The 114,289-nt window shown below is 36.5% G+C and overlaps 3 protein-coding genes and 1 non-coding gene across 9 annotated transcripts; 2 read left to right on the forward strand and 2 right to left on the reverse strand.

Annotated features, from left to right (window-relative positions):
• Positions 1 to 41,891: 41,891 nt before the first annotated feature.
• Positions 41,892 to 41,973, forward strand: TRNAS-CGA. Its single transcript has one exon. It is a non-coding gene; the product is annotated as a tRNA-Ser (tRNA).
• A 4,825-nt stretch (positions 41,974 to 46,798) lies between these two features.
• On the reverse strand, positions 46,799 to 55,399 carry LOC121426326 (E3 ubiquitin-protein ligase TRIM71-like). 2 transcript variants are annotated; one of them, XM_041622590.1, is made up of 3 exons: positions 54,868 to 55,399; positions 54,778 to 54,837; positions 46,799 to 50,883 (listed from the first exon to the last, which is right to left on the reverse strand). In XM_041622590.1, the coding sequence occupies exon 3, from the start codon at positions 50,866 to 50,868 to the stop codon at positions 48,835 to 48,837; it is 2,034 nt and encodes a 677-aa protein (XP_041478524.1). In that variant the 5' UTR covers positions 50,869 to 50,883; positions 54,778 to 54,837; positions 54,868 to 55,399; the 3' UTR covers positions 46,799 to 48,834. The 2 variants fall into 2 exon arrangements, with proteins under 2 accessions (XP_041478524.1, XP_041478534.1); XM_041622600.1 differs by lacking the exon at positions 54,868 to 55,399 and having other exon boundaries at positions 54,778 to 54,855.
• A 5,783-nt stretch (positions 55,400 to 61,182) lies between these two features.
• On the forward strand, positions 61,183 to 79,817 carry LOC121426338 (outer dynein arm-docking complex subunit 4-like). 4 transcript variants are annotated; one of them, XM_041622618.1, is made up of 12 exons: positions 61,183 to 61,411; positions 66,306 to 66,437; positions 67,075 to 67,228; positions 67,704 to 67,765; positions 68,541 to 68,721; positions 69,892 to 70,113; positions 70,800 to 71,007; positions 71,554 to 71,837; positions 72,206 to 72,442; positions 73,218 to 73,397; positions 76,736 to 76,888; positions 79,139 to 79,817. In XM_041622618.1, exons 1-11 carry the CDS (start codon positions 61,298 to 61,300, stop codon positions 76,867 to 76,869), a joined length of 1,908 nt encoding a protein of 635 aa, XP_041478552.1. In that variant the 5' UTR covers positions 61,183 to 61,297; the 3' UTR covers positions 76,870 to 76,888; positions 79,139 to 79,817. The 4 variants fall into 4 exon arrangements, with proteins under 4 accessions (XP_041478552.1, XP_041478543.1, XP_041478560.1 ...); XM_041622609.1 differs by lacking the exon at positions 61,183 to 61,411 and adding an exon at positions 64,570 to 64,834; XM_041622626.1 differs by lacking the exons at positions 61,183 to 61,411; positions 76,736 to 76,888 and adding an exon at positions 64,571 to 64,834.
• Positions 79,818 to 85,910: 6,093 nt separating this feature from the next.
• Positions 85,911 to 108,493, reverse strand: LOC121426361 (protein arginine N-methyltransferase 2-like). Of its 2 annotated transcripts, XM_041622645.1 has the most exons (11): positions 108,289 to 108,493; positions 106,374 to 106,556; positions 104,922 to 105,011; positions 104,617 to 104,688; positions 102,706 to 102,870; positions 101,993 to 102,165; positions 97,579 to 97,708; positions 96,875 to 97,014; positions 94,341 to 94,512; positions 93,542 to 93,562; positions 85,911 to 86,088 (listed from the first exon to the last, which is right to left on the reverse strand). In XM_041622645.1, the coding sequence occupies exons 1-11, from the start codon at positions 108,454 to 108,456 to the stop codon at positions 86,074 to 86,076; spliced, it is 1,329 nt and encodes a 442-aa protein (XP_041478579.1). In that variant the 5' UTR covers positions 108,457 to 108,493; the 3' UTR covers positions 85,911 to 86,073. The 2 variants fall into 2 exon arrangements, with proteins under 2 accessions (XP_041478579.1, XP_041478587.1); XM_041622653.1 differs by lacking the exon at positions 85,911 to 86,088 and having other exon boundaries at positions 92,606 to 93,562.
• Positions 108,494 to 114,289: the final 5,796 nt, after the last annotated feature.

Raw genomic sequence — 114,289 nt, forward strand, 5'->3', positions numbered from 1 at the left:
TTGCCAAAGACGCCAGACCGTGGTGGGATTCGAACACACGACCCTCTGTTTACAAGGCGAGAGTCAGAACACTACACCACGGCTCCTCCACACGAAACTAGATTTTTGCAAGAGATTTCAGGCTTGATTGTGCGCCTTACTATTGAAATAAACTAATTCAACCTTGCTTGCATATCAATACAACCACTTAAAAATAACAACCCTATAATTATGTGACTTGATTTTAGTATCATTGATCACAATGAGAACTGCGGTCTGATCTCGTTACTCCACAAAGAACAGTATCTAACCAAATGTGTTGGTCAAAATTTACCAATTTATTGGTTGAAATGTACCAGGGTATTTTTGTATATTGACCACTTTTGGGGTCGGAAATATACGCGTAAATATAAGATACAAAAAATGAAAGAATAGTTTTAGATGGCTTTAGGTGTGGAGTTGTGAAAGCTTGCATGTTTGGGAAGGTTGGTACATGAGGGTGGGTTCGTGTGTGAGATTGTGCCTGATGAGTGGGTGTGGGGGTGCATGAGAGTATGTGGATGAGTGAGGGTGTGCTGCTGAGTGTGTATGGTATGTGTGCGTGAGAGAGGGTGGATGAGTGTGTGTTTATATATGTTTGTATGTGGGGATAACAGTGTTGAGTGTGTGAATGTGCGGTGTATTTGTAAATGTGAGACAGAGGTTGACGCCAACATAGAATATGAAATCAAATCGACAACCACAAAAGTAAAAAACGCAAAAATCAGACATGCAAATCATATGTAAACAAGAAAAGTAAAGAATCCTCCCCACACAAAAAAAAAACAACAACAATGAATAAATTTGTTGCAGCTATAGAAAAATTGGCAGATAAATGAATAACAGTCAACACTTGAGAGCATATATTTGACCGTGAAGAATTATATTTTATAATCCTGGTCAGATTGAAGTTGAATTTGCTTGCTCAAATTCAATGGCTGATTATCACACCACAGTCATCACCCAAGCCTCGAATCAAATTGATTTGGCGCGCGTAATGAAATTTGACGGGTTTTGTTCAATACGCCACCTCGATAATTTCGAACTTGTTACAAGCATAAATAATTCAATAGCTACATCATATACGCTCTGGAAGATAGTAATTGAAATGTGGCCGCGAACAGACATATTTGACTTGCACATTAAAAGGCCATCACATAGGTCCGGTGGTATCAATGAAAGATTATCATGATTATTTTACCCGTGAAAGTCACAGGATGTTTTATTTCTCTTGCATTTACACTCTAAAAAAGGTTTACCCAATATTGGGTAAAATGGGACAATGCATGTTGGTTGGGTAGAAAGATATGTTGTAAATTTTACGCAATGTTGCCTTGAAATAGCCCAATTTCGGGTAAAAAAATACCCAGCAAACATGCATGTTCCCTTTCTACCCAATTTGGGTAAAATTGTACTAAGTGTTTTTAAGGTGTACAATGGTGAACGAAGTCAATTAGCATTCTCCTTTTTGTCAAGCGTATATAGGTCACGAAAAGGTTTGAAAATGGAAGTAAATTCTTCTTTCACGAGAAAGCATCCGATATATAAGAAAATTATTTATTCAAGTGTAAAATTTCTGTTATGGAATTTCAGAAATAGTCAGTGGACTAGTATGTCCAATAGTCATCACTTCAAATGAACGATCCCATATCCATCCTTAGCTTGACTTGCAACTAAAATTGCTTCATATCTACTTTAGAAGTGTATGTTGTCCTCCGACATGTTCGAGGAATGTCCTATTACGTTAAATAAACTACATGATTTGCTTTCCTAAAAAAAGCAGCAGGCCTCTATTTTTTATGTCATCATTAATTCCGATATAAAATTACCTGACAACGTTATACATTATATAGCCATTACCTATAGGGTGTGAGGAGGCAGGGCCCCCTCCACAAAATATCGATAAACGGTTTTCTTCTTTTCTTGGCTTGTTAGAGAGTTTGAAAGGGGGAATTGCCTCCGGAAATGACTTTTTTTCTTTATTCATTTTAATCGTGCTTTGTGTGTCACAACATTTTCTGCTCCTCCTGTCTTGGTTAGCCAAGTACACGACTGTTGCACTGCAGCGTTTAGTAATAGGTACAAGGGGTATTTTGTATTTGCGGACATCCATATTAACAAACAGGAATGGCCGTTTTTGGACGGAGGGTATGGAGGAAGGGCCATTGTCATTGCTCATGCATATTGCAACGGTACAAACGGTTCAGTAAACAGCAGATTGAGCTTAAAATGCTGTTAGGTTCATATCGACCAAGTTCAGAAACAGCGTTCCACGTTTCTAGACCTTTGAAAGCATGGTTTAAAACAACACAAAGGAGGAAAGAAAAAAATATGAGGAAAAGACTATATAAGTCGATGACGATATAGTGGATAATGGACTTTGAAAGAGATCGCTACAGTATTTGATACTAATATGTTTTAAGCTATACGTCTTATTTCACATCTGCTGTTGACGTTTTTCAGTATACCTCTTTTAAATATATCTTTTTACTGAAATAAAACTAGTGTTCGGTCGACTTGACCCTTTAAAGTATTCCGCTTTCATCATATTTAAATGGTTTTATCCATTTCATTTTCATTTCAAAATGGACATTTGGAAATAATTATGACGCATTATTGGTATAGAAAAATCGAAATGGACGCGAGCCATCGTAAATTAAAATGCCCTGTATATTCCAGCTCGAAAACGTTGTGGACATCATACTAATTGGCATAAGAATAATCACCCCCACACTATTAGTGTGATGATGGTGACTCCAAATCATTATTATTGCTAATTACGAATTACATAACTGCAATTTAGGTTTGTAAACATGTCACATCTATAGATATGCGACATTGAGTCGGAAAGTCCCGCATTTTGGTGTGTGTATATCTTTTTAAGTGTATTACATGTAATATCGGTGTAATGTTAAATGAATTTCCCTCAATGAAATACACGTGCTTTTTCATCACCAAACTCATTATGTCAGACAAATTGATTTTGTGCTGTCACATGGGCAAAGTAAGATCTGATTGTGACGTCATACACACCATGTGGGTAAGCTGTTCAAGTTCTTCCTCAGCAGCCGTAATGCATTTAAAGGTAATAATCAACATAATTGAGTAATGATGGCTTTACACCACGATTTCAGTCAAAGCAATATGTAGGTTTATCAACGTAATCAATTCTCTTCATTTGAAAGTGATGCTTTCCTAAAAAAAAGAATCGTAGAGCAGATTAAGAGTTTGAAAAAAAATGCATAAAAATATGTAGCTATATGTTTGTATATTTTTCGAGTTATCGCATATTAAATTTTCTGTGCTGTGTGACGGTATGTGTGTGGGTGCGTATGTGTGTGATCATTTATTTATTTATTTACCTGTCATGATATTTGTGTATTTGCAGGGCTCGGCTATAAGCAGTTTTGATTGTAAAAACTCAGGTGTTGATTTAACACCAGCCCGGAATCTATGTTCACACCAGAGAAGTATTGAAACAAGACCAGTTTGGAATCAACCGATTTTGTTTTAATATTAATTGGTGTTGTATAGACACCTATCTGGTGATAGACCGAAGCCAAACGGGTGTAGTTTAACACCTCTCTGGTGTGATATAGATTCCGGGCTGGTGTTCAACACCGGTGTTTTTGCAGTGTAGAGTTCCTGACCGTTAAATAACTTGTAACTTGTTATATTTTGTATTATTATGTGTGTTATGTCATTTCTGTAGTTTATTTTTCTATTTTAATAGTCAATAATTAAATCGGAAATATTTCTAGGCCGATATAGCCTATGCCCTTAGTTTTCTTGTTTGTATTCATCATTTTTAGCTGCTCAGAGACATGTGTCAGAATGCCAAAGACATGACCCCGAAAGGCTCCAAAACAATATATTCAACTTTGAATAAATACGGCGGACATAGTCTTGTCAAAATGAGTATCATCTATTCATTTTAACGTAATTATCTTCTTGACAAGAAAGTTACTCATGGAAATTCTACTTAAGTGATCCCCCCGATTATATTTAAATTTGGATAGATTTCTTCGATTACAGTGTAGTGGTTTATATCCCAAAGTTGAAATGTAAAGACCAGGGACGAAAATCTAGCAAGAATAACTGTTGATCCTAAAGTCTCTTCCTTTTGCCAAAACTCGATCCCAATACTTCCTTTTCTCCGTATTATCTATATTCATTTCCATCTTTCATTATATGATTTATGTTTCCCGTTTGTTATTCACTATAGGGTTCACCGTGACCATAGCCACCACCCCCTCCTTTACTTCCTTAATTTATGTCACATCAGCGGATCTCTCAGCTACATCTCTTTTAAATGTTGCAGGTAACCTCATACATAGTCTATCCTCTATTTTTATCCCCCCTTTTTACTTCTCTCTTCGTCATTAATAGCTTACATTTTAGGTTAACTTGTCCCTATGCTATACCAATATCTTTTCAAACAGTCTAGCCAGTCGAGATTTGTCTGCTATCATATACACACACCAGACCTCCGTCTCTCCTCTCGAAGAGTCCAACGACCGCCCGAGGTTGGCACGAGAGACTCGCTTCAAAATGCGCTCGAGTGGCGATACTTGAGCTTGCTGCTCGCACTCAAGCGAATCTATCATTGCACCCCGTAGCTACTGGGGAGCGAGGCCTGTGGGATTCCGCTATAACGTAGCCACACTCACCTGACACTCTCACACACAGGGGTATAATATAGATCGTGTATACACAATGCTATATGTCACTGTGTCAACATCTTAAGCAGACGACGCTTCGAGTGTCGGTCGAGTCTGGAGGGTGATGCGGGTTTTTCCTTCTTCTCTCCCTCTCTTCAAAGAAGTCTTAGAAAAACAAGAAATATGTTGTGGTATGTAGGGATGTCGTCTCAAAAAGTGTAGGCCTGCCATGGTTTAGTATATGTCTTTCGGCAAAGTTTCAATTATAATCATGATAATAGTAATATTTTATCATACTTCAGGATTCAGGTTAGCTCATGTGAAAGAAATTTATTTTGAAAGAAATAACAGGTTAATTTGAGATTAAGTTCTTGAGAAGTAATGAGGTGATCAAAATTCAGAAGAGAAAGAAAGAGAGAGAGAGAGAGGGATAATTGGAGCAAGGGTACAGTGCATATAAGAAGAAGCAAAAAGTTCAGATAATTGTTGTGCTGAAAGCATTATAGTAAGATAATGAAAACTATTGATGTAAATGGAGAAAGGTGGTTTGTAGCTCTAAGGATGGGAAAAGTTTTTTTTTATATTGCTTTTGGCCAGTCTACATGTCTTTTAATAAAAGCCAATCGGCCTCAATTCGGTGATGTAAATAGCCGGGGTGCAGCCTAAACGAATATTAGGCCTACAATTTAAAACCAAGTCTTGACACCAACAAATTATGGAAGGGAATTTTTTTCGAGATGGGCGAAAAGGGCAAATCCATGTTTACCTTGACCACACTCTCTGGTGTAGTATCGACGTTCCACTTAACCTACTTTTTATCAAAGACCTACAATTTGTGAGAGAACAAATATTGAGTGATAGCGACACCAACGACAACCCTGAGGCATTCCAACCCTTCCGCGCCAAGGGCGAAAGGCTGTTGTGACGATGACGGAAAAAGGTTGGTTTGCACTCATCGATGTACCAACTTCCATTATAGCAGAGAAACAAAGTTTTGAGAGAAAGAAAGGAAGTGATTAGTTCAATTAATTTGAATTAATACGTTCACAGGAAAAAAACCTACACCTACATTCGTTTCCCCAGTGGATTTTACTTCTGCCATATCGTAGATCAAAGAAAGTCTCTGGCGCCTACTAAACTATACATTTTATGAAATCAATAACTTGCTGATGTTAGTATAGTTTAATCAGTTAATTTCTTCTTTTTTTAGGTTCAAGTGGTATTTAAAGTTAACCCATGAACGTTCAATGTCTGACCAATTGGATACTGTACAAAACTAATTATTTGGTGATGTTTGTCTAGCATTACCTCAGAGACACACTTTATCACAGGACTCAGTCAGATATTAATGCGCCTTTTCGACGCTCCATGGCCCAAACTCACCAAAGGCAACTTCTCAGAGACTAAAGTCACGGAGACGTCTCCAAGATCAAAAGTTTCTTTGATCTAACCCAGGAGACGTCTCTGTGAAATCTTCAGACAATATGACCAGGGACCCGTTTATCAAAGATTTACGATTGATCCAATCAATCGCAAAGGTATGGAAATCCATCCATACTATAATTTTTTCTACTGGAATCACACTGTATCTTCAAGAGAATGATAAATGTATGAATATACATCATAATCTAGAAAATATACATTTTACAAATTTACATTTTAGATGCTGCGGTTGCTGGCCGTCCATAGTTGCGATTGATCCCATCAGGCCATCAATCGCAACTCTTTGTAAGATTTGGGGCCCTTAACTTTGCACGACAGTTGCAGGGATGTTCCTACAAAGTCTCCAAGTAATCGCTCCTACGTCTGCGAGACTCTTCCTTGTTGCAGCGACGTCTCACGGTTGTTTCCATTATGTTTCAGTTGAGGCCATATCTCACCACAGGAGACGTCTCTGCGACGCCTCAGAGAACACAGCCGTGGAGTCGTCTCCAACATAAAGGTTCTTCTGTTTCACCAGCATTACAAGTGAGACGTATCTGCGATAGCCCAATTTACACGAGCCGTCAAACTACGAAATCCTGGATCTGCCGCTGGTATGAAGTAAAGCTAAATATAATTTATTCTCATCTACGTATATCAAGGTTGTTATTATTACTCCTCTACCTCTGTTTCGATAAACTATCAGACGCACTTTAACCATTGACATTTCACTAAGGAAAATATCACTCGTTCACAAATGACATGAGCCATTCTGACTCGCATCTGGTATCTATTCTCTTTCCCAAATCCGGTTTTACCATTTACTCATGTCGGAAGCAGATCAATTGATAACGTTTATATACATTTCTCGCAGAGAAGACGGTTGTTAATATTTCAAAGTTGACTATTAGGAAAATATTTAAAATTGGCTTTCTTTTGGTCACGTATACTACACTATCGACAATGATATATCATGAACTAAGTGAGAGGGGGTACCCATGTGATCCCCCAAACCAAAAATTTCACATTATCTTCAGTTTAACAGTACCTCCATCAGCGGTAAACAACTATGATGAATTCAATGTGAACGTCACACATTGTCATTTATTCCTGCATTTCTTCATTACTACCACATGTTGTAGAAATTGGCCCCTGTCTCAATTATGTTGATGGGGTGTCCGCCAGGCTCTCTATCAATTCAATTATGTTCCCCCTATAGTATCAGCCTATAACTTTGGATTATCGAGGGATAGATATAAGAATTTGGGAACATGAACGAGATAAATACTATCCAGCTTCACTTTAAGCAATAAGCTGAGATCCAAAGTTAATAGTTTTTCTTACCAACAAAAAAGGTTCATGACACAATATTAAAGATAATCTCATGCACTCTTTCTATTACTCTTCATTCTTCATTATACTCATTCTCTCCTCTTCTATTTTTTCTTCATTATATCTCTCTTGAAAACATCCTAATGAATGTTACTCTTTCCTTCCTTCAAGAAAGGTTAATGCTGAGAGACATTTCTTGGTCAACTCATGCATTAATTACAATACAAAAATATTGGAAAAGGAAAAAAATATTTCTCATTTCATTAAAGATGAATCTGACAACTGTGATGGGAAAAAATGATCAATATTTACGATCAGTCGTCTGCTATAAACAGATCTTCACTCGCTTCAAATAAAGGTTCTTGCATGGGCTGGCGCTTTAAAGCGAACCCAAATTACGGTTCCTTGATGACAATTGATGTTTGCCAAATATCAGTTCATCAAAAGATAAACTATCGAGAGATCGAACGAAAATTTTGAAGATCGTAAGAATGTGCAGAAGAGTTTGCAGAAATATGGAACAAGCATGACTTTTCAGATTGGTTACAAAAGTTTGAGAAGTACGTGCAAGGCGCAATGCAATTACAATACACCAGACCATTCACGTCCGCAGACTAAGGAATGGAAAATAAACTGAAACGTAATACTTCACCATGTAACTACGTCATACTACTTTAATGGCGTCATTTGGTGTGTTACGTACTAAAACTAAATCAAAGTCACATGAGGCCTATGTTGGTTCGTACACGTTGGTGCCGAGAAGGTTAAGCAAAATCTCGTTCAGCATTTCACTCACACATCAATCTTTCGTTCTAGAAATGATAGACTCACACATTTATGTTTATTATGAGTACTTTGGACGCACAAGCCCTACGAACTGGTTTGTTTATGTTGGGGATCTCGGCGTCTTGTGAGAGATACACGACGTGCGTGTGTGCGCGGACTGGTGTGCGTGACTTATATAAGTGAGTGTGCGTGAAGTTGTGTGTGCTTGGTCTGAGGAGCGAGAAGGTCATGGGCGGATCTCATTTAGCCGAGTGCTAGGATTATGGTTGAGGTAAACGCACACGTGAAGAAATATGTGTTTTGAAGTATAAGAGTAGTACGAACGTGACATGAAAAACGCTCATCTCTTTTCTCCATCCTCGACGGAGTTTTCCCTTTCCAATCCTTTCTTGTTGCGTTTTGAGAGTCCTAAAAAATAAACAACTGTCAATTATCGCAGAAGGAGATTCTAAATAAACAATCCTAAGTGACAGATATATGAAATCTTCTCCGATTATTTATTTAGATCAGATTAAGAATTAAAGTGTTCTATATCGAAATCAGCTATATAAGATACATGTATGCAAAACGTGCTCGCTCTAAAATGTTTGTCATGTGACATGTTCTCGCAATTTTCCGAAAAATTAACTGACTTACAGTTATCTGTGCCACAGTGTGTTCATAGTGTGGAACACAATGTGACTTCACCGTCACATTATTAAATTTGAGCTTTTCAATAGTGTGAATCACATATTCACATAGTCTACCATGCCAACACGCTGTAGACATCCACACCATGAAGGTAGCCACAGGGTGAAAATCCTTTTACACCGTTAAATTTGATCTTTTTAAGAGTGTGAATCACCATGTCACATAGTTCACTATGTGAACAAACTGTGATAACTTTGTGTGCGTTCTTTCCAGCAAGGATAGCATAATTCCTGACGACTGTTTATTTTCTTTTTTATCGGACCACCCTCCCCCCCCCTCCAGTGTCAGGTAGGGAGATGGGCGTGGATTGCAAATAAACAGGTTCAAAGTGAGGGTTATTGAAGGCAACGACCAAAATAATCAGTGACAAGATGCACGGAATTGGATATAACGGATATCACAGAAAGGTTGTCAATTCTGCCACTTCACCTTATTTTTGCTACCATGAATCGATAAAAGGGATAACAGGGAGCCAGTGTAAATCTTTGTTTAGATCTCAGGAGCACAACTGGTATTTCCTTGTAAATTGCGATTATTCTTACACAATAAGACAAATGCTTGAGAAATGTATACAGACAAAATTTTGGATACGCCAGCACCCCGGCAAACATACTAGCAGAATAGACACCCATCTGTCTTCACATAAAACTAGAAAGAGTTACAAGTGACTTAAGAAGAGATAAAGAGAAGGAAACAACAAGGGGGGAGGGGGAGAAGAGAAAGAGATTGAATTGGCAGTCTTACTCAGGGAGGAAAGAAATGCCTGTTCGAAATGTGAACGTCATCTCATAAAAATATCGCCCACTTTGGCCGTTATCGCGGTCGAATGCAGTGCCCATTCGTCATCCAGATATCAAAAAATATTATCCGGATTACACTGGAATAGCAACAATATATCTATTTAATGTCAGCGGGATGACCATATTCAAGGCTCCAAGATTTCGGGAGAGCTATTGCAAACCCTGAACACATTGCTCATGATAATCCTATTCATATTAAGCACATCGTTCCTCAAGTACATATACAGCATGGAATGTGGTTTACCTCGAAACTTTCGGAGACGAAGTATTTTAGACAGACAGCTTACACATAACTGACTTGGAAAATATTTGTATTGGATGATTTAAGTATTCAAGTATATATTTGCAAAGTACTAAGAAGAGTCATGTATAATATATTATGAAAAGGTACATATAGTATTTTGTTAATTACTTTTTTTTTTACCTTGTTTTGTATATATCTCCAGTACCAAATTATTTCGAAAAGTGTGCTTAACATAATTCACATGTTAGGCATGTTAGGCAGACGTAGAGTTACTTGCTTATTGTCATCATGGACTTTATTATGATGACGTCATAAACATATAAAAATTCAACGTTCTTTTAAATTTTTTTACTTACATGCCATTTACAAAATTGTCCTACTTAACACTTAATTAATACTTATACCAAGACTTGGACAATCCAATTCTTACGAGCAGCGTCAAAAACATTATAAACTGACGCATGCATCGGCGTCAATCTGTTTTCTGTATCATTTTCGGGGAAGGGTACCCATCAAATTCATGCCATCATACGAGCGAGCTGAGCAAATGAAGAAATATAATTACTCTTGGTGGTAAAAGTATTATATTTCACCCTGAAAATAGCATATCCATACAACTACAGAAGTGTTATTCAAATGATATCGTATCAATAAATCTATGAATTAGCATGCATGTAAGCAACCTGAATTCAGATTTTACGAGCGGACGAAATAGCGAAAAATAAGCTATTTTGCAAGGTACAGCCCATTCTACGAAATTGACAGCTTTGTCAGAGCTTTATATACCATTATTTAGATCAGCTATATGTGAGCAAGCATGACCTGTTTTACACATCAGTCCACACATCACATCCTGAGTGGAATTCCTTTGTAAGTAGTATGTTCAAGTTGATCAGGTTGAGAAATGTCACAACGCACATGCAGAACATATCACGCGCGCGAACATTTATCATTTCAACTCGTCAGGAATGACGTCTGTGATAAATATGAATTGCATTCGAGATCTCGAACTCTATTCTCTCACTGAGCATGACTCCGTCCTCATTTTATTTTGAATGTATAGAGTTTAAAGTGTTTTGGTGGTGGTCGGCGAGCAGTTACAGATTACATTGAACAGCAGTTAACTCCAATGATCCTAAATAAATAGAAATATTACACAAGGCACTACACACTACTGCACTACACGCTTTCGTGAATTGTATCGCACTCTTAAAATGTTGGGCAACATATACTGTCCACACAACAATTGGTTAAAACTTTATCCAATTTTTAGTTTTAAGCCAATAATGTGTGCTTTGGGTGAAATCAACCCAGAGTTGGATACATTTTTAAACTATTGTTGTGTGCACAGTATGTTGCCCAACATTATACACTGAAAAAACTCCGGTGTTGATTTAACACCAGCCCGGAATCTATATATGTCCACACCAGAGAAGTGTTAAACAACACGAGTTTGGTGTTGGTCTAACACCAGATATGTGTTTATACAATACAACACCAATTAGTATTAAAACAGCATTCCAAACTGGTGTTATTTCAATTTTTCTCTGGTGTGGACATATATAGATTCCAGGCTGGTTTTCCGAAGTTTTGCAGTGTAAGAGTGTTACAATAATTTGTGAATCTATTTCTTTTCTTTCGAGTTCCCCCTTTAATATTCATCGCAACCCCCTATCACATTCATTAAATAAAGCAGGTACGAAGGCAAGCAGCTGTCGTGACATTCATCATGTATGCAACCATCAGCATGAATAACATCCATCTGAATTAATGATCCACTCAATGAAGCTTGAGTGGTCATGTCGATGATCATGATAACCATTTTAACCACCATGGGGTTAGATATTACAACCACGTAAAAAAGAAGACATTTTAATTTCAGTTGCTTTCAGTTACTTCAAATATAATATTACCATTTTCATAATAATGCTATCGAGGTTTATAATGAAACGATGTTATCTAATTGTCGACGTTAATAGAAATAACTGAAATCAAGAAAAGTACAAGAGTTCCATATACGCATAATTGGGCATACACAGTGGTCGTCACTGGGGCCTCTTTTATTCAAACAATGAATATTGGGCAAAATGCATGTTTGAAGGGTAAATTTCAACGCTTTACATCGCGTAGAAATGAAAAAAATATTTGGTATCTTTTTACCCAACGAACATGCATGTTCCCGTTTTACCCAAAAGTGTGAAAACCTTTTGTTTTTAGAGAGTATACACAAACTCTTGCCGTCCTCAGAAGGTAATATCGGAATTTAATGACTTTGTAAACAGGAGACACGGCCATTAGTGAGATTATACTGTAGCACCTTTATTGGATCAACACAAACGCACAATGGCATTGTTGTAATATTGATCAAATCGACGGGCTTTTAAGAATAGATAAGACAAGACATGTACCAAGAGGAATATCGATCCAGTAAGCTTTTAAGTGTACGATTAAAGTACGGTCATTTAAGAGATGAATTTAAGGGGCTTCGAAAAACCGACTGATTGAGAATGGAGAATGGAGAATACGAAATCTTGTATCAAGATAAGAGCTGGCAATATTTGCTAACGTACCTTTAACTCTGTTTGAGTATTTTTTCTCAAATGGCATTCTTGATCTAGCAAGCAATGTATTAACAAACCTGACAATAAATTTCCATAAGAAACAGATCACGATTTGTTTAGAATATTCTTTCCACTATGACTACTATAACTTCCGCATCTATAGGTGGTGACGACAAAGTCGAAGATTTGTACATTTATCTCTATTAGCACTTATTCTGTTGGTACTACTACTACTACTACCACTACTACTATTACTACTACTGCTGCTGCTGCTACTACTGCTGCTGCTGCTACTATTACTTCTACTACTACTACTACTACTACTACTACTACTACTACTACTACTATTACTACTAGGTTGAATCATGATATCGTAGCAAAAACTGGTGTGTTATTCCCAACATAATGTGAACAGGACCCCCTTTATCATGTCCATTGGATCGACCTGACTTTGAATGACCTGAAACCTCTCTTCAGTCAAGCAAATATAGAGTTCGTGGCTAGCGGGGGAAATGCATGTCAACGCTCCCCGTAATGAGACCTTAAACTAAATACCACCAGGAAACTCATCGATAAGTTGGCAATCAATCGAACGGCCTTAATTAAAACCATACTAAACTACACCAAGCTACATTTGCATAAATTGGACGATGGATATTTTCTGTAGGCCAGAAGAAAAGCATGTATAGTATGCCAATCACATTGTTTTAGGCGGTTATGTAACGTCACGGCCATCACTAAGTCGGAAATTATTATAAATCACATCGATCTCTTCTTAGCTTGTGTAAACATCGCTCCATAATAGGTATCGATATGAACTTATTATAACAAACACAATTAAAATGGCTACTGCCTTTTGGAGGGGAATATAGACCCTTTATCTCATAAGAGAATGAATTTCTAGTAAAGTTTGAAACCAAGCAACACTTTTCACGTTGCTGAAATTAAGGGTTGTTATCAAGTCGTAAATTATATACATGTACATATAGATAAACTCAAGCCTTCACAGCCGAATTCCCTTCTTTAAAATAATGAAACTTGTGTATTCTCTTACTAAAAGCCAGCAGAATGTAAAACAGAGACTAGTCTAGACGGGTTTAACTTGGCGTATACTACACACAAGTCGCCCGAGGTACTAGTGGTATATTATAGACCGGTATGACGTCATACTAGTGTTTTGCAATCTACCATTGATAAGCATCGAGCATCGCTTGCACGGGTTCACAGTCCTACGAGAGTCTAGAATCCCCGCTATGTACAGAATGCCCCGTGCCGCAGGGCACCCGTTCTCCAACAGATACTTTACCGCCGTTCGCTACATTTGGCGTAATTTTACTGCTTTAACACAGGGTAAAAGGGTGGATTTAAAATGTGTTCATAAACATATGAATATTTGCTTTTAATGTTTGCCAGGGGCAAAGTAAAGAAGAGTCACCCATATTTTGTAAACATGTCTTTCTTGATCAGATTCAACATCACTCAAATCTTAGAAAAATTATGACAACAAAGCAATCAAGATTGAACTCAAACGCAAAAACGGGGAATTGTGTTCATAAGATTTGCCAAAGCAAAGGCTTAATAATTTTACATCATCAAGTCAAATCAAGACATGCTTATCAATCTCACTTGTTATTGCAAATGCAATCTTTCTAGAAGTTGCCAATAATTTGTCATTGTTATTAGTATTGGATTAGGGAAGCAATATATCCTTTATTAAATCGGAAACAAACAAATATACTCATATTTTGAGTGTTGTGTATGTGTGTGTGTTGTGTGTGTGTGTGTGTGTATGGGGGTGGTGTTGAAGAGGAAGGCGTATCTGTGCCTGGAGAGAAAGAGGAAGAAAGGTGGAATAAAAGTATACCTGCAAATACATGCTGAATACAAGAAGATGTTTCTGAAAAAAAGTCATAATTTGAAGGCAAACAATCAAAGGGTAATGAAAAGATAAGGTGATAGAGAGAAACAAAGAGGGAGAAAGTGAGAAGAAATGAAGAGTGGAGGAGAGAGAAGGAGAGAGAGAAACAGAGGGAGGGAAGAGAGAAGATGGAGATAGGTGAGGAGAATAACGCATCGGTCACCTGTCTCCATTACACTCTATAAAGTGATACCAGCATCAATAAATAGGTTACTCGTATCACTTTTCATCAAAGTCTGTACCATCATATAACCTTCTAATTGATTGTCATTTCTGGGCCAGCAGCAGTCCTTATGTCTTATACACTACAGATTCTTTGAAGAAAGACAGTCATAGAGACGCGACAGACAGCGTAAATTGTATACATTCAATCAAAGTCCGTCATCTTATTTCGCCTCATTTAAAGGTAAATCAATTAGTGCTCTGCCAAAGTGCGATACACATTTTGATATATCTTTTTAAGTGGTTGACGTTTCATCATTGGTTGTCGAAAGTGGTAAAAAGATGGGAAAGTTACTCTTTCTCTGTTTAGATGAAGAAAGTGATGTGTAGAAAGTCCAGTTGATGTTGATACAGGGTGTGTGAGATTGAAGTCTGATAGTCCTCCAACGACAATTTGAGAGAGGGTCTTAACAAGTATTTATAACTGTTGGTGTAATCCCCAACCTTTCCGGCAAAGGGGTTACGCTTCGTGATGCTTGTCATTCATGACGCTATCATCATTAGCATATCATGGATGATAATCCCAATTACTTAATACTTTTACTGTTCAATCGTCTTATTGTTTCGTTTTAAAATTTTCAGGTCACAGAAATTTCAAGTAAGAAGATGAATTTTTATCTAACAAAATAAATGACTCCAAATGAATAACTTCATCGTAAATTTAAAATCATTACCTTTTCTATAATGATTATGATCATTAATATTAGTTTCATTGGCATCAAAATGTTGTTCTAGAAATGTAATTAATAGTATGCACGCTATTGATGCAAATCTTAAATATCGTACTTGGACGAAATGACCATGAACATAACAAATATTTTCATCAAAGAACGATAATTGGTAAATTTTAAATCATTATCGCTTTGATCAAGATTTCAAACCATTAATATTGATTTCTGTGACATCCAGATCTTGTTCTGTAGAAAATCAATGAAAAGAAATTGTTATTTCTGCCAATGCAAAAAACTTTTTGTGGTCAAATTGACCATGAACATAATAAATCTTCTCGTCAAAGAGTTAATACAGTCTTAAAGTGTCTGAGAGGAAAGGACGAGTCCTACAGGATCTAAAACATGTCACCTCGATCATGAAGAAAATCTAGAAGAGTGACATGACGTTTAATACAGTCTAATTGCCGCTCCGTGGCGTAATAATTACATCAAGTGATCACGGTGGATTATAAAAATCCGGGCGGCGCCTTGAATATAACCCGATTATTAAACCGTTAATCTCAGATTTGGAAGAAGTAAAAGTGCAACCGAGGAGCACTTCAAACGGTTCGTTTTACCATGATAAGTCCATGGTTCTCCTCACTATGTTTACGAATGCCTATAGTTTGTTTCCACACCTTACACACTTAGAACGAATAATATTTTATTTGGTTTTGTCAGTAGTTATCGAAATAGAAGATGTAGATCTATGTTGAAAATGCCATGGATTAAAGAAAACGAACAATTCTAGACTAGCTCTTCGTCTGATATCACTTGGATGCTCATATTAGAAAACACATCTTGTCGCTTCAAATTTTAGGGGTTTGGATTTCGCCTAGAATGTAGTTCCCTGGAAAACGAACAGATCATTCTGGTTTTCAATATCCAAACTAATTGATTGACAGCAGAAAAAAGTTTCTCGGAACTAGTTTCTGTTCCTTTATTTGATATTATATTTAATTGAAGAATTAGTTTCTAGTACCATTTTATCATCTGATTTTCACCGTAGTTTTTTCCCCTTAGTATCAGTTTTTATCTTCAACCACCTTCGTTTTGCAAGCTATGGTAAACCATTAATATCATATAAGTGTAAATACTCTTAGAATATTTATAACTATTCTTGACTTAATAAACAAGACTAAGATAAAAGAATTTCTGATTTGATTTCGAGTCTTCTGACTTCGGGCCGTCTATTAACTCCCTTAAAAGTAAACCTTCATTCGTTTCGTATATGGATGGGGAACATTATGCATAGAGTTCTACTCGGTCTGCATATTCGCTTATGGGTGTCATGGTATTGCACTTTATATCCAAGTAAAAAAATGCTCGGTATACTGCTATCACGACCTGTGTTGTTAGAGAGATTCCGACGTTATAACCGGATACGACACTGCTCATTCACTGCAAGTATACTATAATGCAGGAGCGGAACGAAGACCAGTACAACTGGATTTGTGGGAGAAGGGGGATTCAGGACGATGAAATCTCGTCGAAGCAGAAACGCAAGTTAGTTGGGTTGGAATGCATTTTTTGTTGTCTAACTTTTAAAAGGATAAATGAAATGGAATGATTTAATTTCTTTACTAAAAAAATACATGTAAGAGACAAGGCCATTAGACTGTTTTAACGCTAGACCTATTCACCTTTACATCGACCACCGGGCCTATATGAACTGAGGCAAGTATATGGACTGGACTAGCGTACATTTTCCTTTCATAGATGTAGGCCTATATGTTCAGAATAGAGAGTACAGCAGCGATCCCATTTTTACCAGAATACCAGAATTATAATTTGGAACCAATAACAATTATATTTCTAAATTTCACAGTCTTGCATGAAGCTTTAACGTCAGTAGAAAATCCTCCATCAAATTTATCCGCTCTACTGCAGGCACATGCATTGTGTTGGGAAATATGTGCTTGACAGCGTGTGTGCGTGCGTGAGTGTGTGTCTGCCAAAACTCAATTTCATACTTAGGCTACTACACCTATCCTCATAGTCATCAGTTTTCTAAACACCTGAATATGAATTGAACTTCACAAGCAAGCTTTCCCTTTATAATCTATCAAGTTTAATACATTCAAAGTAACTCTATTGGTAGAAGGGGTGCGCGTCTTACCCCCAGACCACTCCTTAAATTGGCGCCACGGAAACATATTCCCCCTCACCACTCAAGGCCTAATTGCGTCAAGATGAGTTTTTGTCTAATTACGCACGTGTTAAGATCGTTAGTTTCCGTCGAGATTTTGTTGTGGCGCTGTACCATGTTATACACCGACTCACTTATCTTAGCCGTGTAGGATTATGATACAAGGGTATGTTATGGAATGTATAGGGGTAGTTTGACATCGCATACTTGTTGACGATTTTGTTCATCAATCAGTAGGTACTGACCTAAATCTCAAATGTTGTTCTGAAATAATGTATGAATGATATTATCTAAAATGATGAGATTGTTTGCATTGGACTGTTTAACATGTGATACACTCATAAAACTTTGTATCTTGTTTCACTGGGGGCACATTGATGTTGGTCTGAAATGTACAAATTTGCACCTAATGTGACTTTGGTTTGCAGCTTTAAATGTGCCAAATTGACATATATTTTGATAGGGTGTGTAATGTTGTTTTAGTTTTTAATTGTTTGATGAAGTAGCTTTCATTCAGTTAAAGTCAAGTACAATATGTGCATAATTTGGAGGGGCAAACATAGGTCCTATTATTTTATGGATCATTTAGAAAAAAAGAAATTGCTATTTTTAAAATTTTAATGTATAATTTGATTCCCACGTTAGATATGTATGTTCTTTCTTATCTAAGGGGGTTTCCATTTGAAAAAGTCTTACACCTGCACTTAGAATAAAATGCATACATCAGTGGCTTATACTGATCGTACTGAATTTCGAGGAAGCCTGAAATCACCTTTACTTCCCGAGCGTTGCGTTATAAATAATCTCTTGAAGAGCACTTGTAAAGGAAACCAGCGGAATTCTGGGTTAATCCCAACAGCAAACGAAAGTCACATAAAAAGTAATTTGTACTTTGGTATGACTACTGTCCGTATCTAATTTGGCAGAAGTGAATAATGAATTGTCTTCCAATGCAATCATTCTACCCTGCATTTTTTAACGTCGGGGCTGTTTTTGAATACTTACCAAAGTACACCATCATCTTTCTAGATTCGTGTTGTTATGGTTGTGAACGAAATGTGAGAGAACACTGCAGTCCAATTTTACTTTGCTACCCCTCTCTCTTTCTTTCCTCTTCATCTCTTGAATATTGTCTTTACCTCCCTGTCTCCCCTTCACTTCAAAGCAATTTAGTCCAATATTAACAGATATGCCTCAGCAGGGAGACACTTAATACATTCAAAAATTTATTATTACATTTTATTAAAAGAAAATATCAAGAATTCTTGTCAAACTTGAGACTTTTTAACTCTATTTTCAATATCGAGAGTATATTCTCTTTTGATTAGGACCTTTTCATTTTCAAATATGAATCTAATTTTACTTAGGATGTTTTAGAGGGTAGATAGTTTTGTTGCGTTTTGAATTTGTTTTATTTCTTCATTTACATGTATTCAACTGAACACTAAAAATTAATCAGATACAAGACGCACAGCAGAATTATGTCTGAGAAATTAAAAGGACAATACAATGAAGCGTAAAACCTCGAGTAGTATTATAAAGAATAATGGGTAAATTAAATTTGGAATTGAACTTGGAATGAATCTTCACCTGCATGATGAGCTGACGTAATGATGAAACGAATACAAATGTATGACGTATCAAGTGAATAAGTCTAGACAATCCAGGGCCCCCGTCTTACAAAGAGTTACGATTGATCAAATCAATCGTGACTGTATGGAAATCCATCAGTGTCTTATTTTTTTCTACAGGAAATTTGCAAAATGTCCTTTGTAAACATAGATCACACCAAATTGTCAAGAAATCAATGAATTATGGATATACATTCATTTCTAGAATAAAAAAAAATTAACATGCATTTTAAATGTTGACTGTGCTGGTTTTCCATACAGTTGCGACTGATTGGATCAATCGCAACTCTTGTGTTCATATAAAACAAACAAAACATTTTGCATGGAGACATTGATAAGCCCTTCGAGAGAAGTCCTGTTTAGAAATAGAATGTTGTTTAATTACACTGATAGCAAACCGAAACGTGACACACACCCACTCACCTGTATTAGATAGAAGTACACTGATATCAACAATAAATTGGGACCACATGAGTCGTTGGGAGAGGAATTGGGAGCTTGAGAGAGGGAGGGAGTGTTTGAGGAGGAGGGGGGTGAAGGTGTATGAAGGCATGATCAGAGTTGAGAATCCCTCGTAAAACGTAACTTTAAATTAAACTAAATTGTGGATCAAACCTAAAGAGCGATATATTTCGTGACAGTTCACATTGATGTATTATTAACGGGCAGATCTTTTTTAAAAAAAAATGGGACAATTATTATTAGTTTGACAGTATAATGCCTGCAACAATTTTGACGCAAGAGAAATTCGATGTATCTCGTAAAGTATTGAAATATTGTCTTAATTGCACCGTGCACTCGATGTTGCAAAATGAAAATATTGGGGAATGTCGATTGAGCTGCAAAACTCATGGGTCAATTTATTGACTCAGCTTTTGACGCAGCTGAATGGTACATTACATTCACGGTATCCAGTAACCGTCTCTACGTTGTGTGATTACTCATACATTCTGTATTCATTGTAGATGCTATGTAATGAATTTGGGTAATTAATGTACTCCGAGTCCAATAGGGCAAGGCTAAAAGAGATCGATAGAGTAATATCCGGATTAAATAGTCCTGGGAAATACTTTAATGAAATATTAAACCTGAAAACAGTAGGTATACTAGATTACGACACGTTTCTAACTTGGTAATTTCAGTTTCATGCATTTTTGTACGAATGCAGTTACTTTCAATATATATATATATATATATTTTATATATAATTATTGAAATTATTTAATCTCTTCCTACCCTCTCTCGTTTATATACATTCTCATCCCCACCTTTCGACTTTTCTTGGCATATCTGTTTCCTCACTTTTATCCCCCCCCCTCTCTCTCTCCCTCTCAGGGGTATACGCATCGTAGGTCACATGATGCATTGAGAAACGTATGACCAGACATAACACGCAGCTGGTCTCCTAACTGGACAAGACTGTATACTAGCCACCCGCACCTGTTTCGCCTTCACACCGCTGGCCGATGATGAAGGGGGATGGGTGAAATAAACTGGTATCAATAGGTGATTGGTGAGTGGAGGCTTTCAATAATACATATTTTATTGGTCCATGATAAATAAAATTCAAAGGCTGAGGAGTGCTGTCTCATTCCAGTATCCTATTTTAAATCTTTTTCTCAACGTCCCCCTATCTCCCACTCACTTACGATTGTCCTCTCTCTTTCTCTTCCTTCCATTTCTCCTCTCTCTCTCTCTCTCTATCTTTTCCATCAGCAATTTCTGAAACTTGATCTTATCTCACATCCCCAATGAATGTTTCCCTAAAATTTTACAATGTACAATATAATTAATAAATAAATTCTTGAGCTTATAATCACGTAATTTAATCGGCCTATTGTATTTGCAAATTTCATTTTTTTTCTCATCGTTACTGTACATCTCAGTCTCTATTTCGCATATATGCTTTGAATAAATCATACTGGACAACTCAATTCATTTTTCTCCCAGCCCCCTTTCCCTTCTTTCACTCTCACCCGAAGAGAAGCGGGTCAGAAAAGTAGGTTAGGGGAGATGATACGCCACCTCTCCGTAAAATAATAATAACAATGATATGGTAATGATTTATATATTGATATTTCACCTGGCCATCATCACATTGCAATAATTTTGATCGTGTTCTAGGTCCGGTTTCATGAATAATAAATGGACATTTTCTGTAACAAGTTTACAGCCAGCCAATCAAATTAATGATCTCAGTAGCTTTAAACTGTTACAGCAAAATTATTATTATAAAAAGGTTTTTGAAACAGGTCCCGGGAGTGTAAGCCCAGGAGAGGTTTGAAATGCCATTAACTCTTAATCTTAAAACTAATGATGATATTTGTTCCCAGTTTGAATTCACAATTTTACTTCATGAAAAATGAATTAAGGCCTATGTAGTATAAATGAAAATTAAGGGGATGTAAAAGTCAAAATGAAAGTAAATGGTCGAAAGAATAAAGAGGAAGTAAAATTGAAAAGTAAAATATAAATAAAGGTATATAGGTAACTGTAAGTACAAGCATAATTATAAGTTTAACTAAAATCGTGGATAGTTAGAACCATTACGTAATTAATGTTCATTTTAGTGGAAAGTATATAAAAAATCAATTTAACATGTTTACATCTACTAAAGATCATAGTCAGAAAAATTCCGATTTATGAAAAAAGAGAGAATCTGATGTACTTTTAAGGCGCCATTTAATGGCGAAAAGATACCGTCTGACCTTGAAAGCGCAAATAATATTTTTCTTACGTATAGGCCTATGCTTTAATTATCATTTTTGGCGATCAATTCTCGATCTATTTAAGTTATCAGAAATATTCCAGTGGGGATCATCCTGCTCCTGGAAATTCCGACCTATTTTTATCTTTTTTTTATTTAGTTGTCAGGTCATTTTCACCTCCTGGCGATGCCTTCCAGGTACGACACTGACATGTGGAATGGGATAATAAACCCATAAAGTTGAATCTTGAATGCATCATATTTCCCTTTAAGACATACATGGAGTATAGGCTATGCTCTATGGAGTATCCTAGCGATCTCATGCCAGGTTATCACAGCGGGTATAATGACTGATCGGGGAGATGTAATTATTTTGTGTTGATGTTCCTCTGCCAAGCTAGACAGCTCGACGCATCATATTGGTCCATTCACTACAACAGATCTCGGTGAAGGTCTGCAGCGGTAGCAGCGTGAATGAAGTTCTGACAGAAATGTTGGGTAAAATCTGTCGTTAAAAGTTCTTGAAAGAACTATCAGAGAAAGACTTTTTCTTGCTGATCAAGCTATAGCCTTAGAAACACATCACAATGGCAATACACTACTTTTTTAGTTGTATACGAGAAGCGGGTTTGCCTGTATCAAAACAATCTTGGCATGTTAACGAGATCTATTTATGTGCAAGGTGTGAAGGAACGAATGAATGAATGATTTGGGGGAAGTTTAAAGACTTATTTGTTGGCATGTCAAAGTTAGCCTTCGTAGACAGGACAGGCTTTCTTCCCAGTCAAAATCTGGATCACCAAGCGTTCGTATTTCAATGAAGAAAAGTGAATTATAAAAACTTGTAGAAGAAAAACAAACAACAAAAACAAGAATTAAGAAGTAGACGATAAAAAGAAACAGTGCATACAAAGGGGGAGGAGGGTTATGACAAAAAGGAAAAAAAATGATGGAGATCGAGAAGGGACGATAAGAGGAAAAAGAACAAAATGAATAAAAACAAAAAAAGGAATAAGAAAGAAGAGGAGAATAGATAAATTGAAAAGGAGAAGAGAGGGGAAAACAGGGGAAACGAAGAAAGCTAGGAAGAGGAAAACAAATTGCCAAAAGCTCGATACATTAACACATTTGATAGGAAGATTAATGCACTTATAACAATGTATGCTTGGATGCTTGAGAAAAACAAAATAAAAATGAATAGTTTAATATCTACCCTGGATTACTACTTGCAAGAGCCTTTGACAGATTTTAACATTTTAAAGATTAATAGAGACTCGTGAAACATTTGAATACTAACTCTTATTAATGTGTAAGGATTACAATTTCAGCTATAAGCTGTTTTTCTGGCGGTGTATCATTACCAATAATTATCACCAATCGTTCTGTGTGATGGGCCTTGCGCCAGAACGTGATTCAGAAAATTTGATAAACATCTTTGGTATAACTCGACAAAGAATCGAATTCATCTCATTCATAACACAGGGGGTGTAATTGCCAACCACTTTCGAATCTGTAGTCTTCATAATAGGCAATTCTACGTTAATAGTCTAAATACTTTTTTTATAAATAGTCTACATACCAATGTCTTATGATGCGATATACACACAATGTGAAACATCTTGAAGATGGCATTCCCCTTAACTGAAGATTATCTTTTGAAACGAGTTGAAGATGGAATGTATTGGGTCAAAATGAGTTTGAACACTCGAAGCAATTAATCTTATACTTTATCAGTACTCTGGCTTGTGAAGTTTATTAAATCAATATGTAACCTTAAACGTTCCGGTCATACTTAATCATGACATAGTATATTAGGTGAGCCTCGGGTCTATGATATCATATTAGTTATATAGGAAAGAATATGGGAGCAAAAAACAGAGATGAGGAGGAAAGAGAAAGAGAGGGAAACTTCGAGAAAACACAATGGCAATAAAATCATGGAGCAACCTTTCCCCAAGATGTCAGACCAATAATAAAGTTGAAGATTCGAATATGTCAAAATACCTTTTTAATACTCTTTTTAAAGTAACTATCTATCATTATCTATTGGAATTTAGACTTTTCCTATAGTACTAGATTTCTAAGTCTCAATTAAATAAGTTCAAAGTAACCAAATACGTATGGATGTATAAGTGCTCCTGATAGGGAGCGTCGAAAACTTGGATAAACAAATGATTCACAAAAACTTTAACTTTGGATGTTGTTTTATTATGATTTTGGGAGAGGGAGAACAGGAAGTGTATGCATGTGAAGACATAGCGCCGAAATAAAATGAAAAGAAAATAAAATGCTAGGAAACCGTTAGCTTTTCTTCATTCCAAAGAATGGGCGCCAAGACACTGACCCCAAGTGATGTTCAATCATACAAAGATAGTTGAACCAAGAGATTTGTGGTGGAGAGCATTTTGGAGTTGATGGCATTAAGTAATTGCGAGGGATATAAAAAACCAGTGTAGTAACATTAAGAGACGTCCGCCAGATCGAGACCCGGAATGCCACTCATTAATTTAATGTGTACAACTATGACGTAAAACAAGAGCGGCGAGAAGATACCCAACTCAAATGGGGGACATTGAGTTTAAGCGACTGAATTGCCTGATTTATAAGATTCACTACACCCAGTCGTTACCGGAGAATGAAATTTGGGGGAATTGCGTTCCTTGTCAGTGTTGTCGATTGGTTCTGATGTCTCAGCATTGAACAAGAAAGCGACGCGACCGGTCACGAACCACGTCATTCACCCACGCACATTAACTCTTAAAGGCCGTCTTTGATTGTGGAGAGCGTTTTATCAACATTTGTCGTCTGAGAAATTGTCAGATTTGACATCTTTCCTTGATTTAGATTGGATGAGAATGACGGATGTTGTGACTGATACTGTGATAATTGTCGTATATTCAGAATTCGTGGGTAAAACATTTTGTGATTTCTTGTCATGAAACGCGTCCCTGGCAAATCTAAAGACTGAATAGTCATGCCAGATTACATGATAGGATATAATTTTGTACATAATGTGTGAAAAAATCACCCAAAAGTAATAGAACATAGGACATTGCTCCATTTAACGTATAAAAAATATCGGGTCCGGATAAGTTGATTCACTTCTTTTTGGTCAAGGGGGTTTAAATGTGGAACTTCTTGTTCAGAAAAAAATCAGATTCTGTGTTAAAACAAAACATGGAAATGTAACCCAAATGTATTTTGCATGTAGGAAAAATGTTTTAATTATTGGCTTGGGCTTTTATACTTTTCTGACGCTTAGGTGTATCGTAAGCGATACTCTTTATATTTATGATTGCTTTTGAATAATTGCACGGCTTTCCTTAGACTTACATTTTTTCAATAGCATTTATTTAATCATCTGTATATACATTTCACATTTACATAAAAAACATCAAACATAATGAAATAATACATACGAAACGAAAGACGATACAAGATTTACCAGTAAAGTTTTTTTTTTCATTCCTAGCCTCCTACGCAATTCTGATTTAAATAAGAACGTCAAATCTGATGTATATTGTCTACTTTCTTATAATTTACGTAACAAAATTGATTTATACACAGTCCAAAAAGCTATAATACATATTAATGATTAATGATATCATCTAATTATTTGTGCTCGTTCTTTTTATCAAAAGATCGATATCAATAATAATGTGTTTATTAAAGACTTTTTTTAAATCAACGAAATTATACATGACCAAAACTTTGATATGTGATAAAAGCATGTATACAGTGCGTATCAAAAAAAAGTTTACACTTAGAAAAAATCCTGTAAAATTATGTATTTGTAATATCCTGACGATTTTTCCACATTTTAGCATTGGTACAGATCCATTTAAGCAAATGACGATATAACTGTCGAAAAATATTTCCGCTTGAGTGAGCACCACTTAGTTTTGAAAAGTTGGTGAAAAATGATTTGCGCAGAACTTTGAAATAGTTATGCGAATAAAAGTAGACCTTAATCATGAAGAACACGTGGAAATTAGCAAGTAAAACTGATATGAAGATAACTTTTACCTTTTTAAACTTGTTTCCTTGCCCAAAACACTTCGAAGAGTGCATTGCGCCCCATCCCACTCCCCACACACCGAGTCCATCGTAACGATATTTGCTTTAAACTGAGCTGTGATTTACATGAAATGGCTTAGGCTTGATTTTCATTTTGTTAATCTTTGCCAAGCTTGGGAAAAGTGTGGAGAAAAAAGTATTAAATGAAAATGAAATGTAAACCAACTTTAAATTATAAAAACTTAGTGAAAAATGCTGGAGATGTCTGATAAAAACTTTTGTTCAGATTCAGTTATGTCCTCAGATCCAGCTGGCACAAAAAGGGTAAAGGTTGTGCTTACTAAGTGTTGAAATTTCAAATTTGGGCGGCAAAATTGTTACAAAATGCTTGAATGTATCCGTTTTATTTCAATTGGCTAAAAGTGCTCGGGAAATTTATGAGAAATGCTTCACAGGGTAAGTTTGATTTCGCCCTTTCCCCTTGACACAGCGTGAAAACAAGCATTTCTGCGCAAACAGATTTCTGCGAGCTTTACAAAAATGGACAGTGCTCACTCAAGTGTAACATTCTGTCAAAACTTTTACCTTCATTGGATAGATGAGACCCAAACCCATAATTATGTGTGAAAAAATTACCCACATGTTGTATATTTTTTAATTCCCAGGGCTTTTTCAAAGTGTAAACTTTTTTTTGATACGCACTGTAGTGTCCTCTTCTACATGGCAACTACTAGTAATTCAATTTGCATCCTCACTTAAACGCCATTTACAAGGTTTTTTTTACAGGCAATAAAATATACAGTATTTTAGACTTATGGTTAAGTTCAGTTGAAATATTTTTTTTTTTTCATTTTATATTTCCGAGGTTTTTTTTCGACGTTTTACAGGTCATATTACCAGGAACCCCATCCGAGTACAACAATGTATATTTTCATGCACGCTGTTCCAAGGCAAAATAATTACTACGTAAAGCGCTTTGCATAAAATGTAACTAATTATTATCATTATTTAATAGCAATTTTACATTGAAGGGGAAAGGATTAAAAAAACAGCAGTTGCTGGATTTTGATCAATGTAAACATGTTAATATCTTTTGTTGGAGAGTACCTTATTGTGTCAAGTGTCTTGCATCAATGCGTTTTGGGTTAACTCTCGGGCTATATTCCAGAAGAGCATTCCAGAATTGTTTGATGTAATAAATTATAACATGAACAGAAAGAAGCAATAATGAAGAGCAACAACAAAAAATCGCTCACAAAACTCTTAAGAACCACGGAAATATGTTTTTATTCACATGTTAAAGAATCGGCTATGTTCCATTTTTCGCTGCTAAACCTGCTGAAGTTCCAAAATCCAGTGGGCCTCAAGAAAGAAAAGAAAGATCTAGGTTAATTGGTAAATCCCCCCGAATCGGAATGCTTTCATTAATACTTAATCTGTAGAATATATAGACTCATCTGCCAATCAATGACTAGCTGCTGGGGATATTTAGGACAAATCATCTTGAATGTATTTCTTTGAAAATTAGACTATCTGACCAAAACCCTTAAAGCTACAGAGAACCTAACACGATTGTGTTGCGTATTCAACCCAAGAAAAAGAACCGAGATCCTTATTTACACTGTCTTCTCACTGATATATTAAAACATGCATGTGAGCACATCTTAAACAGTGTCAGGATAATAGAATGTAACCTTCTCCAGATCCACATTACATCACGCAAAAAAAAGAAGGGGGAAAATCTATATTTGCCAGCCGAGCATTGTGAGTAACGTCGAATACGTTTTCTACTGCAGATCGAATGTCCAATATTATACCATGAGGTATATAGCTTCACAGAGTTTCAGAGTTTTTTATGTGGGACCAGTCGGGAGTAAGAAGTGAGAGATAGATGTACATTTACACCTGTATGTAATGCCATACAAAGACTAACGCAATGAAATTGCATTTCCTTTAACCACAATAAACGTTTCTTTTTTTCCAGGGGTGGGGTGATAAATAAAAGGGGGTGGGTGCTAAAAGACGCAGCGATATTGTGCGAGGGAATACTGTACTTTTATCTATCAAACGGCTTCCAGCAATATATATATATATGTCAACGCAGTCTACGCTCGTGTAGCTTTCCGTCACGAAAGCGTTAAAACTTTGGAAAATAATAGAAATTTCACCTGAAAAAAAAAGAATATATACAAAATTTGATGCCCTTTTCTGGATCGCAAGATCAAAGCAATTCCATGTTATATGGGGGAAATGTTCTCATCAAAACATACCAAAAACCATCCACATGCTATGATTTCTAGTGTATACTCTAATAGACAGCTAGGTTTAAAAATCTTTCTTATCGGCATTGTAAGATAATAACTGATTGAATTAGACGACATTTGGAATATCTTCATTACAGTTTAAACTTTATTTTGGACTGACAGGAAGGCGCCTAAAGGGAGTTTGTGAGGAGTTTCTTGCCATTGATTTTCTATACACGATATACAATCAAGCGTCTTTATTGAACAAAAGCCGCGGATTTATCTCTCAAAAGTGGTCGATCGAGCTAACACTTAAAAAGGTAAAGGCCCTTGTGGCAGCTTAAATCGATCCGCATCACAAGTCATAAAAGTGTTAGGCGTTACACTTTCACTCCGTTATATTCAAATCTCATGAATATCAGGGGAAAATATGGGTGTTTCCAAACATAAGTAGCGAATGGAACACAGATTTAACCCCCGAATAACACACAAATATACCAGGAAATCCTCTTACTACCTGGGTTGATATAAACAGATTCGGTATATAAGCTCATTTTCATCGAATGATAAAGCCAAGTCAGATCGGCTTATCCCATTTGGTCTTCATATCGAAAATTTCCAGTGGTAAATATCCAAATTTGAAAAATTGACAGCTAACGCGGTAATCATACGACATAGATATACATCACACTCAGCCCAGTAGGGAAACATTGTGGAATAGAAGATTAAATGGTTTCATTTCTTAATGCAAATTTACAGGCTATGTGTACGAATCAAAATATGCAACAGTCTACATTTTGTTGGGAAAAAGCATAGCCTAGACCAACATTTAATTACTTTTCTTGGATAGTCATGATAGTTAGAAACAAATAATCTCGAAAGTCTGGGAACCCGAAAGACCACTTTGGGCCCTCGTACGTTTATTTGGGCTTGTAAAGAAGTGTATTAATCAAAATGTTTACAACTTTGTTTTTGTTTTGAACAGAATATTGGCAGATGCCAATGATGTTGCAATAAATTCAATTCATTTCAATGCAATTCATCTGAGGTCGGCCTTTTAGCGTCATCACACGTTACAAAGTGTTTGAACCACGGCCCTCGAAATCAGTTTGTAACATTCGCAAGCCATGGACAATGGCTGTTTACAGGGGCACACATCACAGCATCTTGGCATCCTTTCTACTTGTACATGTTGTATGGGTGGGTGAATTTTCGAGGGTGTGTTTGAACCTGAATAGACTCTAGGACTTTTTGTGTCAATTATCCACCGTTTTTACCGGCCTGAATGGATGTCATCTATTGCAGGTCGTAAGAGCCATAGGGGTATAACGTCTGGTGACGGTATACTTCTTCGGATCTGGTCCATGTCGTCGGTTTTGGAGATCCCATTCCTGCCCTGGTTTGTCAACCCAGACACACTTACAACCATTTTGAAGATTACCGCGGGGAACCCTTCTGCAGTGTTTGGCCCAATTAGGTCACCATCTATTCTAAAGGTTTATCCCATCACCAGTCATTAGTTTCTTGTGACGTATTTACTCCCGTGTAACCTCGGAAACATTCACGCTAAATGTCGAGACACGGAGACACCATACATCGACATGTCAAAGGAGAAATACGAGCTGGATTGAAATAACAAATTTGAGGTATGAATATCTAACTTGAGCATTGAGGGCCCATTCAACAATATCATAACTTTGTATAGGGTCTTTACCCCTAAGTCTGTCACACATCAAAGGGTGTAATCATGTGCCTTCCTCCCAATATACCCTAAAGTTAAAGGACATATCGATGCATCCCTTCGGGATCCCCCTATAATGTAATAAGCTTCGACGCAAACAGCCCTAGGCGAACATAATGACATTAAGACGAAGCAAACATCATTTACGTAAGAAGTTTGATGGGTGCCATTAGGGGGTACAGGAAATACCATATGAATGAAAAGTTCAGTGTAATATTTTAATGTGAACAGTAACACCGTACATCGTTTAAGTTTTAACATTCTGCTATCACCGTCAGAGATCGTGGAGATGCAAATTTGGTTTGGTTTGGTTTTATTTACCGTATAAAAATCACAATAAAATACATTGTACAAGATATGATATCAAATCTAAATATATAAACATGCACATAAAAATATACGGATGGATAACTCTATTCAGAGCCATTGATATAATGGCTTTGTTCTTCCTAGAGGTCCAGTAACTTGGTCACATTACAGTATTTAATAAGTGATCACGATTCAGTACGAACAATAAGAAACAATAAAAAAGTTTATAATGGTACCCAAAGCAGAATTTTGAGAAAAAAGATCATTGCCAATTGCTCTTCCATGTTTCATTTTTCCCTTAAACCATTTTTATCACCTAAAAAAAATCGAATTGCATTCTCATGTTCATAAATCTCCGACTGAAGTCTTCAGGACAATTGATCATAAGACTTAATTTTTTAGTCAAGATAAATACTGTAATGTGACCAAGTTACCCTATAGTTTTTGAGATGGAGAAGTAGGTTTTATATTAAACCCTTCGTTTCATGACGTCATCCGTCTTTTCAAACCAGACTCTAAGATGAGGGTGTTTTTAACGTCAACATTTTATTAGCCCGCCATCCGACCTGCCACAGTCCTACCAGTGACGAGTTCCACTTCTGCTATTTCATATCTGATCCAAATGTTCAATTGGGTGAATGATGGCATCCAGGTCCACCACATGAATCTCTGAGCATCCTCCTATGTCTCCCTTCTTTCTTTCTTTCTTGATGTGAGAGGAAATGCCGACACAAAGACATGTTTAACAGATCATTATCAGCTCCCTCTGTTTGGGTATCTGATATCAAGGACCTGCTCTGTGGATTCACACTGCTCTCGTAATAGGGCGCCATGATATACTATGTATGTTAAAGGCTATAAACATGCACGCCGAGGAATTTTATCTAGTACACGAGCTTGAACTATGAATCTCCTTCAAATAGGAGCAAAGGTTTCTAGAAAGTAGATACCTTACAAAACATTTTGAAAAATGGGCGTTCAAACACAACGAGAGACATATTTTCATCTTTATGTCACTTAAAAAAAACTAAGAAATCAATCGTACACAATCACTCTGAAATGCTAGGTTAATACCTTGAATTTGGTTGTGATGTATTTTCTCGACCTCTTTAATCTCGATATATTCATCATATCAGAACGCATCTCTTTTAAGATAAAACATATTTTCACTCAAATGGCAAAACTACCCATACCAATGTATTGATGAACATTTGTCATTTATAATAAAATTATTTAAAAATGAAATTATTGGTATCATTTAAATAGCTACCCATATCCCGCTAACCAAGGCTTGCCGTATTAACAACTGGGGAATAAAACGGCACCGTAATAAAGAATGATTTGAAGTTTCGAAGTTTCAAACGGGACAGCAATGGCATGTATGAGTATAGACAGATCATGGGCCTAATATCTTGGTCAATTATTACCGATCTTACAATCTCTTTCATATTTCCAAAACAGCATAGGAATGAACAGTACTCCACCCTTTATCTCTGAAATGCCGTCATCTCTAGAATGTTTTCTCGAATGACATGCACCACTGTCCCGGCCCTTCGAGCACAACGAAACTCCTGAAGATGTTTATAACGACCTTAATGACTCGCGCAACATGACTCACATAGCTCTAAGTTCACGGACTTTGCCCGTGGGGGACACTTCGTGGTAGTATTGTGTGTTAATGGGCACTATATTTTCACAATACTGAATTTTAATTATACTCTCTCAAATAACACTCGGCCTCATGTAGCCCAATCGAATTCATAACCGGGAAGACATTTTACTTTAAAAAAAAAAGTGCAGTCCACCATCCAATTATACACCGACATGGAGAATAAGCATCCCGTTTCATCTAGCCGGTTACAATACTTAAATCATGGTAATTGACTAGTAGTCATTTTGTTATGGAAATATTGAATTTGTCATACAATGAAATAGCAAGTTGTTTTGAAAAGGACTTGTGGTATGATGCGGGATAGATGCTATAGATAGATACGCCAGAGGCGATTATCAGTTTCGCTTGGATTCTTTCAAATATGATTTTTCCTCACCCTCTTTATTCTCTGTCAACGCCCATTCCTTAAGGGTAAAATTTGCTTAAAGACAATATGAATCCTCCATAATAAAAGTTATTCCACATACTTTACAAGGGTATCTATACAATTATACAAGTATTTCAGTTCCAGGATTGGAATTTACTACGGGGACATTCTCCAAAAACGCATCGATTCCTTTGAAGATGTAATCAAAATCACAATGGAGAGCTGAGAGGCTTTTGTCGAAAGTTGTTAGACTGGGACAGCAGATTATCCGAAGATTTTCACCGGACGAACAATTGCACATATAGGTCGTTGTCCATAGTCCGATGCTGTCCCGGTCCACCAACTTTCGACAAAACCTTTCAGCTCTCCGTTGTGATTTGAATTGTATTTTCAAAGGAATTGGTGCGTTGTAGAGAGTGTCTCAGTAGTAAATGCGAAAACTCTAATAGCTCCATGATTTTACAACGCAGTCACTGGCAGTGTGTTATCTATTATTAGCCGATAGAGTGTCTCCCGTTGTACAGGGAGCACTATAGCTTCATGGTCTAGGGTTCGAAGCCTAAGTTGATACGTTCATTTGCTTTGCACAGGCATCAATCTCTCTGAGCTAGCTTCGATTTGATCGTTTTCTATGTCACCACATATGTAAATTAAATATGGCCGGCCAAGAGATGAAAAAGAAGAGCAGGTTGGGTATGGGGAAGAGGGACAGAAAATTAGTTGGAGAAAGAGGGAGATATTACATTATGGAATGACGGGCTTTCGTCAAAGCTTTCTTAAAACTTTAACAAATATTAAATGCATTGACAGAAAGCATAAATATTTGATATGTTTGCCATCATTATTCACTGACAAGTCAAGTGACCCCACCATTGCAGGCTTCCATCATGACCCGAAGGGTAAGCGAATAATGAGGTGGACCTTCCTCACCCCAACCCTCATCCGTTTGTTTTTCCATCTCACCCATTATCATCCCTGGTAACCATCCCTGTCCTCCAAGTTCAATTTCCAGATCACTCCTCTCCCAAGCACGTGTGACGTGGAGAACGCATAGTGGCCTAAGATACTGGGGATCGAATTACTGTCCCCTCCAAAATTTGATCCCTCGCTCGGGTTCAAAACCCCAATAATGATTGTGTTAGCTGAGCCTAGATTTCCGACAAGAGCACCAGACATGGTTTACTTAAGGTATCCGGTGACAGGTGCTCAGCATGGTGAGAGATACCAGATACCAAAAGGTATATCAGTAATTTTATTAAGGAGAAGGATCGGGGGGGGGGGGTAAAGGGGGTAAGAATTGGGTGACAAGCCTACCCCTTCAAAACAAGAGTGGGAATAACTTCAAAGGGTAATCACAGATTGTAAATACCTTAAGGCCTAAGTCCGTTTGCACGGAAATTAAGGTGCAACTAAATCTTGCTTAGGATATAAACGGGTGCATGAGTGTACCCTTGCCCCGCCCCCGAATCCGACAGAGCACATCTCTATGAGAGGCCATACTGGCTCAAGGATGGATATGGATATTGGTGAGATATGAACTTGAATGCAATTCCGGCGTTACACTTGCCCATGAGCTCCATGATCTGTTAACATATCTGGTTGCGAGTTCAGGTATCAGAGTACGGAGATGAATTGAAAAGCAATGCCATCGACTTATGAGATGAACTTTAGATCGTAGATATGCTAACTGAAAACTACACTGATAGAAAAAACAGAAAATTTTACAGAAGAAAAAAAAACAGATATTACAGAAAGAAATAACAAAGTCAGTCTGTAAATTGTTATAACAGGAAAGATTTTCCACATCTTTTCTACAATTTTACAGAACAGGTCTGTTTAGAAAGGGGGAAAACAGTTTTATTACAATAAATTTGTAAGGTTACACACACCAAATATACCAATTTTCTGTAATTTTACACAAATGCATGTAAGATTACACAGTGCAGTAAGGTTACAGATGTTCTCGAGACATTGCTGCAGGATTTTTTTTTACGAAGAATCTTTTTAACAGTGCACTTTTTATCGTATCCTGTATTATTCCGTAATTTCATGCAGTTGCTTGTAATTTGTATTACTCATGCATTTTGTTTTGAATGCATGTGATGTCATGCTCTTTACGATATTTTACCACAATCATCTTGGGGCTCACCTTACTTATTACTTGCAGATTTATTCAACCAAATGTTTTCAAACGAATTTGAAACATCAATGGTACCGATTTATCTGTATTTTGTTTAACAACACATCCATCGCGTCTACTTTTACACAGTGTAAAAACTACTAATCGTGGAATTGAAAAAAAAGAAAGATTGGTCGTGCAAATAATGATTAACGAATAAATTTGGTAATTAAATTCGTGCAGGGCCAAACGTCAAAATCGAATATACGACACACGCTGAATTATCAACTGAAATGCAATAACAGTAAACACCCTAGTTTCATTCCTCAAAACGTAAACTGGTATAGTACAAAAAAAATCACGACGAAAGGATTTTAGTTTATGGTCGAATTTGAGATAACTTGAGAATGGCAAAATGATACACCCAGAAACTAAATATACTATCTAAATAGAATATGTAGGTAAAACACTGGAGGTTATTTTTTTGTGTTACAGTCGTTTAACTCTCGATTACTACTTCTCATTTTGCAAGTATTTAAAATACATGGTTTGCCGAGGCCGGGGCTAATAGCAAATAGTACATCGTATACGAAATGCGCTGAACAAGAAGAAGGCTCTGCAAAAAGAAAAGAAAACATATGGACAACCTAGGTTAAGAAACATATCAATGAATATGTACAAAGAGATATGATCTAGGAAGTAAAGTAGAGATAACACAAATGGAATATTGAGATTTTCATGGACGATTAACAAAGGCATAACGTTTTAATACGTTTATGGATTATTACCTGCGTTTAAACAATATCAAAGTTTAAAAGACAAGTCCACCACATCAAAAAGTTGATTTAGATAAAAAGAGAAAAATCCAACAAGCATAACACTAAAAATTTCATCAACATCGGATAATAAAGTTGTGGCATTTTAAAACTTTGCTTAATTTCACCTAACAATTATATGCACATCTCGGTCGGTATGTAAATGTGGGAACTGATGACATCATTCACTCACTATTTCTTTTGTATTTTATTTAATGAAATATGACTATTTTTAATTTTCTCCTCATTGTCCTGTGAAAAAAGTTTATTTTCCCCTGAACTTGTGGAATTAGCGTTGTTTTATACTATATGGTTCGGTCAAGTTGGTCCTTATTTTCAAATCTGTAAAAAATGAAATGTTGGTATAATTCAAACAATAAAAAGCAATAGAAATAGTCAGTGAGGGACATCATCGACTGTCTCATTTGCATGTCACTGAGTTGTGCACATAACTATTTTGTGAAAAATAAGCGAAACTTTTTTTATTTTACATCCGATTTTGATAAAATTTTCAGCGTTATGCTATTTTTATTTTTCTCTATTTATTCAAATCATCATTTGACACTTGACCTTTAAATCACGAATTGAAAACCATGATGACATAATCATTCGTATAAAATAATTTATGTTGATTCCAGTTAGGACGACATCAAAATGAAATCGTTACGCAGTGGCGTAATGCCAACAAATTATAAGAGGGCAAGAGAAGTCGTATCGAGCAAAATTTATAGTAAGTTGCGAGAAAAAAATTCGACATTTTCATTACAAAAATCCAAGCTTGTGATAGAATTTTACATAATAAAATTATACCATATTTCAATTTTCTCTTTCATTTTCTTTATTTTTGTTTTTGTTTTCTTGGTAGTGATTTTTCCGAGAAGGGGGGGCAAGCGCCCCCATTTTGTACGCCACTGCTTTATAGTTTTGCAGTTTAGTGGCAAATTGTGAATGGTGATCAAAGCCCTCATCATCACGATTACTTCAGGTTTAACGCTACAGCCATAATTAGCTTGATTAGTATTATATGAACAGTTTCATTATGCTTTATTAAAACAGCTCGATCTAATCGATCCAAATCAATTTAGAAACGGGGTCGTATAGTGAAATGCCATCTCACTATGTCATCGTCATAATATGCATGGATATATCAATTACAGCTTATTCAAATATCTGATTAAATGTTGAATACTATTTCAGCAACTGCAACTTAGAACTTGACACTTTTTTCTTTCTTTTCCCTCTCTTTGTTTGTTTGTTTCTTTCTTTCTTTCTCCATTTTTTTATTTCTTTATTTCTTTCTTTCTTTCTTTCATTTCTCCCTCTTTCTGTTTTCTCTTTTCTCTCTTTCTCTCTTTTTGGGTCGGGTCACTCCGTCAAAAGTTTATAAGGCTTTAGCCCCTGCCTCGCTGTGGCGTTGTCCCTCCTTATATACAGGCAAGGCTAGACAGTTGTGTATGAAAGTGTGATATAATGTATCATTCTAAATAATGTAAAAATCAACAGACGTTTAGGAACTTAGAAAAGAAAAACGGTCGATCGGCATGGGGTACCACAGATACACGAGCAAGTTTACAACCGCGTATTGGAATAGAATAATCACTTCATTTATTGATGGATTGAATTCATGTAACGCAATTACCGTGGTGATAAATAGAATTTATATTCATTTCCATTCATTGACTGGTGGCTCAGGAGGTATGTAGGATGCATACCGACGTCAAGTTACCCTAAGCAGGTTTTAGCAGGAGTTAAATGTCCTGACATTTTACTAAGTTCTATTTAATGCATTGACATTTGCGTTGGCGAGTGCTGTAATATCGCACACAGGCAGATGTGAAATGAATGTGATAAACTCAATTTGGGCCTTCTTCAAACATGCAAAGACCTTTTGTGGCGAGAAAGCAAAGAAAATAGGCCTACTGTGAATGTGGAATATAGCATAGGAAATTCACAGAATAGATATGAAAACGAATTATAAGTCAGGAATTACTTTCATGTAATCGTGGTAAAGGAATTTATACATAATTAATGGGTACTCTTTTTGCCTAAATCACTCTAAAAACGACACCGCTTCATCGAACGAAATACAAATGAATCCAATTTGCAACATGACTTAGTCACATACGTGAAAGTGCGTAAGCAAATTTCGTTTGAGAACAAAATTATGGGGGAGAGGGAACTCGAACGGCCACTATAAGAATGAAAATATGGCTCTAGAATTGGAAGGGGCAAACGGGCACAAGGAAGGAGGGTGGGGATACGTCCCCGATTCTCTCTTATTCTGTCTATTTATGATGCATTTCATCCAACTATTTATACATCCGGCGCCCCCTCTTTTCATTTTCTAACATGAGTACCGCCCCCATGATTGAATCTGCGTACATGTAATATTTTGATGAATAGGCTTTTAAAAAGTTCATCTAAATTTGATATAATGAGAACTCTTTGGACCTATCCAATAACATAACTAGGTAGACCCTATCATGTGATGTATTACTTTTCGTCCGTCCCTGTTTGCTTCTTAACAACTGTGTTTCTAATTTGGAGGTAGATGAACTTTGTGGCGATATGGGAGTAATGTGCATTTCTGACCTGTAAACTCCCATCTCTTATGGGTAATAACGAATTTGACATCAGTCTCGATGCTATAAAGCAATATCACAACCAGTCATCCGGGACACACACCTGCTAGTCTGGCTTCAAAGATATATGATCTATTTTTAATTTTTGTAGGTCATGCTGATTGTGAGTTGAACCACAAAAGTGAGTCAACGTTGATCTATTTGTGATCTGCTGAATACATAGCACTGGAACCGATTGCATGGAAGATTACCTCTAAAATCAAACATTTCTTGAACTTGTACATGATTTCGTTCAATACTATTCCCCGAATATGTCCATTATGACTAGCAAGTCCGTACAGTTTTCTTCGGAGTCACTTTGTAACAAATTTTCGACTAAAACACTCGACAAGGGAGGTAGAATGGGTCCATTAAAGCTGTAGAAGATTTCAACTGCGAAAACGGTCTACATAGGTCGAGATTTTCCTATTTGCAAAGGGGCACTTGTGTATTTTAGACATTATGGTCCCGATATCTGGCTAAATTTTCCAGACAATATTAAGTCATTTTCAATAATATACTCACTGAAAGTCGAACAGAAATAATAGAATCGTAAATTATGATTGAATTTAACTGCCCTCTACTGCACCTGCATTGCACTCACTTGATCAAAACAGAAATACATTTACCTTTTTTTTATGAGGCCGCCATCATTTTCAAGCTTAATCGCTCACGATGGCGGTCTCCTGCATTATTTTGAATTGTGATTTTTTTTCAAGTGAATGATGCATCTTGTTAATATTCATTTTAATTGCTTATACATGTATAAGGACTATCAGATTAATTTTATTGTATATGTATTACCTTTGTATATGTTATATTGTATATTTTTGTCTCTAATGCAGTATAATGAAATCAAATCAAATGGGAGGGGACTGGACCCCGCAAAAGGTTCCACGAACGAGACGAAGAAAGAAAAGAAAGAGAAAAGTGAAAATGGAAAAGGATTGAAATAACTCTAAAGCACATTGATTTGAACAAAGCCAAGTGGACTATAATTAGGAACCAATCGAATTCTGGATTTAGTTAAAATCCTTACCCCAAAAGGTAGATTTTCAAATTCAGCTAGAGGGATAAAAGAATTTAGAGAGTTATGTTTTAAATACCATGTCAAAATCATCATAAAATTAGCGTTTCTTACATTACCAAAAAAAATCCCCTAGCTTTTTTCTCATTAAGCCACGGGAACATGACTGTGAAAGGGGCGACGGGTGTTAGCGCGCACCCCGTATCCCATAGTTTGTAATGCCCAGAATAGGGTCACTTGATGAAATCTACCTAAAAAGTAAGAAAAAAAATCATTCAACACAAAAGATAAATCTGAAAAAAAAACCTGAACACACACAAAAAAGACGGTCATTTACCCATCAGGGAAATATTTGTTATACTGGAGTTTCCTCGTATTTCATGTAAATCTGCTATATTAATCAGCGTTTTGATTGTCAATTGTGTTTCAGTCTGACTGAAATAAATTCCCATCCTTCTTGATCTAAGACTTACCTTCTTTGATGTCCAAGATATATTGGAGAAAACTACTTTTAATGCAAACAATAATCAATCCGCGTTTCGACTGGAAACCTCTTACTCACTGTACCATGACTAGTAGTCTTCATGTTGACAAAATCTACTACTTGTTTGGTTTCTTTATTTTATACCACCTTTTCTGTCTATGGGATTAGAAAACATATAACAACCTACTGATCATTCGGTCCCTTTCAAAAGAATTAATATTTATTTTCCTGGAGGAGTAAGAAATGTTTACATTCGAGAGTTCAGAAGGACGTTTTTCATTTTAATTTACATCAAGTTTTACAGTTATAAATATAAAATAAATCATTAAAAAAGAGGAAAAGAGGAAAGGGTATATAGATAGATGAATAAAATACTTTTAGATAGAGATAGAAAGATAAATGAATAAAAAAGATAGGTAGAGAGATAGAGAGTCAGAGAGACAAAAAGACAGACAAACAGACGGAGACGAAGCATAGACAGGAAGAGGGGCGGAGAGGGGGGGGGGGGGGGAGATGGAGAGATGGAGAAGGAGTGCAAAGTTAATTGCATAATTAATTGCAATAGCTACATTACAATAAACATAATAATGCCATCTATTAACAATTGCAAAAATTATATAACGAGTATGCTAGAGAGGGGTACAGGGCAATTTGGGATACTAAGGAGGGGGAAATTGGCGTAGCGGATAGACGGGTGGGGGTCGTTTGTGTGGCGTGCAGTGGGAGTGGCCAAGGCGATGATCGTAAAACGGTTGAATGGTTAAACACGCCTTTAACGAAGATCAGTTTAATGACTAATACAATTTTATGTGAATCTATCTTTTAATTCAGTAAACAATACAGAAAACAGACTCATAGCCAGTTGTATTCCAACGGACCCTTATTCGCTAGAGAGGTAATTGCATAAATACTCAATGCATAAGTAAAGCGTTAAAGATCCAGTATATGAAGCATTTGTTTATGCCGAGTGTCCTTGAAAGCAACTATTGGATCAAAGAAGGTCGAGTGAATTGTTCAGCTCCAATCGATATCAGGTAAAAAGAAAGCAGGTCTTCTGCGTTCTATTTTTTCAATTAGGAAGAAGGGTAGGGACAGACAATTCAACAAATTACAACTCACCGATTGACGGGCTCAGCGCAAGGACATGGACAATCAAGGCAGACAAGCGAAAGATCATCATAGCTATACTCTCCATGCTCCAATCCAACCTCATGATGGCAAATGAATGTCCGCAAACGTTGACGATATTCCGATCAAGATAATCAAAATTAATGTTCCCATGGGCTCAAGAATGTTGGGTAGTTTCTAAACTAAGTTGCTTTTTTAAATGAACCAATGAGAAGAAAGTTACGTTTAATTGGTAAATCGACACGGCCCAACACAGTGAGCGGGAGAGTGCGAGTGCTACAGCTCAGCATTTGGCAGCAATTCGATCCTGGTTCGACCAGCGCGCTTGCATGCCTGGCCGTCTGTTTCTCTAATTTCGGAGCGTAGCAGACGCATTCACGGAACTTTACTAGAATGAGGGCGCTATACTAGAATGAGCAAGGTTGTAGATGAGGTTTCAGAAAAGTATTACTAAGGTAGATCTATATATTTCAAAGGACGAGTCCACCCCAGCAAGAAGTTGATTTGAATAAAAAGAAAAAAATCCAACAAGTACAAAGCTGAATTTTTCATCAAAATCGGGTGTAAAATAAAGTTATTACATTTTTAAATTTCGATTAATTTCAGAAAACAATACCGGTTGGTAGGGCCTAGGCTCATGAGGGAACTGATGACACTCATTATTTCTTTTGTAATTACTAGATGAAATATAAACTATTCTAATTTTCTCCCCATTGCCTGTGAAGAAAAATTCTGTTTCTCTCTGGACATGTGAGTATTACCATTAATTTTTGTAACAATAATATGCATGGTTCAGTTAAGTAATTTGTCCATAATGGTAAAAAAAAATGTAATATTGTACAGTTCAAACAATAAAAAACTAAAGAAATAGTGAGTGAGGGACATCATCGATTTTCTCATTTGTACGTACGTGACAAAGTTACATACTATTTTGTGAAACTAACTCCAAGCGAAACTTCTAAATGTCATGATTAGAGTTTGATGAAATTTTCAGCATCACTTGTTATGCTTGTCTGATTGCCTGATTTTAGTATTGATTCAAATCAAGAATTTTCTGAGAAGGACTTGACCTTTAAGTTTTTCCGGCAACTAATCAAGGGCTCAAGATACCCCATTTTTATTTTTTTTAAAGGTTTTCAACCACAAATAAAGGATATTTTGTATAAAAAAAACAAGCCAGTGCAGTCTCAGAGACATCACCACAACAGTCATGTCAGTGTGGTGGGTTGGGTGCGAAATGCACAGAAATATTTCGTAAAACTATCTCCGAATCGCTGTAGATGGCGCGCTTGTAAGTTGACGTCATTTTACTAGTCATCGCATTATACATGTTTGTAAGCGAATAATACTATGTTTTATCAGTATATTGATGTTCTAATGCTTTGTTTTAGAAAATTGATATCACAGAACCACCATTCTTTGCCTAAAAACCATTTGAGCACTATATCTATTATCTTGTCGTTAATACTATATAGCTACCTCTGTTTTGGCGGCAAAGTCATGGTGGCCGAGTGGTTAAGGCGTTGGACTCGAAATCCAATGGGGTTTCCCCGCGCAGGTTCGAATCCTGTCCATGACGTTTTATCATTTTTATTATTATTTTTTTTAAATCCAAGTTGACATTGTAATTCATCTTATCTATGGTTGGCTTCATGATTTGGATGAAAAACCGGCAATGGTGAAAACATGTGTAATTCAATTCGTAGTCAATAATACAGTATCTTGATTGAATTTGTATGCTGCATGTCCACTGGTGTAATTCCGGTCCGAGCAAGGGGGATATCCCCATACCTAAGGCGGACCTAAGGCTATGCATACGGGGGTGTATAACCGTGTACATAATCCATTTATCTTTCAGTTAAAGGCATCTAGGGATTTTTTTTTCAATGGCCTTAATGAATTTGTAGTCTTATTACTGCACAATTAAAATCCAAATGAGCAAATTTTCAGTTGTTGGAACACATGATGACCAAAATCGTCTTACATGAGGTGTAATGATTGGATAATGTGGTGAATGGGCATAGGGCGAGCGAGCAAATTTTTGTTAATTGCCAATTTGTCTACTGCCATTCCGTCCACTCGCCACCGATGGTCTACCTTCATTTTGTCAAATGCCATTTCGTCCACCGACATTTCGTCTGCCACCCATTTCGTCCAGGCACTAGCTATATCGTCCAATAGCCATCAAGTTCGTCTACTATTTAGTCTAATTCCATTTAGGCTATAATGCCAAGTCCATTCAGTTCGTCCAATATTCATTTAGTCCAATAGCCATGTTGGCTAATATCAGTTGGTCCATTGGGCCTATATAGATCGTCATGCAATTGCAATTCGTGCACCACTCATTAGGTCCAATAATCAGTTCGTCTAACAACCAAATCATCTAATAACCATTCACCAATTCCCAAATCGCCCAATAGTCATTTAGTCTAATAGCCAATTGGTCCAATAGCCATTTTGTCTAACACAAATACGTTGCGTTATCCGAGCGGGGGTGGCGAAATTACTTCTTCGAGTTGCAGTTTGTTTGCCAATTACTTTATCAGGTATTTAGTTTGGCTTAAGCCGCCTTTCTAAATCACTTTGTCTCCTTAAAAGAGATGGTGAACCTTATCGAACAATTACAAGGATGAGAGAGAGTGTGGGAGGGAGAGAGGGAGAGAGAGAGGGGAAGTACTAGAAATATAAGCAAGGGCGTAGGCTGGTTTGAGCCCGGGGTTTGAGCATGGTAGTCAGGCAGCATAATTATACTTCGACAAATTGGCTAAGTCTGATTTTTAACTTTTATGTGATTGGTGGCATCACAAGGAACAACTTTCAACTTGGTGACAAATTTCTAAAGGTCATCTTGACCATGTAAGTGGTCAAAATGCGGGTCAATTTTTTGAATTGCTCCAATTCTGTCAAGTGACACATCAAATTGTTTGTCTTGTTATACTGAACAAAAAACTGTACACAACCATAAATAATACTCTTGACCTCCCGTTAAAAAGTTATGACCGGAAATGTAAAAGGTCAACAAACTTTCGTTAAATAGCAAATTACACTGAAGGTGTTAAGAAAGCTATTTTTTCCGTGTTTTTATGCACATAGGCGGCGGAAGCGGGGGGGGGACGTGTCCCCCCCCTAAATTTTTTTTGAGAACCTTTTTTTTTTTTTGCTTGTCAAAAAATTTTTGGTTAGCAACTCATAAAATTTAGGTTCAAAACCTTTTTTGGTGGCGCTTTACAAAATGTTAAAAGCTCAGAACAGCACATTCACTATAATTGTGTAGTCCTTCTTGACTCCAGAGATCGAGTAATGGTCAGAATATCACATCAGCATAATGGACACCCATGACTACATTGAGCATGCCAACACGATGTTGCTTCTTTGTCAGAAATAATATAACCATCATACTTGAGGAGCAATTGGAGCCCAACATATCATCCTCAATCCTAACCTCATTATCTTATTCGCAAGATAATTCAAATTAAATGTTAGGCATCTTTCTTAGGAGCTGGGAGCACTGATAAATCGATGCGTTTATTCTGTTAACAGTATTATACTTATACTCCAATACATTACAATAATTTCTGTTAAGATATTCTGTACAAAGAAAATGAAATAAGTACTTCTTTACATGTCAGACTAGTAAATTGAAAATGAATTAAACTCGAATTCCTAAAACTTATCACATCATGAAGATGATAAGATTTTAAGGGATAGGGTTTTTCAAGTCGTTTCAAGGTATTCCCGCAATACGATGATACCACACTGAATGTATTCGACGTCTATCTCTGTTTATCTCTTTTGTTCCTAAATAAGCACATTTGACTCCTTTATATATATAATGTCTTCTTAGATATAGACTCAAAATAAAGAACCCACGAAAAATAAGACTTCTTAACTTCTAACCGCTTTTAGACGTGTATTTTGGCTTCCAATGAAAGTTTGACCTTTCGACCTTTTCCTGACCTTGTCTTGACCCTTTATATCTTCTGGATATGGACTTCTGACGATGGACTTATCAAAATCGAAAAAAAAGTACACACATGCATAAAAACTCGGAAAAATGAGCTTTCTTAACACCTTCAGTGTCATTTGCTATTTAATGAAAGTTCGTTGACCTTTGACATTTCCGGTCATAACTTTTTAACGGGAGGTCAAGAGTATATAGTTGTACACAATTTTTTGTTCAGTATAACAAGACAAACAATTTGACGTGTCACTCTACACAATAGAGCCGATTAAAAAAATTGACCCCTATTGACCTTATTTTGACCCCTAACATGGTCAAGATGACCATTAGAAATTTGTCACCAAGTTGAAAGTTGTTCCTTGTGATGTCACCAATCACATGAAAGTGAAAAATCAGACTTAGCCAATTTTTCGAAGTAGCCGGTAAATCATATGCTGCCCGACTATGGGGAGTCGGAACTAAATTTTGGAAAATCAGCTGTTGAAAGCAGAATGGGTACGAATTTCGTTTTTTGCTTGCCACTATCGAAACTCCTCTGCCTCAGCGACACCCCCCCCCCCGCATATGCCCTTGAAAGATTACTCTCATCCTGACTGTGATACAAAGTTTCGTCAGTTTTAACTATAAAACTAAAAGGCTGTATGTGACGTACACTCTTAAAACAAATCAGTCTAATTGACTAGACCAGGAGTCAGCTGGGTGCAACTGATATGGCATGCACATTTCTGACATAAATTCTAGTCAGAAATAACTCTGTTTCTTGACTGAAAAATAGTCAAATATGACTAGAATAACAGTTGCAGTCAACTGACCCTATTAACTAGTCATTTTTGACTGATTTCTTTTCAGAGCGTATGTATGCAAAAGCAACGCTTAAAAGAAAATACCGCTGCAGGAAAGACTCTTGACTCAAGTTCCATCATTATTTAATTTCACTTTAAAATTGTCTTCAAAATCTTATCATACTTGTCCAAGAATGAATAATTTGAGTGATATGTAGAATTAAGTTACTATTCATTATTTTACACGACATCCATTTATCAAGTTGTTTATAAAACCTACAATAATCGATACTTCATATTCATACACAGCAAAAACTGTGGTGTTAACCGGTGTACATAGAGGACCACACCAGTTGTTTTACACCGGTGTTAAATTGGTGGTGTTAGTTTTACACCCATAGGTGTTATTACAACACCTTTAGTTGTTACATTTACACTCTTTGGTGTTATGTTCAATCTCTAGGGTGTAATTTTAACACCTCAGGATGTGGTCCTCTATTAACACCAACTGGTGTCAGTTTTAACACCACAGTTTTTACAATGTACATTAGTTTAAATGATGCATATGCAGTGCGTTGTACAAATTATATTCAGAGATATCGATCATAATCAAAATGTGTTAATATTAGATTTGACACATACAGAACAATACAAAACAATATCAAACTATCATGTACACACCATGGTAGAATACAAATAACAAAAGAAGCCTGATGTCAGATACGACTTGCGCTGAAAGTTGTGAATTAATCTACTATTTTCAGTCAAAATGCAAAGGAAGAAAAAACTTGAAATACAAACGAAATGGTTATTTTTTCTCTTCCTTAAACATGGTCGTGGTCAGCTAATTACAGGGATTTAAAATAAATCTTGATCGGCTGTGAATAGGGACCAGTTGATTTTTGGATTAAGATTTAAATATTAAGGATTTATATTTAATCCACAAATGCTTAAAAAGTTTAAGATTTAAATCTAAATCTTTAAGATTTAAATCTAAATCTTTAAAATTTAAATCTAAATCTTTAAGATTTAAATCTAAATCTAAATCCAAAATCGACTGGTCCCTATTCACAGCCGATCAGAATTTATTTTAAATCCCTGTAATTTAGAGTGTATACGTACTGAATTAACTATTCTGCGCCGTTGATATTAGCATCTGATCATTCAAAATAATTGGCAAGGTAGCTGTGACCTTTGCATCGTAATTATTGCATGTATATTCAAATAAAGAAAAAAATGAACTTTGAAATGATGTGCATAGAATATCATAAATATTATCAGTTTCATCTTTGCTGGAAAATAATGACCGAGAATGGAAATTTGATGGGGGGGGGGGGAGGGAGGGAGTACGCATTGCATTAAGGTGAACTTCAAAAAACCATGTTAACCATAATTATATACACGCATAATAGTCGCAGCCCAGCAGTGCAGCGTTTGTCTTAAGCACACCATTATTTTCAGGTATCTGAAAAATAAAAATCATTTGGCTATTCATCCTAACGTCAGTCAAAATAAAGAGATTATCAAAGCAAACTTTTACAAAACGAATTGTGATAAAATATTGCAAAACTGCACTGCTCACTTGTACACCCTGCAATGCACATTTCGATGATAAAACACTATTGCATTCGGAAATAATGATAAATTGCTTTGATTGAAGGTGATTAATCATAATAATTGTCAATGAGTGATTGAATAATAACTAGCGATTGTGATTCACAACTACATCAATGAACTTTGTACCTTTAAGAACTAACAATGCAACTCAATTCTCTCTGATATTGGATAGATTGTTATTTCAAGAAAAAAATGAACACACCTTAGGAAATTATTGGGGAAGATTTGAGTTTGATAAATGATAGCAATCTCTATCCGATATATTCTATTAGAATTCCCACAAAAAATGTCGCGATTCTGTTATAGGCCGCCATCTATTTTTCCTGCGTTAATCAATACACCTTTAAAGAAAAAGTATACTTTACACCACTACTTTGTACTACGGCTACATGTATATTGTTGTGATATAATAATAATAATAACTAGCATTTAGTACGCTCTCCATAGTTAACTATATCACAGCGTTTACAAACGAGTTTAAAACAAGAGTACATAATAATTACAATAAAAATACATTCAAAAGAAATTCATCGGAAAAGAGGTATGTTTTTAGAAGTTTCTTGAATTGATCTGAAGAGTTTGATGATTTAATGAAAGTGGGTATGTTGTTCCATTCTTTAGAAGCAGCAACACTAAAAGAAGATTATAATGTACAAACAAAATTATTCTATTCATTTATTGTACAATTATTTGAATGCACAAAAGAACAGCAAAGAGACATACAAACAATGTGTTCACTCTGCCCTATATTCTGATCTCGGGTTTAATTTAAACTCTGGTCTAAAGATTTGGTTTAACTATATGGATAGCGAGATGTGACGCAAAGTTCACTAATCAAATTTAACTTAAAACCCAATTTTTTATAACTGTCAGGAAAATAACTGAAATAAGTTCCTCCACTATTAAAGCATTTCTTCACCATTAAAGTTAACACAAGAAACAGACAATGTCTACAAACCTTTGAAATTTGAGGCTTCCTATATTCTAGCATATAGTTAAACCATGGTCTAAGTTAAACTTCAGAATACAAGCCTTTGAATTTATACGTTTCAACCCGTACGTGTACCCCCCCCAAAAAAAAATGGGTTTCGAACACACCCTCGTGGTTATGGAAATAGAATTAGCGTAGTTTCCAACGCATCAATCAGTAGTGGTGCGGTCGGTAAAACCATGGAGCTATGGTAAAACGATGCGCTATATGTGATAACTGCACTGACTGTCAAAATCATTGGCGCAGGTTGGAGTCACGCCTTGCACGATTTTCTCAAGTTCTCATCTTTTTTTATTTAAAAATTGAAGCAAGACTCTGAAAAAAATAGAAGTCCAAGATGTGTAGTCTGATTCAATGCCTCCAAAGCAGAGTTAGCCCTTATCGTAGGTGAAAACCCCCCTGTACCCCTTGTGGTGAATATGACCGAATAAACAAATTAAATGAAATAATCAAACATATTAGTTAGAATGTATAAAATTGAAAAGATTAGTTCCCGAATCGACGGCAGAAGATGATGATATCAGATCCTCCGATGCTTTGGATTAGGTCTGTAGAGTCTTCTACAATCAAATATTACATGTGCATTATCACACTATTGTGATACTTTAAGTCTTCATTGATGATTTGAGGGAAAACGATAAGAACTAGGGGGAAATGGTAAAAGTTTGAAATAGATCGGAAAAATGGTGGAATATTTTACAAAATTATTATCTATACAAAATTGGAGTTGCAAATTCGTTAAGTGGTTGTTCATTGTGACCAATTCTCCCCAAATTCGCAGCATTCTCTTATAGGCCTATATAAGCAAATGAAAAAAAAAATCTCAAGGCAAATTTTGTTGATTTTTGGTGGGTGGACGCTCGTGAAAATAAAAGAAAATAATTAATCTTTACTTTAACACATTGATCATTAGACATCAATATTTTCAAAAATGCAGAAAAGTTTTGGTGAAGCAAGTGTACACTGGGTTGAAAATTTGGTCAACCACTGCGATCGACAATGCAAGCATGAATCACCTCGACATGTTTTCTTGATAAAAATACATGTATTCGATAAACTTTATAGTCTTTACAGAGTCTTATCGGCCAGTCAATCCGAAGATGACCCTTTGGGTTTCTTGCGGAACACTTTGATGGTATCCTCATCAGAAACAACAACATGTCCTTCCGGTGAGAGGCACACGTCGAATGGCTCCCTGAAAGCTGTAGCCACACACGCTACATACTGACCCCGATCGGTGTACATGTGAACACCTTTCTCACCTCCACGTTCTTTGTGGACAACAAATATGTTGTTCTCGGCATCACAGCAAACCCCGCTTGGCTTCAACTTTCCAGTTTCACCGTATGAATCGATAGCCAAAAGGAGTTTACCTTCCTTTGTCATGATTCTGATCTTTTGCTTTCTGGGGCAGCTGACAACGATGCGATCTCGTTGATCGGTTGCAATGTGACTGGGACCAACAACAGGGAGTGTCTTCAAAAGGGTGCCGTCGGCGTAATGGAACGTAATAACGTTACGCTTACAGTCACCGACAAGGATTCTGTTCCGACGGTCTACGGTGACGCATGCTAGTTCGACGTCCAACATTTTGACTTCTTCGTCTTTGCTTGATGTCTCAAAACGAAGATAGAAGCGTCCCTGAGGGTCATATATGCGGACAAACTTTGATTTATCGACAGCAACGAATCGACCATCAGGAAGACATGCCACATCTTGAGGCATCGAAATCTTCCCATCATGTTTCTTGTCAGAGTTTAACAAGCAAACAAATTTCCCATCTTTGTCTAGCACCTGGACGCGGTCATTTCCCCAGTCGGCGACAACAGTGTGCCCATCTAAAGATACCGAGACGCCTCTACACCAATCGAACTGTCCCTCTTTAGAACCGGGAGCCCCAATTGTAGATGCAAGCTCCCATACTGGTGTCGTGTCCTCACTGATTTCCTGCTCTGATTCAGTCGATTCACTCTTAAGTCCGTCCATTTCATCACTTTCATCGGCTGCATCTTCTCCTGTGATTTCGGCTATATCGATGATGCTCAGGTCCTCTGAAGGAAGCCTTGGTTGAAGCTTCTGTAAGTTAGCAAGCCTTGTCCGCACTGCATGATCTAATGACAATAAATGATACTCGTCTCCAAAGTCAAGAACACTCTCCCCAAGCTCAAAAGCTGTTGCCAACTTTTCTAATCCCATTTCAATTTTATCGATGTGTTCTTCGATTTTATCATCGTTCTTTTTGACAACTGAATCTACATTTCCAAGGTACCGTTCCTCACGAACCTCCAAGTCATCTTTCTCGTTCTTGATGGCCTCTCTGATCTCAGTACGAAGCTGTTCTGCGCTGCCCTTCAACTCATTTCGTGTCTTCTCAAGAATTTCCCACGCTCCACGGAACTTAGCTGCAGTCTGCTGCGTCTTGCGGATTGAAGCCTCCAGTTCTTGCTTCCTCGAAGCAGCAGCTTCCTCGATAGCAACACAGCGGTGCTTCTCCCCTTTGTGGTACAGAACTACGCAATCATTGCATGCCAACTGTGAACATTTCTCGCAGAATAAAGATATGGGCTCTTTGTGTTCTAGGCATAGTTTGTTGACTGTGTTTGTATCATCAAGATGAGGATCTTTCTCCTTCATCTTCTGCCATTCCTCCATAGTCACTACCGTGTGATCACGTAAGATCTTGACATTATTATGCGCCCTCTTGCAAGCCTTACACATAAACTCCCGACAGTCTTGACAGCGGCACGTCGCGACATTACCTTTCTCACAGGAAGTACATGTCTTTTCTGCAATACTTGTATCCGATTCGGATTCCGTGCTCGACTCAACCTGGTCTCCCGTCAACATCGACTTCATTTTGGCAACCATCGTATTAATAGCCAAGTTGACCGCTGATGTTTTTACAACCGTCCCGTCCTTACACAATTCACAAGAGAAATTCCCACCATTTTGCTTTTGCTTCTTCTCGATGCAGCTCCTGCAGTAGGTATGTAAACAAGACAGCATCCGTGGGTCTTCGTATTCACGTTCACATATCGGACAGGTGGTAAACTCTTCCATGAACTGTACACTGTGGATGTCCGTCTCGGGACTAGGGTCGCCATCTTGTTGGTCAGTCGCCATTTTGGATTATGTAGCCTGCAAACAAAGAAATAGAAATAAAACATTGTTTAGTCTAGAGATATTAATTTCATTATCATTATCAATAGCCAATGTCAAATCTGATTGATAATCATATAATCAATTTCGAGTTTCCATTGTCTCTTTGAAGCCATTCATTCTTTAGCCGTTTCTCCAAACCCTACACTAGAAACGGGACTTGAGAATAGCGTCAAGAAACTTGCATATATACGCCCCACCATATTGTTATTACCACAAACTACGTTCATGTATATCCTATGTTCAATTGTTCTGTTTCAAATGAATTGACGTAAAACAAGAAATCGGAAGAAAAGAAACAGATAGTTTGACCTGATAATGATTATCGATCCCCCATCCTTGCTGACATATTCTACTTCGCATGCTCATCTGTCTCAGGCTCTCAGTATATTTGGAAATTGATTTTGGGGGCGAAGGTGACTTACTCCTCCCTTAACATTTCAATACAACAATTAGTTTCCGGTGTACTGACAAAAAATAAAGAAATTCGCCCGTCCATCAATTACTGATTGAATGACCCAATGAATGGTCTTTTATACAAATGATAGATTCATGTATTAAAACGGTGGGGCTGCATGTGAATTTAATACATGTGCAAAGACGGACACGTAAGTGCAGGGATTCTGAATATCGATATGACTGATATACATGGACAAATAACATTTTGACAGAATGGTCTAAATGTGAAAAAGAATGCAATGTAAAGAATGATAAAGTGTAAAAGCTGATAATGCATTGAATTTCACACTCTTTCTTTTTTTTTTATTGAATCAAATTAGGGGCGGAAATCTCTCCCAAAAGGTAGGGGACAAGGGGCTGGAAAATTTTACTAACAAAAAAAAGGGTTATCATCCCAGAAGTAAGGTAATCTCGTCCTGAAATACATGTTTGTCCCCCTATACTATTTTGAGTAGGGGGGACACGTCCCCTTGCCCCCCCCCTGGGATTTCCGCCAATGAATAAAATACATTGCTGATTTTATAAAAACACAATAGTGGTTATCGGGTCATATTTCAGTGTTGCCAGCCAGAATTCATATTGATAGAATTTCAGACACCATTTGAAAGAAAAGTAGCCGTCGCATGTCATAATCGCATGCACTATAAAACTTTGAGTATGATCGGTCATAAATAAGCATATACAAACAATGGGAGCATCTACAAGAAGAATCTGAACATTCGTTTGGGAATTGTATACAATACATGAATGTTTTTATGTCCATATTGTTTAATGGGCTTCCACAATAACAGAATTAATCGCCAGGCATATACCACTTGTGTTTTGAAAGCCCCCTAGGTATTATAGTTCCCCCATGGAGCTAAATAAATATTGACAAAAGGAACAGAATTACCCTTACTATTGATATCACGCGGAACGAAAACCGAGCTTCGTTTGAGTTTGTATTCATTTTGGCATTCGCCTGATCCGGCTCGTTTACGTTGCTATGAGAAGGTAGCAACTAGCTTCATGTTTCTATGGTAACTGGTAAATTGGATAAAGCACGGTTGCCCTCGTGGAAAACCACGGGGTAGGCCTATTCCAGGGACGGCATCATTGTCTAGGAATTGAGTTACCCTTGAAATTGTAATTGCATACCGTTGGCGGCAATCCATCTGACCCTATCACATTTCTGCACCCCTGCATCGCTAATGTCTAAACATCTACAACATTGGAGACCTCTCTACAAAAGCTTCACCAGTACTCACCCCACCCCTTCAAATTAAACACGTAAATGCAAAGTAAGAGTTATTAAATCAAAACAAAAAGGTCGAATCGTCGAAGGTTTGGTTCAAATTTAAGGCTCTTATGGAAAAGGACAAACCTCAAGAGATTCAGTAAAAGTTCCGTAGAAGCTTATGCAGCATGCAAGGTTTCCTATGAATTACGTGTGATTAGGGTTAGTTGCAAAAGAGCCCCCACAACTGTACGCCGTGATGTAAAACGTTTGAAAAGACTTTATGAACTCCCCATACATGTGCAACTTTGCTCTATTGGCGTACCCTTTCGTCCAGAATAAGTTGCTCCACCATAATGAAAAGGATATCGCCGAAATGCTAAGTCCATATAGTCGCAAACAGTTGCGTATAGGGGGGGGGGGTGCATGGTGACTGGACCGCCCAAATAAAAAAAATGATAATCAAAAGAGATACGAGGAAAGGAAAATTATTATATAATAAATATGATACTACTTTCTGGATATTATGTCCAAATTAGATTTTAATTTTGAAAAGATCACTATTTTGATTCGCCTATGACATTTAAAAAAACAAAACTGCAGGATTCAACATTTGTAATTTTGATGATAAATTGTGTTAAATCAAAACAACAGAAATCAGACCAGGATAAGAAAGTCTTGACTTAAAAAAACGAAATCACTGTATAAGGTCTAATTCTGACATTGACATTTTAGTGGGGGCATTGGACCTAGGTCCATGAATAGTATATAACAAATAATTATGGTAAAGACGACATCCCATAATTATATGTCATTATTATAGAATTATCAGGATATTTCAATTGTCTCTCAGGTATCCTCTCCCTTGGGGAAGTACTATGAATGGCAGCATATTCTAACATGTCCTAAAAGAGTATTATTTTGAGAAAAACATATTACAAAAGATGTTTTATTTATTATGTGTATTCAAAGTCCTATTCTGTGGCTAATTTGAAATCCCCATACATAATTATGCAGGCCTGTGGTGATTACAACTTTAAAGGGGAATGAAACCTTTGGAAAAAACACCCTCAAAATGTCTCTTTTTGCTTGTTCTTATGATGATACAAACTCTTTATCCATGATGTATTCTTAAAAAATATGTATTACATGCCCTCATGTAGAAAGAACATAATATGTTCTTTCTACATATTATGATCTAAGGATAGATATGATAAAAGAGGCAATTCAAGTGAAATACATACTAAAGTAATTGGAGAGTTGTTCACAAGTGACATCACACAGCTTTGTCGCATTGCCAATTTGCTATCTCCATAGCATTAGTGATCGCAAAGTTCAAATGCTCATAACTTTCTCACTATTTGTCCGATTTTTCTCAAACTTTTGTTGATCGGTTTCTTTGATTTTTCTGTTTTCACACAAGCTATCTTGTTCCAATGGTTTCATTCTCCTTTAAAGACTTTAGTATACTATAGTATACCCATAAAACTGCTTTATTTGGAAAGAATCTTTCCATGTGGGTTTAATTTCCCTTTAAGGTTCATGCCAAAGAGACTAGCTGACTTTTAAGAAATTGACTGATAAAAATAAGAGCATGTTTATCTAATAATGTATAATAAGTATGGGACATAATTAGCAGCAAAATCCTTTGCACATGTTCTTAATATTTGCCATTGCATTTACTACTATACATAATCCCTGAGTACCCTTTGTGCATTAATCCGATCCAACCAAGGATATTAAATTAATGAACATTGTTCGATCAATAACTTGCCGTCCCATGCATAAGGAGACAATTCTTTTGTCATTTTCCAGTTCTCCATGATTGTATAGACAATCTCATAATGACATTAGCCTATTTATTTCGAACAATAACAAATCCATCGTGTCCCAGAGGACCCAGACTGAGTAATGCATGGTATTCGAATAAAGCATGATTGCCAACCTTCTTCCACTCCTGCAAGTCTACTTTAAAATCATTTATAAATTTTCACTGTCAAAATTTTGCAGTTTATTCCCTCGATCTGTAGACATTAAAATAATCAAACATTTGAAAGGCCGGCAATATTATTTTGCATACAGTGGTTCACATGTTATATTTCGGCGTATAATGACCGCCTTGTAGACTTCAATTGTTTTTCTCTGAATGAAATTTTATAGCCATGTATTAAATACAATGAAATGATATTGGTACTTACGCTTAGTTAGAGTCGGTCAAAACATAATTATGATTCTCCAAACTATATTCGAGTCACAATGTACTGCAAATCGTCAAGTCGAGTCACAATGTACTGCAAATCGTCAAGGGAAGTCAATGAGGCATCTTATTTTAGTACTTATATTCCTCCAAGAAACATCTCTTCTAAAAAAGTCGGTATATTCACTTGTCGCAGCAACTGGAACATGAGTGACTGTTGATCACAGTGCTCTGTATTTCTAGCTGGTAGTATACACGCGCTGAATATTATATTCTGTTCCCGTTTTCGCTCTTCCAATTATTACATCTTGAGTCACACCCACTTGAAATCCCCCTTTGTTGGGTGGCTATCCGGAATAGAAATCTCCTTTCAAGAGAAGGTACACCTATATATCATCCTGCTTTTCTTTTATCCTACGAAATTGCCTGCGTCACCTTCGCGTCCTAGTGGTATTATAAGTGCTATTATGACCAATTCAATACGAAGTCGTTTGAAATCTATTTTCCCCGTTGCGGCCGTACAGTGCAGTTCGTTGGGGCGTGTGCATGCCAACAGTACACTGCTAGTTGTGTAGTCGTAGTCCAGGCAAATTCAACCTTGACAGTGCATATTCAAATGAACGTAATCAATCAATATTTGTTTTCACACCAAGTTTTCGTTCACTGATTAGATGAGAGGGACTTTGCACCGATGGCACATTACTAATCAGAAATACATTGCCTACCTTTATCATTGTTCGCCTCTATTAAAAAGTTATGGCAACTCTGATGACTTGAGATACGCCTAAACATAAACACGGATTTGGGCTTCCAATGTGAGGCAAGAGATGCATCGAATCTTGTTGCAAAATTAATGAGCCTGGTGCCTATGTAGTGAAGGGGGCGGGGGTGAAAACTGAAAAATAATTTCTCATTAATCAAAAAAATGATGGCCGGGCCTGAATTAACTTCCCATTCAGTGTTGTATGATTCCTATATCAAATGCTCATAATTTATTTTTTCATCATCATGTAATTCTTACTTGCGTAGTATACACGCGCTTAGGCCTACACGTAAGCCTGTCGGCCTACACTGTCTTAGAAGCCTATCATTTTAGGGAATTATATCGATCGCTGTTATACACAATGGTCCTTTAAAGGAGACAACTTGAGCTAGATACACGTAAGCCTGTCGGCCTACACTGTCTTAGAAGCCTATCATTTTAGGGAATTATATCGATCGCTGTTATACACAATGGTCCTTTAAAGGAGACAACTTGAGCTAGATTAAAATTCAATGAGGCCATTTCATTGACGTAAGTTAGAACATCCTTAATAAAAGAAATCTCCCACTTGTCTCCCAACCTCACGAAGCTTCCATCCATTTAGATCAGATTAGCAGAATAATGATCTTGATAAATCAATTAAACTCAAGTTCCCTTTTCGGTAGATCCATTCTTTAAAGCCATCTACTAAAATCCAATTAAATTATCAGAAAAGAATGAAGGAAAAATTCTAAGCTCTAAGTACCTTCGCGTAAAAAAAGAGATGAACACTTGATAAGAGCCCAATTTTTCATCACCAAGAAAAATAGAGAACTGATAGAGAGAAGGGTGAAATAGTATTTTCTGGATGTCAAAATCTATCGCAAAATTTGATTTAATTTTTTTTTTCTCGCTCGCATCCCCCCTAAATTTTGCCTGAAACGCCATATCTGACCCCTCATTTTTTTTCTCATTATACGCCACTGATGTTGTTTTTAGAGGCCTATGCAGTGGCGTAACTACGGAGGGGGCATGGGGGGACGTGCCCCCCAATCGGCTGGCCCCCCAAAAAAAAAAAAAGGGAAAAGGAGAAAAAGAGGGAGAAAAGAAGAAAAACGTAGCGGGAAAGAAGATGTTATTATAATTATAATAATAATTATGTTATATAACATAAGACATATTTTTTTCATAACTTTATGAAACATAATTTGCTCAGGGCCTATGACAATGTCTTCATTGTTCCGGGTGCTCTCATTGTCTGTTTAACGAGATGATCCTGTTGTACTAAAACCTCCCGTTTTCAAGTCAATATACACCAAATATATTTCCTCGCACTTCGAGTTATTATTGTTTTATGTAGTGACATATACTTCTTTTTCATGACTACTTAAAGTGATTGCCCCATTTTAAAGTCTTAAAATGTCCCTTTTCTAATCTGAATATATAAAAAAAAATTCAGCTCGCGCTTCGCATCATTCGGTTAGTACGTATGGTCTTAGTGAATTCCTATAAACAAGCCTTAGAATGCCCCTCTTAAGGTCTGAATTTCCTAACTATTCAGCTCGCGCTTCGCGATCGCAATATTTGACTTAGTGAGATGCGTATGATATATCATGATTATAACCCGGGGGGCCACTTCCATTCACGAGTGGATACCATGCGCGACCATGGGGTCTCGAAAAGCACCCTAAACACGTAATTTCCATATTCTGAAAATGCACCCCTTAACAAGTATTGGCGTGTGAAACCCTACCCTTAACAAGTATTGGAAACAAAACGATACTCTTGGCAAATATTCCCTGAAATGAACCCCTAAACAAGTACAGGAACGTTTTATTTCTACGGGTCCTTTGGTTGTCGGCTTTACCTTTTTGGTTTATTACCGTGACGACCCCGACTTCTACACCTCGCGCAAATAGGACTCTAAACACGTAGTGTTGGGGCAAAAAGGACATCCTTTATAAAACATTTTAATTTTGTTTTATCATCCCCGCAAATTCGACCCTAAACACGTAATTTTCCTAGCGAAATAGATACCCTTTTTTCATTATTTTTGTGTTTTTGACACCCTTTTTTTTGGTCGCGCATGGTATCCACTCGTCAATGTAAGTGGCCCCCGGGGGCGGGGGGGGGGGGGGTACTAGAAATATAAGCAAGGGCGTAGGCTGGTTTGAGCCCCCCCCCCGGGGGGGGACTCAATGATGTGCCGCGGAGCGGACCCCCATTTTTACACTCAAATTTCCGTTCCAAGGCATAGCATTTTTGTCTGATTGAAAAAAAGAACAAAGAAAGCCGCTCCAAGGCATAGCATTTTCTTCTTATCGAGAAAAAAGAAGAAAGAAATCCGCTCCAAAGCTTCGCATATTTTTCGTTACGCAGTTCCGGACGCATTGATCTGCTACAATGAGCGGCCGCAAAGCGCTGTCCGATCATCGCCTCTGCGCGAGCGCACCCGGCGGAGGCCGCGCTAGCTGCATTATGCACGCATGCCCGTTCCATAGGGATGCATACGCACGTACTCACACGCTGGCGATCCGTTCCAAGGACTCCCGTTTTTACAAACATTTAGTTCCGAAGCCCGTTCCGAGGACCCTCCTTTTTACAATAAACCCGCTCCATGCAAGTCCCCCGTTTTTTGTCTCGCCCGCGGCACACCCCTACCACTTTTTTGGTCGAGTGCCCCCCCCCCCTTCCCGGGGTTTGAGCATGGGGAGGTGGAAGTAAATTTTGGAAAATCAGCTGTTGAAAGCAGAATGGGTACGAATTTCGTTTTGCTTGCCACTATCGAAACTCCTCTGCCACAGCGACACCCCCCGCCTACGCCCTTCAAGGATTACTCTCCTCCTGACTGTAATACAAAGAGTTACGTCAGTTTTAACTATAAAACTAAAAGGCTGTATGTGACGTAAACTCTTAAAACAAATCAGTCTAATTGACTAGACCAGTAGTCAGCTGGGTGCAATTGATATGGCATGAACATTTCTGACATAAATTCTAGTCAGAAATAACTCTGTTTCTTAACTGAAAAATAGTCAAATATGACTAGAATAACAGTTGCAGTCAACTGACCCTATTAACTAGTCATTTTTGACTGATTTCTTTTCAGAGCGTATGTATGCAAAAGCAACGCTTAAAAGAAAATACCGCTGCAGGAAAGACTCTTGACTCAAGTTCCATCATTATTTAATTTCACTTTAAAATTGTCTTCAAAATCTTATCATACTTGTCCAAGAATGAATAATTTGAGTGATATGTAGAATTAAGTTACTATTCATTATTTTACGCGACATCCATTTATCAAGTTGTTTATAAAACCTACAATAATCGATACTTCATATTCATACACAGCAAAAACTGTGGTGTTAACCGGTGTACATAGAGGACCACACCAGTTGTTTTACACCGGTGTTAAATTGGTGGTGTTAGTTTTACACCCATAGGTTTATTACAACACCTTTAGTTGTTACATTTACACTCTTTGGTGTTGTGTTCAATCTCTAGGGTGTAATTTTAACACCTCAGGATGTGGTCCTCTATTAACACCAACTGGTGTCAGTTTTAACACCACAGTTTTTACAATGTACATTAGTTTAAATAATGCATATGCAGTGCGTTACACAAATTATTATTATATTCAGAGATATCGATCATAATCAAAATGTGTTAATATTAGATTTGACACATACAGAACAAAACAATATCAAACTATCATGGACACACCATGATAGAATACAAATAACAAAAGAAGCCTGATGTCAGATACGACTTGCGCTGAAAGTTGTGAATTAATCTACTATTTTCAGTCAAAATGCAAAGGAAGAAAAAACTTGAAATACAAACGAAATGGTATTTTTTCACTTCCTTAAACATGGTCGTGGTCAGCTAATTACAGGGGATCCGGGGGGGATCCGACCCGTGCCCCCTTTTGAGAGGCATAATCATAATTTGTAATGTGCATGTGCCATTCTAGCACACGTGTGCCTCCCACATTTGAAAGCGCGGGACCCTTTTTTCGCTTGTCAAATTTTCCACGGAAAATGCGCCCCCGGAAAATCTTGAGTCAGCCCCTTGCTATGAGGTTAGAGTTTCATAAGATTTTATGCATCGGGCTGCTCGTCAAAATAAAGGAGTTTTGATCCGACAGTTAGCTTGGAAAACGCCTTCATTTTGTAAATTATTGTAATTCATACATTATTTGAAATAAACAGAACGTTTGTTGTTTATTTCTTTACCACTTTCTGTGATTAAGGTATTGGTATTTAAAAAATGTGATTTATTTGCAAATTCTGATACTCCCCCCGACAAGTAACGCTTTGTTATCCTTTCTTTTTTGTTTTACTTACTCATGCCTGAATAAGAAATCTCTTGAGCAAGTGAATGAGGAGATTCATGCTAGGAATGAATAAGTTATGATAAGTCATCAACACTTCTCGGTTTCGTTTTTTTTCTGGGACGCACTGTACAAATGTTATAGTCTGTAATAAACCTCATTTAATATTTACGATATCTTATGGTTTTTACAATCTAGGCTTAATTTTCATTTTTTTGTAAAATTGATTTCTACATGCCTTCCTGATTATTTTTGTTAGTAACTTATTCGTATTCAAAAAAAATTATCGTTTGACATTATCGATATATTATATCGATAATGTCAAACGATTAAGTGAAAGGATATCACATATAACATACAAATGCAATTTGTGTATTAACAAAATTTAACAAAATAAAACAAAGAAACGTTTTTTTTATTTACTGCACGAAGTAATATTATATATTAAATTAATTTCAATTTCAAAGGGGTACTCCGGGCCGAAAATAATAATACCTAAATAAATAGAGTAAAAATTCACTGAGCAAAATGCTGGAAATTTCATCAAAATGTTGCTAAAAATAATGAAATTATTAAATTTGAAAGTTTAGCAATACTTTTTGAAAACAATTATGCAGTTGACATGAATATAATACTCATGATGTCATGTCCCCACTTTCCTATTTCTTATGTTATTACATGAAGTAAGAATTAGTTCATATTTTCATACATATGTGTATGATGTCTTCCTTATAAGTTGCAGCAATGAATATCCAATGCATCCAATCAGTAAACATTTTTTTTAAATAATTCTTAGAGGACAATAAAAATTTGAACAAACTTAATTAATTTGCTCATTGAGTACACTTAATGGCAGGTATAGAGTTGTTTCGTGGAAATAATACAAATGTCTAAAATTTCGTCCTTGTCCGAAACTATCAAATTTTCAACTGTTTAGTTTGACTGATAATCAGGATCATTTTCAGCCTGGCGATGGCTTGTCGTATATAGTTGTTGTGTGTCCGGACAGGTTGTGTGTCCGGACGATCAATTTTAGAAAGTCATTTGGAAGAATTTACAAGCGAAGTTTCATCAATTTTTAGTGCAAAATGTTAGGAAATATTATAGAGAACAAAATAGAAGATGATTACTTCCATTGAATTCGTATTTTTAGTGTAATCCAAAGACGAAAAAGAAGGCTTCAAAAAATTAAAGTGTCCGGACACCCGACCCCCCATCCTACACCTTTAATGATTTCAGCACGAGATGGCGTTAACATTTTCTTTCTTTTTTGCGCATGCTCTGTAACGTTGCTAAGGTAAACGTTAACGTACGTAGGAAATACATGCATCGCATATTGTTTACGTGAAATGCGTGTGACGGACTTTCGATCGAAGAACCAGGCAAAGGACAGAGGGCCGAAATAATCAATATTATTCATCTTTCACCAAAGTTTTGGCCTCTTCCACAATGTCGGAGGGAGAAACAAATCAAGATTCTTTTGCCATTTATATGGCAGAAGGTGATGTTCTTTTTAAGCAAGGAGAGTACAAAAAAGCATTACATAGTTACTCGACGGCATTGGTGAGTTGAATTGAGTGAGGACTCAGAGGAGTTTTCCGTGAGTGAGTGACCGAGTTTAACATGTTTATTTAATGTGGACCGGGTGTGGGCCGTGGGAGGGAGAAAGAGAGAGAGAGGGGGGGGGGTACCCCAACATCAACAGAATGGAACTGGAAGAAAGGGTGATACAAATACAAACTTAAGTCTTCACATAAGGTTGGGAGAAGCCCGGGGGGGCACTCAGTATGTAATGCATAGTGGGTATGTGCGCGGAGGGGACCCCCATTTTCACACTCAAATTTCCGTTCCAAGGCATAACATTTTTGTCTTATTGAGAAAAAGAACAGAGAAAGCCGCTCCAAGGCATAGCATTTTCTTCTTATCGTGAAAAGCGAAGAAAGAAATCCGCTCCAAAGCTTCGCATATTTTCCGTTACGCCGTTTCGGTCGCATTGATCTGCTACAATGAGCCGAAATTTTGGTGAAAAGCGGCCGCTGAGCGAGGTCCGACCATTGCCTCTGTGCCTCTGTGCTAGCGCACCGGCGCCCGTGCCGCCGGGCTAGCTGTGTATGCACGTATGCCCGTTCCATGGGGATGCATATGCGCACTCACATGCAGGCGACTCGTTCCAAGGACCCCGTTTTCACAAACATTTGTAGTTCCGAAGCCCGTTCCGAGGACCCTCCTTTTTACAATTAGCCCGCTCGAGGCCCCCGTTTTTTGTCTCGCCCGCGGCACACCCCACCACTTTTTTGGTCGAGTGCCCCCCCCGGGGGGAGAAGAAGGTAGATTTGGACCACTCAACATGCGGGGTTATCCTCGCACAACGCATGCCATGATGTGTGATTTCATAGTGGATTTTGACGTTTTCATTCATCACACGAATGTGAGGGAATGAAACATGCCAAAACTTCCAAAAGGTTCAACATATATCGTATATGTCATTTACATCAATCACCTTACTTAATTTTATAAATTCTTTCAAAATTATTTGTAAAAATGATTGTTTAATGCTTACCTCCAAATTTCGGCCAAGATACTCCGTCTGTCCGTCCAAGTACTGCGGTGGAAAACACACAAACAACAATTGAAACGCGAATTTCCTATCGAACAGTCTTGATTTAAGTCGTCGGCGCATAATAAGAAATTGTACAAAAAAATCAACAGGTTGCATTTCATGTATATACTTATAGGTAAAGTACGCCATTTTTGACAGATGATGATGAAAGTGGATTGAACGAGCAAGAAAACAAACGGTACAAACCAGCATATGAATAATATCGTGCGCCCTCTTTAGGCAAAAATTGATATCCACGCTGATCAGAAATGTGAAGATCAAGCAAAAATTGATTTTTTTATTAAAAAAACAGCAAAGAGAAGTCAACAAACGATCCATATGGGTTGGTAAGTGTCATAGCACAATTAGAAATCTTAGCTATAAAGTAATGTCATAGTTATTTTAGCAAAAAGGGTGTGAAAGATTCGGATTTGGACTAGACTCTCTACTACTACTAGTCTAATGTCCTTCCGGTGGAAAATAGCAAATTTTTATGACAAAAACAAATCAGGATCAGTCGAGTCGGTTTCTTCTTTGCCGTCAGCACAGCCACAGTCGATCTACAGCAGCTGAGCGTACTACGAACATGCCAGCCAATCCGCTCGCATGTCCGTACACTCAGCTTTACACATATATACCCAGTACAATATGTTAGGAAATATTACATGTATAAAGAACAAAATAGAAAATGATTACAAGTATTGAATTCATATTTTTAGTGTAATCCAAAGACAAAAAAGATGTCTTCAAAAAGATAAAGTGTCCGGACACCCGACCCTGTGGGGGGGGGGGCACTCGACCAAAAAAGTAGTAGGGAGGTGCCGCGGATGAGACAAAAAATGTCTCGATAAGAAGATAATGCTATGCTTTGGAGCGGCTTTCTTTGTTCTTTTGCTCAATAAGACAAAAATGCTATGCCTTGGAACAGAAATTTGAGTGTGAAAATGGGGGTCCCCTCTGTGGCACAAACCCACTATGCATTATATACTGAGTGACCCCCCCATCCTACATGTAGCTGACAGCGATCAAAGAAGAACCTGGCTGACCCCGCCCCGATTTGCTATTTTCCTAGCCTTGAGGACTTTGTGATGATATTTTAAAATATTTTGACATACAATTCTTCATTACAAAGCCTTGAACCCCCTCCCATAGCACCATATGCGAGACCGACACACCCGACTGGATTTCTGATACATCACCCGACTGAAATACATAGTTCGAGGGTGAAATTGGTTTGTACAGGTGAATTTTAGTAATCTATGAACCTTTATACACCAAATGCGTATAAAGGTTCATACACCAAATGCATATAAAGGGCTAAAAATTATTTCACTATAAATGGCAAAAATGAGAGGTTTCTTCCAGGCCTCATGTAAATGTATAATAACCCTGACTTCTTAAAAGTGAACCTGTTCAGTTTGTGTTGAGTTTATCAAATCATTTAATATGCTATTTCCACCAACATTTTATAAACATTAAAAGCAAATGATTGAGAGAAGCCATTCATGTCTTTGATGAAAACCATAAACATTCTTTTTGCCATCTGTACATTACACAATTCTTGTTCATTCCTGAACCTGGATTGTTTGCCTAAATTTTATAGTCAGACTTGAGTACTAATGAACCAAACATTGTGGGGGGGGGGGGTTGATTCAGCAATTTTCATTTTGATTTGTCTTCCACAAAAACTAGATTACAAGCAAAATGCTATTTAAAGAATGCCTAATGAACAAGATATTCATAAAGGGAATGAAAGTGAAATTTAATGTTAAAGACTATAGTTCAAATTTCGATACTCTAATACATGTCTACCGAGATATTTAACTGTGATAGTAGAAATTCAGCAGAGATAAATGTTATTTGAGAATTTTAAACGCATATGACCACACTACCCTTCCCTTCTCAATAAATGGATTCATCCACTCTTTATTGATCACTTTGTAAATGGAAATCAATATACTTTCCAGCTGGTACATTCCCTGATCAAGTATATAAGGATAACCCTTTCCATTATCCATTGTTATCCATTGTTGGGACCTACTCACTGATGCATTCATGAATATGCATGAGGTCAAGAAGACATGAATATGCATTGCTGTTTGTTGCTATGACTTATCTCAAAGGAGCTCTTTATGCTGTACATGTAGTGTAATGGCTGCCTGCTGAAACGCAAAGACTTGCACGTCATCTTGGATTTCTGTCACTGTACTGAAGTTGGATATTTATTGGATATTTGAAAGAGTTAACCCTGATCTATCATGGATGAATATGTGGATCCCATGCAGGAGCGGGAGGAGCAGTTGAAGCTCCTGCAGTCATATATAGGAGAAGCGGAGGATCACATGAGAAAGAGAGATTACAGACGTGCCATGGAGGGCTATAATTTAGTATGTGCATATGTTGGATGTGTGTGTGTGTGTATGCACATTCATCTAGCAAATTGTCAATTGAATTCATTTAGTTTGGGTTTTTAAGAAATCATATTTTTCCTTATCCATGTTCAATTCAAATTTTCTCTTAATGAATCTCATCTACCATTGACTTGTTCAAGAAAGGCAGATCTTGTTCATGCTGATTTTTTTTTTTTAATTAAAAAACTTTGTTGTTTTGCAGGCAGCATTGTGAGTTTCTCCCATTGATAGAAGTACATACGTGTATAGGGAGATAAGACACCATATTTGCCTGGTGTTTATGTAGTTGTATTTTGAAAGGCACAAGTACTGTAGCTTTCACCAATTTTTTTTCAGCACTTGTTGCATTCAGGGAATTCATGTCACCTTGGTTTAGTTAAGTAAAATTTCATTAAATTACTTGCTGAATGAAAACCTGCCATGGCTGGGATTTGAACACATGACTCTGTTTGAAAGGCGATCTCAAGTATTTGTATTCGGACCATGGAATCTCCAAATTAATGAACACTAGACTTCAAAATCATGTTCATTTGATATGCAATGATCCAGAGCAAAAAACAAAAACATATCTGTCAAAATAGGCAAGGTAGATGTGATATATGACTTTATTTTAACCCTAAAAAGACTGGGGGGGCTGATTCAGCCCCCCCTCGACATTTTTTCGCGATAAATCCGCCGCACGAAATTTTTTGACTGCGTCGCTCGCTGACTTTTTACTTTCAAGTTTCGCGCAACTTTTGAGACCAAAATTGTGACCCCCGGGTACGCGGTTCCAAAATTACGCAACATTTCGTAAGTGCATGTAGACCCAAAATTACTCAAAAACATGAATTTGTGTACAAATCCAATGCAAATAGTGTTCTTAGCCAATATTCACAAATGCATCATTATTTTTCCTTTTACTGCTTAAAATCAATTAATTTTATCTTTTTTATGGTCAAAATAAAGTCCCCAACAATTTCCATTGAAAAAACAATAAAAAACAAAAAGTAGAAAAAACAAGGAAATACATAAGAAATTTAGAAAACAATAGAATACATAAGAAAATAAAGGTGATTTTGAAATTTTTTAAAAATCAATTTGATCAAATGCCTGAGTATGTGAAACAAAAATTAGCATTTCAGGGGCATTATTTTATTAATTAGAGCAAACTTATGATTTTACGCATAAATTAGCATAATTAATGCGACATGAGATTTTTTGCAGAATTTGATGTTATAGTTTTGTAGATAATGCCATGGGTAACGCGTGTGCCAATTTTCGTCGCGATCGACGGCCGAGATCATAAGGGGGGGCTGAATCAGCCCCCCCCCCAATCTTCTTAGGCGTCGAAATAGCCCAGTCTATTTAGGGTTAAAGCCCTACACTGTACTTGTGAATGATGTACCTGGTTGAAATTGTTAATTTTCACAATTTTCATTTTTTTTCTCTTGCTATTGTTTTGTAGGCCTTAGAAATAGAACCCACAGACAAGAACTGCTTGGTTGCCAGATCTAAGTGCTACCTTCAACTCGGTGATTCCAAGCAAGCATTGAAAGATGCGGAGGCAGCACTCTCAGATGATAAAAACTATATTAAGGTTAGTCATAAAGCCTCCAACAGGAACAAAAAAGATTAAACAATGAACATCTAATGATTAAAAAATATTATAGGTAATAAAAAATATATACATATAAAAAGGGATGAACAAAAAAAGAATGATAACAGAATGAAATTGACTTTGAAATATTTTTCTTATCAATGACCTTTGAGTAATATAGAATTGACATTAAAATTGTGTCTGCCATTATGATTTTGAGTGGAAAGTTGACCGTTCCTCCTAAATAGGTATTTTCATTAAACTCTGTTTTCCTTTGAGCGGTATCTGCGGTAATTATAACATTTATCACTTTAATGCTTTTGCTGTTTCTCCTGTTTCTTCAATGATGAAGGTGTATAAAGCATACATTGATTTCAATTGTTTATTATTAACTGCACATATAGTCAGCTGTAGAAAATGGTCAAGAAGAAATATTAACTTTTACATTATTATATTTATTTTCAGTGCTGTATCTTTTACAAAAAGTCAAGAAATCAGAAGTAAAGTTTAAAAAAAAATCATTTTAGGAAAGTCATATGCTTTTGTGTTGATTGGATATTGATATTTAATGAAAGATTTATTTCACTTTTGTTAATATGACATATACCTTAATGGTATGTATTATTTTCTTTAACAGGGTTTATTTCAGAAGGCTGAAGCCCTTTATCAGATGGGAGACTTTGAGATGGCCCTTGTCTTTTATCACCGCGGCAATAAATTTAGACCTGAGCTCCAAGAATTCCGTCTAGGCATACAGAAAGCACAGGAAGCAATTGAAAACTCAATAGGAAGTATGTGAACAAGTTAACTGCACTTAATAGGATATTTTATAACTTTATACATCACAGTAACTACATGCATTATAATACCTGTTATGTCAGTTATGGGATTTATTTTCAGAGAGATCCTGATACAGTTAAACCCCACTCACATACTGTCAGGAAATAAATGAAATAAAGCAACCACCGTCATTACATTACAAACACCTGCCCAGAACCAAACATACATGTAAACCTTGTTAGATCTACATAAAACAATTGAAGTAAAATTATTCACATACATGTATGTTGGTACATGTACACTCATAGCATGCTTTCTGTAAACAATGAATTTTGGCCCATTGGGCTTTATCAGGTGTTTAATGAAATATCAAAATGCATTGTATAATATGTCTAGTAAGTAGCGCACACTCTCCACTGAATCTCTTATGTTTATTTATTTATTTATTTATTTATTCATTTATGTTATCTCTTCTTCTGACACCAGGTCCTTCCAAAGTAAAGCTAGAAAACAAAGGGGATTTGTCTTTTTTCAATAAACAAGATGAGGTGAGTTCGATTGATAAGGAAACTTCTGTTCCAAAATGTACTTCATTTATCTATAGAGAAAAACATTCTTTAGAGTAACTTCTATTTTTTCCTATCAAGATTAGGATTAAAATTTTGTTTAGAGGCTGTTGAATGAGTAGTTTCACTTTGAAAATAAAATTCATATTGAAAATAAAGCCATCTGGCTTCTGTATAACAAAGAGTTGCAATATATTTCATTCAAACTTGAATTTGATTGATAGAAATTACTTAAATAGTAAAATCTAAAAAATTCATATCACTTCACATCACAATTTTGGATTGCTTTGAATCAATCGCAATTTGAGTTTGATTGGATCTATCACAACTCTTTTTTGTAAATGGGATGTGGGGCCTGTTTTTTATATTGATGAAAAACATTGTATTCATTACTGTTAAAACTAAAATATTTTTTGCAGGTCTCCTTTCTACTCGGTATGTGCTTAGTTATCCTGAAGACTGAATATATGATTTTAAAAGTATTCATGTAGAGGTTATTTATTAGTGAGGTGACACAACACACGCTCATGCAACATTTGCTTCTGTCTCAATATCTCAGAGGGCATAGGGTTAGAGTTAGGGTTGTAATAGAATTTTTTGTTCTGAATAATGCAAAGATAAGGATCAGGGTTTATTTAGATTTGGAGTTTAGGTTTTATTTTTGGCTTAACATGCATTATTTTCCATCAGAGCGATTGTCACCCATTCTCCATGTATGTTCTCTCTGCCACTAATCTGTCTGTCGGTAACCCCGTAGGTAAAGTCGAAAAAACCAGCAAGGATGGGATACAGCAAACCTATGGCAAAACAACAAGAAAACAAGAAGAAGAGACCGGTCAAACCTGAGCAGACTCCTGCTGAAAAGAAGACGGCCAAGCAACTTCTAGGAGAGCTCTATGCTGATAAGGAATACCTTGATAAACTTTTAAGAGACGAAGGTAATCATGAATTATGCAAGTATGGTGCCTGACTAAGTGAGTCAAGGTATTCATCCATTATTATTATGTTTCTTGCTATTTGTATAAAATAATGTAAAACAGATATAGGAACTTTGTATCTGGGCCCCATTTTACAAAGAGTTGCGATTGATCTGATCAATCACAACTATGGACGGCCAGCAACGTCAATATCTATTGTGAATGTTTCTATGATGTATGATTCATTCAGTCATTGTTTTCTTGAAAATTCACTATGCTTTTCCATTACGTCAAACCCCCTTTTAGAGAAAGACCGCAATTCAGATTGCAACTGCGGTATTGGACCCCATTTTGTGTTTTGAATCATTTCCAAGCCCTGGGGGCCGTTTCATAAAGCTGTTTGTAAGTTAAGAGTGACTTTAAGCACGACTGGTGATCGTCGCCAATGGTGTGTACCATTTACCGCAAGACAGGATCACCAGTCGCTCTTAACTTATGAACAGCTTTATGAAACACCCGCCTAATCAACCCCACTTGGCCAGGTAATACCCGCCGTCTCACCACAGGCCAGATTATGAGCGTTGAGCCAGGGAGGAAATGATAAACAACAGCTGTGCTATTACGTAAGACTTCTCTGCCTGGAGTAGGACCTTCAGAATGAAATTATTGTATTTGATATTTAATCACGTTTTCAAAGGCATATTGTATTCAGAAATTCAATGTTAGGCCATTTTCAATTTCGAACGAAGAAAATCAACCTCGAAATAAAGAAAGTAAGTGAATAAAAAATGGCGGCATGCTTTGCCGGGACCGCGCTCGGGCTATTGTTTTATCTTCGGACCGAGGTCAAGAAACTGGTGTTTTGATACTTAGGGTTTGTTGTACTTAGAGAAGAGAATTGATCGGGAAAAAGTGGGGTATAGTGTTCTCAAATGGAGGTTTTCGTCATGTCTACGTTTACAAAGGACATTGTGCAAATTTCCTGTAGAAAAAAATTCTGACTGATGGATTTCCATAGAGTTACGTTTGATTGGATCCATCGAACTCTTTGTAAGACGGGGCCTTGTGTCTCCAATATTGTTCATCTCCCCATATCTCTTTCTGTCTCCTCTCCTACACGTACATGCCTATCCCATTATCCAATTGTGCTCTAATTGTATCTATACTTTCATGCAACTTGTTACTATGTAGACCTAACGAGAGCAGATACGGACAGCGGTAATAGAATCTACGACCTTGTCAATGAGGGTCTTCAGTACCTCGACACAAGGACAGAGTTCTGGAGGCAACAGAAACCCATGTATGCCAGGAAGAGAGAAAAGGAAGAGGCCAAAGGAGCAAGAGAGAAAAATAAACAACAACCAGCTGATCCTGCCAAATATGTTCTTAAAAACCTTGAAGAAATCGATGCAGGTAATGAAGACATTGGTGCAAGCACATTAGTCCCTTGTACTCTATGGTTTCACTTGAGTTGAGGCTTTGCCCAGTTATTACACAGAGTAGTTAGGCTGAGTGCCATAAGATAGATACAACCTCAAAAGAGCCATAGATTCTACAAGAACTTTGGCCTCGGTATGTGAGATTATGACATAAAACAACTTCTATTACCAAGTTCATCCCAAAACTTTCCTTGTCAGATAAGAATGAAAGTATAATGAACATTTGAAGATAAATTCATCATTTGTTTTATGTTTTTTGCATCCTTTTATTTGATGAATGAAAATGAAAGGAGATCCTCTGAACTTTATATACCTTCTTCATATTGAATGCAGTAGGCATCATGTTTTGGAGTCATCCCATCTTTCTGCTGTGTTTTTGTTCTGGTGACAACTAAAACTGGATAAACTTCAAACTTGGATCATATGCACATATGTGTGACAAGTACATTTTAGGGTCATAAGTTCATTATTTACATTAAATATCCTGTTCTTGTAATAACTGAAGAACAGTTTTATGTATCAAATTCAATTCTATCCATATGTGAGCGAACATGGTTTGTTGTCATAACTTATTGAGCCAATAGATTTAAAGATTGACCATAATTCCTTACCCCCATTTTATAGAAATAACACATCTCACATGCTTTTCACCCTTTGCAGCTCTGGCTGAGAACAGACCCCGAGATGCCCTCAGACAAGCCCAAAAGGTGCTGAGGAACGTTGAGAGTTGGTCAGAGGACGATGTCCCAGAGAAGCAAGATTTCATAGCTAACCTTCACAGCTGTCTTGGTAATGCCTACCTTGATCTTGGTAAGATGCCTGATGCTGAACAGAACCACCAGAAAGACTTGGACCTCTCAACAAAACAGTAAGTTCTGGTTTATTTTTCAGTTAATCTTCAATCAATTTTGAATATTAATTTGTTTTCTTTGAAAAGAATTTCAGTTCCTAAGTAGTGATTTCCAGGTCTTGTGATGGATTTTATTGCCTTTAATGTCAATTTATTGAATAGCAGCCTAATTTAATAGTGAGCTAAACCTGACTAATGTTTACATATTATTGATTAAATTGAGGAAATGTTCCCTTTGGTCTACATTGCCCAAAATGGTGATGTCACATGATGTTCACTTTGTCATGTATATGTGACAAATTAGATCAGGTAGCTCATATAGCTGACTAACATTTTGCTTAACTGGCATATTAAGTTCCAAACTATGATCCTTTAAATGTTTCCTGATGTTTATAAGATGACTTTATTCCAATTAATGTAATTTAGGTTGTTGCAAAATATTGTTTGGCCTTCGTAGGTCATTCCTTTATGGTATTGTATGCGTATGCACTGTGATTGTCATGATCATTTTTGAAAACTTGCTTCATCATCACCTTTTATAATTTTTACCTCTTGTCATTTCAGCGAAAACGATGAGGGTAGATCAAGAGCGCTTGACAACCTTGGTCGGGTCTATGCCCGCATCGGTAAGTTTGAGAAGGCTGTGGAGAACTGGACCGAGAAGCTACCGCTGGTGAAGTCTGCCCTTGAAGGCACATGGTTGTACCATGAGATCGGGCGATGTCATCTGGAGCTAGGAGACTTTCAGGAAGCAAGGGATTGCGGTCAGAAGAGTCTTCAGGCCGCCCAGGAAGCTGGGGATGATGTCTGGCAGCTCAACGCCAGCGTACTCATTGCACAATCAGAAGGTAAGAGTGCATACAAGGCGTTGTGTTACATAGAGTTCTGTATAACTTGACAATTGCACAGAAACTCGTATGCTGTATATAACATATCACAGCCAATCACAGCACTGATTAGTTTATGCTCAGGTACAGCTTGCAAGTGCTTACTTATCATTTCAATTAATTATTAGATTATGTTTGAAATGCCAAATATGCAAATTTACAATAGAAGTCAAACTTCAATCAATGGTATGCTGTGTCAAGGGACCACTTGAAAAAGAATGCAGAAATGTGTATATTAATATTTGTTAAATCTTTGTTATGGTTGAAAATGGGAATTGAAATAAAAGAACTTTAAGGTAAACTAGATAATTATTTGCTTGAACTAACAGTCAAACTCGGAGACCTGCAAGAAGCCATCGATTCCTTTGAGAGATCCCTTGACATGGCTAAGGTCCAGGGAGATGAGCCTGCACAGAAAGCCATTGCCAGTGCCTTGGAGGACCTCAATGAAAAGATTGTTCAAGGGATCAAGGAGAAGGAGGCTGAAGGAGACATCTTACAAGAGGAAGAGGGAGGAGAGAAAGAGACGCAGGAGGAGAAGGATGTTGATGAAGCAAAGGAAGAAGGTACATTTAAGATTTGATTTGCATGCAAGGACAAAATATAGATTAATGTGATAAAGTTCATGAATAATTGATTCTTAGTTGACAGGTGGCCAAAAGAAGACTGGGTAAGATTTGCAATTGAATTTCAATGTCAATATCAAATTAGCAGTTTATATTATCAGTTTTTGATAATAGCAAATCTGTTTCTACTTACTGTTGCAAGAAGCAGGTAAGTAATTAGTGGTAAATTTCCAATCATTTACAAATTTTTTGATCCACTGTAAAAATAAACATTAATAGAAAATTGATTGCAAGTTTTCCTTCAATGCCATCTTAATTTGGATCTAACATCCTTGTTTGAACTGAATTTGGAAAGTTATGTCATGAAGTTGCAGGAAAAATGAGTCTTGATTGGCGGAGAATTTAAGCGAGGTATAGTTATTGAATGAGAGACAACTTTAATATGTAGTTAGAAGTGCGTGACTTGATAGATCTGAAGATGTGACAAGAATTGAAATTCAAAGTGGTAAGTGTACATTTACACGTATACATTTACACGTATACATTTACACGTATAATGTGAAAGAGACAAGGACAAAGAGAAAATGGGATAAAGGAAGTAAAAAATATGTATTGAAATTGAGATTGATATTGAAATACAATTCTGCATGCCTCCATCATTGTCAGATATACATCAGTGCATGTTCTGGGACTATTCATGTCAAAGTCATTTCTTAGTCTAATCATGAATGCACAGTATAACCCCTTAATGAGTTCAATGTAACTAACAACACAGAACAACAACAACAATCCCGTCGTGACGATGATGAAGAATTTGAACAGCAGAGGTCACTGGCTAAAGAGGAAACTTTCAAACCGAAAGAAGACGATCAGGAGGATAGCAATCAGAAACAAGATGAAACGGAACAGAAAGAAGATGAGAAAGATAATATTGAGCAACGTCAAGGCCATGATGGTGAAAACATTTCCTTGTAAAAGATTTGTACTTTGGGTGGCCTGCTTGTCTTATATATCCACATGTTGCATATCCTTTCATCTGCTAACCTTGCTTGTGTCATCAGTGCATTGCTAGTCAAAGCAAAGCTGGAACAGCATTCTATCATGCAATACTCATTTACATACTCAGAAGTTTGTATTTCCCAGGTGTTAGATATCAATTCTAAAACAAAGTTTAGGTAAACCTTGAAAAAATAAAGAAATTAGTCAAGAAGCAAGAAAAGGGGAAAACTGAGATACAACTGTATTTTGTCATCAACAAATAAAATGCTAGAACAGTTAAAACTTATTATAAGTGTCCTATCTGTTGGATAATTAACACTTTGGTCAAACTCCTAGATTAGCATGTCGTGAATAAAAGGAATCAAAGATATCTACCCCCTGATAACCCACACCGAATTGTTTTAATTTAGCAAGTCTGCTGACCATGCATCAACGTTCTTTAATTACGTGGACAGCAGTTTCTTAAAAAAATAGCTCCAATTTCAGGGGGAAAAAATGAAATTCACCCAAATTCTGAATGAAACATCAGATAGTAGTCGTGAGTTAATACAATCCAGGCAAGTGATATGACACTCGATCCAAAATATTTTGTTGTTACTTCAAACACTTCAAATTGCAGTGAAATTTTCAGGAAGGGCTAATTCTATGCTGACTCAATAGCGTTTATTGAAGTACACGGAACTTACACCTGGAAATGCTTACCTCTTTTCCTTTCAGTGTTACTAGTATAACTCTGATTATGTTTCATACTACATAACCTTGAAGTGATGTCCTCTCCTCCTGCTGCCCTCTTGTATCCTCCAGTAAGCTTCATTTTGAGTTCGATTTGGTTCGATCACTTCATGGTCCCAGCCAGGTTATGCTTAACAGTGGTTAAGGGTATTGTAATATTTTGCTTACCATCATTGCATAATGGTGTTCTTGCAGCCTGTTCTTGCTCATTACTCAAGTCATATCATAACTGCATATTTCTGATTTTAATGCCCTGGATGGGTTGCTGTATGTACCATTGCTATGTAAACAGTGGTGAAGGGTATAGTGTACTTTAGTTTCCTAATCAACATTGCATAATTATTGTCTTGCAGCATTTTCTTACCTACTTATCATTTAAACTTTAAGGCCCGTATTCTGAATATGGCTTAACTATGGAGAGCCAATTGGGGCACAAATCCCCATTAGTACACATCCAGTATATTAATTCATATGACACCCAAATTGTCTACAATTGTCTGGGAATGATAACTGAAGTATTTTTCTTCATTGTGAAAGCAAAAGGAAGCAAAAATAGTAAACATAAGAAATATACAATATAGACAGAATTTTTGACTCCCCATAATTTTAGATTTCAGAATATGGGCCTATAACTGCAACTGTATCAAGTCTATTCTGATCCACCTTTGCTTTATTGAATTCTGTCTTAAATCTTGCCATCCTTACATTACTTCTCTCAATCTTCATTCTGTGTACTGTATATTCCATGGGGACATTGTTGCACTAATAATATGCACATTTATTAAAAGAAAAGTAACAAGATGAAAGAAATATCTGTCCCGTCATTGCACTCTACATTCTTCATGGTGATATGGATGGATACATAGTACTGGGACTTATTATTATATTCTGCAATCTGCATCACTTGATTATAATGGTTGCCGGTCAATTGATAGATGTTATTTGTATTGTACTTCTGGAAGGAAATGCTTGTTAATGTGCTTTATACATCTCTCATGTCAAATTGTCAATGACTTTGGTGCATTCTTATGTAGTCATGCAAAATATTTTTTTATATTATCGACATAAATATTATTTTAGCAATGATTTCTGAAATACCTATAGCTGCAAAATGTGGGCAAGATCAGGAATTAATACTTGAATTTACACATAATCTTGGTTTGTTAGCAAACTTCAGAATTTTTCAAATCTATTTGTATTTCTTTGGCACAAAGACTGTTCATTACGATTGCTTGTATGGCAATGGCCAGATGTGGTAGGAGCTCCGCGTTAATGTATAGGTATGGCATCGTTTACATGTATGACTACACCAATTGCAAATTATATTACCAAATAATGCACTCCTATGATACAAACGTACTTTTATTGTCAAGCACATATCTGAACATTTATGAGTCCAGATATGCAATATAGAGTAGGCTAGCATTTTTGTTATGCAGATATACCCATCAGAAAAAAAGTAATCACCATTTTTGTTTTTTAAGAAATTGTCACCGCTTGCAAAAGTATGCGTTGCTCAGCACAGCCTGTATTTGGTTTAAAGATCTTCAAGCTTTGAATTTTAAGTTTGAATGAATGAAGACCCACTATGCCAATATTGTGATTCAAAACTTCTAACTTGCTAATCGATAAAGGGATATTTATGAATACACTGTAGCCTTTTTTATTTGGTTGTTATGTCAGGGTTGTACAATATTACAGAAACACTCACCTTTGGCTGACCTGATCTTGTTTGTGATTAATTTGTCTTGTTACATTTAAGTGGGGACTTCCTTTTGCTCTTCTGCCTCATCCATCTTTTCTTCTACTTTTCTTCAAAACCATGGATCTACTAAAAGTTAACCAGTGTAGTCTATAAACTTTTAAAATTGTAATCTTTGCAAGAAGGAAGTGAGGAGATTAGTTCAAATACTGCATCTTTTCTCATATAGAAGCACTGCTTACTTCAAAATCTGATTAAATTTGCCTAAATCACAGTCCCAGGTCTTCCAGATCCTAACTTTAAATGTTTCATACCAATAATGTGTAAGTGTTCCTTTCGGGCCATCCTGGTCAAACTTGTATAATGTTGGCTTGCTTTGCTTGAAAAAAAATATATGTGGCATGCTCTTACATTTTCACATACACAATTCTAATAAAAGTAGAGAATGTCTTTATAGAAGGATAGAAAAAAAAAAACAAAATACCCAATTATATGTTTGTAGCATATCAAGCCTCTTATTACCAAAGCTAATATTAATATCAAATATACATATTGAAAGGATATTAAATGAAAATCTCAAGATAAAACCTTAAGAGAGAAAATTAAAACCCGAAAGTTCAATGCAAATAAATGAAAGAAGCTACTAATCAATTCAATTAATCTGTTACAGATGTCAATTGATCAGCAACATAGAATCGTATTCAATATTCAAACAATAGAACAAATTCTGCATGAAAAGCTGTTTGAAGCAAATTCAGCTGCTCAGAAAATTTTGTTGTAAATCATTATGTAATAAGTAGCGATATAGTGCTAGCTCAGGGCAGTGGTTGATACTAGTAACCAGAGTATAAACCCTACAGGATCGAGGTCCAGTAGTAGATCTTCCATGAGCAGTAAAAGCAGCAAGAGTAGCAAAAGCAGCAAGAGTGGATCTGGTTTCTTTGGCCTTCGCAGGAGTTCATCACGCAACAGTGAGAAAGATGAGAAGAAATAGAAAGGTGATGATCATATCCGTGAGTGAGATCATCTCATTTTGTATAGGGGCACCCTTTTCAGCCATCAGGACATAATTTTCAAGCACAGATTTAAATTTGACACCTCGATAAAGTATGTCTAGGAATAGGATGGAGATTAGACCCTCTTTTCTGAATCAAATTGAAATATGAGAGCAGTAACAGTACTTAAAGTGAATGTAGCCTCTTCAGACACTGATTTTGTTTATTATTTGTATGCAAAAATCAAGGGTATGTGCCTTTAAAACCTGCGGCTTCTCAACCAGTTTTTTTTTCCTCTGAATGTTTTTTTTTTTTTAACTGTACATACAAATTATGTTCAGTAATTCAGAAGCCCTCTGCAGGTACAGCCAGTTCTTATGATGATTTTCTTCATTCTTGCAAAAAACTTAGATGTGATGATTGCATGACATGCTTTCTAACATAGATATCCCTGCATGCAATGAATATGCAACCTTCTGCTACAGTACATCACAGCATGTACCCTTTTTGTTTTCTGTCATAGAAAGCACAGATTTGAGCTGCTGATATCAATTTTACTATTGATATTGTTATTAAAGATGAGATTTAAGAAATTAAAGCTAGCTATTCCCTATTCCCCAGCCATCCCCCAAATTTTATCAAGTTTGTTTTAGAAAGTATGAGTTAACATGTTAGTGAAGACTGCCTGCTTTTAATGATCACTTTCTTTTCCACCTTGAGCAGTCTTGATAGACAGGATTCAGTTTACCAAACCCTTGCCCGGGTCCCGTAACACAAAGCTTAGCAATCATCTTAGCAATCAATTGCATTGACTACAATGTAAAATGAGTCGTTAAATCATTACGATCAATTGCTAGCCTCTGTGATATGGGACGCTGATTGTGTTGACCTCATTTACATTCTTATTTTATCCCTTCAGTTTGATGTTGTCTATTTATATATTATCTATATACCTCATGATTTGTAGTGTGTGACTGCTAAATTGGGAAAAAAACAAAAACAAATGCTTCCTTAAATCTGTTATGCATTTACCTCTCTGCTGTGAACAAATTCAATTTCTTGATATAGGGGGCTAATGTGAAATAATTATACTTGGAGTTGCATTTGATCACATAATTTAGGACAAGGATACTTGAACCGATGATTTCATTTGGTAAGACCTTTATCTAGTGATTTCTTCCAATTTTGAGAGCAAAAAATATTCAAATTATGTACATGCTGTACCTATCCTATTACACATAACGGTATATAGTCGAGGTCAGGGTCCTGTTTCAAGATACCCATTATCATCAAGTTGCTTTCACTGGATATTATAAGGTGCTAAAATTGTGGCATTGCCTGAGAACATGCATACACTGTAGAAATTTTGTTTGTGTGTGTGTTGTGAAAAAGGGCACATCTTGATCTTGCTGTTATAAAAATCATTCAGCTGGTATAATTTTAAGATACATGCCATTTTTTAGATGGGAAGGCATTAACACACAATACAACTTACATGTAATTGAAGTTGAACACCAAGGTCAAGTCCTTGACCCCCTCAAAATTACTTCCAGTTCATGTATGTACATGTAGTCAATTTAGGACTACGTCAAAATTGTAAGATGTTATTCACCACATTAGAGTGAGATGGCTCTGAGCTCTTGAATGTGTCAGTTGGATCAAGGCATAGTTTTTCTCCATACTTCTAAATATCATGAGACTCGAGATGCAATGATTCAAGGAATTCCTGCTGATCATATATCTAGAAGAGTTCTGGATTCTTAAGCAGAACTGGGCATCCTCCTGATGTCTGTGTACTGGAACTTACTAGATTTCTTTGTCATTGTCATGTCATCATTCTCATTCTCGTCCTCAACATCATCACCACCAGCATTATTATCATCAACACCATCATAATGATCAATACCCATCATCAACATCCATCATCATCACCATAACTATCAATAACAACAACACCATCATCGTTGCTGTCATCATCATTAATAACATCATTTCAACACGCTCATCATCACCATTATCATCATCATCACCATTATCATCATCATCATCATCATCATCACCACCACCACCATCACAACCATCATCATTATCACCATCACCAATACCACCATCATTATTATAAACATTGTAACCATCACCTCACCACCACAAACCTTGTTATTCACATGACAGGGTTATCGCTGGAGTATGTATGTGTGTTTTAATATGAGATGTGGCAGTGTAAATTCTAAATTTTTGTTATCTCTTCTCTTTTTTTGTCTTTTACAGATGAGGAGCCAGTAGAAGAAAAGACGGATGAGGCAGAAGAGCAAAAGGAAGAATAAGAAATCAAATGATTGGAATTGATCAGATTATGTTCAAAACATTCCTGGATCTTCATCATGCTGATTGAAGATCTAGAAAAAATAGATCTTATTTCAAGGCACAAACCATTTGGAGAATCTAGAAGAAATTATGAACTTTCTATTGCAAAAGGAGAAGAAAAAACAACAGCAATCCAAGTGTGATATCTGATGAAAATTGAATGTTATATATGCAATTCATTCACTCTATGTTGGGATCTCATATAGGAAACATCTCTGATTTTGCACGATTTGGAATGATTTAATACTAGTGAATTAGTAAATGAAACTGGAGATATTTCTTGTTGTATGATTTCATTTTACATGTTATACTAAAAAATTTTCACATTCAACCAGTCTGCCTGAGTTCTGTTTAACTTTTACATGATCATGTTCTTCAAACTTCTGTAGGTACTATTTTCATTGCCGTACATTGGATTTTTTTGGAAGGGGGGGGGGGCAAGAAGAATATCTAAATTGTGCAAGAGCATTTGTGAGGGAGAGGAGAACCCTGGGACTGTTTCATAAAGCCTTATAGCAACTATATAACACACAATTTCTGTAGCAAGTTTACTATCAGCCAATGAAATTGAATACTTTTAGTAGCTTAAAAATGTTGACTGCAGATTTGTTACTACTAAAGGTTTTATGAAATTGGCCTAAGTTAAACACTGGGAAGTTGTTTTCCTTACATTTTCATACTGAAATTTAAAAAATCAAGTGCATAATGGGAATATATTGATGTCCCCGTCCCATGAATGTCTGTTTTCTGTGATAAGAAAATATACCGGTACTCTATGGAGTCAATGCAGATAAATTTCATCACAGAACTGAAAAGAACACCTCCGCTTGTGTTTGTAAGCAATATATTTCTTTCACCCTCAAAACTTTCTCATTTTGAAATACTGGATTTCATGAAATACTGGATTTCAATACTTCATCTGTATGTCAAGCAATAAAACATTCTTTTAGTTATCATCAAAGACTATATCTGTTCAATAAATGACCAATATTAATGATGGACACATTTGTTGTATAAGACAATATCATTCATGAAATACATACATTGTACAAGTCATGTTCATATAGATGTGGTTTGTATTTTTGTTATTTGGAGGAGAAATTCTCCCTGGTATCAAGTTAGTTTAAGAAATAACAATGATAAATAATTCACAACACTGTTAATCTTTGATGGGTTAGAAATATACTTCATTATATGTGTCTGATTTTCTGCCTTAATGAATGTTGTGATTGCCTTCTACCATGAAGATATCTTTTTCTTAATAACTGATATTTTACCTATATTCCAAAGGAAAATGATGAGATGTTAAGATTGCATAGCAATCATGTGTTAGATTGTGATGATATTGTATGTATTCTTTTAATTTTCATTTACTTTGTAGTTTTCAAATGTTTATTTATTTTGGTGACTTTGATTGAGAGGAGACAGGGGAAACGTTTTCTGTAAAGGGAGATTTTTAGGGGTCCCTTTTAGAAATTTGAGACGTTATTCTAGAATAATAAATTTGAGCTGAAAAAGTGATATAAACATGAATTTAAATGTTTATTTGTAAAAAGTGGTTTATAAGCAATTTCTTCCAGAAAACACATGAGCTTTTCTGAAAGGTCTTGCTCCTTTATTTGCCTTCATTTTTCAACAAAGAAGGGACTTATTAATTAAACTTCAACAATTCTGTAAAATGTCATTCAAGTTTTTTAGTTATTCAAGAAATGCCTTCTAATTTGTTGCATGGCTTTGTAGCCAATACTGTGCTGTATTCAAAATCAGAGAAAGTCAAATTATTGTACATAAATTATTCTATGTATTGTAAATAGTACATTTTTAAACCAGATTCTATTATACTCCATGAAGTTGGGTATGAAATAAGTATTCATGTTATTCCATTCATACCGGATCTTTCATTGATAGTTGTGGTGAAGGTAGTGTTGTAAATAATATTTGTTTCAGGTGTATATTGCATGTATGTACAAAAATGTGTTATTCAACCGTCCAATAATAAATAACTTGTAAAGAAATGTGAAAAATGTTTTTGTTTTATTCATTCTTGTCAACCATTTTGAGACAGTTTGAGAGGAATGTCAGGAATTCATGAAAATTGTTACTTTTTAAATTGTTACTTTATTTCTGGTGAATATTACATAAACCAGAAAGTAACAATTTTCTTGGACTTAGCTCATAAAAACTGATAACAAAATGACAAGTTTCAGAATTTTTTTTGTTTCTTTACATCATGATGAGGTATAACAGATTGCATACAAGTAACTGCGTTTGAGCATATTTCAGAAATCCGTGAAAATTGTTGCTTTTTTGCAAAAATGACAAGTCACCTCATGAAAATCGACTAAAAAATACATTTTCTTTTTTGGGGGTCTTTACAATTAATGACTGTAAATAAGAGGTTCATGGGGAATCCTTATCTGGCCATTTGAGGGGCATTTGGGTATATTCAATGTAAATTATGCACATGTGGGAAAATCTAGGGGTAAAAATAGCTGAACAGACAATCATTTGTGTTATATTAACAGCATCAGGAAAAATAAAATGATTAAACACCCAAGATACTTGGACTGATTGATTTATTCTAGCACCTTATGGTATGATATTGCTGCACAATAAAAACGGGCATTGCTTGCACATACTATTGAATATTAATGTTTATGTAATATACTTCACACAGTGATTAAACATAATATATTCCAGAAAACCTTTTACTTTCCAGTAAAAGGAAGGTAAAACATTTTCATTTCTCTTACAAAAAAATTAAAGGGGAAAATTACAGAGTAGATGAATGCTACCAACATTTAAGAAATACTTAATTAGATATCTAGAAAATCTAATTTTGATATTTTAGAGAAAGTCCTTAAAATCTAGGGAAATCATACAGCATGAAAAAAATCCTGATGACGTTTGCTGCTAGCTTCATGTCCATCTACACAAAGGAAAAAGGTTATTCCAGTGGCAAAATGATAACTAAAATACAATTTAAAGAAAAACACATTTTAAATTTTTGATGAAATTTCAGTGACGATATTACGGTCTTATTTTGGTGCTTATTGGCAGATTACAAACTGAAATCCTGTTTATATAACAATTTGATTCATCAGGCCAAATTACAATAGAGTTGTACTAGGATTTTGATTTTATGTTTATAGATCTTCAGGATTAATAAAAATGTTAGGAATGAACCGAGTATTATTATTTTTTACAGAGCAACTGTATTAAAACATTCATGAGTAAGAAATACATTATTTTTAAATGTTAGGCATGTTAGCAATAGTTTTTAAAATATTTGTTTTATTCACAAAATCTATGATTCATGATTAATATGGTTACTTAAACACCCCTCATGAATCTTTGATTAAATATTGTAGCATATTAGTGTGCCAAAAATAACATTTCAATTCAATATACACAACTAATTCCACATTCAAGCCCTGTCTAATGACTGTATGCATCCTAAATGTCTAAAGGCCACCGCACTACTTACGACCCGACTGGTCGGCGACTGGCTTGCCACTGAGTGAGGGGAGAGGAATCGCAAGGCAGTCACAAGCCCCGACACCGCACACCTTGCGATCCGATCTGCGACTCACGCATGCGCTTTTTGCTTTTTGGCAGAGCATCTGAGAAATTGCGCTTACTACTGCATATGCGCATTGTTTATCATAATACACGTTATGCAATTCTGCTGTCTGATTGGCTGGAGGTTGGATTGAGTTTACGATCCAGTCATAAGGATTCGACATGTCAGATCCTTCCGATTTTCCTTGCGACTTGTCTCTGACCGGTCTGCGACTCTCAAGCTGACAAGAGCTGTGACGTCACATCTCCCCTCATCAAGTCGCAAGCCAGTCGGCGACCGGTCGGGTCATAAGGTGTGCGGTGGCCTTTATATCAGATGAATAAATTGCAAATATTGGAACATTTACATCACATTTACTATGTTTCCATTGCCCATGAAATCACTGATAAAATACAGCATATCAAATGTGGAAGTATAACAAATGTAAGGAAATGTAAGTAAAAATCATTTGATCATTAGCATTTTAATATTAATTTATAAGTAGACCCTGTTAAATTGAGGCATAAACTGCATATAACAATCAATGGCATAACACTAATTTCATCCCTTCATGCTCCTGGGCCTTGATACCAGAAATGTTTCTGAATGACAAATTTCAGATACAATCGATTGCTAATCTGTAATTGTTTTGAGGTAGACGAATACTAGAATGATGATTTTTTTTATTTGTCCTAAATCACAATATTGCTTTCACATTACTTGGCACATCTGTGTAGTCCTGCTTATATAAAGAAATATAATTTGTACTAATGGCTAATTCTATTTAATTCATGTAGGTTAATATTGTCTGCACTGGCCAAGTTATTTTTTTTTCAAAGGAGCAAGATCTTTTGCATCTCAGCTATGGCATGTTTCATGTACATAAAAAACCTATAAGCTGTACATGGTCTTCTCTAAGCAGCACCATTTATGACCTTAATCACTATCCACTGTAAATATATTTAATGCAAATTCAGGCATATATCATCCTATCAACTTCATTCAAAACAGATGAAATACATGTATAAAGTTACATTTATACAGTCTCACATTGCACAAGTGTTTAAGAAAGTACAAAAAACAACAAGCCAGACTCACACTGTGCAATCTGATACATTATTTTTAAATAAATCAGATTTTGCATTAAATATGAAAGTTCCAAACAGAAAAATTACTTTATTTGAAGTTCAGCATGTTAGGAATAATGAAATCATAATTTTGCTTTGCGGCAAGCCCTTTTGTCAGAGTAAAGTCCAAATCGGTTTCAAGTTGCAGCCGATGATGACGTCATTACGATTTGGAATTCAATTTGCTTTTATTCCTACATGTATGTTGAATTTTGATTTCAGTAGTCCTACAACTATTCTGACCTCGCATTAATAAGATTTTATTGGTTGGAATGTTCATGTCATATGTTATGATTTCTTTGAAAATCGGATCGCAACGATCGCATAGTGTGAGCCGGGCTTCGCTGGGATCTGTTTCATGAACTGAACATCATAAGGGTGTGATTCACGCCCTGACCCTCAATAAATTGTTTCAAGAGCTGTAAATTGCTGTCTAAAAACTAATAAAAATAATTATCCAACAGATATTCATAATCAATTTCAAATCTGAAAAATCAATGATTGTCAAACATCATCATACCTGATCACAATCCCACTCTTGGTCATGTTGGAAAATGATGGTCTATTTCAACCCTGCCAACACAAATTTGGTCACTCACACACAATATTACAATAGCACAGAATCTTATACAGTTTATTCAACACATCAGTGTCAAAAAAATTGTTAACTTAATTGTTTTAAGATTAAAAAATTACTTCAGTATTTTCATCCAAAAATGATCCTTTCAAGCATTTGATGATTAGAAACTTCACAAAGTTGATGTTTCTTGAATGACAATGCTAAATTACATAACCTATTCATGTTGTTTCTATTTGAGTGTATTCTAAGCAACCAAGGAAACAATTTCAAGCACCAGCAATCACAGTTAACATTAAGTTCCTTACAAAGCTCTTTCAATATGAAGACACTTGCTTTGCCGACCTGCTGATTATTTGTTTTATTAAGCTCATAAATTAATGATTTTTATATCAATCTCAGTGCAGCCTTGATTCATTTTGGACGGCATGTGTGCAATGGTAAAAAGATTGCACATTCCTCTCTCATTGGTTGGCATACGACAAGCTTATCAGGCATTATATAAAAGGTACTATTAATCATGCTCAAAATATCAGCGCATAGAAAATTTTTAAAAGATGGTCAGTAATGACATAATTCATTATCTAGAAGGCAAACATGTTCTTATTTTCCATTTGTAGAAAACAGGAAAGAGACTATACAAAGTTATGCATTGATCTCCAGATGTAAGTGATCTAGATGACACATTACAACATTACAACATTGTTTGCTTTAAGAAAAGATTGTTATTAAGTGCTATTGAACAGTCACATACACGAAAAAAGGTGAATTATTAATGTCTCATAAATAATCATGCTTCACTGATCATATAAAATTGGTCCACAAGCTACAATATTCTGTATCTTCAATACAATACGACATATCAAAGTGATAAAATTGCACAAGAATCTTTACCTATAAACTGTCCAATATTATATTATACAGAGGTATATTTACACTGCTTGACCAAAGGCTCATGATGAGATATGGGCTTAAAGGGGAAAGTTCACCCTGACAAAAAGTTTATTGTAAAAAATCCAGAAAAAATAATAAAAAATATTGCAGAAGGTTTGGGAAAAATTCATCAAATAATTAAAAAGTTATTAGAATTTCAATTATTTGATTTGTGACGTCATATGCGAGCAGCATTCCTACATAGCGAATGGTAAAAAATCAATGAAATGTCATTTTCTCAGAAAATTGAAAATGGTTTTCACTGTAACTTTTGTATATCAATAGACAAATCATTTCACACCTGATCATGGAAAGAAAACAAAATTAAGTCATCAGGAACCATACAAAATCTGAAATTCATACATTTTATATTACATAACACATGGGGCAGCTGCTTGTTTATGACGTCACAAATCCCAAATTTTGAACTGTAATAACTTTCTTACTCTTTAACAGATTTTCCTCAAACCTTCACCAATATTTTTTACTATTTTTTCTGCTATTTTTACAACAAAGTTTTCTTCAGGGTGAACTTCCCCTTTAAGAGAGAAATGACCTTTCTTCCTGGTTTCATTTATACTGCAGTCACATTTCTCCTATGATGCCTGCACGGTGTCTCCAAAACAGTAGTTTTGTGTATTTATCTATGAACTACCTACATGCAGCTGGTACAAAAATCATGAATTCAATGTCAATTTGAACATTGCCAAGGTCATTGAATGAATTGCGTACTCCAAATCATAATATTTGTTTCACAGAATGCTCTTAAAACTTGTACTTGATTGAGGCATGTATTCTTCAACAGCAGTTGTTCCTGTCATAATATCATCAGATAATACTGAGACAAATTCCATATCCATGTGATTGCACAGGTGTATTATAGAGTAGCCTAAACTTAACATATAGAAGAGCACATGATAAACTGGTTCTTGACATATAATCTTGTTTGGTCCATGTTCTAAACTGTAGTTCACCCTATTTATGTATGTGATCTAATCACCAGTCACCTAAAATGCCCAAAGGTTGTTTAAATGCTGTTATTTTCAATATTTCCCAGATATCAAGGTATCATTTCATGAAAGCTTTAAGTACTGACAAAGTTATCATCTGACAGTATCAGAAATCAGTGCTTCTAAGCTTATCAAAACAAATCCAAACAAAGAATTTTACCTGAAATTGACTTAAAAAAGTAGACAACTGTCATAAAATGGAACTCCTGCTTTAGGACCCCGGTAGAGTCACTGAATCTGACTTGGCAACCGCATGACCGTTACCAAATTCGCTGGAAAAGGGGTCAATTTCATGGAACGTCCGCGGACAGAACACTCCTCGAAGTAACGGAAATATGGGTGCTCACCGTCCTTGATCTGATTGAAATAGGGGTCAGGAAAAAGGGGAGAAACACGATCGCCAGACGAAAAATCCCTGAACCTGTCGCCGATACACCAGCCGCAGAGGGCGCTCATGTCTTGGGATAGTTCATTAAGAGTGCGAAGCAAACAACAGACGTGCAACGCTGCTAACTTTATAGATGGCTACACAGTGGGATTGTATAATGATGTTGCGGTATAATCAAAAAGTGACCAGAACAAGTGGATTCTTGGCCGAATGCTACGGATCAGAAATAGAGAACGTGGTGTAGATGAATATTACAAGCCCATAAATCTCAGTGATGCAAAGAAGCATACAAAGGTTTTCCTGAGTATAAGTTTATATAGGAAACGGGAAAATGTCTTTATCAATACAGGCACAATTGTTGATGTTATGTTGAAAGATGTCATCATGAAAGTGAATCGTATTTACATGGACACTGAAGATGGATCAGAAGGAGACACGATTGAGCATCAATTTGTTCTGAACCAGCATGATGCGAATACACTGATAGATTTTGCAAGGAATAGAAGATCAATTAGTAACGCTTCTCAATGTCAAAATTATGCCGTTGACTATTCTGCGCTGAGTATGGAAGAATTATCATCTCAGTAAGCCCGACATGAGATCATGAAGATGACAGTAGACGGAGATCGACACACAGAAGGAACATTCAGTTGTGGGCTTACTCTTAGAGATTTCATGGAGACCAACAATTGTGTCTAAGCTCAACACAAACCCTTGTGGGGCATTGTCTTCGTATAGTACATTGAGAGTGCGAAGCAAACAGACGTGCAACGCTGCTAACTTTGAAGATGGCAACAAGATGGATTGTATGATGATGTTGCGGTATCATCAAAAAGTGACCAGAACAAGTGGATTCTTGGCCGAATACTACGGATCAGAAATAGAGAACGTGGTGTAGATGAATATTACAAGCCCATAAATCTCAGTGATGCAAGGAAGCGTACAAAGGTTTTCCTGACTATAAGTTTATATAGGAAACAGGAAAATGTCTTCATCAATACAGGTACAATTGTTGATGTTGTGTTGAAAGATGTCATCATGAAAGTGAATCTTATTTATATGGACACTGAAGATGGATCATAAGAAGACATGATTAAGACACGATCAATTTGTTCTGAACCAGCATGATGCGAATATACTGACAGATTTTGCAAAGGGATAGAAGATCAATTAGTAACGCTTCTCAATGTCGAAATTATGCCGTTGACTATTCTGCGCTGAGTATGGAAGAATTATCATCTCAGTAAGCCCGACATGTGATCTTGAAGATGACAGTAGACGGAGATCGACACACAGAAGGAACATTCAGTTGTGGGCTTACTCTTAGAGATTTCATGGAGACCAACAATTGTGTCTAAGCTCAACACAAACCCTTGTGGGGCATTGTCTTTGGATAGGACATTGAGAGTGCGAAGCAAACAACAGACGTGCAACGCTGCTAACTTTGAGGATGGCAACAAGGAGGGATTGTATGATGATGTTGCGGTATCATTAAAAAGTGACCAGAACAAGTGGATTCTTGGCCGAATGCTCCAGATCAGAAATAAAGAATGTGGTGTAGTTGAATATTACAAGCCCATAAATCTCAGTGATGCAAAGAAGTGTACAAAGGTTTTCCTGACTACCGGTATAAGTTTATATAGGAAACAGGAAAATGTCTTCATCAATACAGGCACAATTGTTGATGTTGTGTTGAAAGATGTCATCATGAAAGTGAATCATATTTACATGGACACTGAAGATGGATCAGAAGAAAACACGATTGAGCATCAATTTGTTCTGAACCAGCATGATGCAAATACACTGACAGATTTTGCAAGGAATAGAAGATCAATTAGTAACGCTTCTCGATGTCGAAATCCTGCCGTTGACTATTCTGCTGCTGAGTACGGAAGAATTATCATCTCAGTAAGCCCGACATGTGATCTTGAAGATGACAGTAGACGGAGATCGAAACACAGAAGAAACACTCAGTTGTGGGCTTACTCTTAGAGATTTCATGGAGACCAAGAAACTGCATGTAACATTTAACCTTTTACTAAGAGAGGTAACCACTGTAGGTTTGCTTATTGAAAATTGCATTTTATGTAAAGAGCGAGTGAACCCAAGATTTTTCATTATTTAGATAAAAAGTGACAAAATTGAACAACAGTTTAAAAACTGATCAAATTTGGTCAAGGAATAAGGAAATTGCACTCATTTACATTTTCTACCACACCGCTCTGAATATTGGCAACATTCATTTCTATATTCTATTGATTTTAACCTTGATATAACAAGGTTTCGATATAAAGAGGTAATTTCTCTGGTCCCAAAGACCTCATTATAACGAGGTTCAACTGTATTTGGTCATGGTCTGACAAAATGCTCCTTTGAACTGATCATGCTCTGTATCTTTATCTTGACAACTCTACATGTACTTTTACAAAGAATTCTACTTTTTCTTCATTTTCAAGAAAAATACAAGTTCTTTTGGATTATTGTATCAGTATGACATGGCTCTTCGTCATCTTTAAGGACTGAGCACTCTGTTGCCATTGTTTTGCGTGAAAATAGGGGGGTAAATGTCACAAAATGTCCTTGAAATTGACCGCAATAGGGGGTTACTTGCATTTGTGGTAACAGTCATACACGTCCCCCTCTGCGGGTGAGTGACCCCAACAGGGTTCAGGACTTTGAAATTGAGAAAAACATTCCTTTTTCCTTCTAAATTATCATTACAGTGTTACTATTATTGTAACAGACTTTAGTCGCTGTAGTTTAACATATGCATATAAGGAAATTTGGGTTTCGTAAAGCACTTAACTAACCCTGTAAAATAGATTCTGTACTGTAGATGAATTGAAGATCTGGGATGGCATGTAGAAGGTATAGAGTGCTGGAGGTGAGAGCTTATAGGTGAAAGGCCTTGGTCAACATTATATGGGTTCCTTTAGAGTTGTAGATCAAGGACACTGGGGAATTGTTGTAGTAAGCTGGTGTTTGTGAATGGATGGTTGAGAGTGATAGATGAATGATAGGATGGATAGGTGTTGTGTGTGCGTAAAGACAATAGCTAACTTGTTATTGCCACTGGAGAGAAAGCACAGACACCATGCTTGAGATATTATAATCCTCGCTTTATTGAATGTATTTCTCAAGCGTCATTGTTTCTTTCAGTCTATTGACAGATAATTACTCCAGCAAAGTCAGATAATTTTCTTCATTGTCTCCTAATTTATTTCATGGAACTCCTGCGTCTTTTTCGACCACAACGGTCTCAAGACGTTAGCTATCTTTAAATGTCCAAACATACATGTTACGTAAAAATGGCGTAGCCAGCTGGATATCAGATAATCATGTATCAGGAAAATCAGGAGCAACCCAGTGTACAGGCTGAACTAGCCTTGAGCAGCGATGGAAGACTAACCAAACTATAGCATCCTGGCTTGTCATCTAATTCGAAGTGTTCCAGTATTCAGTGGACGTGAGAGCAAATCTTTGATTAAGGACTTAATACAGGACATCCAATACATGTTAGCAGCATCACCACAGCCAGTCAATATGGAATTGTCGACAATAGTGAGAAACCTTGGTGGGGAAGCTAGAAGACTGGCCCTTAATAACCCTCCTCACGAGCAAACTCAGAGAGCGTTCGAGGAATTGAGAGGGGAATATTTGGACTATTCTTACAGTTGTGACCCTACGGCAGAATTTTATTCCAGCACTCAATGGCAGCATGAGCAGGTGGGATCTTATGCTGTTGCCCTGGAGGGCATTTTGTGCACAATTGAGGAAAGGACATAAATGGGGTAATGGTAGAGGACAAGCACACGAAGCTGACCCACTAATTCATGAGAGGGTTGGCCGATGATGAAGTCCGCTCCCGCCTAACCCCTATGAGGCCACGACAAAAGACATTCCGTGCACTCAAAGAGGAACTTAGGATAATGGCCTGGGAAAGATTTTGCAGGCGGGGGCCATAGCTGGAAACCAGTCCAGTACCACCAAATGAGCGCTGGAAACACAGAAGAGGATGGAAATGACCCGGCAACGAATGAGGTACTGTGCCTCCTTCACAATATTCAAGGGGACCAGCGGGACCACAACAAACGAATGGTGGAGCTGGAGAAGAGGATGGATGCTCTGGAAGCTACTATCAGCAGGGATTCAATGACCAAGCTGAAAAAAAAAGGAAAAAGGGACGAGTGGAGCAGTCTCTTAGGAGTGTGGATAGGGGGGCCAATTCTTTCGCAACTGCCCAACCATTAGGTTGCCTACATGGCACCTATGTACCATCATCTTTTCCCCCCCATGTATTCACTTCTGATTATTTTGCATGTTCTGTTTGTTTTTTCCTTGTGTAATCTGCTTGTCTGTTATATTGTAAATATTTGTTTACAGGGCCCCCTGGAAAACAGTACAAGACTACTGATGTGGTTACTCTGTATAAATAAAACGAAATAAATAGGGCTCCTTTAAACTGGCACCACCCGTAGCTAGTCAATACGCCACAGGCAATGAGGCACAGCCATGTAGTGAAACAAAGTCTGATAGACTGGGCCTTGTTGGTCCAGCAAGCGAGAGTATTATGAGTATTTGTGATTCCAACGTCAGAGCACTGCTAGATTCTGGATCACAGGTGACCATAGTTTCTGAGGACTTTGCTCAATTCCACCCTGACTTAAAGGACATGAGGATCAAAGAGGTCAACCTGAATGTAACTGGACCAGACGGAAATGGAGTATGCGTTATTGGTGTCATTAATGTTGACATCACAACATTTGGTCAGACATACCCTAGTGTACCGATGTTGGTGATGGCTCCTACAATGAGTCCTACGGAGTATAGACGCAGGGTCCCTGTAAATGCCTGATGCTGCTCTTTACCCACAGGGATATCAAACTTGACTATGACTAGGTTATTAAACTATTTGCAACTAGGTATCCTCATAGAATGCCATCACTGGAGACCTTCAAATCTAAACTGAAGTCTTTATCTATTCTAACAGTATTAGTTATTGGCACTTTGACACTCTTTCTCATTCTTTATTTCCTTGTGCGCCTCAGAATAGAATATTTCTAGATCGATGATAATGCCTATTATCATTATTATTAGGGAAATCCACTTCAATACTGAGAACATATTGGCCGTTCCATGAAAATGGTAAGTAGTAAAAGTAAAATTTAAAAATTGGCTCTATTTCGAATGAAATTTTAATTGAGTGGTTGAATTTGCTATGAATCTGGATAAAAGGTAACCAAAACCTGCACATAACCCGCTCGTTATGTAGGCTGTGAGAAAGTTTTTTTTAGTGCCCCCTTTTTGAAAACCCTGGATCTGCCCCTGCGTACAATTTCAGATTAATGTCACAGTCATGCCATGAAACTAAACTGTCTTACCGAGGCTCAATCATCTTTGTCGAACTTGGCTTACATCTACAGATGACATGGAAGTTTTTAAAACTTCCAAAGAGAAGTCTTGCATAGCCTACCAAGGTTTTTCCTACACGGAGAGGAGAAGGGCAAACAGATTTATTTATTAGCGGTGCAGGAACTGGAGAGTGTGCTCCAGTACCCTCATAAATCTTGAGGGGGCAGGACACTTGGGATATCAGAATCTAATGGATAGTGTGGAGCACTCACACCCTCCAGATGTGGACGCTGTAACTGTGCAACGTACACAATCACACATTAATGAAAGGGCTGCAAACGAACTGGCCACCGTGCCATCCATTTACAGGGATGTACAAAATGTAATGTAATATCTTTGTTGTAATAAGCAGCAGCACTGCACCACCCCCTTTCAGGTAGGCCTACGAAGAGATATGGATATAAGACCAAGTGAAAATTAGACCAAGTAATAATTAGACCAAACGGTCATTAGACCATATGACAATTAGACGAAATGAATATTAGACAAAATGGTTTTAGCCCAACTGCTTATTAGCCAAATTGGATATTAGCCCAAATGGAAATGAGACGAATTGGATATTAGACCAAGTGAGAATTAGACAAAGTGGATATTAGACGAACTGGTTGTAGACAAAATGGGTTTAGACTATGTGAAGATGGACGAACTGATAAGTAGACAAAGTGATATTAGACCATCCGATAATTCACTAATTACTCCAGCGTTATCAGATAAACTACTTGATTGTCACCTAAATTATTTTATGTAACACATGCGTCTTTTTTTGACGACTATTAAGACGGTCTCAAGAAGTTGGCTATCTTGAAATCTCCAACCAAAGTATTTCATTATCATTACTGCTTTGACACAATGTTCTTGAGATCACTGTGACCCACAGGTCTCTCCTCCAGATATAACTGATTTGAGTGAAGTTTTGATCTTTGAGGAGCATGAGAATGCCTTTTAATTCCAACTTTAATGTCAGATTAATACCACGTTTGGCTGCCCAGATTTCACCCTCATATCGAAACCATGGTTTAACTGGACTTAACTAGAGTTATGACATCAAAATGAACCAGTCTGTGCATGTGCACCCATCCCATTACTTGAGGGCACTCACTCTGGTAAATTTCTGACACACATCAGCACCGAGTACAATAGATAATACATATACATTAGTGCACAGTACAGCTGCAGAACATATTACCAGATACCCGTTTTACAAATTGAGATGTGAATTACGCATAGATTGTCTGTATGGATGATGTCCATATAAAATGGTTGCTGAAGAGAATAACTGAAGGATGTCATCTCCATACCTTGAACGTCTTATTGAAAGTCTGTCAAGAGAAACCCAAATAAAGCAGACCATTTGTCAAATATTTGTTTGGTTATGAATTGATTAGCTTTCATTATAATTATGTTGTATTAATTGTAAGCATGTTCATTTTTGGTCATTGGAAATTGTGAAATTTTTTAAACTGAATAAATAAATAATTTATTAAATAAATAAAATAAAATCAATTGAACAATCTCTGATCACAGGCTACTCCTAGTCAACATACTTTGAATGTCATACTGAAAGGTTTCAAAGAAGGGAAATAACAATAGTCTGGAAGAGATACAAAATAAACTGCAGTGCTTTAAAAAAAAATTACTTGAATCGTCTTTAACCACTAAATAGTTATAGCTTGTTTTTAGGATTTTTATTAACATACTTTGAAGTCTTATAGACATCTGTGATGAGGATAAAGAAAACCTACTTTACCCTTTGTTAAACAGTATAAAACTATGAACACTGACTAGGTTTAGAATGTTATTATCTTTATAAATATTCAGTAGCATACACTATAATATTCCAGATTCAAGACAAAAATATTCTTACATAGCTGCACTTGCAAACATGGAAATTACTTCCTTTTAGCCTGTTTTCTCCAGCTCTGCAAATATTAACTATAATAGGAAAATAATTTCCAACTATAAACCAGGGAAGAGTTTAAGGAACAGCACTTGATGGATTTTTTTCTTCTGTAAAATATTAAGAGAGGATGTGTTGGGGAAGGGGTCCAAGGAGGAATATACACAACACAAAAAAGAAAAGACGTAAAACAATCTTACCTTCTTCACGTTGCTTGAATTTTTGAAAGTGATGGTCCCTGATAACCTGACCCTAAAATGTCTCCTCCACATAAAGCTTCTTTCCATCCTCATAGTGCCCTGGACAGAATCCCCAGTCTCTACATCATACCAGTCATCTAGAACTAAGGCTGCTTGTTTCCAGTGGGTCAGTCTAAGAAAGAGAATGAATACAGATGACAGTCTCTACATCATATCAATTGGTCGTTGACTGTACAGTCACAACGAAAATCAAGAAAAAATCTAATCACTAATTCCATATGCTACTTTAGGCATGAAATAAAAAGGTTTACCCAAAACAACAAGAAAGAAAAAAGTCACTCTCACGGTTTCAATCTATATTTTCAGTAAAAGCCCTGGGGCCGTATTCTGAGGTCATTTTATCTTATCTCTTGAAATGAAATTGGTATTCTGAGATGAGATTTTATCTCTAAGATAAAATTTTTAATTTTATCTTGCTATCTTGCATAAGCACAGATGATACGCAACAAAACAATGCCTGCGTAGACATACCCATCGCGTATCTGGCCATTGCAACGCGGATGATGTGCTTGCGCCCATGTTACTTTGAAGAAAAAATAAACTTAAAAGAGGGTACGGGCTATTTTGACATTGATTTCATCATTATTTCTATGTGAATTAACTCTAAATGTTGACATAAAATTGAAGAAAAAATATATATTTATTGAGAATAAGACCGTAACGTTATTCCTGTACAATCAGGAAGTATTTTATAAGACTTTTCTTGACTAAAATTGTCTTTGAAATGAAGCTTGAAAAGATGTAATATAGATTCCGAAATTTTTTTGTATTGTCATTTTTTAAAGAGAAATCTCTATAAAGACGCGCAAGCGTATTTGAAGTCAATAAATTGACGCAATCTCACTCCTTTGCCACACCTCCTGGCGGAATGGATTTCTATTGGTTTAGTGATGTGAGAGAGCTATAAAAGCACGTTTCTAATTGGATATTGATTTAAAAATAGGTGTATCGTACAGAGATAAAATGAAGATAAAATTGTTCTCCGAATACCAATTTGGATGGATTTTAAGGGTATTTTATCTCCCTGATTTTAACGGAGATAAAATATTTTATTTTATCTGAGATAAAATGGATCTAAGGATACCACCCCTGTATTATCAAGAAATATTCCTACTTGACTTAAAATCCAATTTATAAAAAAAAAAGGGGGGGAATCACCCTTTGATTATTTAAAAGAAAAAATATAGAATATATAGGATGGCGAAAATAATCAGATTGACTGGTTGCCAAATAATAAGAACCCTCCCATCCTCCAGTGCATGGTGAACGGAACGACCTGCCATGGACAAGTTTTCAGAACAAAAATGTTCAGTAATCCATGGTTACAGAACTCTATTCTAGCATAATAGAAGTTGTACCTTTTTAGCAATATATATTTGATTGATTCTGATTCTATAAATTTTTTTCATAAAAAGATATGAATGACGGTTTACTTTTCTTTTTATACAACCTGTACATTACTGCTGTTATGCAGGGATGCCACTAGGTGTCCTCCAAAAATACTGAAACTTATCGCGGGCAGGGACAGTGTCCAGGATCAGTGAATTGGGGCATTGGGGGGGGTATCCACCACCTCAAAATTTAGGGGGGGGGCAAGTGGCTTCTTACCTTGTTGTGACTGATGACATTGAAGCCAAGGTTTGAAAAAACTGACGGTAGTTAGTTGTGTGTTTCTAAAGTAGTAGAACGCTAGACTAGTAACAGCTTCAGTCTCTGTATTTTGGTTCCTCCGCTGAACTGCGTTGACTCCACTCACCAATACATAGACTGAAGAGTTGTTGGCCTGTACATAAGACAATCAGCTAACCCAGTACCAGGGAGCACCGGCCAGCGAAGCGGGCCGGAGCTCCCTGGGTTACGTACTTTATCAGCATGCAGCTGTAAACGTTAGATCTAACATTCGGCAGACCGATTTTTGGATCGTTTTTGGTACATAAAATGTCACATTATTAAAAAACAATCACATCCAAATTCACGAGAAAATATATAAAATTCAGAAACATCGTACCTTATACAGCAGTTACCGCTAATTCCTTTCAAATTATGATAAAAACTTAGTCATCCTCGATCCTTTCGTTAGTCATTGTAAGTTGCCATCTTGGATGACGTCATCGTCTTTACAGACGTATTTACCAGTCGTTATTATATCGCGATTCGTGCCGCTGTTTTGCGCTTGTCTATGTGCGTGCGTTCGGAACTTGTCGCTCGCATTGATCGGCCAGGATGTTGAGGATTCCAATCGAAAAGCCTTGATAAAAGCATAACTCAATGAACGTAGATCGACATGCATCGCAATCGGGAGAGGTGTAGGGGGGAAAAAAGGACTTTCCGACTTTTTTTTTAGTAGAGCCTACACAGAAACAGGAAAAGTCGGAAATAAGACGGACAGCAGGGAAAAAGACGGAATTACGTACAAATACGGAAAAGTGGCATCCCTGGTTATGAGCAAGGTGTGAAATAGATGTTGGACTTACGGTACATGTGGACTGGTATCCAGCACCACACATTTTGCACTGCTCTTCTCAAGGGGTTCAAAGTCCACACTGAACCAGGAGGCAAAGCCATGTAGAGTTCCTGCTTTGCTGATGGTAAATGAAAAATCCTGTTTGATCATCTGCCAAAGAAACATGTGAGGAGGTTATTTATTATCTTTGCGATATGAATCATTCAATATAGAAAAAAATCAGTAAAAAATAGATAAATTAAAAATCTAGCATTACCACTATGTCTTAAATTATTTATGATTACATACAGTGAATGGTGGTGAATGTATACAATGGTAGTAATTTTTTTTACCCAATAGCTATAGAAAGCATCAATGCTTGTAAGCAAGTATCCAGAGGACTGACGACATAAGGTCCTCTCCAAGAGACCTTGCAATGAGGATTTAAATGCCTTACTAAAGGGCACGAGCGCACCAATTGGGAATCGAACCCAGGTCACTGGAATATGAAAACCCAGCTCTACTGACTGAGTTTTTATGCTTCCTCAATACATACAGCATAATAACTCTGATGTGTTTCTGTCATTTTACATTTTACAGTAAGCTGAAATTTCATTTCAATCAAAGGTTTGTACAAGAATCACAAATCCATCCACTGCAATTGTTTTCTGTACAATACTAAAGCCACAGCCTATGTAAAAAAAAGAAAGAAAAGAACTTTGAAGCTGAACAAACCTCAAGATCTTCTATAGTAACCATGTTGAGATCACATGAATACACAACGTCTCCTTCAGCTAACAGATCACTTGCATTGAGTGCTTCATTGATAAGAGGCTTGCAGAAGTATTCTGACATGGCAGCTGTTCTGTCAAAAAAAATAACAATTTTGAACAATCATCATTTTTTTCAATGAGGGAAAATTATCTCTGAACGGTGAGGCTCAGCTGAGAGCAATCTCAGATAGGCAAGAAAGTGAAATGCTTATAACAGATTGTTGATTTACCAAAGGTTACAATACAAATTTAACAAAAGTTATAATACAACTTTTGTTGAATGTGTTTAAGTTGTTAATATGATTTGGCTCTGTTCTCTATAAGTTTACTAAATTAAGATATTATATATCAATAAAAATATACTTATAATTATTCAAATAATAAATAGGATAAAAAGGAGATTCATTTCTGAGAAGTATTCACTCTTTATTGGCAGCAGTTTTGTGATTAATTGTAAAACAAGAGGGTGTTTGATTTGTGAAAGCCTTTAACACTGCCTAAATTATGACTATTGCAAAGATAAAAGAAAAACTAGATTTTAATTTGTCATGCGGACAAATTAGGTGGTCTGTACTTATTCTCGCCATCATGATCATTATCACCATGTTCTAGTAGATCAATATGATCATCATGATGACAACTGAATGTTCATTATTGATAGAATATTTGTGAAAGACTGGAGATGATAAAGCACTGTGAAAAAGGTCTATTTAAGTTATGACAATACATGTGATATGAAAAAGGTATTTATAATCTGTTTTAACTTTTATACCTTTTAATTGTCATAAAAGATCATGTACGAGGTGGTAAAAAGAAAAAAAATGAAAAAAAATCATCTTGAGCACCCCAGGATTCGAACCTGGGACCACAAGGACGCTAGTCAAGTGCGTTATCCATTCAGCCATGATATTCCCATCATAGATTTACATGTTCCCTTGGAGATTACACCTAAGCAAATTTGAGAATTACAAATCCAATTTTGCAAGCGAAAAACGGCATGATCCCGGCATCTGATAAAAAAATAGAGGGAATATGTTCGAAAGCTTAGAATCTCAGGTACAACATACTAAAAGCTCAGGAAAAACTGATATGAAAAAATGGCGAAATGGCCCAAGAAGTAGAGGAATGTAGAATTTAGTTTTGAGAAAAAGTCATGTCCCATAGAGATTACACGCAAAATACATATGATATGAAAAAAGAGTACATGTAATTATAATCTCTTTTATCTTGCTAAATTTGAACTCTTATACCTTTTAATTGTCATAAAGCATCATCTAAGAGGTGGTAAAAAGAAAAAAAAAAAATCTTGTTTACCCCAGGATTTGAACCTGCGCCCCCGAGAACGCAAGTCAAGTGCGTTATCCATTGAGCCACAATATTCCCCATAGAGATTACACGTAAGCAATTTTGAGAAATACAATTCTAATTTGCAAGTGAATAACGGGCATGATCCCGGCATCTGATAAAAAATGGAGGGAACGCTACCGAAAGCTTAGAATCTCAGCTTCAACATCCTCACAGCTCACGGAAAACTGACAAGAAAAAATGGAGATATGGCTCACGAAATAGAGGAATGTCGAATCTAGTTTTGAGAAAAAGTCATGTCTTATAGAGATTACACGCAAAATGAGGAAAAATTACATGCCTTTATCATTTGCAATTTTTCAGGATGATCTGTTATCAAAATGAAAAATAAAGGCAATGATTCAGAAAGAGTAAGACCTAAGCTACATCGTATCGAAAATTGGGCGAAAATTGACCAATATTCATGGAGTTAAAGCCTAATTTGCATAATTATTATGATGTCATAACAAGGAAAATGGATATTTTGACTTCAGACGCCCTTTTTGATGACGTCATGATCAAATTGAGGGACAATGGTGACATGAAATCAAATTTACACCTCATACTCTATCGATATATGAAAAAAAAATTGGGGGTCAACAGACTATTTAAAGAGCTACAGTGAATTTGCAATAGGCATGTTTTTGCCCATATGGCTATAGTGAGAGCTCGAACGCACACGTGTTGCAAACTTTAACGGTGTTAATTTCGTTATTAATGGTCGTAGAAGGTTGATCAAGGTATCATATTGCTCAGAATTATGTTATCAATGCAATGACATTAAAAAAACAGTGTTTGTGCGTTGCGTTAAGGCGTTACGCGCGCGCAAATTTTTGAAATGCTTAAAAGACCTGAAACGTAACCAAAAATTTTTGTAAGCCATTTGGAGGATTTTTCTAGCATGACCTTTACATAACCTTCAATGACATTGACAGTTGACCCTTGACCTGAAATTAATGTGATTTAAATATTGTTAATTTTTGATAATTGATAAGGAAGATATGATCAAATTAAGAATTTTACAAAATGGCACGTAGATGACGTCCACATGACCATATGACCTTGAAAAAATTTGTATGCCGTCTCTATGATAGACTCTATATATGACGAAAAAGTCAGCAAAATTGATTCAGCCAATTCCGAGAAAAGTTGGCGACAAACATAGGTGCAAAAAAATAAATAATGAATAAATAAATAAATAATAAAGAAAATTCTGACGAAATTAAGAGGTGATCTGTCAAAGACAGACCACCTAATAATGAAGTTTAATTTTGATTGGGCACCCAATCAAAAGAAATGTACCTGTAAAATTGTAAAAATACCCACTTAAACATGTTTGATATATATTTCATATCATCACACCATAACACATTCATATGATTTAGTACTTATAGAATGTAACTTTGACATCCATTTTTAATGGATTTGCCAAAGCACAACTAAATTTTAACAAGTGGAATGCCTCTGGCCGTCTCACCTGCACCACGCGGTTCAATATAGCAGCAGTGCTGACTTTGAATACTACTCTAACTCGCACAAGATGTTCAGTGATACATGGTTACTCTTATGTCCACGTTTATGAACTAGACCAATAAACTTACAGAGATATGATGGTTATTCAACAAAAAACCCCAACATGGCCAAAGTTCATTGACCTTACATGACCTTTGACCTTGATCATGTGACCTGAAACTCGAACAGGATGTTCAGTGATACTTGATTACTCTTATGTACAAGTTTCATGAATCAGATCCATAAACTTTCAAAGTTATGATGGTAATTCAACAGATACACCCAATTCGGCCAAAGTTCATTGACCTTTGACCTTGGTCATGTGACCTGAAACGCGCACAGGATGTTCAGTGATACTTGATTACTCTAATGTCCAAGTTTAATGAACTAGACCAATAAACTTTCAAAGATATGATGGTAATTCAACAGATACCCCCGATTCGGCAAAAGTTCATTGACCCTAAATGACCTTTGACCTTAATCATGAGACCTGAAACTTGCACAAAATTTTCAGTGATGCTGATTACTATTGTGTCCAAGTTTCATGAATCAAATCCATAAACTTTCAAAGTTATGATGGGAATTCAACAGATATCCCCAATTCGGCCAAAGTTCATTGACCCTAAATGACCTTTGACCTTGGTCATGTGACGTGAAACTCATGTAGGATGTTCAGTGATACTTGATTAACCTAATGTCCAAGTTTCATGAACTAGGTCCATATATTTTCTAAGTTATGATGACATTTCAAAAACTTAACCTCAGGTTAAGATTTCGATGTTGATTCCTCCAACATGGTCTAAGTTCATTGACCCTAAATGACCTTTGACCTTGGTCATGTGACATGAAACTCTAATAGGATGTTCAGTAATACTTGATTAACCTTATGGCCAAGTTTTATTAACTAGGTCCATATACTTTCTAAGTTATGACGTCATTTCAAAAACTTAACCTCAGGTTAAGATTAGATGTTGACGCCGCCGCCGCCGCCGTCGCCGCCGCCGTCGCCGTCGGAAAAGCGGCGCCTATAGTCTCACTTTGCTTCGCAGGTGAGACAAAAACAAACACCAAAGTACAGAGTAGGGAATATTGAGAATCCTAATTAAATTATTAATTTACATTTTTAAACCAACATCCTTAATAGTACCACCTCAAGTCCTTAGACTAAAGTCTGGACAGGTTCATGTCCCATGATGCAACATTCTGAGCAGTGCAGTCTTGTCATATTTACCCACTTGAATGATAAAACATACACTATGCAATACATTCATATCACAAGAATTATGTTTCTAATTAGCAAATTAAATAATTTTCCTCTCAAAACATTTGAGGTTCTCTGTTCAAACAGGCTACTCTATTATCTATATTATTGCTAGCTATCTCGAAAGTTGAATTCTAAGACTACCTTTCTTACAGCACACAGTGTTGGCTAGTTCTCTCCCCTTTTATATGCCTAGTTGCCTATTGTTCAGTACGGATATGTGTCAAATGCATTTATCCTGCCAGGAAAGTGCTCTCACCTCAAGATAGAATAGTCCAGACCACAAACAGAGTCCCAAAAATGGATACGATCCTTATGTTTGGGTGCAGAGGTTGGAGCCAGGAAGAGATGGGCTTGGGAAGGCCACATCTTACCATCCGCCTTCAACCATTGGTCTCGGGCAATAAGGACAGACTCGATCATGAACTCAAACTGAGGGGAAAAAACATTGAGTAGGATGGTTTTATACTTTCATGGTTCACATTGCAGTAGTTTATAACATTCAATAATGTATGTGGAGTACATGGGACGTTATGTACCCCATCATATGCTAGTAGCTTCATACCCCCAAAGTGGTGTATGGAGATTAACACCATTTTGGGAAAAAGGAAAGACTGGGGTAAAACAATTTGCTCTAAAATGTGACAAAGGCATCTAGTACGATGCAAAATAGCTCCAATAATGTGCTTTTGTGATCAACAAAAAATGTGAAAACATTTCCCACATTATAAGCACTTTCTATTTTCTTTGATTGTGTGGTATACTGTGTATAAATATTGCATATATTTCAATTATAAATAAATGTATGCCATGATAGCCAATTTAATATGCGGTTGCATAATCTTATTAACACAGCCACTATACATACTGTATATACCAGAGGATTTTTTTTCTTTTCAAATTTACAATTGCCAATCTTTGTGTAACTGAGCCAAGATCATGGAGAGGAAGAGAAAGGGGGAGAGTACTCACAATAAGAAGGGTTCCCATCCACTCTGAAATGATGAGGTCTACTTTCTCAGGTAAGGTTGTACCCTCTACCTTCCCATGATATAGAGTGATCTCATCAGACAGGTTGTTGTGTTGAATCAGCTTCTCCGCAGTATCTGCCATCTCACTGGCTTCAATTGAATGAACCTGATATTAAGGGGAACATGGACAACAATGTATTTACATTACCAGCCAACAATCACAAAAGGAGTTAAAACCCTCTTGGTTGTTTCAAGCAATCTGAATATTAAGCAATTACATTTTTCTTTTCGGTATGCAACTGAGCCTATCTTAGGCAATACTCATGCAGTTGATTGTAGTGTGACTAGAACATTTCAGATTTAAAAAACGTCCTTTGCTGTGAAAAATAGTGCAAAATGTAACTGCCTAATTTCAATAAAATATAGATAGGGGAAGGCGGGGTAAGTTGTGACACTTTTTGCATTTTGCATGTTAGAATTAATATGACTAATAATATTGTAGAAATAAGTACCTTGCCTTTAAATTTGATTCTTGGAAAACATTTTTCACCTATATATAACTTTCTACCCCCACACTGAAATTCATTGTGACCTTTGAAAAAAACAATGTCAAATGGCTCAACTTGCCCCATATGTGAGGTAAGTTGTGCCACCTTCTGGGGTAAGTTGGGCCACAAAAACTATGCACAAAATATATGCGGGAAGAAGCAGCATGTCAATATTTTATTTCAAGTCTTTCCACTTGCTAATTCTCTATAAATACTAACATCAGCTAAAAGTAAAAGAACTGTCATGTGAATTTATACCTTTCTACCTGCATATAATGGCTTTTCAGAGTTTTTTAAAATTTTTCACTCTTATTACCATAAGAATTACCATGGCTCAATTTGCCCCATGTTGGCTGGCTCAAAATACCCCTGTCCGGACTTAATGCGATATTTTCACATCCACTTGTTTCTTATGCATCCATCATTTAAAAGACTATGAAAAGAATGAAGATCCATACCTGGTCTTACAATATTGTTATTATTTCTTTATCATAGTTAAAGACGTGTGTGGGGAAACAGCACTCCACTATTTTATATCCTTTTTACTTTTTTGCTGAAATTTGTATTTTTCCGTCTAAAAGAGTACATTTTGTTTCAAAGTCGAAAACAATATGGTTGGGTAAAGGGATATGTAATAGGACATCAATACATGACACCACCACAATGTCTGACTCATTCATTATTGGCCTGGAGGTGGTGGCTCAACTTGCCCCTATGCTCAACTTATCCCGCCTTCCCCTATTGTTAACATCAATGACTTTCAACAAGAAAATGAAGACAAGATGCAAATTTTGGCTATCATTAATCGGAAATCATTGTTATTCAATACTGAAAATATGTATACAGAATTTTATGTTAAAGGACAAGTCCACCCCAACAAAAAGTTGATTTGAATAAAAAGAGAAAAATCCAACAAGGATAACACTGAAAATTTCATCAAAATTGGACGTAAAATAAGAAAGTTATGACATTTTAAAGTTTGGCTTTAATTTCACAAAACACTTATATGCACATTCTGGTCAGTATGCAAATGAGGAGACTGATGATGTCATCCACTCAATATTTCTTTGTATTTTGTTATATGAAATATTCTAATTTTCTCCTCATTGTCAAGTAAAACAATGATTATTTCCTCCCTGAACACGTGGAATATAAGGCATTGCTTGATATTACATGGTTCAGTTAAGTTGGTCCGTATTGTCAAATTTGTAAAAAAATAAAAGCCGATGTGAACATTCATCATGATAAGGAATTTTCAAAATGTGTCAGAGTTATGAACCCTGATTGTTTCAGTCTCAAAACTTGAGCAAATACCACCATTCTCTAATATATTCTATTCAGTGATGCAAGATGTGAATGCTTACCCTCTTGGCCCCTCCATGCTTAACACACAGCATGCTAAGAAACCCTGTCCCACAGCCGACATCCAAAACAACCTGTAAAACACCAACAAAATCTGATATTAAAATCCTGAAAAACACCATTCATATACCATTAAGGAAGTTTCAGGTAATTTGCTCATTCATTATTAACGTTCATGTACAAATGGTAGAGTTTTAGTCGATATTGGAATCTTAAACATGCGTAATTTTTTGAAATGTCATCATAGTTCGGAGAGTATATTGATTTCATGAAAAATACCCCCACTAAACATAAAGTATTCACAGACCTTCCCTTTCATTGCTTCCTTGTTCCTTTCAATGGCAACTTGATAAGCTTCATTCCTGGCTTGGTCACTTAGCATTTCCTGTTGCAATTTCTGTATAAGGAAGCAATAGAAAAAATAAAGTATAGATAATTAAATGGAGTAGTAAACTGTGCATCATGTTTTAAAGAGCATAAAGACTTCCATTATATGTTTCTTGAATATACATCAGCTAAATTGACTTGGGCCCTATTGGTATCTTAAAAATGTTTCAGGAACAGAACATAATGATCTTTCTGAATGTCAAACTTTGACCTCGTGACCCCTAACTCTAATAAGTTAAGTGTTCCTCTAATATGCAAACAAAATCCATGTTTAAAGTAAAATACATGTACAATTACTCAGTTATCTCAAGAACAAGATGTTTCAATGTATAATGACCTCTGTGACCTTTGATCTTGATCCTGCCCCACCCTAAATGATAATAATGCAGTCCATCACGTTTATAATTTCATGGAGCGCAATAAATCACTCTCCTTATTTTTTTGAGGAGCTCAAATTAATTCAATACAATACAAGTATGATAAATTGTAGATTTTTCTTAAATAGCTGTATAGCTATTTAAATTATTCTGTGGCGAAACAAGGCCTTTACAAAATATTGTGCTCCTGCTTTAGAAAAAATAAAATAAAAAAACTAAACACAAAAATTGCTAAAATTTCATATTTTACATCTTTAAATTTATGAAATGGCCATTTGTATTCCATAATTCCTTGAAATTATTTTGATTTAGTTGAAAACTATCAGAAAATGAAGAATATTCACCTATTTCCCAACTCTGATTTGAATTAACACTCGGTAAATATTGTAGTCCCACAAGTAGACTTACATGGTGTTGCAATGAAAATCTACATATGGGACTACAATATTTACCAAGTTTAAAATCAAATCAGAGTCGGGAAAAAAGTGAATATTCTTCAATTTTTCGGTAGTTTCCAACTAAATCAAAATAATTTCAAGGAATTATGGAAAACACATGCCTATGTCATGAATATAAAGATGTAAAATGTGAAATTTCAGCAACTTTTTGTGAAGGCTTTTTTTTTTAGGAGCACAGTAGGAGCGCCGGTGCGATCGCACTCCTCAAATATAAAGGTCTGATAATGAAAAATAAATAAATGAATATAGTAAAACATTTTATTCTTAATGTAAGAAAAATGTGGAAAAAATATGAATTACAAAAAAAATCACCACTCCTATGATGGCACAACTTAAGAAAAAGTTTTTTTATTGATCCATCAAATCTGATGGCTGACATCCCAGAATCATAATGATGCACGCAATTGACTATGGTGAGCAGAGGCATTAAAAAAACCTACCATTTTACTTGAGGTATAAATAATTATTAGCGTAACTGTGTATTCGGCCAATGCTATAATGAACATCCACTAATATTATGATACCAAGGACTCTTACCAAAGTACTGTAACTCCCAAAGTATTCATCATCTTGCCAGTCAGGTTTTGATGCAGGATCCGTGGATTCCATAGCGATGTGATTGGTTGGAATGTAACCTGTGGTATTACCCTTGCGTGCCCACCACCAGTCAACATTGGTTTTACGCAGCACTGATAGTACTTGCCCAGTTTCAAAGCTCAACTGGAAGAAAAAACAGATTTTGGGACATCATAAGGTTGCACTGCTTACTTACAAGCTCGGAAAATACCCAAAACATTCTAAGAGTTTGGGAAATATTTTCTGAGCCATCCCATATAATATGAATATTTATGCTGTTTGAACTACAACCGATTGCATGCGATGATTTGAAATCGGTCATGAATAATACGTGTGAGGAAATAGATACTGGCCCAAAATCACCAATTTTGAGGATAACCGGAGGATGGACAAGGAGTGAAATATGGGTGAAAAGTAAGATATTAAGCTATTTTTCTTTCTCGTTATATTTTTTCCCATAATTTTTACAGTAAATAATATTTCCCTCCCACCTTTGTCATTTTGAATAATGTTGTAAATTGAATAAAAAATCAGATCGAAAATCGGATCAGCAGTTAAACTTCTAAATCGAAATCGAATCGGCGATGTTTAAAAACAAAGGAATACATTGAAATTTTGTTCGCGGTCATGCGCATCTTCCTGACAAAGTCACAAAGACGAATGCATTGGAATGGAAGTCGCCAACATGCACAATCGTTTGGAACATGTTTGAAAACGGTTTTGAGGTGTTACTGCTTTACAATAAAATGAGTGATATTTATTAGAAAGATAAACGAATGACGCATCTTCCGAGCAAAGACGCAAAGGGAAATAAAATAAAGGAAAATGAAAATATTTCTCATAGATCACATGTCAATAAACGATCGATGGGTCATCTTTTATAAGTATCTTTTATAGGTGATCTCTTGATCTCATACAATGTAAGAGAGTAGCACAATGATGCCTGTCAATAACACAACCTTATTAAGTTCACAGCGGCGTCCGCTATCACCATGAGGTTGAAGAGAAGATGTATATCATCTTAAACGATGTAAGAGATTAGCTCAGAGATGTCCATCAATAATACAACTTTATTAAGTTCAGGGCAGGGTTCGCTATCACCACATGGTTGAAGAGAAGATGTCTATCATCATAAACGATGTAAGAGACTAACGCAGAGATGTAGGTACATCAAAGTACAACTTTTTTAAGTTCACGGCGGGGTCCGCTATCACCACGAGGTTGAAAAGAAGATGTATATCATCATAAATGATGTAAGATATTAACGCAACGAGCTCTGTCAATAATACAACTTTATTAAGTTCACGGCGGGTCTGCTATCACCACGAGGTTGAAGAGAAGATGTATATCATCATAAATGATGAAAGAGAGTAGCGTGTAGTACTAGTAGCAGAGATGTTCATCAACAACTTTATGAAGTTCACAGTGGGGTCTGCGATCACCACGAGGTTGAAAAGAAGATGTCTATCATCATAAACGAAGAGAGTAGTGCAGTGATCTCCGTCAGTAATACGACCTTTAAAAGATGTTACTGAGAACAGGGTTATATAACCTTGTTCATTGAATAAGTGTTTAGATTTTAGAACTAGATTCTAGCATCTAGGGACGGGTTTAATCATATGCAGAGTAAAAACTCGTTAACATTTAATAACAAGGCCAGGGCATGTTTGAAAATAATTTGGTCATTCATGTGTACAGCAATACATTTGACTGCCCCCCCCCCCCCAGGGCTCACATCATGTCACATGAATAATAACACAAAATGACAAATGACATGTTCAATAATAGAAAAAAACATAATCTAGATAGATAGTACCGGTACATTAATTACTTCACGTGGGACTACGAAAAAGAATTGCGCTCAGACCTACCGTACCTGGCTATCGTCTATTGCACAGAAATCTGCGACAGCGGTTACGATTTCTAGCTCATAATCCTCTTCATCCCCATCATTTAAGTGACCGCAATCTCTACTTTGATTTTCATTTCCATTGCAAGTTGTAAATGATGTTGAATTTCCATCCGATCTATCCCCCATTTCCATGCCAAAGCTCACGCCGGTTGTCGTCTTGCTGTGACTCGTATTCGTACTCTCGACCAAAGATACTTGTCTCGACTGATAATTTGTACCGCGGCCGGCCCGGCACCGACGGGACTTCGACGCGACCGACCATCGGCCGTCGACGCGACTGGGCCGGCAGCACGCCCCCAACTGCAGCATCGCCGCTTCTGAACAAAACCATCATAGTTGTAGAGGAGGAATAGATAAAGAAACTTCATCCTGACAACCACCATCATCATCAGCATTATCATCGATCATCATCAGCAGCAGCATCATCATCACCGCGGGCATCATGCACCTGCTTCACCACCACCATTATGCATCATCATCAACTCACCCCATGTGCACCACCACCACCACCACCACCATCACCATCATCACCATCACCATCATCACCATCATCACCATCACCATGAACCATCATCATCATCATCATCACCATCGCCATCATCATCACTATTCATCACCATCATCATTATCATCACCATCACCATCATCACTATCATCATCTCCATCATCATCATCATCATCATCATCATCATCATCATCACCATCATCATCATCACCATCATCACCATCATCACCATCACCATGAACCATCATCATCACCATCATCATCATCACTATCATCATCACCATCATCATTATCATCACCATCACCATCATCACCATCATCACCATCATCATCACCATCATCATCATCATCATCACCATCATCACCATCATCATCACCATCATCATCTCATTTTCTCCGTCTTTACCATCACCATAATCATCACCATCATCATCACCATCATCATCATCATCATAACCATCATCACCATCACCATCATCATCACCATCATCATCATCATCATCACCATCATCACCATCATCATCACCATCATCATCTCATTTTCTCCGTCGTCATCATCATCACCAACATCCTCTTGGTCATCATTATCTTCATTATGGATCATCTCATCATCATTAACACCAATGTGAAACCGGGATCATTGATCGCATCATGGCCATCAGCGAAAGAAGTATAGATAGAGATGCACGACGGATCACATTTCTCTGCACAAAACCACCCCATTTTATCTCAATGAACGCTTATTAACTGTTTTAAAGAACTGTAGTGTAGGCGCTGCGTATCATACCGTAAAATGCCCATCTGAGCAATGGCTCTATGATCTGAGTCCCGTTATACACAATAGGGATTAATCGTACGCTTGATTTTCACGATTGATTGTAGGCTACATTGTACAGTCAATGCAATCGATCGTAGCTAAAATTGCTAATCTTTGTGTTACAGGCCCCTGATTGTGATTCAGTTATTAGTGAATGCTCATATCAAAAATTAAAAATACCATAGAAACTTGTTCCGTAGACAAATACCCCATTAAAAGATGGATGGTTGCAAATACCGACAATCCACAGATGGACTAATGGAGGAACTTTATGACCATATCAAATTATCATACATCAAGAAAATATTAAGTCATATAGGATTCACCCGCTTATCTATTTTTCCTCGAGACCCTCTGAAATAATTTGATTATGGATCATAAAGATAAAACATGTAGACTTCGATAGAAACTGCAAATTGTATCATGATCCGTGCACCCAGGAAACAAACATTAAGCCGCCCTTTGTCTTCATCCATTTTATTTCCCCCTGACTTATAATCATAACTAAATTTACAGTTTTAAATGAATTACTCTCTTATATGACTACTATTAGAGATTTCGAATACAAAGATGTAAAATTTATTTGACCAAAGACGATAAACAAAATAATGTACAATCCCGTGTTTGGCTTGGTCAACATTTCCCAGATCCTACACTTTCATGGCTGACATCAATGGCTAAAGGCCACCGCACACCTTACAACTGTTCGCGATCCGATTTTGGAACAAATCGCATTTTGCTAATTTTCTGAAAATGTGAATGGAACATATCATTTCATTTGAGGTTTAGATTATTGAAAGAAATACTAATATAACCATTTTTAAAGATTGCAACCCTTGCAAGCCTTTATTTCGGAGTAAAGGCCAAATTATTTTTAAAAAGTAGCCAATCGTACAACTGTTATGACGTCATTACGACTAGATATTAAATTTGCTCTTATTCTAAGAAGGATGATAGCATATTCACAGATTTGAACATAGGTATTCGTACAATGATTTAGAATATTGCACAGTAAGATATTCCAAGTCTCAATATTACCATCAAATTCTACTACATTATATTCTGAAATTGGGTCGCAGACAAACCGTAAGGTGTGCGGTCGCCTTCAGGGACATATAAATATAGTGAAATATGAATATAAAGGAATTAAAATAGAATATCACGAATTTCATGGGAATGGTCAGTGCTCAGGATAATTGTTTTGGTACCCATCAAATCAATATACATCAATTATTGATTAGATAAAAATATTCTTTACCATGAATCTATTTACATGCGACTTCTCCTTTCTTTTGTTTCATTTATATTATGTTTTGTTATACATGATTTTCCTTTCCGGAGAGGCATATGAAAATCATGAAGTCATAATACAACCAAGAAGATATCACCTCCTTGATACAACCACAGAAAGTTGCTGGTCTGTAAACCTATATCCGAGCAACCTTATACATAATATATTCAGGAACAAGGTTGGGATCTTCGTTTTGTTTTTCAATTTTTTCACCAAAGTACTTGAACACCACCATTAATTTATTATGCCTGATCAGATTACCCACTCAATAACCTTTAATGCCCTCAGCCAAACCCTGTTACACCAAAATAGAAAGATGCTGATTTATATTCACATAACTATTCTATTCTCACGCAATCTGTATTATCGACAGAGAAAAAAGGCAGAATTTGAAGCATTTATGTGGATCCGCACTTTAAAAAAGGAGTGCTAATTTAGCACTTAAAGAGCTGGTATATAGTGAATGCACTTCGGAATACTAATTTATCAATTCAAATTTGAACTCGGAAATCAGCATTCCGCAGTGAATTCATTATACAAGCTCTGTATTCATTAGCACTTCACTTCTTTTTTTTTTAGAGTCAATGATTCGGGTCTCATAGCACGACCACACTCTCCCTCTTAAAATGTCAACTAGCGCTTAACGCCCAGGCTTTTGTTCTACGGTATATAAGTTGGATGTATAGTTGCGGGACCAATGGCCAGGGGACGAATGAAGGATAAAGGACCTAGGAGGGTTGCCCCATTCATGGACCTATTACAACCCCCATTGGGCACAATGAGTAAAAAGGGAAAAAGACAGGGCCTAGCACGACGTACGGGGAAAAACTTCTTAATGATTACGAGTGAGCGAATCGAGCATGATAAAATAAACTTTAAAACATTTACATCTTCTTTTTGCTCCCAGTTAGTGAATTGATTAGAATATTTTGAAGATTGAACTAAAATGTTTATTTAGTGCGCTTTACATCTCGAATGGGATGATTGGCAATATTCAATTATTTTAAAATTACCACAAATCCCCCCCCCCACTTTTCCATATTTCAGGTTGGGGGCGGGGACACATGCCATCCTTGATGCCATTAGTCTATTACAATAAAATTATTGCCAACACGAATACACTTAAAGCTCGAGGTCTTCTCCCTTAAAGAAACAGGTTTTTAGCTTTCGAGTGGCCGATCGGAGCAAAGGCGGAAAAAAATCCGCCCCAACTACCCCCGAACGTAAACAAATAGAGGCTTACACTTTATTTGCCGAAAAAAATTATCAAAATTCACAAATTTTTGTGTGTACCAAATCCATCCATTTCACGTTCGAGTTTCTTTCACGTATAATCCCTAAAATGTGTGACATTCTCTTCCCCAAACGCGATCTCCAGAAATTCTTCCGGCGCACCTGATCCCCGGGGCGTGATCGCCTGGAGACCCTGCGACGAAATCTTTCTTTCTCTCTGTCGTACCGCGACTTGACTGTGTTTTTTTTGTGTGTGTAGTAGGTCCATGGTGTGACTATGTGTAGTAGGTCCATGGTGTGACTGAGGTCTAAATGTTTTTGTCGTTCAATGGAGAGGCCGTGCACCACCCGATATCCTCTCAACGAAATGGGACTGACAATAGGCGTGACTTCATTCATGGGAGAAATTGGGGGAAAGTAGTGTTTTATCAGGGAATTGTTGATAGTACACTTCAGTGGCGTACCATGGTTCAAGGCACTGGGGGGGGGGGGCACCAGCATAATTTTTGAGTCACCAAGCAAAACTTTAAAATGTCATAACTTTATTACTTTACATCCGATTTTAATGAAATTTTCAGATTTATGCTTCTTGTCTGATTTTTCTCTTGATTTAAATCAACATTTTTATAAGGTGGATTTGACCTTTAATTTTCACCCTTATTTGTCTGCTTAATTAATGTAGGGTATAATTCAGTTGTTAAATGGTCTGTAATAATTTCCATTTAAAATTACAATGATAAACAAAATATGAAAAACAAAGAAATAAATAGGAAATTCTAAGAAACAAAGAAATACATCAGGAAAAATTTGACTTTCGCAATTTTTTGTGTGGAAACCTTTGAAAAAGAACACAAAGGCGACATCTGGGGGGGTGAACATTTTAAGTTAAATTTGGTGTTAAGACGTGATAGGGCTTATGCCGAAAGGGTGGGTGATGTCGCGTTAGGGTGCGTCAACGCGAACGCGAAAGATTCGTCCAAAGCCCCCCCCCCCGGTTTGGCCGAAAGGGTGCGTCGGGAGCGCCACGTCGCGTCGCGTTCACTGGAACGCGCCCTTTCGTCCAAAGCCCCCCCCCCCCGGTTTGGACGAAAGGGTGTGTTTAATAATAAATAAATAAAATTTTGCTTTTTCATCATTTGTAATGACAACAAACAAAAAAGACGAGTGATATGTGAAATTTGCATAGGAACATAAATCATCATATGGCACAAACATTCTTTTTAAGGTAAAAAAAAAACAATGACGGCATGCTGCATGAGGATTTTTCGGTGGAAATGTTCTATGGTGTAATATTGATACATGTAAAAATTATGACTGATTTCAAGGTTCTTTCAAATAAAAAAAAAGTAACTTACCTTCAATTTTATACTTTGCAGGTGTGTATTTATTACAAAGGAAAACATTCGTATACCTGGAGATATTTGGTGTCCCCCAAATTATAAAACTTACGGCAGATGTGTCCTGGAAGGGCAAGGCCAAAATTGATGTCGGGTCAGCATTCACAACGTTTAACTCTTCAGACCCTACCTTACTATATTTTACACTTGAGACCCTGCCTCAGTATATTTTGTGAGATGTATCTGTTGTGTATGTGTGCGTGTTGTGTGTATAATAATAATAATAATAATAGTTACAATAATAAAAATAATAATAATAACAATAATAATATTAATACTTATTAATAATAATAATAATAATTTTCACCCCAAAGAGTGAATTTATGGAAATGAATTTGGAGTGAAAAATTGGCGCCAAGTGGCTTATTGCAAGGGTGGGTATCTGATTTTATTTTCATAATTATTATTATTATTATTATCATTATTATTATTAGTTAAACTTTTATTTCTTTTCCTCAAATTGTCAATGCTGTAAATGATTGAAAATCCACTATTTTACGTGCAAATTGGCAATGTTTGACAAAATACCTTATATTCAGCTTTCTTATAAATATTTGTATTTTTATTTATTTATTAATTATTATTAAACACACCCTTTCGTCCAAACCGGGGGGGGGGGGGGGCTTTGGACGAAAGGGCGCGTTCCAGTGAACGCGACGCGACGTGGCGCTCCCGACGCACCCTTTCGGCCAAACCGGGGGGGGGGGGGGCTCTGGACCAGG

The sequence above is a fragment of the Lytechinus variegatus genome, chromosome 1, assembly GCF_018143015.1.
Source record: "Lytechinus variegatus isolate NC3 chromosome 1, Lvar_3.0, whole genome shotgun sequence".
Lineage (NCBI taxonomy): Eukaryota > Metazoa > Echinodermata > Echinoidea > Temnopleuroida > Toxopneustidae > Lytechinus > Lytechinus variegatus.

What these genes read in the sequence shown, in the direction of transcription:
- LOC121426326 (XM_041622590.1), bottom strand. Translation starts at nt 50,868, where the DNA reads ATGGCGACTGACCAACAAGATGGCGACCCTAGTCCCGAGACGGACATC.
- LOC121426338 (XM_041622609.1), top strand. Translation starts at nt 64,706, where the DNA reads ATGGATGAATATGTGGATCCCATGCAGGAGCGGGAGGAGCAGTTGAAG. An exon ending in TAAACTTTTAAGAGACGAAG is followed by an intron (nt 68,722 to 69,891) that starts GTAATCATGAAT and finishes GTTACTATGTAG; the next exon opens with ACCTAACGAGAGCAGATACG. An exon ending in TGATGAAGCAAAGGAAGAAG is followed by an intron (nt 72,443 to 73,217) that starts GTACATTTAAGA and finishes CTAACAACACAG; the next exon opens with AACAACAACAACAATCCCGT.
- LOC121426361 (XM_041622645.1), bottom strand. Translation starts at nt 108,456, where the DNA reads ATGGAAATGGGGGATAGATCGGATGGAAATTCAACATCATTTACAACT. An exon ending in GATACCAGTCCACATGTACC is followed by an intron (nt 94,513 to 96,874) that starts GTAAGTCCAACA and finishes TCTCTTTCTTAG; the next exon opens with ACTGACCCACTGGAAACAAG. An exon ending in ATTCAAGCAACGTGAAGAAG is followed by an intron (nt 93,563 to 94,340) that starts GTAAGATTGTTT and finishes TTCTCTTGACAG; the next exon opens with ACTTTCAATAAGACGTTCAA.